Raw genomic sequence first — 144,179 nt, 5'->3', positions numbered from 1 at the left:
GTCTGCGCCGCTCTCGCCCCGCTGTTCCCGCAGTTGGGACACTATTGGCCTCTCGGCGTGGAGCCCTCGAGCGCCCCCGTTCAGGAGGGCAGGTCCCTGACGACGTCGTCCTCAGCGCTCGTCGGGGCTTCGGGCCTGTGGAAAAAGGAAAAAGAGGGCCAGAAGCACTGCCAGGACACTCACCCGAGCGCCCTGCCGGTCTCCGTACCCGCAGTGCTCCTGCCCCCTTCCGACAGCCCCTGACTTGCCTGCTGAAGTCCTCCGCCGCAGGTTCCATGCCCGTCCGCCTGTTGTCCGCGGCACCGCTCTCGCAGGCGGCTCGCCCAGCCGCCCAGGGGATCTCCTCTGCCCGCACAGAGGACGGCCCTTCTCGGACGCGCACCAGCAGCGCCGGCTCTCCTATCGGAGGAACCGGCATTCACCCTTCGGTTCCTCCTTCTTTTCTTGGACGCGCTGACGGTCTGGGTCTGAGCACAGCGAAAGCTCAAATCCAGCCCGTCTGCGCCCAGGCAGAGCGACAGGAGACAGCTGCAGGCTTGGAGCGCAGGGCGCTAGGACCCAGGGCACTCAGCAGCCCGATCCTACCAGCCCCTGCATATTCGAGCTCCTGGCCGCGCTAGCCGTCTGCACCAGCGGCGTCTGCTGTTGGGAGGTTGCTTACTTGGAGCTGATCGTCCGTGAAGCGGTCACAGCCATGTTGGCAAACCTCCCGCTTGCTTTACGGGGCGGTAATACTCACCACCCCGCCGTGTTCTGCCGGCCTCGGTTCCAGCGCCGCGCCGATCCTCCGTCTCACGAGGCGTCTCTCCCGACGCGACCGCCTTTCCGTCAGCTGCTCACACTGGCGGCGAGAACGTAGCAGCTCCTCTAAGGACGGCTTGGCGGGCGAAGGACTCCTCCGACACACGCCGAGCCGCTGGTGAGAGAGAGACAGGCGTCGGTGAGCTTACCTGTCGATCGGCTCCACGCGCGCCTGCCTCCTCTGGGCCACTCCCTCTGGCCCAATCGGGTCTCGTTTTGGCACGAGATTGGCGTTCCTAGGTCCCGCCTCCATCCAATCCTCGGCGGGCACACTAGACACACCAGCCAACCCCGTGCCTGTCAGCGGGCGGGACATCCGGCCCGCGGCCATTTTGGCTCTTTCCTCCCTAGTGCGGCGACATGCTGGCTCTTCAGGTTGCAGCGTCTCCCTTTCAGCAGCTCTCCCGGCTGCTGCGGCGCTAACGAGGCACCGCGGTTCGACAGGCCCCTGCCACCGACAAGGATCCGGGCGGCCCCTGCCTGTTAAAGAAAAACCAGACGCGGGCCCTTCCCCTGCGAGCAGGAAACTTACCTCCGGGTCCTGTCTGTCCGGGAAGCGTCCCGGCATGGCCTCGATAGGCGGCCTGCCGTCCCGGGCGCCTTCTGCCACGACGTGCTTGCGGGAGCCCGCTGCACTCCAGCAATGCCCAAGGTCCTTCCTCCGCACCTGGGAAGCTCGGCCATAATGCGGTCCGGCGGCGGTCTCCGGGTAAAAACGCTCCGCTGGGCTGTGCCGCGGGCGCTCCTGCGGCCAGTGTGTGGGTCGCTGCTGCCGGGCCGTTCACAGACATTTTGATACAGGTCCCGCCTTGCACCAGGCGGAGCATCCTGCCGACTACGCCACTGTAAACGCTGGCCCCGGCACAGACAGACGGACATCATATTGTCACCACACACCATTTATTTACAGTGTTATTTACAAAGTTTGTGCTCACGTGCACCCCCAGTGCCTTCTCGCACCGATCTCCCCAAGTCCAGGCCCACAGTCTTTTGTGCCTTCCTGGCCGCCTCCGTCCTCTCTCTCCAGTTCCGTCTGCTTCCTCCCGACTTCCACCACCGACTGGAGGGAGGCGGCCCCTTAAATGAGGCTCCCGGATGAGCCCCAGGTGTTTCCGGCATCTGTTCCTTGGCCACGCCCCAGCGTGGCGGAAGTGCTGGCTGCCTTCCTGGCAGCTCTCCGGGCGCCACATAAAGTCTTCCCCCCGGGATAATTAGGCACAGGGGCGCCGCCTGGCGGTGGCCACGGGTCCCTACAGGGCTGGGCTTCCATGCCCTGTACCGAGGCCCCTGCGTAACCAGGACGGACGCCCCACTCTGTCTGGAGGAGGCACTCGCCCTCCTCTTGTCCTCAAGCGTCCCGGCGGGCTCCAGCCCCAGCCGCGGACCGTCGGGATAAACCGGCATCGGGCGCCGCCTGGCGGTGACCACGGGCCCCTACAGGAAGGGCTTCCATGCCCTCAACCCGTGGCCCCCAACAGAACCAGGACGGACGCCCCCTCGCGGTGTGGAGGAGGCACAAGCCCTCCTCTCGTCCTCCAAGGCGTCCCGGCCGGGCTCCAGCTCCGGCCGGCGACTGCATGGGATCAACCGGCATCGGGGCGCCGCCTGGCGGCAACCACGGGCCCCTAAAGGGTAGGGCTTCCATGCCCTCGACCCGTGGCTCCCAATAGAACCAGGACGGACGCCCCCTCGCGGTCTGGAGGAGGCACAAGCCCTCCTCATGTCCTCCTGGGCGTCCCGGCGGGGCTCCAGCCCCGGCCGGGGGCCAATATATATATATATACAGTATATATATGACAGCAACACTCATGACAATGACAATGTCAATCATGTTACGTTATTATTAAAAAGTTTTCCTTTTCTTTTTCATTACTTCTTTAACACACTACTTCTCCGCTGTGAAGCGCGGGTATGTTGCTAGTATGTATATATATGTGGATGTAGGTGTGTATATATATAGATGTGTGTATATATATGTGTAAATATGTATATATGTACATATGTATGTATATGTATATATATGTTTATATGTGTGTGTGTGTGTGTGTGTGTGTGTGTGTGTATATATATATTGTGACGGACAGCTGGGTCCCATGCCCGGCCGGGACGCCTCTACTGCATACGTCCCGGGGGAGCCATCATGGACATTGCAGTACCTTTCCCGGGGCGCTTGGGGGCAGCCTCCCTGGCCGTGGATCCCTCCTCAATCTTCCCCGTGGCTCCATGGGACATGGAGTCCACCACAGCAACCAGTTGGGAGATGGGGTGGCCGCTAGGGGTGCTGCGGACAACCAGCCACCACGCTGGACGGTTTATCAGCCCCACACTTCCGGGTAGGGTATAAAAGGGCCTGCCTCCCAGCAATCAAGGCCAGAATTGGGAGGAAGAGGACGAGGTTGCCTGGGAGGAGTGGTGATGCCAGGAAGTGTTTGGTTGTGTGGGTTATTTTGTGCTTTGGACTGTGTTGGGCCTGTGGGACATGGGAAAGGCGTGTGCCCACGGCTGAAGAAAATAAAAAGCCCTTTGAGTGTGAACACGTGCCTCTGCGTAGTCTGTGCCGGGTTGGGCGCTATATAGCGCCTTTATCACAATATATATATATATGACAGCAACACTCATAACAGTGACAAAACAATTACATAAACAATCATATTATGTTATTTTCAAAATGTTTCCTTTTCTTTTTTATTACTTCTTTAACACACTACTTCTCCACTGTGAAGCGCTGGGTATTTTGCTAGTATATATAAATATATATATATATATATATATATAGTGCTCAAACAAATTAATGGAACACTTTGAAAACACATCAGATCTCAATGGGAAAAAATTCATGCTGGATAGCTACACTGATATGGACTTGGTAATGCGTTAGGTACAAAAGGATGCCACATCGTTTGATGGAAATTAAACATCAGCCTACAGAGGGCTGAATTCAAAGAAGCCCCAAAAATCAAAGTGAAAAAATAATGCAGCAGGCTAGTCCATTTTTCCAAAAATTCATTGCAGCAACTCCAAATCGTACTAAGTAGTTCGTATAGCCCCCACGTGCTTGTATGCATGTCTAACAATAGTGGGGCGGGGGGTGGCTATTATGCTCCTAATGAGATGACAGATGGTGTCCTGGGGGATCTCCTCCCAGATCTGGACCAGGCCATCACTGAGCTCCTGGACAGTCTGAGGTGCAACCTGGTGGCATTGGATGGACCAAAACATAATGTCCCAGAGGTGTTCTATCGGATTGAGGTCAGACAAGCGTGGGGGCCAGTCAATGGTATCAATTCCTTCATGATTAAAGTGTTCCTCTCATTTTTTGAGCAGTGTGTGTATATATATATATATATATATATATATATATATATATATATATATATATATACAGTATATAAATATATATATATATATACAGATATATATATTGTGACATCCCGTCGAATAAACACACTCAGGAGCTGCTTGTCCGTGGAAGTCTTCCAAATGCCGACTGGCTTTTTATTCAATATGCCGTGATATAAACGGTGCCCTTTGTCTGGGTCATGGGGACACCTCCAAAATAACAAAGACTAATCACCTTCGTCCTATCTACCTCTCTTAAAAACAATTACTTCCCTTCTTTACACCTTATGCTGTTCTCACTTTTTCCAGCTTCTCCAACTCACACTTCCGGCAACACCACCCCTTTTTATCACGCCCCATTAATTAACCCGGATCCCTGTCACTCATCTCTCTCTAGGGAGGTGCCCCAAGCCCTTACAAACAGGGTTCCCCCAAGACTCCACCCCAACACTGCTTCCCTTCCCTATAGCCCATGCAATGGCAAGACACGTCACAATATATATATATATACATATATATAGTGGCAAGTGGCCAGTCCAGGAGGGGGCGACCACCCTGTTGGCTTTGGACCACGGGAACAGAGCTTGGAAGCCCAACCCTATAGGGGTCTGTGGTCACCGCGAGGGGGCACCCCAATGCCTGAGGAGCCCTGGCCTCGGCACTTCCGCCACACCAGGGGCCGCCTCCCTCCATTCGAGGGCTGGAGTCAGGTGGAAGTGGACAGAATCTTGGAGGAGAGGAGTGGAAGCAGTCAGGAGAAGAGAAAGGCATTTGGAAGAGGCCTGGACTTTGGGGTGATTGGTGCTGCGGCATTGGGTTGTGTGTGTTCACTGTGTGTTCACGTGTGTGGTGCTTTAAGAACCATGTCTACCTGTCATATATATATATATATATATATGCAGTAATCCCTCCTCGATCGTGGGGGTTGCGTTCCAGAACCCCTCGCGATAAATGAAAATCCACGAAGTAGAAATCATATGTTTGTATGACTATTTTTATATATTTTAAGCCCATAAAACTCACCCACACTTTTAACATTATTAGAGCCCTCTAGACATGAAATAACACCCATTAATCAAAAGTTTAAACTGTGCTCCATGACAAGACAGAGATGACAGTTCTTTCTCACAATTAAAAGAATGCAAACATATCTTCTCTTCAAAGGAATGTGTGTCAGGAGCAGAGAATGTCAGAGAGAGACAGAGAGAAAAGCAAACAATCAAAAAATCAATATGTGCTTTTAAGTACGCCGAAGCACCACGATAAAGCGGCATTTTGTAGAGGAGCATCCGTATCCTTTAGGCAAACAGCCCCTCTGCTCACACCCCCTCCGTTAGGCGCAGAGAATGTCACAGAGGGAGAGGGTGAGAGAGAGAGAGAGAGAGAGAGAGAGAGAGATAAGCAAACAATCAAGGACCGTGCGGGAAGCATATCTTATATCATTGAGGAGTTTTAATTAATACATGCTCTGATTGGGTAGCTTCTAAGCCATCCGCCAATAGTGTCCATTGTATGAAATCAACTGGGCAAAGCAACTGAGGAAGCATGTACCATAAATTAAAAGGCCCATTGTCCGCAGAAATCCGCGAACCAGCGAAAAATCTGTGATATATATTTAGATATGCTTACATTTAAAATCCGCGATAGAGTGAAGCCACGAATGTCGAAGCGCGATATAGTGAAGGATTACTGTATATATATATATATATATTGTCAGGGATGCCAGGGGCAACGACCCGGCCGGGACGCCATGAAGGACCGGAAGAGGGTCAAAGCCCACCCTGGATCACGTGGGGGCCGCCTTCCTGGTTGCTCTGGGGGCCATGGGTTGAGGGCATAGAAGCCCTACCCTGTAGGGGCCCATGGTCACCGCCAGGAGGCGCCCCAATGCCTTGGGGACCTGTTGCCCCAGCACTTCCGCCACACCAGGAAGTGCTGGGAGAAGACTGGGCGACACCGGAGAGCTGCCGGAGAACAGCCGGCACTTCCGCCACGCTGGGGCGTGGCCAACGGGGGAGTGTCGGAAGCACCTGGAGCTCATCCGGGTCATGTATAAAAGGGGCCGTCTCCCTTCATTCGAGGCTAGAGTCGGGTGGAAGGAGGACGAGGCAAGAGAGGAGAGTGGAGGGCGGCCCGAAGAAAGGCATTTGAGTGGCCAGGACTGTGTTGGGGTTTGTGCACTTGTGGACAGTGGGTCTTAGTGACCGTACATATTGTAAATATTGTAAATAAAATACGTGTGGTGGTGAAGAATAACATGTCCGCCTGTCTGTGTCCGGGTCGGCTCCACAATATATATATATATATATATATATATATATATAGTATATACTGTATATATATATACATACATACGTAGCACCTGCGACACACGCTGCTCCGCGGGCTGATGGCACGCCACAAGCTCTGACAGAGCAGCCAGAAAAGAGAGGAAGTTAAACGACGCGGAGCCTACCTGTCCGCCGGCAACTTCCTGTGGGCCTCTTCCACCGGCCCAATTGGGTCTCCTCCCGGCACGCGATGGAGATTCCTTCATCCCGCCTCTCTCCAGTCATTGGCGGGCACGCAAGACACACCATCCAACCGCATGCCTGTCAGCGGGAGGGACTTCTGGTCCGCGGCCATTTTGACTCCCCTCTTGCGGCAGCGACGTGCTTGCCGGCAGCCTTGCTGTTGCTGAAGCTGCAGCGGCTTCTTTTCACCAGCTCCCGCAGGCGCCACCGTGCCGTCAAAGCCCCGCCAACCAGCATGCGTCTGCCACTGACACAGATCCGAGTTGTCCCTGCCAACGAAATAAAGCACACGCCTGTCCCCCCAGGGCCGGCTGCCTACAGGCAGGGAACTTCCCATCTTGGGTCCCGTCCAACCGAGGAAACGTTCTCGGTGTGGCCTCTGTAGACGCGATGCTGTCCCGGGCGCCTCTAGCAATGGTGCACCCACAGGAGCCTGCTGCAGTCCGGCTCCACACACCGTCGATCTGTCCTTGGGGAAAACAGCTCTCCTGCGGACCCCTGGTGGTCCGTGGGGTACTTTTACCCCGTGGGGCTGTGTGCACGCCGCTCCCGCGGTATGTGGGTGGGGTCCCCTGCTGCGCCGGGCCAACAAGATTTTTGAATTCAGGTCCCCGTCTTGCACCAGACGGAGCATCCTGCTGACTACGCCAGATGTGGACGCGGCCCGGACACAGACAGGCAGACATGTTGTTAATCACCACCACACATTTATTTACAACAACTATTAGTGCACACAAACCCCCACACAGTCCTGGCCACACAATGCCTTCTCTTCGGGCCGCCTCCACTCTCTCTCTCCAGCCTCGAATGAAGGGAGGCAGCCCCTTTTATTAGCACCCGGATGTGCTCCAGGTGAACTCCGGCATCTGATTTTTGGGGCGTCTTTGAATTCAGGGCTCTGTAGGTTGATCATTTTCATTTCCATCAAACGATGTGACATCCTTTCGTTCCTAACACATTACCCAGTCTATATCAGTATAGATATCCAGGAGGATTTCTTTTTCCCATTGAGATCTGATGTGTTTTCAAAGTGTTCCTTTAATTTTTTGAGCAGTATATATATATATATATATATATATATATATATATATATATATATTGTGAGCGATAGGCTCTCGCTCCCTTGAACCCCTGTCCAGACACCAGGTAAAAGTCCAAATGTTTTCTTCCACAGTGCACAAAGCACACTCTCCACCACAATACTCATATAAACCAATCCTCCAGCTCCCAGACGCGTTACCACCCTTCCACCCAGCTCAGCTCGCCGTCTGGGAGCTCCCACAGTCCTTTTATATCTCCTGACCCGGAAGTGTTTCTGCCCAACAGTCCACAAGTCCTTATTCCTTCCGGGTCAGGGTAAATAGTCCTTTTCTTCAACCCGGAAGTCCGTCGCTCTTCCTGTGACGAACCTCCGGGTCACAGGGCATAAAGAAGCCCTCGGTCCTCCCTGCAGCTCCCTCCTGTGGCCCCCACAGCATCCAGCAGGGCTTTGCATAAAAACTCCAATGTCCATGATGCCCTGCTGGTCTTCTGGGGACCTCCACGCTGCAAGGAGGGCTCCACCTGGTGGCTTGGGGTATTGGCCGGGATAAATGGCCGGTCATCCTTCACTATATATATATATATATATATATATATATATATATATATATATATATATATATATATATATATATATATATATATATATATATATATATGACAGCAACACTCATAACAGTGAAAAACAATTACATTGACAATCATGTTAAGTTATTTTTAAAATGTTTCCTTTTCTTTTTCATTACTTCTTTAACACACTAGGGTTATGTGGTAAATAAAAGACAGGAGCTTACCAAGTAACATTGTGAGTGTAGGTTGAAGTCCAGTTACTTATCCCTTATAACACAACACCTAACAAAAGTTAAGAAATGTTAAAAAATACTATATATTATGCATATGTTTTATGAATTTTCCAGTTTTCCTGTGGTTTCAAATTATTCTACATATCTTATAAAATAAAATAAAAATTGCCACAAAAGGAGTAGTTGTAATAAATAATACTGCTACAGTCATATAAAAATGACATTCAAGGCCTTGTATTATATGTCTTTTTTTTATCAAATGTCACCTTCATTTCTTGTTCTCAACTACAATACATACTCAGAAATTTTGATCATAACATGGAATCAGGCAGGTAACCGAACCCCTTGGTGTTGTGTTTATGTGGTGTGAGAAATACAGAAGATACAAGCTTTGCAAGTGGAAATTTCACATGAATGCCTTTCTAAGTATTAAGTCCCAGTAGGGTAACTCAGAATTAGTTTTGTTACCTGACTTTGCGGAGTTGTAATGCAAACCTCTCATCTCATTTCATTATTGGAAATAGAAATAAAAATCAGATCAACAGAAAATGGTATTTGTTGGATATACTGTATTATGTTGGGAGCAATATGATAACTCCATAATGAGTTTCCTTTTGCTTCTCATTTATTTTTTTTTATAAAACTAGAGGAAATATATGCTGTAAAACACCAGTGGTTTCATATTTTCCCAAAACCCCAACCAGAAATGTACATGGACATAACATAATGGGAAGGTAACATACCATAAATGGTAACTCTAAAAATTCCTGTAACATATGAAAACACCATAATTGTAATCTGTCAGGAAAGCAGCAGTGTAAAAGGCAAACTCTGCATTGTTTGAAAGCTGACAAAATGGCATTTTTAACTGGGTGAAAAACCCATTGTCTTGACTGATGAGTAAGCAAGCAATCAATCATTTGACAGAGAAAAGGAAAATGGTGCCTGGTTCTTCTGTATATATAGGTAGATCTCAGGTTCCTGATGTTAAATGAAAATAAGGTTAGCTTTCTCTGAAAGCTGATAATATGCACTTTGAAGAGCATATAGGGTGGAAAACTGACAGCAACCCAATCAAATATTGATTCTGAGAGATGCAGGAATTGAGCCTCCTTTGTACATTTATAGAAAAAAATATCAGAATATCCCACAAATGCAGTTAGAGTCACTAGAATTGTCACCGTATATATGTTTATACTGTATATAGTTTTACATAAAGCTTATATATTACACTCTTTTAAATATTCAAAGTTTTGCACTTTACTGGTTTAAGGATATTTACAAGAGGATGGATGATTCGGCATACTGATCTTAGAAAGTCTTTCAAACTGCTACAGATGATTGACCAAGTGTTTTCAAAAGTTGGTTGTTGGCTGGTTATGTGGAAATGGTAATTACTGACTTTTTATTTTATGTGCTTGTATAGATGTATTATTAAGCATAACATTCTTAAATCTATTTAATTTAATTCCTGGTCACTGGGGCTGCACCATATCCTGGTAACACCAGACACAAGACAAGTATCAGTCATTACAGGATTGACTCACACACACACACATGTATTTGTATGAACTTTGCCAATCCGATTCTATTTCAGCTAGCATTGCAACTGAAATATACATGAAGCAAATTAAACTAAAGTAAGGTTGGTTACGTACATTCCTGTCAATATAGGGCCCACAGCTAGTGGCCTTGCACTTTAGAAATTAGTAGTTGGACAATTACAACTCACTCTGAATAATCTGATTGTTTACCCAGTGTAAAGATTAAAAATTATTTCCTGTTTATTAGACTGTAAAAAAATTATTGTAGTGCCACTGTGTTTATCACTGTTGCCTTACAACTCTAGAGTCTTTGATTTCAATTCCATCCTGGATGTTCTCTTCTCCATGTAGGTTTCACTCTCTGGTTTTCCCTTCCAAATGCCAAAACTGCCTTAAGCCAAATGGCAACTCTAAATTAGCGAAATGTTAGTAGTTAAGTGAGTTAGTGAGGGTGTGTGTTTGTAAATGTGCTCTATGAAGGAATGGTGCTTGTCCAGGTTTTGTTCCTGTCTTGCTGTAAATGTTATCAAGAGAGGTACAACCTCCCATTACTCTGAACTGGATTAATATATTAGACAATGCATACATTTCCGCTGGATGGACATGTAGAAATAGATAAAACTGATAATACAATGAAAACTTGTAACCAGCACTTCTTCAAAATGACAATAACAACTGGTTACCAATCATGCTTTTAGGTTAGGATGATATATATTCAGTTGCATCATGTCTCCAGATGTGTGGCCTAATGACTAGAGCTAAATTTGAAACAACAAAGTTGCATGATCATATTCAAACACCCCTGAACGCAAGGTAAGAACTATCCCTGGAGAAAAGTGTCAGTCCATTACAGCTCATAACATGCAATGACCTTCAAAACAAGTTATGCATTTGCTGGTTGGGGAAACTTTCTCCTAGACTGACACACTAAATGGAAGAATGCATTGAAATTTGTGGATAAGAACATAAATGAGTCATTGCATAACTGGACTCCTTATTTAGTGTGTGTATTTTTTTTTATTCATATGGAATTAGAGTTAGGGGTAGGGTTAGGGTCTAAAATTACTGCTTTGTTTTAGTCCTACATATCTGAGTCTACTACTTCTTTCTAAGGGTTTGATGGAAAGCATTAGGAAGGCACTTATAAATCATACTGTATTTACTATGTTCAGCATCTGTCATTCATGCTGTTATCAATTCAAATGAACGGCTCTACCTTTAAGAAAATAAGAGAGGTGGAGATATGATCTAGAGAGGTGAGGAATGATGGTCAGTAGGAACAAGACAGAATACATGTGTGTAAATGAGAGGGAGGTCAGTGGAATGGTGAGGATGCAAGGAGTAGAGTTGGTGAAGGTGGACGAGTTTAAATACTTGGGATCAACAGTACAGAGTAACGGGGAGGGTGGGAGAGAGGTGAAGAAGAGAGTGCAGGCAGGGTGGAATGGTTGGAGAAGAGTGTCAGGAGTAATTTTTGACAGACGTGTATCATCAAGAATGAAAGTCTACAGGACGGTAGTGAGACCAGCTATGTTATACGGGTTGGAGACAGTGGCCTGGAACCACTGCAGATTTTGTTTTTTTCTCCAGCCATCTGGAGTTTTTTTTAGATTTTTCTATCCTCCCTGGCTATCAGACCTTACTTTTATTCTATGTTAATTAGTGTACCCTAATTTTAATTCTTATTTATTTTTAGTTTTTTCTCTTTCTTCATCATGTAAAGCACTTTGAGCTACATTGTTTGTATGAAAATGTGCTATATAAACAAATGTTGTTGTTGTTGAACAAAAAAACAGAACTGGAGGTAGCAGAGTTAAAGATGCTAAGATTTGCATTGGGAGGGATGAGGATGGATAGAATTAGAAATGAGTACCTTAGAGGGTCAGCTCAGGTTGGAGGAGTGGGAGACAAAGTCAGAGAGGCGAGATTTGGACATGTGCAGAGGAGAGATGCTGGTATATTGGGAGAAGGATGCTAAGGATAGAGCTGCCAGGGAAGAGGAAAAGAGGAGGTTTATGTATGTGGTGAGAAAGGACATGCAGGTGATGGGTGTGACAGAGCAAGATGTAGAGGACAGAAAGATATGGAAGAAGATGATCCACTGTGGTGACCCCTAAAGAGAGCAGCTGAAAGAAGAAGAAGACTGAAAATGAGCACAGCAAATACATTCCTGGGGTCTCAATTACAGAGATATTTTGAAAAAATAAAAAATTCAGTCTGCTACCCTGATGACCTATTTATTCCAGTTTGAAGTTCATAGGGAGCAAAGGTATATTCCAGCAACACTGAGTAAAAGGCAAGAAGTAATCCTAAATGACACTTCAGTTCATTGCAGGGCATACACATGCACACACCCACACTTACTCACACAAGGACATTTTAGAGTGCATATCTTTAGAATGTGGGTGGAAAAATGGAGTACCTGGAGAAAACAGATGCACACACAGAGAGAAAGTGTAAATTCCTCTTGGACGGTGACAATATCTACTAACCAATGTACTAACCTCTTTTAAATTCATTAATAGACAAAGAAGTAGCAGAATTTGAAAAAATTAGCCTTCTAGTATATAAGTATCTATATACATGTACATTTATGTTAACAATGCATAATCTTTCAAAATTATGCTGAGAGTATATGTTGCACTTCTTTTTTCATACAATCCTTATGAAAGGTATTTACCCTCTTGAATATTTTCCTATTTTATTGTTATACAACATTTAATTACATTGTATTTAATTTGTCATTTTTATACTGATCAATAGAAAAAGATTCTTTAAAATCAAAGTGAAAAGAGATGTCTGCAGCATTGTCTAAATTCACTACACATATAAAACACAGACTAATTGATTGTATAAGTATTCACCCCCTTTAATATGACCCCTGTAAATCATCACTGGGGCAGCCAATTGGTTTAAGAAGTCACATCATTAGTTCAATGGATATCACCCTTGTTGGGTTTCAGTTGATTGTAGCATAAATGTACCTTATCTAAAAGGATGAGCGTGTGGTGAGTCAGTATAATCATCTGGCCTTCACAAAATAAGGACAAAAGAACACTACAAATATTTGTAAAGGTGACTGGAAAGCACAAGTCAGGGGATCTAGACAAAATACAGTAATCTTCAGATCGCTCAACATCCCTTAGAGTCCAGTTAAATATATCATTTAGAAATGGAAGGAGTATGGCATTGCTGTACATTTGCCTGGAACATTTGCCTGCTTATATTTATTCAGATACAGGTCAGGAGCTTCAGTTAATGTCAACATCAAAAACCAGAATGAGGAAAAATGTAATCGGCATGATTGTTGTTGCCAGACAGGCTGGTGCAAGTATTTCTGTAACTGCTGCTTTCCTGAGTTTTACACGTATAACAGTATCTAGAGTTTACTCAGAGTGGTGCAAAAAACAAAAAGCATCTAGTGAGTGGAATTTATATGGATGGAAATGCCAGGCTGATTAGGCAGGTCAGAGGAGAATGGCCAGACTGGTTTGTGCTGACAGAAAAGAAATTGTAATTGATAACCATTCTATACAACTGTGGTGAGCAGAAAAAAAATCTCAGAATGCACAACCTTAAGATGGGATGGGCTACAACAACAGACTACCATGTCGGGGTACACTCCTATCAGCCAAGAACAGAAAGCTGAGGTTGCAGTGGGCACAGACTCACCAAAATTCTATGGAAATCTATGAGGCAACATATATCAAATACGATCAAAGTGGAGCATATGATATTATCTACCTGGACTTTCAGAAAGCATTTGATAAGGTGCCACATGAGAAGTTTGGCATCAAATTAAAAGAAGTGGGAGTTCAGGGTGATGTTTTTAAATGGGTGCAGAATTGGCTCAGAAACGTGATGGTGTCCATCCATCTATCCACCCTCTTCCGCTTATCCGAGGTCGGGTCGCGGGGGCAGCAGCTTGAGCAGAGATGCCCAGACTTCCCTCTCCCTGGCCACTTCTTCTAGCTCTTTCTGGGTGTGGTGTATGGCCGGCCATTCATCCCGGCCAATACCCCCAAGCCGCCAGGTGGAGTCCTCCCTGCAGTATGGAGGTGCCCCGAAGACCAGCAGGGAATTCTGGACAATGGAGTTTTTATCCAAAGCCCTGCTGGATACTGTGGGGGCCACTAGATGACGCTGCAGGGAGGAACGATGTTTATTTGCCATACGCCCCGGAAGTACGTCCGAGTCACATGGACAAGGGGAATGACGTGCTTCCGGGGTGAAGAAAAGGACTTTTGATCTGACCAGGAAGTGATAGGAGATCACATGGACTGGGGATTGGAACACTTCCAGGTCAGGGATTATAAAAGGATTATGGGAGTTCCCAGACGGCAAGCTGAGCTGGGTGGAAGGGTGGCAACGCGTCTGGGAGTGGAGGATTGTTTAACAGTGATTTGTGTTGTGATTTAATGAGTATTGTGGAGAGGAAGGTGCTTTTTGCACTGTGCAATTTGAATAAAGTCTACTTTTGGACTTAGGTGTCTGGCGTATTGGACAAGGGTTCAAGGGAGCTACAGCTCCCCCTATCTGTCACAGGGGGAATCCCGAGGTGTTCTCAGGCCAGCCGGGAGACATAGTCCCTACAGCGTGTCTTCCCCGGGGCCTCCTCCCGGTTGGATGTGCCTGGAACACCTTGCCAGGGAGGAGTCCAGGAGGCATCCTGATGAGATGCCCGAGCCACCTCATCTGACTCCTCTCGATGCGGAGGAGCAGTGGCTCTACTCTGAGCCCCTCCCAGATGACTGAGCTTCTCACCCTATCTTTAAGGGAAAGCCCAGACACCCTGAGGAGGAAACTCATTTCAGCCTCTTGGGACGTGATGGTGTGAGGAACCTGATCAAAACTGGCTGATGTTAAGAGTGGTGTTCCACAGGGTTCAGTGCTAGGGCTGCTGCTATTTTTAAAATATATAAATGATTTAGACAGGAATTAAGTAACAAGCTGGTTAAGTTTTCAGATGATACCAAGATAGGTGGATTAGCAGATAATTTGGAATCCGTTATATCATTACAGAAGGACTTGGATACCATACAAGCTTGGGCAGATTTGTGGCAGATGAAATTTAATGTCAGTAAATGTAAAGTATTACACATAGGAAGTAAAAATGTTAGGTTTGAATACACAATGGGCGGTCAGAAAATTGAAAGTACACCTTATGAGAAGGATTTAGGAGTCATAGTTGACTCTAAGTTATCGACTTCCCGACAGTGTTCAGAAGCCTTTAAGAAGGCTAACAGAATATTAGATTATATAGCACGTTGTGTGGAGCACAAGTTACAAGAGGTTCTGCTCAACCTTTATAATGTACTGGTGAGGCCTCATCTTGAGTAATGTGTGCAGTTTTGGTCTCCAGGCTACAAAAAGGACATAGCAGCACTAGAAAAGGTCCAGAGAAGAGCGACTAGGCTGATTCCAGGGCTACAGGGGTTGAATTATGAGGAAAGATTAAAAGAGCTCAGCCTTTACAGTTTAAACAAAAGAAGAATAAGAGGTGACATGATTGAAGTGTTTAAAATTATGAAGGGAAATAGTACAGTGGATCGAGACTGTTATTTTAAAATGAGTTCATCAAGAACACGGGGACACAGTTTGAAACTTGTTAAGGGTAAATTTCGCACAGACATTATGAAGTTTTTCATTACACAAAGAACCATAGACATTTGGAATAAGCTACCAAGTAGTGTGGTAAACAGTAAGACGTTAGGTACTTTCAAAACTTGACTCGATGTTTTTTTGGAAGAAATAAATAGATAGGACTGGCAAGCTTTGTTGGGCTCAATGGCCTGTTCTCGTCAAGAGTGTTCTAATGTTCTAAAAACAGGACAGATGAAGACTAAAAAAATGTAGCCTGGTCTGAAGAATCTTGATTTCAGTTGAGGAACACAGATGGTAGGGTTAGAATTTGGCATCAACAGCATGACACCATGCTCAAAAAACACCTTTTTTTAACAACCCAAGCTGCTGGTGGTGGAGTAAGAAGTGGGGAAAGCTTTCTTGGCACACTTTAACATCAAACAATCATCGTTTGAATGCTACAGCCTGTCTGAGTATTATTGCTGGTCTTGTGCATCCCTTCATGGTCACAATTTGCCCATCTTCTACTGACTACTTTCAGCATGATAAAGCACCATGTCACAAAGCAAAGTCTTCTCAAACTCATTACATGAATGTGATAATGAGTTCAGTGTTCTTCAGTGGCCTTCCCAGTCACCGGATCTGGATCAAAAAAAAATCTTTAGGATGGGGTAGAACGAGAGATTTGCAAAATAAATGTACAGCTGACAAATCCACAGAAAAGCCACAATACAATCACATCAACACAGACCAGAATGTCAAAGGAATGTTTCCAAAATCTTGTGGAACCCATGCCATGAAGAAATGAGGCTATTTTCAGATCAAAAGAAGGTTGTACCCATTATTTGTATAGTGTTCCTAATTATTTGCTCAGTGAGTGTATAGTGTTCAGATATTCAAAATACTAGAGTGAGCAGTCAAGGCAGCTTTACCACAGATATTACACATGTGCACCTGGCCTCATTTGTAAGAAAACACCCCTTTTGTGTGTGTTTACTGCTGCACCCTCTCAACATTAAAATCAATAATTAATGTTTATTTTACATAATGCCCATTATAATGTACATCATCACAAGATGCTTTACAAAGAAAACAAGAATATGCTTCAAAGTACAAAAATAAAATAAAAGATCTTTTAATATACCGCAGGACACAAATGAACAAATTAGCAGCCTCCATTAACTATCAGCATACAATGCTGTTTATTTCATTTTCATGCTACAGTCTCCCTATCCCACTTACTTACCTTGCCCATACCATGGCAAACAACTGTACCAGTGCATCCCTGCCAAGATGATGCATTCTAGGTAACTGTTGACAATGCCTGAGGAGAGTTATGTAAATTGGAGGGTGGGGGTGGAGGGTGATCTTAAAGAACCTGAACATAAAAAAGTATTTTTTTTGACAAAAAGGAGTGCATTCAATATATCTGTTCTGTGTGATTATTTTATCTAGTAAAAATGAAAGAAAGAACTGAGCCTATATCAGGTGTGCTTGTTAAAAGGCAAAAAAAAAAAAAAACTATTCTGGACCGAATGAGAATCCATCACAAACTCTCAAGCTGGGACAGATAGATAGATAGATAGATAGATAGATAGATAGATAGATAGATAGATAGATAGATAGATAGATAGATAGATAGATAGATGCAAAACTGTCAGTTGCATCATCATTTTGGTATGTGTTACACTGTAATCATGATTTGCTCTTTATAAAATTTTCCTGCGTTTACTTACTTTAAGAAACCTCAGATGTGTTCCACTTTGGTAAACTGCCCTAGATCGGGTAAGGGTGCGTTCAGGTGAGAGTCCTCTGCAATGAAACAGGGTTCGTTACAGCCTCGTGCTCAAAGTTGTATTTTAGGCATTGATTCATTGCAGATAAGCAGGTTACAACAGGGATCGATGCTGCGTAAGATTTATGGAAACACGGCAAGGCTATAAATAACAAATGTGGCATATAAAGACAAGCCTGTCGTGTCACATAAAAGGTTTTAGTACGTTGTTATATAAATAGTTAAAAACACAACGAGAACAGATTTAACTGAAAGCAATGGCATTCTTGTCAAGTGCGGAATCAAGGCAGTTTGCCCGAATGAGTGATGATAATCTTGTTATCTTATAAAGCACATACACTAGCGTTCGTTAGTCAAATGGAGAAAAAATATGGTTTTGCAATGGCGGCTTCTTCCTTGTAACTGTCACCTTAGCGACAACTGACGTCATCCACTATTAGTTTCCATGGCAGCTGATGACGATCGTGGCCCTGTCCTCATGGCTAGAAAACCCCGTAGGGCGGTTACCGCGGATACCAAGGGACGGGGAAGGGTGTGGGGAGACAAGAAGGGGTGAGAGGTGGAGGAGGGGGCGGTGTTTTAGAGGAAGCGGAAGTAACGGTGCAATCGGAAGTGGTACTGCCCTGAGGATCCCGAAGAGCAAAGAAGGAGATCGGAGAGCGAGAGAGAGACAGAGCGCGACTCCCTAACGGCCATTAAAAGAACCTTAGGAATCATCGTCTTGTTATCCGTGAGTGTTATGGTTGGCCCGAAGGTATAAAGATGCACCCGTCGCGGTGTACAGAGTAAAGGTAGCCGGGCCCTAGCCAGGTTTGGGGCTGACTGTCGTGTCGAGGGGCCAGGCGTCTATTGTGGTGCGGGGCTGTGAACCACGATTTAGGCCTTACTGTCGGCTGTGGCTGCCAGGCTGTTTGGCTGACCAGCAAGACATCAAAAATCGTTTTTGAACTGTCTCGGTCGTTCGTCCATCTAAAATGGAGATGGGCACGTATCGCAATGAGCGCCCATCGGCATGTAGTGGTTGGCGGGGGAGGGAGGGGGGATGGGTGTTGGTTTGAGCGAATTTGACAGGTTCCGTTTTTCCTGTCTTTCTCCCTAGCTAACTGTTTAACGAGATGCGTTTAAATTCGTGGTATCGTTATTGTATGAATATCGTTGTACAAAAAAGAGACTAAATCAAAAATAAATAAATAAATGAACGAGAATCCTGAAAGGGAAGTCAGTCGCTTAACCTCGAGGCGCTTTACAGGCCTGAATTTTTCCCTAGCTGCATCGCACTTGGCGATGCGGATTAATATTCGATACCTGAAGGAGATCGTTCAGGGGGACATTCTGTGTCGTCAACTACAGTTTCTATCTGATGATGGGGCTTTTTCACATCGACTGCCCTTGTTTTCTCAACGTTTTTTTGAGGCTTTTTTTATCGCCATTCTGGATCTCCATATACATAATTTAAAAATGCAACAGTATCGATGTACGTGCTTTCCGATGCCGTTTGAAATATATTTTGGTTAGCATTATTCGGTAATATTTCCCTTTCTTTAACTCATCGGTACTTCCAACGGATGTCGTACGCCATTGCTGTCACGCTTGCCAAGTTTTAACCTTTTACACTGCATTCAAAGCCTTCTGTTCCTTTGCTTTCTCGAGGGTATTTGACATATATATAAAAAATATCTGCATCCAGTGGTTGCGAGATGTGGATTTTTTTTTTTTTTTCCCGAACGTTGTGAGCTTCAGTGCCCACCCCTTTACTAGCAGTTCATATGAAGAGGAGATTCACCGTGTCAACCAATCATTGAACTCACCTTTGGAAACGCGCACTTCAAGGGGCCTGTGTGTTTAGTTCATCGTATGTAATCCTAATTTGTAGTGTGGCGCAATTATTTAAGTATAATTGTGATACACGTTTTAAGATGTTGGATCCTTTTGTCAGTGGTAAACCCAGTATTAAAAGGGTAAACGATGTTCGATACCGTAGCACTTTTTCGAATATATCTTTGCTTTCCCGTAATCAAGTTATTTCCTCCTTGTATGTATTGATCAGTGTTTGAAATCATCTATAAACTGCCTTACATCAAACAAAAGCAGTTCAAAGCCACAGAGCATCTTCAAAACCTTTTTTTTTGCTGTATTAAACATCTTTCTTCGGTTAATAGGCTACATGCGATATTGAAATCAGAAAGTGTTCTTGGCCTTCTGTTGTGTTGTACTCATTAGTAATTCTTTTGGCAGAGTCTGCGTATTAAATTCTCTTTCAACTGGTTTAAACATTAAGGCATTTTCTTTATTCAGTTTAAAAAGATGTAACATGTGTAGGGCATTTATAAATAACTTGTTCAGTAGAACTATAGATTTAAGTACGAATTAGCTTGTCCATTTCAGCACACTGAATAGTCAAATAATCACAGTTGTGTATTTAAGAAAAACTTGCAAATGTTCTTGTACTGTTATAAAAATAATTCCTTACAAAATGTTTTGTTTTTATTCATATTCAAAACCTTAGTTTTTTTCATTGGTGTTTTTATCAGTTTTCCATTTGCTTATTACATATCATTCTACTTTTTTTTTTTTATGCATAGTGTTATTAAAATACTTTTATCTTTAAAGATGTAAAGGTTCAAGTCTTTCAGCCCTGCTGTGGGGCCCTGTTATAACCCGCATGAATTTATTTTGCCATTATGGTATACTGGAAATTCAGATGGTATGTAGTTGGGGGAGGGGTGGGGGAAATAGTCATTGATCATAAAATATGCCATTTGTAGGTGGAAAAGAAGTTTCTTTCCCAGTATATCTCTTTTAATAGTATTTCAAAAAACATTGTTCTGTTTCAAAAGGTATTTTGTATACGGCACCTTCTGTCCCGTCCATTGTACCTTCTGATAAATGCTTCCATTGACTCATTGTGTCCATAGGCATCACAAGAAGGTTAAAAATGAATAAGATTGGTGTCTACAAATTGCACTGTGAAAAGATGGATGGCTCTAATGTCACAAACATAAACATCTGTCATTATAATTTATTAGATTGTATCTCACAATAGGGATGGTAAGATACCAATTATCCTAAATTTATCAAGGTTTCATTTACTGCCATTTTATATCCATATAGAGCTTACTCTGAACAGTTCTGTTCCTCAAGTGGCAGCATCTAGGACAGAGGTGGACATCTCTGATCCTGGAGAGCCACGGTGGCCAGAGGTTTTCATTCTAATCATTTTCTTAAATAGTGACTAGTATTTGCTACCAATTAACTTCATTTAATTTATTTACTATTTAAGACTCGGACCTTTTAAATCAGGGCTGAGCAACATCGGTCCTGAAGGGTAGAGGAGGCTTCAGAACTTTGTTCCAACCCAGTTGCTTCATGAGAAATCATTCATTGCTGATGAAGCACTTATTGCTCAAGTGACATTTTTGTGCTTCATCTTACTTGTCTTGCTTGTTAAGATTTTGAACCCTCAGTTGCTTATTGCTTATTTTAGTCTTAAACAGCTGTATTCATAGTTGTAAATGTTTTTATTAGCAATACGAAGCAAATGACAGACGGACCAGCAGTTCTACATCTAGTTTTTCTCCATTTCCATCTGTGTGTATTCATCATTCCATTTTTGGTTTAATTAGTCAAAGAATATGAAGAGAAAGTGAAGAACTGAAAATTACTTATCCGTTTCAAGTTTTCAAATCAGTTGGATGATACTTCTATAAATGGAAAGGGAAAAAGTCTATAAATTAAGGATCAACTGTCATGGCAGATTTAACTAACACGCTATGAAATTAAATAAGATCTGTTTATGGTGTGGTTCTGCTTCTAGATAAGCCACTGGATTGGAACAAAAACCTACAGCCACTGCAGATCTCCAGAATCAGAGTTGGTCACCCCAATCTAGACACTGTATACTTATTAGTATTTAATTACTGGAAAGTGCAACTTTTGTATAAATTGCCTTATATTCCATTATTCATCTTCACCAAATCCAATTTTTTTTTTTTTTATTTTATAAATCTGCCTGATAGAAAATACATATATATATATATATATATATATATATATACACACACACACACACCTCTGTTCTTACTGTGGTTAACATAGGAATTATTCCTGTATAAAATATCGCTTTGTCATTTGACATGCTGTAGCACATAAGAAACATAACTGCCTTGGGGTTTGGCGCTGTTCTCATACCACACCAAAAATAAATGAATGACTACCTGCTGCATAGCTAAGCTGGTACCATTGTGCTAAGCAGCGTTAGTCACACACAAGAAAAGTGTAAAACTTAACCTATTTTGTCTTATTCGCTGGAAGTGGTCTGTGTCATTACATACATCAGCTGCTGACCTCCAATGTCTTGACTCCAGTTCCAGTCCTTGCATTATGTATACTCAACTAGTAGTTCTCATTATACTAACATTCCCCACTGCCACTTTATTTTATTTATATTTCATCTTTCTGTTACAAGTAGGTTGCTCATGTTAAAGATGAAGTATCTTGTTTAAGCTATATTTTGGTAAGGGGATTAAAAGAATACATTTTTTGGTAGTTGAAAGTGGTAAATAGTTTAAGGAGGTGATAGTGGTTAGTATTTCTTCAAAGCATTGAGAATGTGTTTTAAAGAAATGCCTTACAGACATATGAATTTTAATTTAGTACTGTCTTCCAGTTAATGTGATTATTTAAAATGTTCTCATGTCATTACTAGGAATGGCAATTTTGATCATAATTCAGTAGTGAACCCTTTGATAATAACTGTTCATTTTTAAAAAGAAGCCCCATGCTTAACAGAAGACAAGGATAAATTTCTAGGAAGAGCAGTTGTTTATGCATCGTGTATAAGAGTTTGTTTTAATAGTTAGTAAAAACGTGTCACAACCTGTTTGTTTATTACTGAAGAGTACTTTTAATAATTTAGACTTGAACATTAATGTGTGTTCCACATGCTTCATTTGAGATGAAGTGTGCATGGCTCCAGCATGTGTGCCCATACACGCATGCTATCTGCCTTTCTGTAATCGTAAACTGTTCATAGGTAGAAACATGGGACATGTGGTTGAGCATTCAAAAAAAAAAAAAAGTAATGAAAGGAAGCAGGATGATTTTTTTTTTTAAATGTTGTAAATCACTTCAGGCTCCCTTGATAATCTACAGAAGTAAGCCAAAGTGGCAGTCCCGTGGGTGAACTTTAAAGCTTGCTTCACTCAACTGGCTTTATATAAGAGCCAGACATGAGCCCCTACTTGAGTGGTACAAACTGCTTTTGGTTACGGAAACTAATTGGCAATGCAGAAAACCTGCTCTTTAATGTGGAAAAGTTATTACAAGTGTATTGTCCTGCACTTTGAAAAAGATCACCAAAGTTCATGTCACAGCTTTTTCTGTCTGCAACTTTTAATTGGTAATGACCACTAAGGCATCAGTAGTGAGCAAGTGTTTAGGAACTATCAGGCATTACTGTTTTCATTAAAAGACTTTATGGGTGACATCGGCACCAGCAGGTAACATGTTTGGAGTGCAGTCCATCAAAGCTCATAAACCTAGTTTAATCAGCTGTGAAACCTGATAAGCACATTTATGGAGATGGTGGGACTTAATCTTTTAGTATTCTTGATGGACTGAAGTGGATGGTTCTCTTATATTTAAGCAGTTGTTTCACAGTTTGCACATGCTCCACTGTTTCTCAGAACTGCCTTGGTGCATTGTTTACCTCGCATATACAGTCACCTTAGGCACAAGAAGTAGACGTGTACAGACAGCTCTCTAGGAGTGTGATTTTCCATATTATTTCTGCTGGTGTGCACAAGTGTGGGTCATGTACATTGAGTATATTTGGCTGGATCCAAAAAGGCCAGATGTTCTGATATCACTAATGTTCCAAGTATATTAGAATAGCCTCCTTCCACAATTGAGATGTATGTTAAATGATGTCCTTCACTGCAACTTGCATTATGCAAGTACAACATGTTATTGAGGCCCACTTCACATTGTAGGGTAAATTAGCTATAATGGTGTTGGATGCACCAACATTAAATGCTAATTTTATAGTAATAATTTAACTTTTGAGATTATTTAAACACTTTAACACAGATGGTAAGCTTCAGCTATACAATAACATCTCTAATCAGTACATAACTATATCCTTTAAGCACACATCGATTGAAGAGCTGGCATAAAATGCAGTAATTACTAATGTAGTACGGCTAAAGAAAATGTAACAGATGTACAATATAATGGTGAAACATACATAGAGAATGCATTACTTAAAAGAGAAAGAAATGGACAGAATGTTATGTTTTTTGGAGGGTGGTGGTGCCAGACTTCCCATATTAAACTGACGTCTTTCTCTCAGCAGTAGGTAGTGAAGTAATGATGGGTTCATGATGATCTTTCAATCCCTGTTCCTGTAAGTGTGGGCTGTACCCCTAATTTAGTAACGTTGTAGCTGTAACACTAATTTCAATGAAAAACATTTGCCATACAAAAGAAAGCTTGAGGTTATGGTCATGTCAGCATATACTGTTTGCTAGATATTTAGTCAGCTTATAGCCATGTGTTTCGAATTACTCAAAGAAATTAAAACTGACAAAAATGTAATCTTCAGGGTCTGTGCAGCAGTGGCGCTAACCACTCCACCACCAGGTGTTTGTTTGAAAATAGCAAGCCTGGAAAACTATTGAAACATTGTTCTAACATTAGGATACTGTCTTTTTTTTTTTAATGGAAGCATTAAATGCAGGCCATATTTTCTGGCAGAGGTGGTCCTTTGTGTGTGTGTGTGTGTGGTGGTTTTTTTTAAAAAAATCTAAATCGCTTAAAGTGAGGAACAAAGTTGGTGCCTTCAGCCAGAGATGTCTGCTCTTCATGTTCCGCCCATGGACAAAGTTCAGAAAGTACTTCACATTCATATAAGCCTTGTAGTTGAAGAATATCTGCCGCACAGGCTTCTTTCCTTGTTTAGTTTATTGATGCATCTTGTAACAGAGAAATAGTGCTAGACTGTTAACTCCTCACTGGGTTCCAAATTTCACTTTCACTGTCTAGGTTCAACTAGTGCAAGATACTCAACACAGAAGTGTGGTACCTCTGCTAAGCCTGATTTCTATTTCCCCATTACTCTTTAGTAGACCAAACAAGTTCTGAAAATGGGCATTCTTCATTGCTGGCTGTGCAGGAGTATGTACCACAAGACCCACCTTATTTCTTTAATCTGACATTCATAGTATAGGGTGGTCCAGATCTAATTATGCAGTTTTCGTTGCGCTATAACTTAGGTTTATTACATAGAAAATCGCCCGAAAAATCCTGGACCATTGTGAAGTGTGTGTGAACTGATGACATGAAGAATCATCTTTGCGCCAAACTGGAATCGTCCCTGCATAAATCAGTCATCCAGGCAATCTGCATAATTGGATATGGACCAGCCTGTATTTTCATTCCCAATAAAGGTTCTTGTAACTCCAGTTGCCACCAGAAAGATTGAACAAATAATCAAACATATAAAGCAGTGGGTCAGACTACTCAAAACTACCCTTTCTAGTGGCGCAGTGTGTAGTGTTGCCATGTCACAAATACAGTCTGCGCGTTGTTTGAATAATCTCACTGTGTCTGTGTGGGTTTTCCTCCTATGTCTCTAAAGATGAGAAGGTTGGGTTAATTAAAACAAAATCCAAGTTGACCCCTTTGGGAGATGGGTGTGGATGTGCGTGAGTGGGCCTTGAGATTGACTGGCGCTGTATGTGGGCATTTTCCTGCCTTGGAATAAAAATATATTTATTTTTTTTTTGTTGTGGCCTAGTTAAGTGTAAAAAAAACTTTTAAATATTACAAAAGTGATTATATGTTCTATTTACAGGTTTTAGATAGCTTTAGTATTGATTTTTATATATAAATATATATATTTGTTTCTCTATTCCTGAATATTGTAGGTTGAAAATGGACAAGAGTGATCTAGTACAGAAAGCCAAGCTTTCTGAGCAGGCTGAGCGCTATGATGACATGGCTGCTGCGATGAAAGCTGTGACCGAACAGGGCCACGAACTGTCTAATGAGGAGAGAAACTTGCTCTCAGTTGCCTACAAGAACGTGGTGGGTGCTCGGCGTTCTTCCTGGAGAGTCATCTCTAGCATCGAGCAAAAAACTGACGGCAATGAGAAAAAGCAGAAGATGTCTCGTGAGTACCGTGAGAAAATAGAATCAGAATTGCAGGATATTTGCAAAGATGTTCTGGTAAGTTTGTTTATTGTTTGTAATTTTAATTAGAAGTAGATAACGTTCCATACAATTAAGTCAAACTTAATAAAGCAAAATTTAACCCCCATCCAAGTGGAAGAGGAGACCTTTCATCCAGAGCTACTCTATAAAAGGAAACAAAGGAAGGAGTACCCTCTTTTTCCCCCGACGTGGAAGCTTATTCTAAAATATTATTGATTAGATCCTGTTTTTTTTTTTTTAATTTAACTGATTAAAAAAAGGTGTAATTGATATAATGTTTGATTGGGAATCATTACAACAACTTTTTCATTGCACTTTTTTTTTTTTTTTGTGCTCTATAGAGAATTTCTGCTGCAGCAGTAATGGTTTGTTGCGGCATCCTTTGCAAATTCATTTTATTACTACACAGAACAAAGCATTCCAGTGGATGATGCACTGCAAACATTAATGTTGGCACAGATTTTCCAATACCTAATGCTGCGTCTATGCTTAACTCAAGAATTTGAGAGTTTTGTTTTTCATGGTGTTATAGCTGAGAAATGGCATAATATGAAACGTGCAGTTTGCCCTTGTCATCAAAATTAGGCACCATGGCAAAGTGCAAATTGGGAATGTTTAACTCGATTTAAAAAAAAAAATAATCAGTCATTCAGACTTTTGATAAAACAGAGATGTAAGAAACCTCATTGTTTGGTAGCTTTGTATACAATCTTACAGATGCTTTGTTTGCTCCTTTGTAGCGGAGTCAAATTTAGTCTTCTGACCTGCAAAGAAGCTTAAGAAAAAAACTGCTGCATTTTGTTTTGCTTTTGAACTGTGTAAAGTGGTTTAAAGCATCCCAAGATTATTCAATCCGTTTTAATAAGATTGCTATTCTAAAATAGTAATGAGAAATTCCAACATGTTTTACTTGTGAATAAAATATAAATAATTTACTAAAAGTTGCAAGTTAATGCAGTACATGTACTACCTAGCCATGCACATTTATGAAGCCCTTATAAACATTTATATGCGCTAACGGACAGAAATTGAGAAATTTTTGTGCTTTTTGGGGAAAAAAAAAATGATACTTATCATATTATGATAACGTTAAGTTTGTTAAATCTCCATTTTCTTTACTCGCTTATTTAGAGCAGTGTCATGGGGAAGTGGGAGCCTCTCCCAGAAAGCATTGGGCACAAGGCAGGAATAATCGACAGGGAGAGTGCGCTAGTTGTCTCTCTGTTATAATTGTAGTGAGAAGTCAAGCAAAGTGACACATTTTATTGGCTAACTAAAAAGATTACAATATGCAAGCTTTTGAGAGAACTCGGGTGATCTTCAGGTAATTATATCTACTATTATAATTCGAAGAATATTTGAAGGATGGAATATTGTAATATCAATTACTAGTTGACTATCATGCTGCAAACATGAAAGTTCATCTCACAAGTACTCACCCATACCTATATTAAGTGGGTTATTTACCATAAGTATTCTCCATTTTAATTTAGAGACGGTTAAGATGCTTGAAATATATTTGCACAACAAAAAAGATTAATTGTTCTGAATTGAATCTCTGGGAAATTAGGTGTAAAAATTAATACTTTTTTTCAGGTATACAGTTTCAGCAAAGATCAAACACACACACACATTGCAGAACAATTAAAAATGGGTTTGTTGCTATTCATTACAGAAGAAAAAATTGGTTCTATCCTATAATACAAGCAGATTTATGGCAACAATGCCGTTTTGCAAATGGATAGTTATAACTGAATTTAAAATCTGGCAAGCAAAAACAATGTTTTAAATGATAAATTTATACTAGATGTCTTGAATAATTTTCATTGATCCTGCTTACAAAATGATACCTGTTAGTTACTTGGAACCTTATCATACTCCACTGTTTTAAATGTTGTCTCTAGCTGTGCATGCTTAAGTAGTAAATCCAGTAATTATAATATGCACTTGTAGTTTTAAGTGAAAGGTAGAAATTATCATAAATATTTTTTTGAAAAGTATAAATAGGACTGTATATTAAGGAGGAAGCTTGTTTTGCTCTTCAAGTTCATGAAAGATGCCACAGTAGGAATTGTCAAATGCTCTGTCACTGTTGACTTTATTTTTCTTCTCCAGTCAGTTATACAGTACAGTTTAACTTGCATATGGAACTGCTGCAGTAGTCATCCAAGCAACTTTTACAAAACCTCTAGTACTATGGCAACAATCATATTTAAAGTTAATTATTGAAGGTCGTTACTTGGTTTTTTAAATGTTGGACTGTAAAGTCTTCAACCCAACAGTGGGCATACCTTTACAAGTTATGTATTGTAGACTGTAACGAACATGTCTGCACTTTTAAATCAGGATTTTAAGTATCTTATCTCTGTCAAAATGGTTGACATGTTTCATAAACTTAAGTCAATTTTTTGATCTATGAATGGAGTTCTTATATTGGTTTATTTTGTATCTCTAGCAAGATAAAAAGAATAATGGCAAGCTTTACCCATCCTCTGTAGTCTCCCTGACTCCAGATATAAGTCATCAGTTCTCTTGGTACTGTATATGCAGCACCATTGACACTTAACACAATAAGTTCATGACCGTGGGACCCATGTTATTTTAATTGTAAGGCTAGTATCACACTACACAAGTTCAATCTGGAGAGTGCTGGTTACTTCTTGCGCACAAACACAGGAGCACACCCCTGAAACCTATGACAAAACCTACAGAAAAATGACTGAATCTTTATTCACACCTAAACAATACATTATACAACCATGTAGTGGATTTGTCTTGCCTTGTTCATTCCCCCAAAGAGTGTGTGTGTTAGTCTTCGCTAAAGTTAATGTCAGTGTTTTTTTTTTTTTTTTTTTTAAAAGGTTTATTTTATTTAGAGGTTGTATTGAGAGAAGGTTGAATTGGTCAACAATACAAGATGGAGAAATATCCTGATTCCATCGCCCACTGATGCCAGTGGCATTTGCAAATGCTGCCTTTCACCATGCTTTAAATATTGATGACCGGAGCCCTTCAGTCCAACATAGCTAATCATTTCCTTTTACCTAAAATACTACTTTTGATATTTATAGGGTTACCAAATGTACTTGAAAGTTAAATTACATCTGTCAGAAGTTATTTGTATTAATCATAATAACTCTTTACATTTACATTTATACAGTGCTTTTCTCACTACTTGAAGCACTTCCACACAGGGAGGACCTGGGACACAAACACATGATCTTCTTATGGCAAGGCAGCAGCACTACCACTGTACCACTAGGCAAACATTTTAAAACCTGCTTTTTATTTTACATCTGTAACAGCCTTTTCTTTATTCTTTTAGGGACTGTTTACCTTGAATCTTCACAAAACCTTTTAAAATGGGTGGGGAGTGTGTAAAACTGACCCTTAACTGGGTTTCAGCCCACCTCAGAGATTCTTGTTGGAGTAATATAATAGTTGTCGTAGACCTTGCGCCTTTTTTTTTTAAATAAACCTTTTTTACCATAAGTAGTATAGTCTAGTTGTATATGTAAGCTCTTAAATACATCTTCATGGAGCAGTGTGAAGTAATAACATGAACAAATTTTGGAACTGTTTAACCGCCCGCAAACACTACTGTTATACTACTTTTTGTTTAACTAACTGGTTGTACATGGTTGAAAATAATTGTTTTATCTCATGTTTAGAATCTTCTTGACAAGTACCTCATTCCAAATGCCACGCAGGCAGAAAGCAAGGTTTTTTACTTGAAAATGAAAGGAGACTACTACAGATACCTGTCTGAGGTGGCAAATGGAGATAATAAGAAACGTAAGTGTAAAATGTGTATTTCATAAATATGCAGCTGTCTTACATCTTTGTGTGTGTATCTATACACGCTCACACTTACTGATTGTTTAAATCCTGTCTCTTTGGCTGAAAATTTACTATAAAATGATTACCTTTGTGTCTTTTTTATCACTTATTTCTGCATAGTTGTGTTCATGCTTGCAGCATCGTGTTATCCAAACAGTAGCTTAATTTCAGACTCTTAAATTTGAGTGTGTTTATTTAGTAAAGTTCATGTTGCCTTTTGTCAAAATATTTTACCCCAACAGATATTCATGTAATTTTTAACTTGACTAAAGTGTTTTTATCTTTATGAAAGCTATGTTTTAATGTGACAATGCTTAATAAAAGATTGTATAACTTCGATTTCATGTTGCATTTTTAAAGTGTTTTCTGCTTTGCAAATGCCATAGTTGAGAAGCAAGAATGAAATTTGATAATATACTTTGGAGCTTTTTTCGGGTGGCAAGGCTCAGGAGCTGGAGTATCTTGTATTGCTTTCCTTGTTGTTCATTAAGTAATATAACTAATATGCTTCCTGTGTGGCAGTTTGTGCCTTTTTGATCTGGCGGTAGTCCATTTTATTTTACCGATTTAATACTTTAAACGAGCACAATTGTAAACATAACTGTGCATCTTGGTTCATATGAATCATTTTTTTGTTAGCTGACCTATAGGTTGTGTTTTACTACATCTCTGCATCTTGATAGTATAGTTAAACACTGAAACTCACTTAAGCTCTTTTTGCCTCTTCACTTTCTGGTAGGCTTACAATATTTGTTTGAGATAAAACACTTTAGTCCACTACCACATTGATGTTTTTAACTCTAATGCTTTGTTGGTGTGCATTTTTGTGTAGCAGTGACATTTTAATTGATTCTCTCCAAACCCCCACCCAATCTCCCCAACCAGAAGCACACAATTTTAATAAAGCCAATAAAAACTAGTTACGTAATGGTGCTCCCAACCAAAGTTCAGTCTTTTTTGGACTAATTTTTTTTTTTTTATAGCTTGTCTACTCTTACTCACCAGCACCATAATACTACATTTTTCTCAAAGTTGGAGAATTTGTTTTTTTGGTTTTTTTTTTTGATTTTTTTCTTACTTAGCTGTAGAGTGTTTATACTTGTAATAAATGTTGGGATTTTTATGTTCCGCTAGAAACAGTTGATAGTTCTCAGGATGCTTACCAGCAGGCCTTTGAAATCAGCAAGACAGAGATGCAGCCAACGCACCCAATCAGGCTCGGACTTGCTCTTAATTTCTCCGTGTTCTACTATGAGATTATCAACTCTCCTGAGAAGGCTTGCAACTTGGCAAAGACGGTAAGTGTAAGAATGTATGTTCTACTTCAGAACTTAAGTATCTGTATTGAAAAGTGTCTATTCACATTTGATTTCATTGTTTTATTTTTAATGTAGCAAGCATACAGAAGGTCAATTTTAAGGTGAATAATTAATGTTAAGTGCTTGGTAAGATGCTGTTGGGTAAGTATAAAATGTCCAGCATGAAAGTACCACATCTACTAGATGACAAAAAGTACTTATATGATATTTACAATGATATATAGGAATGGAAAAAGATTTTTGAAAAATTAAGTACAACTAAGTCATAGAAAGGTAAAACAGGCTGAGATTGTGGATCTTGGTCTTCAGAAACGTCAATAAAACTTGCATCTAAACTGGAAGAAGTTTAGACTAAGAGAGAGATCATTGTACAGTGAGTGCTGGACAAGAGAATGGGCCACTCTTGTGAATGTGTCTGGGGATGTACAACTACGTAGGAAAGCTGGTTGGACACTTAAATTGTTGACATCTAAAATACAGAAGTGTTGTATGGAGTAGAATCATTGCAACAAAGGGAATATAGCTAGAGAGAACAAGTCCAGTAAGTGATTTAAAGTAAAGCACACAACGTACTAGGTAGACTGTATATGATATGAGCAGGTTCAATAGCTATGTCATGGACCTTTCTAAGAAACACAAACTTTTAATTCCTAGTAAGACGTGCAAATTAGGGTGGATGAGCAGGCTAGCCTATTAGGAGCATACTCTTAAACTGCATGTTGGTGTAACTTAATCATATTGGATTATACAAAAATAGCCAAAAAAATGTATGTGAAGTTAACATAGAGATGCACAACAGAAGAAATAAACTTTTGTTAATGTATTTTTTTAAGCAAGCTAGTTCATGCAAGTTTTCTACACCAACATGGGAGAAAAACAAATAGGTAATTGTTTCCAGCAGACTAAGGAAGCAAACATTCTGTTGGCCTGATTTAGATATAAGAGAGTAAAATATATTTAAGAGAGTGTTGGGACTTTCTGGAATGGTTAAGAACATTGCAGTTAGAACTGTGCTGTGACTTAAGAAGTGACCAAACTGGTTTATAGGATGTTTTGTATGTTACCTAAAGAAGCTGCATGTGCTTATTTGCCATGCATTTGAACTTCAGCCTATACTTTTCAGCTTGGAAGAAAACTTTTAAATGCAGATATTCCATAGTGTCAAGTCGTTATCCCAGAAATTATTTTATTTTGTGCATTACCATGTTAAGTATTATAAAATTGTCTGTATTAAATAGAATTTAAGAGCAACAGCTGGAATAGAAAGTGAAATCACCTTTGTAGGCATGTCCATGTGGTGTGTGGGGTTTTTTTTTTTTTTATATATAAAGGAGTTAAGTTTAATGTCAATTTTAATTTGCCCCTTGATATTCCAAACACAAATGCATATTAACATAATTTATCTAAAATACCATTGTGTAATCTCCAGCAGTTTAATGGTTTACTTTTTAAACTTTGTGTATCATGCTAATAATTTTAGTCAATGTTTTGTTTACCGGACAGCTCTCTCTTCTAGAAAAAAGTAGTCTGCCGCTTTGAATTTTGATTACGTTAATGGCCAAACTGAAGAAAATTTCATCTTTTTTTTGTTTTGTTCTCCCCCCTTAACAACTTGACCTGACACAACAGTTAAACTTCCTGGCTCCTGTCAGCTGACAGGAGATGCCTGAAAACTTTTTTCTTTTGTGTGTTCCTACATCCTCCTTCCATGATCTAGTCCCATGCTGCAAGCTGTATATTTCTCTCTTTCTCTTATTGCCTATTCTAAAAAATGTGCAGCTGACAGGAACATTGAGCCTTCCTTCCTTTTACCGGACATGAAACGCATAACTCATTTTTGTAATCTTCAGACTGAATGAGTCTGTAAATGTCTACCTTTTGTGGGCCCCTCATGATTTAAGGCAATCTGACAATATAAGAGCTCAATTTTTGAATGCGAAAGAGAAGAAAAAACCTAATTGGCTTTGTTTGGCTGGACCTGAAGTACAGTGCCATGATGTGCTCTATTTTCAGGCCAAGTAACAGTCTGTGTTGAGGATTTTTAGCAGGCCATACGCGAAGCACTGTCTGGGTAGGTTGTGGGCCAGCAGCGGAATGTATTCACTGTCTGTCCACAAATGTCTAAGATTTGACAAGAAAAGCAGCTTTCAGACTGTGAGCCATGAAGGTCATTGGCTTTGGCAAAACCTTTGGTACAAAGAGGAAAACAAATCTGAAAGGCAAAGAATCATTTGTGAAACTGAATTATGAAATATGAAACTAAGCCACTGTTAATAGGTTATTGGTTTCCAAACTGACTAACGTTCACTTCAGCCGAGGAGTAAATAGTGCAGCTGCTCACAAACATCCTGGGGCACCTGCTTATAGACTGTCTTGCTCTTGGTATTGCTCACGGGTAATTAGTAACTTCATTTATCTTTGTACACTAGCACATAAGGAGCAACATTTGATTGGCTGTATATCATCGTCATAAGTGTTTTTAGCTGGAAAGCTGATGAATGGAGTATTTCTTTACTTGCGCGCAGACAGCAGCTTAAAATGAATTAGTTGTTGTCAATCTTTCTTGTACAGTATGAGTAGACTGCCCCAGGCTTGCAGACAGAAGATGATGTTTGAAATGCCCTTGGTGAAGATCAGGTTCAATTTTAGCTGACCAGTTCTTGCCATTCTATTGTCAAAAGTATAAATTTGAGCAAGGTCCACACTGCTAAAATCTTATCCGCTGTCCAGTGAAAATCTGAAACCCTTGTATACTATTGCAACATTTCACTCCTGTCTAGACCCTCCCCAGCCTGCTTTACACACAGAGAGGAACTGGAATTGTCCAAATGACGCACTAAAGATGGTGAAGATTATCCGTTTGTTACCTGCTCCAAGTTCAAAACCTATTTTCTGTCATGGTATGATGGGGTGTGTTAAGGTCCAAGGTATGGTTGCGTCTCTGTGAAGGCACCATTAATGCTAAAGGGTACTTGTGCATTTTGTAACCACATATGCTGTCATGTAGACAGTGTCTTTTTCAGGCATGTCCTTGCTTATTTTACATTCAGCGCATATTACAACAGTACGGCTTTGCAGTCGGAGGGTGCAGTTGTTAGACTGGTCTGCCTGCAATGTAGACCTGTCTGCTGTTGAAAATGTGTGGTGAATTATGAGGTGCGATGCCAATGGGGACCTGGAACTATTGAGCTCCTGAAGTTCTCTATCTAAAAAGATTGGAGGAAAAAAAATTCCCATTTGAATCATTACAACAATGAGTCTCTTTTGTTCTAAAACAGTTATTGAATTGTGAATAGGATAGGTGATATAACACAGTGGTAAGTGAATTCCCTGCTGTCCCCATCTTTCTGGGATGTGTTGCAGGCATCACATTTGTGTCAAGTCGACTTATTTATCTTGTTAAATAGTTTAAAAGTTTACATTTTCTCTTTGTACTGTTTGCAGTTCATTGCTTTCTCTTTTTATTTGCATTTTACATTCTGCCATGACCTTTTTTGGAAATGAAGTTGTATTTCATAAGTGTAATGTTGCATTGTATTAATAAGCTGATTAAGACAGAACACAGTTTGAATTTCCTATCAAACCTTCTCAACCCCTTTGGCACATTGATCGCTGGATGCTGCAATATAAGTTTGTGCATATATGATAAAAAAATGAATTCTGTCAAAAATGTAAAGAAACTGTTACTTTATTTTCAGTAACAACATGACTAAAAGTTTGCATTTGAGTGTGAGAATTCAAGTATTCCACATGTGCCTCAAACAACTTTTTTTTCTTTGCACTCTCCATGCTTGTTGCACACACACAATTTTGCAGTTGCTATTTGCACTTGGTGGACAGCAGAATGTCTGTCAGCAGCTGTTCCTACAGTCTTGACAAGTTGGACACCTTGCAATAAAGAATAGTCTTCAGGAGAACTATCCGTATCAGTGCCAGATTGAACAGATTCCACATCATCCAATTGATTGTCGCTGTCCTTATCAAGATATTCACCTTGCAATAAATTTAGTTTCAAAACATCAAGATGACCTAACTACATACGGTCTGTTTATAGCACTATTTTCTGTAAGCTTTTTTTCCTGGCTATTCGGTAGAAGAGGAGCACTAGAGTGGCTGTCTTCTGAGATGTGTGTCCTGTCTCTCTCACTCTCAAACTTGATGAGAAACGACTCAATTTGTAACTCTCATTTAAAGTGTTATTCATTAGGCAATCTGCATATCACCTTTTAAAGAAAAATCACTTGTTTTTGCAAAAAGTGTATATTAATATATTACACTTGGAAGAATGTTCATCATGAACCTCTTTTGTCTAATGTAAATTTAAAGAAAACTGCCTTGGAAAGGATCTCCCATTTTTGGTATGGAATTTTTAAAAATAGTGTGTTTGCTTGTGTGATGTCATCTGTGGGAATGACAAATGCAAAATATATTCTTATATAATTCGCTACCATGGCTCATTTTGTCTGTCCAGAATTTAAAATCGCCTGTAGCTATCAAACTGTTTGACCTATTGACCTGAAATTTGGTACACATATACTACGTGACCTCTACTATCTGCCTTCGGTGTGATGTTTGACCTCCAAGGTTACTCCTCTCTTTATTTTTATTTAAATTTTGTTCTAGAATAAACTCTCGGGAGCAGCCAGCAGGGCGGCCTATGCGTATGGGCGCCGTTCTCATCCCTACCAACTTCGCCGTCTCCTCCCTTACCTCTTCATATCTTAAATCAATCTTGAGGCAGATTGAAGATTAAGTGAAAAATTAAAGAAAACTTACTAAGTAATTGCAACACAAACACTGACTTAATCAGTTTTAACGTCAAAAGATGCCGACGAAAGAAGAAGCGGGGCTGCTCAGGAAGCAGCCAGCACATTAACCTCTGAGCAAACGAATGCTAAACGTACAGAGAGAGGATGAAAACTAGGAATGCTTAAGGCAAGTGGATTTGTGGAGTGCGCCGTTACTGGTTTTATTACTAAAACGGGTTTGTGGTGTGTCATCTTTTGGAATGGCTTAGAAGCTGAATAGACACACAGGCTTATAATTTCATTAAGGTGGATAAAGTAAATGAGACCTGCTGGGCTCTTGCTGTGGATGCATATATTTTTATTTATTTATTTATTTTTTTAATCTTGAGTTGTAATAATAAAAGGTGCAGCATTTTAAAATCTTCACTTGATATAAATTGTACATTTTCATTAGATGAACAAAATATCAAAAGTATAAATTATCTGTGCAGGATGTTCAAAGTTATTCAAAGTTATTTTTGCTTTAAAAGCTCTGAATGTGAAATGTTGCATAATTTGGTACCACCTTTGTGTGTCAAAGAAATTAGAAATGATAAATGCAAGTATATTGGCAAAAATGTGATGCAGGCCTGTGTGAAAGCCGGCGACTTCAGTTGTGCTTTGTGACAGCAGTCAAAACAATAATTGTGTGGGCATTCAGTCTGAAAATCTGAAATATTATTGAACCTTTTGGATCTATAGTTATACTATGTGTTTCCATAATGTGGGTTCAGTAATCTATCTGGGACACCTGAGAAACCTCTGCCATTTAAAAAAAAAAAAATAAATAAAATTAAATAATTTAGCATTTAAAATTTACAAGCAGTGAATGGGGTTGTTTTTTTTTTTTCCCTTTATCAACTTTAGGTTAAAAGTATGTCTTGCCAAGGAAGTTTTGAATGAGTGGTTGGTTTCAGAAAACCAACATTCACATGTATAACTTATCTTATACACAAAGTGACTGACTTATGAAAAATTGTGATTCAGTTAAGAAATTTAGAAACTTTCTGAAAGAAATGAAAGGTTAGTGCCAACACTAAAGTTAAAGCATGTAACACATGGAAATTCATTTCTTCAAACTGTGCTGTCACTTAAAACATGTATTTCACGCTAAATTGTTTTGTTTGTAAGTACTGTCAACAGCAGACGTTTCCTGAAAGCTTTACAATTTGTAATGTCTTTAATACAGAAAATAAGACTTAATTTCAAGTTAAACATCTGCTTCCTTTTCTCCAGGCTTTTGATGAAGCAATTGCTGAACTTGATACTTTGAATGAGGACTCTTACAAAGACAGCACTCTGATAATGCAGCTTCTAAGGGATAACCTCACTGTAAGTAGCTTTTCTAAATCAGCATTTGGTCATCATCCCTACTTTTCACTCTGCAAATGTTTAAGAATAGACGTCCTATAAATTCGAATCTTACTTGATGATGTTAATACATTGATGTGTTTGCATTTATTAAATATTCAGACAATGATTCGGTTCTTTAGACCTTGCAAGTGAGAAGCTGCGATAACTAAATGGTAATCTTCAATCACACAGAAGAATCTGTCAAGGATCTAATTTGATTATTTAAAAAAAAAAAAAACCTTATCTGCCTAACTTCAAACTCCTATGGCCTTAAGTTTGCAGGGGTCTTTAAAAACTTCTCCTGGTTCCGATTCCAGGTCCCAGCCTAGAACCACTTGCGAAATTTTGGAAAGCTCAATAGCCTTCCTGGAGCTCTACATGGAAAAACTCCAGTTGATGGTTTCAGGTGTTCTCGTGGTCTTGAGGAATAGTCTGTGCAGAGGCCTGATGACCTAAAGCAGGAGGCTCTATGGGTGCATGTGTACCTCCATGCTGTCCTGAAACGGTTATTTCCAAGGCACCATCCGTTAGGGTTCTCAACCTTTTAAAGAAATGGTCACATTAAGGTTTTTAATACTGAAGTAACACTCCTGATAATCTTGAGGACGATAACCGCGTTAATGGCATTTCACCTATGTTGAGGAAGTTTAAAGCTTTTGTGAGAAAAAAGATGCATATAGAAATCGGGTGGAAAAACTACTGTATTAAAGTGCAAGGAGAAAATGCAAGTGTCAGTTCAGCAAAGATTTTTGCCTTCTAGTTTGCATAGATTATGTAAAGGTAAGATTTAGTTTTTCAATAGATTTTTAGTGTTTGGCAATACCCCTCGCTATATCGCGCTTTGACTTTCGCGGCTTCACTCCATCGCGGATTTTAAATGTAAGCACATCTAAATATATATCACAGATTTTTCGCTGGTTCGCGGATTTCTGCAGACAGTGGGTCTTTTAATTTATGCTACACGCTTCCTCAGTTTGTTTGCCCTGTTGATTTCATACAAGGGACGCTATTGGCGGATGGCTTAGAAGCTACCCAATCAGAGCATGTATTACATATTAACTAAAACTCCTCAATGCTATAAGATATGCATCCCGCGCGGAGCTTGTTTGCTTGTCTCTGCCTCTCTCTCACCCTCTCTGACATTCTCTGCACCTGACGGAGGGGCTGTGAGCAGAGGTGCTGTTTGCTTAAAAGATACTGACGCTCCTCTAAAAAAATGCTGCTTTATTGTGGTGCTCGGCATATTTAAAAGCACAAAAGCACATGTATTGATTTTTTGATTGTTGCTTTAATCTCGCTCTCTCTCCCTGACGTTTTCTGCGCCTGACGGAGATGTGAGCAGAGGGGCTGTTTGCACAGAGGCTGTTTGCTTAGAAGATACTAACGCTCCTATAAATTGCCGCTATAAAATGCTATAAAATGCCGCGGCAAACTTAAAAGCACAAGTATTGATTTTTTTGACTGTTTGCTTTTCTTTGCGAGCTCTCTCTCTCTTTCTCCCTCTGAAATTCTCTGCTCCTGAAGAGAAGATCTATTTGCATTCTTTTAATTGTGAGAAAGAACTGTCATCTCTTTCTTGTCATAGAGAACAGTTTAAACTTTTGACTAAAGGGTGTTTTCATGTCTAGAGGGCTCTAATGATGTTAACAGTGTGGGAGAGTTTTATAAGGGCTTAAAATATATAAAAATAACTACACAAACATATGGTTTCTACTTCGCGGATTTTCGTCTATCGCGGGGGGTTCTGGAACGCAACCCCCGCGATCGAGGAGGGATTACTGTAATGCCTTGCAAAGGAATTCTTACCTGATGTCAAAAAGTAAGTGTGACAGCACTTCTCTAAAGGGCGATCCGAAATGTAGTGTTCAGGAAAAATACAAGCATTTGTTAAAGTTAAAATCCTTTTCAGTTTTTAGAAACTGAAGAGCATCTTATGGTAACAAACAAGGGGACCTTTCTAGGCATTTGGTTGTGCAATTTTATAATCTTGAGTGATTTCATTATTATGAATATACTTTAAGAAATAATGACTTTTCTATCTACCTTTTTCAATTGATATTTATTTCAGACCATACTATATATCATGGATACCACACACTTTTTAGTGTTATCCCAACAAAATGTTTTCCCTGAAAAACTAAAAATTCACTTTTTCCAGTGGCCAGAAGAATACGTTTATTTCCAAGCCAGTTCTTTGACAATTTAGAAAAGTTAATTGGTGAAGTCAAAAGGGAAATAGAAATAACAATCAAAGATTGATAGAATTTTTATGACTTGAAGAGCTGTGGCAGGGATCCACCTTAAGGACAGCCAACATAACTTCTACTTCAGAAGGAGAAAGAGTATTGGTGTGCTTGAAACCAAAAGCTTAGCAATAAAAATCATATGAGAAATATGAAACAAAAGACCATCTAAAAGGAATAGCCACTGTTTGTTTATTAAAAAAAATTCACACTACACAACATTCAGCAACTTTGAATCAGCAAAGAAATTGTTTAAAATATTTATCCAAAAATGTACTTACCTCATTTACCTTGTAGTGATGGCTGAGAAAAACCTTTAATCTCTTGTTCTCCTGGAGAATGGAGAGAAAAATGTTTGATATAATGGAAGAGTAGTGACACATTCTGTAAAACGGGTAACAATTTGAAAAACATCCATGTCCATGAAAGAAATGTCCCGTTACTCCTACTGCATAATCCACATGGTAGCTATCCAGTTGTGTGCTCAAACATTCAAAGCACACACTTCTTTCCTAACTTTGATATTAAGAATTAAGAAAGGTAGGGGTGGGACACAAGTGATGCCAATTAGTGTTGCAGAGAAAACACTAATAGTTTTAGGCATGTGCAAAAAAATTATAAATATTGTGATGGTAAAGTATTTGATTCAGGCAGTCAAAGAATCTCCAGTTATTTTTAAGCTTGTAAAACCAGCTTTAACTCTACAAAATGTAGAACAGTAAACACGTTCTTTTGTTGGAGTTTTTTGTTTTGTTTCTGCTTTGTAAACATTTTTGAGCAGTGATTGGTTATTATTTGCTATTAACATGTATTTACTGAACTTTTAAGAAATGTTGTTCTGCAGAATCAGCCTTAAACTTTAATACACTGAGCTGCACTTATTTGATCTATTAACTGGAACTATTTGAACTGTTCACTATTGTTGGCTGCATTTAAATTATTATTATTATTTTTTTTTTTTACAATGCCACATTAAAAAAAAAAAAAAAAAAAAGTAAGAATTTGTGTAAGGCATCTTCATTGGCCACATAGAAGGTAAAGAACAAAAGCAGAATTTACAATGGAGTTGATTAACTTCAGACTATATTCTACAAATGTGTGCTAATTTTTATTTTTTTTCTCTCTTTTAGTTGTGGACATCAGAAAACCAGCCGGAAGGGGAAGAAGCTGGTGAAGGGGAGAACTAAAAGACGCTGCATTTTACTGTGTTTATTTTTATTTTATTTTTATTTTTTTTGTCCCTCCCCTTTCCCCACTCACTCTCTTTATCTTACACACACATGCGCCCTACCTGCCACATGCTCTGTTAATTACACTCTTTTGGGAACTTTCATCTATATGTCCAGCAGCACAAAGTGTACTTGACCTGTTGTCCTGTCGGTTGATGGGGTTTAGAAACTGGCACACACTTCCACATTGTGTGAAAAAGCTACATTGCCATACCCCCCTATTACTATACCATTTTTATGTGGATGGATCATGATTTAAAACCATTGTGTAGTCAATAATTTGCTATAGTTTTTTGTTTAGTATTGTCTTGCAATGTTTGTTGTTTTAAAGGGTTAATGTATTAACACTGGTTGTTTTTCACGAAACACTGTGAGATTTAAATGTGGGGTGTTGATATTATCCCCCAAACCCATCATCTTCTCACCCTGAGTCCCTGAAACCACCCTCACTCTCGGTATGTAACCTATAAAAGACATCTTATCCTCTGCAGGGATAGCAGTCCAGAGTGCAGTTGTGCTGTTGGCTTTTTTTTTTTTCCTTTTGTTTTTGGCTTCATTGTGACACTGAGATCTGTGCATTTTTGTTGTGTAATCATGTTCACAATTTTAACTTGCAAGATACAAATCAGTGGACTAAGTAAAGGGCATTCCTAACCCCCTCCCCCCCTTTAGCACTCCTCTCTAGCCCACAACTGTTTTCCATAAGGTCCCAAACATTTCAAAAAAACTGTTGTGGTGTCGAAGACAGACTGCCATGGATGTGTTTAATATATGAACACAATGGCATTGTGTCCTCTTGCTTTCAATATTGTGTACATTTCAACTTTAATATTGACTTATTTCTTAAATTGTCCACAGTGGAATAAGCAGTGTATTTATGAGAACGCTATTGCAAGTATGCAGAAAAGCCAGTTGTAATTTTCTCTCAAATTTATTGGCATTGCACAGAATTGAGGTGTGGCATTACGTGGAAGGGACCAAGTTGCTATTCAGGGAGTCGGATGCCAGAAAGACCAATAGCGTTTCTTTTCCTAAATAAAATAAGGATTTACCAGTCTGCATACAAAGTTGTTTTTTTTTGTCCCTTCTCCTTCATTTCCTAGCATACAATAACTTAATTGATAGTGTTTTACATGAAAATGTCCAGTAGTAGTTTAGATGCAATTGGCTCCATTCTTCTAAAGATGAGCAATTCAGTGTCACAATAATCTGCCACCTTTCATAACATTCCACATAGCTGTAGGTCTCATTAGTCTGCTGAAGACAATGTTTCATGCACTGAATAAAAATCTCCCTTCTAGCTGAACAAATGGCAGTTTAATATTCTACGCTTGATAAATGCAGTAGTGAATGTGGAACTGAGCCTGTCTGTATATCTGGTAGCTCTTTTTGCTTTTGTTTTTACTGACCAGTATTCTGCCTAAAGTTTGCTTCTGTGACGGTTTTATTGCCTAGCGCGCACGTGGTTGTGAAAATAGTATAGCTGAAAAAAAAATAAAAATAAAAACAGAAAAACACCTGGTTATTGACGTAATACTAGATTTGTGTATGTCTTTTAAAGAAGTTCTAGTTTCACCTTACATGTAATAATCAGGAACATGTAAAAGACAATTCAAAATGAAATAAAAGTTTTATCAGTTCAGAACTTTCTGGGATTTTTTGTCTGCGCGTGTGCTTGCAAAATCCTTGTGTTGGATTTTGGGCCTACGATTTGATTCTCTGCTACAGTGCAGTTGTCCCATGACAGTGTAAATGAAGCACTGCTAAGACCTGTTGGAATCTTTTTTTTTGTAGGGGCTAATTATTGTATATTTAGTTGACACCGTTATCCAAGGCAAATTACATAAACAGTATTCAGTATTGCTGTTTACTAATATTTTTACAGTTGGAGCACAGGCAGGTCAGGTCAGGTCTTCACACAGTGAGTTACATGCAGGGATTGAATTGGCAGCCTTGAAGTTTTTAAAGTCAAATGCCTGAGGCATTACACTACACTGCCTGCTAAAATAACCAAATGTGTTTATCTATTCATATGAATGTAGAGATCTCTGAAGCTATCTTACTTGAACCTTTTGTCAAATTTGAGTTTATACAGTTTAGCCAACTTTAAATAGACAAAGCATCACCCGGCTTTAAATTTTTTATAAGAATTTCTCTACTTGCTTGGGTACATGCTCAAGGGTGCGTGTAACAACATTTTACTTTGTTTTTTTTTTTACTTTTTAAAAAAAAAAAAAAAAATTGTGGGACTTGTAGTCTAACTGGTGTGCTGCAAAAAGGTACATTTGTGGGTTTATCTTAATAGCCTTCTACAAAATCTTTGCTGCTCTGAACATAACTGGAAAAGCTGTTACACTAAATTAAATTGAACTTTTACAAAAGCTGTTTGACCAACTACATATGTTACTAGTACATTGTTTGTCCTAAAAGGAAAATCTTGTGACTCGGCTAATTGAGAGTAGCCACAGGGAAACAAAGGCGCACCTTTCAAAGTACTAAGTGTTGGTGTGTTAAAGAAAGCGTGTGCAGCATTTTTCATAATGGGCATCACTTAATTTTTTTTTTCTCCAGCAGTGGTTGAGAGTGCATCCCCTAACTGAGCCTGCTTATTTAGCTTGTTAAAGGGGTGGGCCTCTTTTGAAGTGATGCCACAAGCACAGCACATCCCAGCGGTGAGAAGCATCAGTGGCTGTCACAGAATTATAGAACACTCAAGTAGCTCCTTACTGTTACTATACTAGTGCAGCATGTCATTGATGTGAACCTTAAAGCCCTTGCAAAAATGCACTTCCTCCACATCTTCTCCCTGAATGGACATAGAGGTGTTTGGTTTGATGAAAGTCAATAACCAGTTCCTTGGTTTTTCAGACAGTTCTCCACCCAAGTCCTAATGTTTGAAATAAAAGATTATGGAGAAGAAATGGCCCATGATCTGTAACATCATCAGTGAAACATGGTGGAGGCAGTTTTATGGCATAATCATGCCAATGGACAAAGGCCACTGGTGTGTGTTGATGACAGAACTACTGACAGGAGTAGCAGGATGATTTTTGAAGTGTATATGGCTATACAGTCTATGCTGCAAAACGACAATGTTTCACAGTACAGGTGGACAACGAGCCAGAACATAATGTGAAAATAAACCAAATGCTGTTCAACACAAATTAGTGGAAGATTCTTCAATGGCCAAATCGATCAACTGACCTCAAGCCAACTAGATTTTGATGGCAGAAAGTCCAATGTGTAATTGGCAACTGAAGACCGCTGGGCCTGGCAGAGCCATCAGTAGGGCGGAAACCCAGCACTTCGAGGTGACCAAGGGTTCCAGGCTTCAGGATGTTATTGACTACCAAGTATTAAAAATGATTGTTATATTTATGATTATATTAACTTGTTCAAATACTGCTGAGTCTATGGAAAGTAGGGGGAACCATGCAAGAAAAGGTACCGAATGCAAAATAACCACAACTGTTCATCTGATTACAAATGGGCAGCATATACCAAAAGCCTTGGGACAATAGAATAGAGTGAAACCGCAATAAAAGCATGATGTGGCTCTTAAGGGAAAAAAACCCCAATAAAAACAGTCTCAGCCGGACATTTTAAGTGTCTCGGGAACTGTTTTAGTTTATTACCTAACCACCTTACTATGGTTTCATAATCATTAATATGCAACACTTACCAAACCCCCTCACCCCCAATAAACATTTCGCTATTGTTTGCTGTTGGACCCCACTGACACCTGTTACATCAGTTTTGTCATTTCATGTCATTTTCAAACCCACATAACCCAGACCAGGGTCGCAGTGGGGATTGTTTGCCAGTGAGTAGAGGATGCAAGGCCATTGCAGATTTTGTTCGATTTCATTCTTCAACAACAAAGGGTAAGTAGTGGATAAAAAAATGTGATCATTTTAGGTGGAGTATTTGCTTTAAGTTGGAATCCTTTTGATCAAATTTCAGGGTTTGATGAGGTTAATTTGACATCCGTAAGATACTAAAAAATGAACAGAAATCTAGAATCCAGAGAAAAATGCAGCTAAAAATGCACAAGCGTTATGTTTTGTGCAGTAAGTTCCCTGCACCCTTGTTTGTGTTGTTGCCATTGTCGTGTACAGCATAGCTGGTTCCAAAAAAACAAAACAAATATAAAAAAAATTATCCTCCAGCTGGTCATCTTAACTTTAAACTTTAACTTGTCTAATCCTGTGTGTTTTCATCTCCTATGCGGTACTACAATCAAACATTTATGCGGTGCAGTGAACTCATTATAAATGGATAGATACATTTTTTTTCCCCAAGGGAAAAGTTCAGTTTTACAGTAGCAAGAGGACAAAAACAACCCACAAAACATGATGACGCAGTAAGATAAATCTGTGAATATGTTAATTATCTAGTTAAAATTAACATTTAAAAATGAGACAAAAAAAAGTCAAGGCAGCAGTTCAGTTGTAACCAAAGCAACTCTGAAAGTGTTCCCTTCCACACTCCTTTTACAGGCATAGACAAAACAAAAAAGAACCCGCAGTTGACAATTGAAATAATTTGAAACTGGCCAAAGTAATTGGCACCCATCATCATGTATTCCCTATTTAACAAAAATTAAACTTTGCTATAGAGTTTTGATTCAACAGAATATTTAAAATAACACAAATGGCATGGACGCGGATGTTGAGACTCTTAACCTAACATTTTGTTGCACAACCTTTAGAGGCTGTGGGAGAATAATTTTAGGGTAACATTGCATTCATCTTCAAGGAATAGCAGAATACATATCAGAAATTGGTTCAGGCATATCAGGAAACCAGATAAGGATCAAGTAAATAACCGAGACAAGAATGTAATACACAATGTATTGAAGGATGACTAAGCGATCAGATGTCCTGTACTCTACAGGATTGGACAGTTGTTAGGTACACAAAAATTTCAAGGGTGGTGGCACAACCCAAGACTATGAGAAGTCTTTTATTTTATATAGATTATTTGGGTGTAAACCAACAAAGGAACTAGAGCAAATCTATGCATTGATGGGCACTGTTCTGTAAATTCAGTTGCTTATAAAATGGATGTATACTTTAATACTTGACCATTCTGATCATGCTGTAGAAGAATGCTCCTTGTTCAAACACTAGCTGAAGAGTAATAAATGACACAGATGGACACATTTTTCACCTGCCTGATAACTGACTAAAGGCTATTAGACTTGTCTTGTTAGAGGATAAGTTTCTTTCTTTAATATGTTTGATTTCAACCACAAGGCCATCACTGCAAACAAGTGTGTAGTGAAGCACTCTGTGAGACGGCTGCAGGTTGTTTGGCCCGCTCTTCTTGATCAAAGTGCTCCAGCTATGTCAGGTTTATTGTTGGGTGTCTTCTCCAGTCTGCCTGTTTGTTTTTTCCATAGATGTTTGATAGGATTCAAATCAGGGTCCATAGAAGGCCATTTCTATGGCCAATGTTTTGTTTTTAGCTATTCTTGGGTGCTTTTAGCTGTGTGTTTTCTGTCATTATCCAGTTGGAAGATCCATGACTAGTGATTTGAGATAGAGCTCTTTGACACTAAGTAATATGTTTCACTCCAGAATTTTTGGATATTCTTGAGATTTCATTGCTTCCTGACTGCCCATACCAGACACAGCAAAGCAGCCCCACAATATAAGTAGGCCTCCTTCATGTTTCACAGTGGGTATGGTGTTCTTTCATTTGAAAGCTCCAAAGAACATTCTTTCAGAAGCAATGTGGCTTACCAATATGCATTTTATGAGATTCCAGTTTTTGGCTTTTTTGTTTTTTCTTTTTTCCAACAGTGGAATCCCTCTTGTTTGTGTTTTTTTTTTTCCAATGAGCCCACCGTCAGTCTAAAAGCAACGTGTGATTCGATCACACACCGATGGACCTTGATCTCGGAGATCTGCTTGAATCTCTTTAGAACTTGTCCTTGGCTTTTTGCCTGCTGTTCTCACTATCGTGCTCATTCTGGGGTTGATTTCCTCTTGCGTCCATATCCAGGGAGGTCGGCTACAGCGCCATTACATTTCTTAATTTTTGCAACTGTTGCCACAGGAACATCAAGCTGCTTGGAGATGGTCTTCTAGCCTTTGTTTTTAATGTGCTTGTCTATAATTTTATTTCTAGACGACTCTCCTTTGCTTTCTCTGGTCCATGTTCAGTGTGGGACACACAATGACACCTAACAGCAGAGTGATGACTTTTCTCCATTCAAATGACTGACTTCATGATTGGAGATGGGTGTTATACTAATTAAAGAAAACAGCTAGTTTGAAACATCATCCATTATCCAACCCGCTATATCCTAACTACAAGGTCACGGGGGTCCACTATAGCCAATCCCAGCTAACACAGGGCGCAAGGCAGGAAACAAAACCCTGGGCTGGGTGCCAGCCCACCGCAGTGAAACATCACTCAAATCCAATTATTTAGGATATTTTCTAGGGGTACCAACAAAAATGTCCAGGCTATTGGTGTCTTCTCCAGTCTATAGAAGAACCATAATTGAAGAATTATAATTGGTTTTGAATTATTTACCATCAACGTCAATGATCTGGACACTTGGGGATAAACTGTGTCCGATTAGGTGGAATATGGGTGCGATGAAGACTGTGAAAAGGGTATTAATCCAGTCTCTACCTTGAAAAGTTTGGTCTCATGGCCATTACAGAGAACTGTCACAGACATATCATTGTGAAGGAGGAGGGCTTGATTGTTCACTGAGACAAAAGCTTTGGTAAGGTAAATAAAAGCTGTGTAAGTGGCTGTTTTTTATTCTCACATCTTTCTTGTAACTTTGTGGTTGTAAAGATCTTGTCTGTTGTGCCTTGGGTAGGGCGGACTATGCACTGGGATTCAGGGAGGATTTCTTCAGATAGCGTGAGGAGTCTCTTGAAGAGAATACGGGCAATAATCTTCCCAGGCATGACCAGTAGTGAGATGCTACAGTAATTTCCACACTCTGTCTTGTGACTTTTTTTAAAAAGGATGACAAAAAGTGTATCTCTAAGGTCAATGGGTATTGTTTCTTTATCCCATACCTTTATGATCTTTGATCTCGTTATCCATTTTCAGTAGCCCTTGTTTGTCCTTAGACCAGAGAGGGTTGGATCCATGACAGTTAGGTCCATATACAGCCTTAATGGCACCAAAGAAGCCTTGTGTTACCTGCTACTGCAAGGGTTTTTGATTTTGATTCTCAGAGGCTTTCTCTGTCCACCATTTATTTTTAAGCTCTCTTACTTTGCTTTGGCTCTGGAGTGTGCTTCTTGGCTTGGCAAGTGATGTCCTTCTGCCAGGCACAGAAGGCCTTTAATTTTTTTTTGTAAATAAATTGTTAAATTTTCTTATCATTGTCATTGAACCAATCATGATTTTTCTTATGTTTAGGTTAAGGAATTCTCAGCCAGTGTTCAGGATGGTGGTGTTTAGTGAGTTCCACTGTGCCTCAACATCATCAGAGTACTCTCATTGTGGTGGCAGGCTGTCATGAAGTGCAACTTGAAATACCTCTTATATTTCAGGCAGTTCCAGGTTCCTGATATTTAGGCTGGGGTGACATTGCCTTTTCTTCCCTCTTCTTTTGGGCATTTGTCTGATGGTCATTGCTGAGTGGATGAGTCAAGGACCTGTCCAGCATCCATCTGTAATAGTCATTGTCCTCATTAGATATACATCACGCATATTTCTGCCTCAGATAATGACATAATCTGTGGTGGGTTGGCCCCTTCCCAGGATTGGTTCCTGCCTTGTGCTCTGTGTTGGCTGGGATTGGCTCTAGCAGATCCCCGTGACCTTGTGTTCGGATTCAGCGGGTTAGAAAATGGATGGATAGATGGATAATGACATAATCATTCAGATGTCAATGCTTGCAGTGAAGATGCATCCATGTTTATCCTCCCCTTTTCTCCCTAATGCACACTGTCCTTTCCTTGCCAGTCTGATCTCAGATAGGGTTGCAGTGTTGATGTTAAACCTTCAGAATTTCCTTGCTAGAAAGGCTATTCATCTCTCTAGCTGTCCACAGAAGAGTGCAAACACTCCTGATTGCAAAATTATTTTTTCTGTGTTTCTGAAGGCATGGAGAAGATCCCTCTAGATATGGCAATTCAGCCACGAAGTTGATGAGGCAGACAATTTTTAGGCCACCCTTTATATCCCAAGCCACTCCTGGGGTGAGCAATGTGAACCCTGAAAAGGGCTACTCAGCCACAGGTGAACGTACAGAATAATTCGTCCAGTGACTCAGACTTCACCCACCACCTGTGTGCCAGTTTGTGAGTAGGAGCTACCAGATATCTCTAACCTTTTCACATCGCCGCATGCTGATTGCTACAAGACTTCGGATCAGAGTATGCAGAGTATGTTATACCCCATGTGACTTTTAACGTGAAGAGGCTTGTGCATGGATAGCCGTTGCATGGGTCTTGACATGGGCGGACCTGAAACCAATGACGTGGACTCTATGACAGCTGGAGATCCCCACCCTGCTACAGCCTTCCTCCACTTTAACAGCCGTTGTGGCAATTTGTCTATTTGCTGGTCACGATCCTCCACCTGCTCCACTGATTTGTTTTTGTCTTTGTGGTGTCCCACTTTGTCTGGATACAACTACCCTCACCCCCAAAACTTCACTGCCAAGGGTAATCCTACCAGAAGCAAAAAGCTCCAGATGACATTTCTCTTGGGTTATTTCGTGCACACAAGCACCTCCACCATGGGAAGGTAGTTAACCTTTGGAGAAAACTGGCAAAATGGGGGCATTTTAAGGTGCAAGAGTAATGCAGAAAAACTTAGAAACAGCAAGCAATGGTACGTGAAAGTAACATTACATTAAGACTAAAACAAAAGCAATTCAAGTGAAAATAAATGACCATTCTTTAATGACATCATGTGCTCTCTTTAATTATTGTATATTAGATGTCTTCCCTGGCTTCACCCAGAAGATTTCATAAGACAATAGGCATTAGTTATATTGCTGTCAGTGTCTTGGGTGTATCAGAAGTATTAAGCAAATAACTATGTGCTTTTCTGTACATGATTATTGTAGATTTTTTTCTTTTTCTAACCAAGGGCTAATATTATTAGCAAGAATTGTGGTGTAGTGGTTAAGTCGTTGTGACCTAGGTTCAAATCCTGCTACTGACATTTTGTGACCATAAACTCCTAATAACACACTTTAATTATGTTTTTGTAGATATATTTAGATTCTTCAGGGATTTGAAATCATTACTAATTTCTGCTTTTATCTTATTTCTTTTCTGGTTTCTCTGTGGTGCAACAGCCACCTCTATTGCTCAAATGAAGGTTGGTGTCCTATCTGTTCACAAGATGTACTGTTTTAAATCCTCTGGGACCAAGCCTGTAAACAATTTATGTTAGGTAAAATGCCCAGTGTGGTCTGGGTGGTCTTTTGGCCTTGGAACACTTGTATATTTAGTTTATTTCTCCAGCATAAATGGCATTTTGTTCTGTTTCTGTCCTCTTGACCATATAACCTTACCATTGATCCCATCTTTAGAGACTATCTGGGACTCTACTTTTCAACTAATTGCATATCAATGTTATGTAAACTCATATTAATGTATTATTACTTATTCATTATTATTCCTGCCCAATTTAACTTGTTTTTCTTTGTCATGTCTTTGACATCTTGTAAAGCTCTTTGAGCTACATTTTTAATGAAAATGAGTTAGAAAAATAAAAGTTGCAGTTATTGTTTTTATCATTATTATATGTATACAATTTTCATTTGTGTATCCATTTACTCAAGTACAGTATTTGTTTTCGTGTGTTTCATCAGTTGTATATATTCCTCCTTTAATGTCCACAGATGTAAATACAGTGGTGTGAAAAACTATTTGCCCCCTTCCTGATTTCTTATTCTTTTGCATGTTTGTCACACAAAATGTTTCTGATCATCAAACACATTTAACCATTAGTCAAATATAACACAAGTAAACACAAAATGCAGTTTTTAAATGATGGTTTTATTATTTAGGGAGAAAAAATCCAAACCTACATGGCCCTGTGTGAAAAAGTAATTGCCCCTTGTTAAAAAACAACCTAACTGCGGTGTATCACACCTGAGTTCAATTTCCGTAGCCACCCCCAGGCCTGATTACTGCCACACCTGTTTCAATCAAGAAATCACTTAAATAGGAGCTGCCTGACACAGAGAAGTAGACCAAAAGCACCTCAAAAGCTAGACATCATGCCAAGATCCAAAGAAATTCAGGAACAAATGAGAACAGAAGTAATTGAGATCTATCAGTCTGGTAAAGGTTATAAAGCCATTTCTAAAGCTTTGGGACTCCAGCGAACCACAGTGAGAGCCATTATCCACAAATGGCAAAAACATGGAACAGTGGTGAACCTTCCCAGGAGTGGCCGGCCGACCAAAATTACCCCAAGAGCGCAGACGACTCATCCGAGAGGTCACAAAAGACCCCAGGACAACGTCTAAAGAACTGCAGGCCTCACTTGCCTCAATTAAAGTCAGTGTTCACGACTCCACCATAAGAAAGAGACTGGGCAAAAACGGCCTGCATGGTAGATTTCCAAGACGCAAACCACTGTTAAGCAAAAAGAACATTAGGGCTCGTCTCAATTTTGCTAAGAAACATCTCAATGATTGCCAAGACTTTTGGGAAAATACCTTGTGGACTGATGAGACAAAAGTTGAACTTTTGGAAGGCAAATGTCCCTTTACACCTGGCGTAAAAGGAACACAGCATTTCAGAAAAAGAACATCATACCAACAGTAAAATATGGTGGTGGTAGTGTGATGGTCTGGGGTTGTTTTGCTGCTTCGGGACCTGGAAGGCTTGCTGTGATAGATGGAACCATGAATTCTACTCTACCAAAAATCCTGAAGGAGAATGTCCGCCATCTGTTCGTCAACTCAAGCTGAAGCGATCTTGGGTGCTGCAACAGGACAATGACCCAAAACACACCAGCAAATCCACCTCTGAATGGCTGAAGAAAAACAAAATGAAGACTTTGGAGTGGCCTAGTCAAAGTCCTGACCTGAATCCAATTGAGATGCTATGGCATGACCTTAAAAAGGAGGTTCATGCTAGAAAACCCTCAAATAAAGCTGAATTACAACAATTCTGCAAAGATGAGTGGGCCAAAATTCCTCCAGAGCGCTGTAAAAGACTCATTGCAAGTTATCGCAAACGCTTGATTGCAGTTATTGCTGCTAAGGGTGGCCCAACCAGTTATTAGGTTCAGGGGGCAATTACTTTTTCACACAGGGCCATGTAGGTTTGGATTTTTTCTCCCTAAATAATAAAAACCATCATTAAAAAACTGCATTTTGTGTTTACTTGTGTTATATTTGACTAATGGTTAAATGTGTTTGATGATCAGAAACATTTTGTGTGACAAACATGCAAAAGAATAAGAAATCAGGAAGGGGGCAAATAGGTTTTCACACCACTGTATATATGCCGAGCAGTACTTTAAATGGATATACATTAGTGCCAGTACCCAATGTGTTACACTGATGTATTAATGTGAAGAGCAAGGATCATAGAAACACTAGCTTTGACCATTGCAACACAATTTTTTTGACTTCCTCGGCAGACATTCAAATGCAACTACATACTGTAAGTCCAGCACTCTGGTTTTTCACATTATAATAACAGATGTTGTTTTTCTCCATTAGAAATTGCACTGTAAACTGGGTTTGGATGGTTGGTCCTCCTTAGTTGTCAGCCATGCAGACTGAAGGCTGGATGTCACTAGAGCAGAACACATAATCAAGGTGTGCATCTAAGAGTTTTGGTAGATAACAGCAAAAAAACAGCACTTGCTAATCACTAAACCTTGCATTTTTAGTGAGCTTCGTCAAACTTTATCTTTCCACTTTACAATATGATCATGTCTCCCTTTTCCTGTCCAGGACACCACCTCAGTTAATGGTGCGATTCGAATGGCCTGTCAATCGCTTCTGCTGCATTATTTATATTAGTGTAAAGCACACTCTCAGCACAGCACATGTACTGTAGATTAGCATAATATTAATAAATATAAAAAAAGTATTGGCTAATTTTGTTTTTCTATAATGTCATCCTAAATTCAGCCATTAAAGCATTTTTGAGATTTTAGGGTATTTACTTTTATTACTGTAGGGGGCTTACCCCTAAATATTGATATATGAAAATATCCTTGCTTAGTGGACACCATCCATCCATCCATCCATTATCCAACGCTATATCCTAACTACAGGGTCACAGGGGTCTGCTGGTGTCAATCCCAGCCAACACAGGGCGCAAGGCAGGAAACAAACCCCGGGCAGGGCGGCAGCCCACCACAGGGCGTTTAGTGGACACCTACAGCCCTAAATGTACCATCCTGCCAACTTTTTAACTAAACAGGAAATTGTGTTTTTTATTTATTTATGAGTGAGTGAGTGAGTCAGTCTACTTTACATTATATTTACTGCATATTGATTGAAGAAAAAAATGGAGAATAACAAAATTACATTCTTTCCAGTCTATATAAATATGGGTGCAAGAAATCTCTCTGTAAGGTCCCATCTGGAAGGAGATGAAACTATTAACAGCTCTGCATCACTGAATACTTCTTAAAAAAACAACTAGCTGTCATTAGTCAAGTCATGCAGTTATGATGTCATTGGAATTACTAACCAGCCTCCACTTATCCTCGATCTCACCATTGTAAGCGAATTAAGCATACAGAGCAATTGCGAAAAATTAAAAATTCAATACTATTGACAGATGATGATTTTAATAATCACAAATCTTTTATTGAAATAAACTATACTTCTTGATACAACTTTTTGGGAAATTCTGAAAAAATATAGTAAGTGTTCAAATTATATTATACTCTGTCAATATGAGGAAAGTACTGTTAAAAAATAGCAGAATTAATTAATTTTATCTCTAAACTTGAAAAAGGTCATGCAAGATTACTTACCTTACATTTCCACAATCTCTTGATCACTAGAGAAACTGAAAGATTGTTACTTAAATCACACTACTTGCATTATGCAAATGAAGAACAGGATAAAAATATTTTAGAACATCAAATACAATGAAATAAACCATTAATATTTTCACAGAAATAAGTGTCTAGTTCAGTCCTGAAGGGATACCAAGTTATCTGTCTCTCATCCCACGCTAAGGGGATTGGTTACCTGTTGCAGGCCATTGTCTCACAGACCTGCACCCCCACCTGAACTTTTGAGTCCAGAAAAAAGTAAGAATCTAGACTAAATTAATATTAAAAGAGTTTAGCTTATTTAATAAAGCACAAAAACAAAATACAAATACAGTATAAAAGATTAAATACAAAATGTAAGTAATATTTAAAAATGAATGTTCTTTCAACAGTTTTGCAATGATGACATAGGTTCAGACCTTCCCTCTATCTTCAAAATGATCAGTTTTCTTACAATCTCAATGGAGTAATGGAGTAATTCCTATTTCCTAACTTTTGTCCCTTCCTGCACCTTCCCTTCTTGAATGGTGCAATGCTTCTTTTAACTTGAACAGTTTATTTTCATGTCTAATAACCCATAATACAATTAAAATATACATTTCTTTAAACAAGAAATATTTACTTTTTTCTAAGTTTTTATCTACCTGTGTTGTAAGTTGATAGGAAAACTGAAACCCATTCTTAGTTTATAAGTTCAGATCGATTCAGTTCTTAGCCCAAGCTTTCAACATTGGCCAGGATGGTCTGCTTTCTTGATACAGTATCAGTACATGTGTGGCTTCAAAAACATGAAGACATAAATAATTAACTCTGGGAATATACTCTTCCGAGAGTAACGCAAAACAGACTTGAATTGATAACTGACATGAAGTTTAACAGGTACACTAAAGAAATGTCACACTTTTCTGTAGCTAAACAAAAGAGGTTCCAGAGAACGGGCTAAAGATTAATAAACTAAAGATCTTGAAAACTAGAAACTAAAACTCAAATGCCAACCAAAACGATACTCAAAGTATCCTTTACTACGTTCAGACACTAAATTAAAGCCTATTATTTATTACAATTATGAAAGTTGTGAACCATGTGAGTAGAAATGGGGTCATTGCCATAAAAAAGTAAGGCAGCCATGTAAAACAGAACTCAGAATGAAGGTACCCACTGAACAAAACGGAGCCCGATGACATCACAAAGCTAACGAAAAAAAAAGGATATTGCTGACAAAAATATAATTTAAAAATTATACAAAACAAATAAGGAAAACACCTAATGTGTCTCTGGCTATAATTTTCTTTAGAACTTAAGTGCACCAGAATGTTAAACAACATGCAAAAATGAGATACAAGTTCATAAAGTGCAAAAGCTTAAAACTACCACAGGTGCCTATTAAAATAAAAATATGTTTTACCAAATCCTCACCATTAACGTGCTCTATGTTTCTTGAAGTGAGAAAAAAGGAAACCCTAGCTAAAAAAAATTTAATTGCACTTCTCTCCTTTTTGTACTGAAAATCAAAACTGCTTTTTTAATGCAGAGTAGCAGGAAGCCTGATGCTATCCCAGCAACACTGGACAAAAGACTAGAACCAGTCTCAGTCATGTACACCAGTTAACCGAAGGGCATGATTACACAAACACCCACTCTCCCACAATGGGACAGGCTGCTTACACTAATGCATCTAAACTAGATGTCTTTAGGTCATGGAGTGAAAACAGTGACCCCAGACATTCCCCAGATAGGAATCAACCAGGGAGCTGTGTGCTTTAAAGTGATAACACTGCCCACTGCACTGTTGTACAGGCCATTACATATGTTATACAACATAAAGGAATACTCCACTCAAAAAATTTTTTTCTAAAATGTTACTTACCCCTAGTCTGTAGTGATGGCACAGAATTTTTTTTAATTTCATGTTTTCCTGCAGAATGGAGAGAAAAAAGTTTACAATATTATAGAAGGCAACCATAACCAATGCTCTACAATAGCAAATGATGAGGAAAACATCCAGGGAAAACAGAAAAATCTCACGTTACTTGTGTAGCATAATCCACATGTCTGTTATGCAGTCGTATGTACAAAACGTGCAAAGCACAGGTTTTCTTTGCTAAAATATTGTTAAATAGTCACTTACAGAAAAATCAGTACACATCATACACAGTGGTGCCATTTTAAAAGTAAAACAGAAAAATGTCAAGGAAGTGGATAAATTTCGTTACCTGGTCAAGTAAAGTCAAGTTGGGGAGCATGCACTGGTACAGTGTGTTGCTACACCCACCACAAGACAAAACAGCTCAGGATCCTGGTTGACAACTCCCCAGGCAGACAGGCGGTCCAGTTCCATCCTCCACAAATGACCCTCTATCTGCCACAAACAGGTGTTACGTGGGTGACCCCTTGGCCTGGTCCAGCCATTCGGGTCACCAACAATGAGGATCCTATTAGCTGGGAAATGCACCACATGGCCGTAGTGCCGTAACTGACGCTCCCTCACGATGCAGATAATGTGCCCCATTCGCGATTCCATGAGCAACCGCTCATTCCACACAAAATCAAACCAACGGTACCTAAGGATTTTCTGTAGAGACAGTACCAAAGGAGTCCATTCTTCGTCTCAGGTGCATGTTAGCAAACAATGCATGAAGCGATTTCGAAACCTAAAGGATTGCTATGGCAAAAGTTGCTGTTTTGCCATTAAAACACATACTTATAAACCAAGGCATAACTGTGAGTACAACAGAGAAAATTCTATGGTGCTATGGTTGGTCTTTCTAAAGTATGGCTGTGATACAAGTACTGTCAACAAAACACTTAAAAGCAGACTACAGAGCTGTGAGATGTGTTTTTTTTTTAAAAAAAGAAGACCAAAAATGTTAGATAGATCAAGTAATGAATGAAGGAGTATTAAAGAAAGCACAGGTGAAAAGACACATACAACGATTAGACACAATATTATGGACACATCATCAGACATGAAGGCACTGAAAGTGTTGCATTGTTGAGTAACATCAGTGTGAACACAGTAAGAGGAATGCAGAGAAATGCCACCAGTTTGAATGTTTTAAGGTAGTATTTTATCATAAAAGGGACCTGAAACATTAAATACTTTTATTCCCATGTCCATAATCTTTGTTACATACATTAGACCCCTATATATGTATTCTCCCCATCCCCCAAATCTCATTTTCTTATCCTTGCACCCACCTGTCCTGGAAGAAGACACAGCTTGCAGGTGCAGTGCACTTTCAACTGTGACTATCGACCTGATCTTCACTCAGAACTGACTATAATTACATTCTCCTAGTAGAGGATGTCTCCTCTTTATTCATTTATGCCCCAGGTGGTAACAGAGGAAGAAGTACTCAATGCAAGCAAGGGAAACGGGTAATAAACATTTATTCAGTCATTATATATATAAATATTCTTAATGTTCCAGAAAGTGAAAGCAAATAAAAGTAAATAGGTGTGGCAAATCAATTGATACAACCTGGAATGTTTCAGGAGCTGTTAAAGATGATACTGGTCGACACACCCAATGTGTGTTTATTTGAGTTGCTTAAGATTACATTGTTGGTCTCATTAGTTGTCCCTTCTTCTCTTCCTTCCTGGTTTTTCTATTACTCTTCCTGCCTGGAGCAAACTTTCAAAAGATTGTCAGGGTTGAGGCAAGACTGCCAACACAGCCCCTCTCTGCTTAATGTCATTTTAACAGACCATATCAGTACATGTGCACGAGTTGTGCAAGCACAATGGAAATGGAAAGTCCTGAAAAATGACCATTTCACCATTTAAACCTCTGCTAGACTCATCTAGACTACTCATTTATCAGTGATCATATTTATATGTGCTAGTTTAGCTCTCAGTCTGGTGCCTCCACTAACACTTCCACTTTCTGTTATTACTGAGGTAAAAGCTCAAGTAAAATACAAATAGAGTAATCCCTCCTCGATCGCGGGGGTTGCGTTCCAGAACCCCCTGCAACAGATGAAAATACCCGAAGTAGAAACCATATGTTTGTATGGTTATTTTTATATATTTTAAGCCCTTATAAACTCTCCCACACTGTTAACATTATTAGAGCCCTCTAGACATGAAATAACACCCTTTAGTCAAAAGTTTAAACTGTACTCCATGACAAGACAGAGATGACAGTTCTTTCTCACAGTTAAAAGAATGCAAATATATCTTCTCTTCAAAGGAATGCGTGTCAGGAGCAGAGAATGTCAGAGAGAGAGAGAGAGAGAGCGAGAGAAAAGCAAACAATCAAAAAATCAATACGTGCTTTTGGGCTTTTAAGTATGCCGAAGCACCGCGATAAAGCGTCATTTTTTAGAGGAGCTTGTAGGAGTAAATTGAAGCTTGTATCAAAGCTTAATTTCCATGTAAATGATGATGTCTGAAGCTTCAAACATCACTGATGCATCGGGAGCAGTCTGGCTGCTTTGAAACTTTGGGCTGTCCCACATGCTTTGAAAGGGGATGTGAAACTACAAGTCGTATACAGAAATTATATTTAAGTAAACACGGAGTACACAATTGTGGAGCTTGTTATGCAACAACAGAATAAATACTGCACTGTTCTTTTGGACTAGAACTTTTTAATGTGTTGTTAATAATCTAGTGTAGCCTAATGTAGGCACATTCTCTACCCACTTAATTGTACTCAGCTCCACAAGTACATTACTGAAAACCCTGTTTTGATTCCCTTTACCCCTTAGTGCAATTAATTAACCAATCACAGATGGAAAAATATTAATCATTCCCATTGCATCGCAGCAAAAATCACCCAATTTGAAACTGTTGTCACATAATTATTAATTAATTCTAATTTACTGCAGCAAGTAAGTTTGCCAGTTCTATCGTATTAGCATTGACAAGTGTCAGCCTAGGTAAGAATCACCAACAGTATTAGCTGGCATTCCATCATGAACATGAGAAGCTTTAGTGTCAGCTGACAAGAGAGATAACAGAAACAGCAAGCCTGCCAAAGTTGCAAATAAACTAGTACAGCAACAGCAAGTGTTCCTAAGGATATGAGTTACCTAAAAAAGTGATGGAAAAAGCTAAGAATTCCACTTGCACTCAACACAGATGAGCACTGTGCTTCAGTATTCATAATGGCAGCAAATTACATTTTTAAGAGAAGAAATTTAAACATTATTTTATTGTAAAAAACTGTTGATTATACAAATATGTTTTTTTGTTGCAGCATTTTATTGACAAATGATAATCAATATTATTGGTCTAGAGCACCAAATTCCTCGGTGGGCAGCTGGTAGCTGACCTTACTTGGTCAAGTAACACCACTTCCATTGCTAAGAAGGTGCAGCAGCATCTCCATGTCCTTTGGCAGCCAAGGAAGGCAAGCCTACCTTCCACTGTTTTCAAAACATTCCCTGCAGGGACACCATTGAGAGTGTTCTGACCATCTGCATCACTGACTGGTTTTGGAACTGCAGTGTCACGGACTTCAAGGTCCTACAGTGGATAGTTCACACAGCAGAAAAGATCATTTGAATTTATCTGTCCGTCATTAAAGATATCTTTATCAAGTGTAGAATCTGCAAAGCCCACAGCATTGTGGAGGACTGCTCCCACCCCTCCCACTGTCATCTGACAAAAGGTTCTGTAGCATTAAAACCATTTCTGCCAAGTTCTGCAAAGACTTCTACCCCTTGGCTGTCTGGATTCTGAACTCTGTACTGCTCTCCTCAACTCAGAACTTCTCCTACAGTAGTAGTTTATTTATATGGTGTATATATGTTACAAATGTTGTTGTTATTATTTATTCATGAATTACCAGGACAGACATTACCATATAGATGAACTAAGTGGTAGCTTAGAGGATCAAAGTCTTCAGATAGGATGGAAATTTGTCAAGTATAGTGTAATAGCCTCTCTGGGAATCAACGCCTTATCATGGTGAAGAAGTTTGTGTGCCCCTGTAACCCCAGGAGCTACAGTATGTTATCCTGAGTGGAAACACCTGGAAGGGCCTCAAAAGGTAAACTGATTCCAGGTGACTGGTCAGACAAAGAGCAATTCACAGCTCCTAATAATGCAGAATTTATGTACAAAGATAAAAAGAGTACCTCGGCCAGTATGGATTACCAGGGCCTCCTCCTGAAGCCTGGAAGAAGTCCCCACAGGCGACAGCCTGATCAGCCATCACCTGCAGGAGTAATAGATGCTGGGAGCAATGTGACCTAGGAAACAGTCAACAGCAGAGGTTGTGGCAGATTCTAAACACGATGCACAAGCTGACTCTAGGTACATGGAATGTCACCTTTCTTAGGGGGAAGAAGCCAGAGTTTTTGAGTGAGGAGCAGCGTTACAAAATACACATATAGTTAGGATATATGATATAGTTTTCTCATGTCCACCCAATTACTTGGCTCTGGAAAAAAACCTTTTGGAAGAGGATGGTCTCTCCTTTACTCTGGAGTTGCCCGGGAGAAAAGTGTCAGGTAGGAGTGGACTTTCTATTGAGTGCCTGCCTGGTTGATGACATGCTGAAGTTTGCTCATGGAGAATGAGAGGGCTGCCTTTGTTTGGCTGAAGGTCATAGAGGGGAGAACTCTGACTGAGGTATGTGCTTATTTGCCAAATGGCAGCTCAGAGTACCATCAGGCCTTCTTGGGGTGCCTAAAAAGAATCCTTGAATGGGTCCCAGCTGAGGACTTCATAGTTCTGCTGGGTAACAATACCTGTGTGGGTAACAATGGACACACCTGGAGAAGCCTGATTGGGAGGAACGGCCTGCCTAGTCTAAACCTGAGTGGTGTTTTGTTATTGGACTTCTGTCCTAGGCATTGTTTTGTCCTTAAAAAACACCATGATCAAAAAATAAGGTAGCTCATAAGTGTACTTGGTACCAGAGCACCTTAGGCAAATGATCTGATGATACACTTTTGCTCTGGACACTCAGATAAAGAGAGGAACGGAGCAGTAAACTGATCCTCACCTGTTGGTGAGCTGGGTCAGATGTTGGGGAAGGTGCCTGGAAAGACCTGGAATACCCAGGCAGGTTGAGAGGGGGGATTGGTAATATTTCAAGGTGGTCCCTGCCTAGAAGACTTTCGTTTCTCATCTGTGAAAGAGCTTTTCCTGCATTGCAGAGGAGGATGGGGACATAACGTGCGAAAGGACATTGTTCATAACCTCCATTACGGTTGTGGTAGCCAAGAGCTGCAGACTGAAGGATATACAGTAGGTGCCTCTTCAAGTGGTAACTTAAGGACCCAATAGTGGAAACCAGAGGTGCAGAATACCATCATGCGGTAGAAGGAGGTCTTCCATGTATGGTTAGCACAGGAGACTCCCGAAGTAACAGAGGGGCAATGACAGGTCAAAATTGCTGCGGCCTTGGTGGACAAGGAAACAAAAACCCGGGTGTTGAATAAATTAATGAATGAACAGTATAATAGATGTAGCCGGTGGTGTCGGAAGGGACAGACTATGGGTGTTCATTGATGTATGACTCACATGACACTTCAAGGGGACCACCAACTTCTGTTCTTTGATGCTACATCTATATATGATTCATGTGACACTCCTAGTGGTGACAACTCGTACAAAAATCCATGGGGATCCCCTTAGCTCTTCAATCCAGCATTTGTGGGTACCTCACACAAAACCCCAAAGGGTAACCCCATTTTTCAATTTGAATTAATATTTACAGCTATTGCCAAACTCCACTGTTTGAGGTGACATTTGCACCGTTGCCTAGGACAGCAAAAAAGCTAGAGCTGGATCTGTCTATTGCTATCTATTTCATTTATTGCTATCTATTCATTTACTATTTATATTATAGTATAGCACTTTACTCGTTGTGCACCTGACGTGCCAAGTGAGATGGTCAATTCATTAGGTAACCTAGGCATTTGCCTAGGGTGCCATCATCTTAGAGGCACCATTTATTGAAGTTAAGGGGTGTTTCCCCTGGACACTGAGGTGGACTCCCCCAGGTTGTTGAACCATGATAATAATAAATGGGTGCTGTTAGCGCTGGCCACTGCTTATGAAAGTAAAAGTACACATGTTCTGTACACCATGGAACGTGCTCCTTAATGTCTGTGATATATGCTTAAGTTAGGAACCGTTTGTGCTACTGAAGGGACATGCTGTCTGGACACCAAGTGGGACACCCTAGAGCAGGGGTGCCCAATACGTCGATCGCGATCGACCGGTAGATCGGAAAGGTAGTGCAGGTAGGTCGCGTTGCATTCAAAAATTTTTTTTTAAATGTTAGTCTATCATATATCCTCCCTATGGCATTTGCCACTTGATTGACATACAAGGCAGCCAGTCTGAGATCTCTTCTAACACACTGGTCATCCCGCACACACGATCAAACGCGCGAGCTACTGCAAAACTCCGGCAATCTAAGTGATCTAGATAGCCTTCCAATTTATATCGACTAAAAAAGGGATTTAAAAAAAATTGTTGGTTATGGGCTGCATGTGGAATTGGAAGATGATTTTTTTCTCTCACAATGTCACAATCGAAGTGCGTTTGTCTAATCTGTCAACTATCATTGCTGTTCTAAAGAAGGAAAATGTGGAAAGCCACTTTCAAACTGTTCATAAAAACTACGAAACTGACTTCCTTCTGAAAAGCGATCTGAGAAAGAGAAAGGAGAGGGAACTAAAATCGCAGTTAATCGGACAGCCGTCATTTTTCACTCAACTGAATTCAAAAGCAAAGGCAGACGCACTGAAGCATCATTCAGGGTGAGTCACTCGATCATTAAGGATAAGAAGTCCTTCCAAGAGCTTCCTCCTTGACTGCATTATTCGGCTCTACTTATTTATGCACACATTAGATTATTAAAGATTATTAAATCCAAATACTGCAGTGACCATAAATGTATTGAATTGTTATTGTGCCATAAAGGTTATTTAGTTATGCAAGGTACGACAACATATATTTTATGTATAAAGTATACTCAGTGTGTGTATATATATACGAGGTGTGGCAGAAAAGTAATGAGACTGGCAACACTGCAAGCGATCTGGCAACGCTGCGCTCCCATAGCTCAGGTGCGAGTTTCAACTCCTTCCGTTAACTACGTGATTTTTGTGACTGCTATTAGCGAAGTTGTGTTTTTGGTTGTGCTTCACACAAAATGGAACAGAGTAATTTGGAGCAAAGTTGTGCCATTAAATTTTGTGTTAAGCTTGGAGAATCGGCAAGTGTGACGTTTGAAAAGTTAAAACAGGCCTATGGGGAACATTCTTTATCCCGAGCTCAAGTTTTTCAGGGAGGCCTTCAACTTCGAAAACCGATGAAAACATTGAATGTGTGAACACTCTTGTGAGATCAGATTGTCGTTTAACATTAAGAATGTTGAGTGAACAATTACATTTGAACAGATTTACCGTTCATCAAATTTTGACTGAACATTTGCACATGCGAAAGGTCTGTGCCAAAATGGTGCCGAAAATCCTCATAATTGAGCAGAAGGACAATCGAAAAAACGCATTCCTGTGGTTCCCCAGCCCCCTTATTCACCTGACCTCAGTCCGTGTGACTTTTCCTTTTCCTAAACTGAAAAATGTCCTCAAAGGACGTCATTTCGGGACTTTAGAAAACATCCAAAAGAGTGTAACGGACATGCTGAAGACCATACCGGTTGAAGACTTCCAGCGCTGCTACCAACAGTGGGAACAACGTCTCCATCGGTGTGTAGCTGCCCAAGGGAACTACTTTGAAGGGGATAACATTGATGTTTGAAAAAAATAATTTTCTGCCACACCTATATATATATATATATATATATATATATATATATATATACTGTATATATATTTATATATACAGTATACACACACACTGTATATAGCATTTTTAATGTAGGTAGATCATTTCGACCTGGTCATTTTAAAAGTAGCTCGCAAGCCAAAAAAGTGTGGGCACCCCTGCCACAGAGGTTGTCGAAGTCTAATAATATCCACTACCCGTTGTGGACAATGAGGAGCGATGTCTGTCCACTCCTCCTGGGGCTCGAAATGGGCTTTACCAACACTGTTTGTTTATGTATATGTTCCAGTATGGTCTCGGGAATGTTATTTTGTACCACTGTATGCTGCAATATTAGGCACGGATAGTATGACAATAAAGCCTCTTTACTCGCCTTAACTTGTCTACTATAAGATCGAAATGAATGGCCATGACACTGGTAATATTCTTTCAGGCAGTATGGTATAGCAAATAATTCTTAGGAGAGCAAACCCTGACGCTGTGGGTTCAAATCCAGCTACTGACACTGTGCGACATTGAGCAATTCACATCACATCACCAAATTAAAAAAAAAATAAATGTTACTAACTATATTTCAACTGTTGTATGTTGCGTCGGATTACAGCGTCAAAATTAAGAAATAATTTTAGTGCTCCTGTGTAAGCGATATAAAAGCGTTTCGCCTGCGGTCTGTGTTATGCGCATGGCTGCAATAGTTTCTATACACCACCAGATGTCACTATTTTCGAACCGTCTGATCTTTTTACTGTATATTCGGGAAGCTTCGCGGAGCATCCAGGCCCATCGCAATTACTGAGGAATGCATTCGAATCCTTGCGCTATAATAGATGACTAAATCTTAATTATTTTTACGGCATCTCCGTATTGTAGGTCTAAAGGCGTTTTTATTTCACAGAATTACTTGTGCATACTGTACCTGAAACGATTACAGAATAGAATAGTGTATATGTACGGATGACGTGTACATATATAAGTAATGTTAAAAAGCGTTAACTTGACCGGTACTATATCTTACTTGCGGGACTATTTCTCAAAGGAAAGGGCGGAAGCTTGCGGAAAACGAGCGCGTAAAAGGAGTGACGTTATTATATTTAAGAAGCTGGCGGGAAACGGTGGTGAGACGCTTGTTTAAAAAAAACCTAAAAAAAAAAAAAAGAAAAATTAAAATTAAAATATACAGCTTCTTCAGTTGAAGACGGGCATTTGTAAAGGTAAGAAGGAAGAACGTTCAGGAGAGACTGACTGCAATCTTTTGCACTTGGTTTTGTTTACTAGTGGAAAAAAAAATTATTTTCGTTATTAAAAACTTACCGTTAACTTTTCTGATTTTTTTTTTTTATTTTTGAGTTTTGAAGTGGAACCCGTCGATGTTTCTTGGCACAGCATTTCTCACAGAGCTGCAGTTTTGTCTTCGTCAAATGTGCTCGGCGTCTCGCTGTCTCGATCCCGCGAAGTGCAGTGGAGCCGCGTTTTCAATTTTCTACCCTGCGCCGTCACAGGTGCGGTTGTGCAGCCGTTTGCTTTGTGGTAGTCTGTCGGCGAGACATCTTCACTCTTTTTAACGAAGGAACGCTGAATGGAAGAGCAGTTCTGTTTTGGGTGGGGTGTAATCGGCGAAGAAAGCGGCATAGTTTTACTTTCATTTCATACGTGAACTGTTATGCGTCAAATTGAAAAACATATGGTAATCAATATTCACAGTGTATTAATTTTTTTATGTAAAGTTCCACGCACGCCAATAAAATCATACAGAAATGTGTCCTATTGACGTAAATCAAAACGTTAACGTCGCTCCAGGAACTCTATTAAAGATTTCAAAGTGTCAGTTTTGTAGAACGCTAAAACAGGTTACAGTTTACGTTAATTGTCAATTGCCTGGACTTCGTGTCCCGACGTCGAATTTGCGAGTTATCTACTTTTAATATTTGTGGCAGGTACTTTAAAAGAGTTTTTTTTATGGCTTTCTTCAAACGCTGCCGCTTTTCGTTTTTAAACCTGGTTTTGTGATTTATTAAACGGGGTTTGCCAAGGGGACCTTGTACAGCGTTGTTAAAATCTGGTAGATTACCCCTTGGCTCTTTTTCATTGCGTAATCATCCCGCCTATACTGCACATGCGGCTGGGAATGGTGGATCCGCTGGGTCAGTTTGGCGGGGGGACGCTTACAATTTAAAAGAATAAGGGGAAAAGGTTCTGGATATGTTTAATTTACTGGATGTAAAACAATCTGCGATGTTAGTTTTTATTCTCCGCTATGTCGCGGTGATGGGCGTGTGGCGGGAATTGATGGCGTGCTTCGCTCCTGTGTACGGGAATGTGTGGATTTGTGTCTTTGACATCCATCTTGACTCTGTTGAACTCCTAGGATTAGCCGGGTTTTGTTTTCTTTGATTTGGGTGCCCGTTCACGGTTTCATTTAGGTCGTAATATTCAAACTACGGATTTACCTTTTATATTTGCCAAAATAACCACACACGCGTTCTTTTTAGCAACGGACAGTAGGGAGCAGGTCGAGGAGACCCTGGAGAGTTGAAGGTTTGCCCTAGAGAGGAGAAGAATGGAGGTCAGTAAGAGCAAGACAGAATACATGTGTGTGAGTGAAAGGGAGATCAGAGGAATGGCGAGGATGCAGGGAGTAGAGTTGGTGAAAGTGGATGAGTTTAAAAACTTGGGATCAACAATCCCGAGTAACGGGGATTGTGGAAGAGGTGAAAAAGTGCAGGCAGGATGGAATGGGTGGAGAAGAGTGTCAGGAGTGATTTGTGACGGACGGATATCGGCAAGAGTGAAAGGGAAGGTCTACAGGACGGTAGTGAAACCAGCTATGTTATGAGTTTGGAGACAGTGGCACTGACCAGAAAGCAGGAGAATTGGAGGTAGCAGAGAGAAACCTGCTAAGATTTGCATTGGATGTGAAGGATGGACAGGATTAGAAATGAGTACATTAGTCAGCTCAAGTTGGACGGTTGGGAAACAAAGTCAGAGAGGCGAGATTGCGTTGGATTGGACATGTGCAGAGGAGAGACGCTGAGTATATTGGGAGAAGGATGCTTAGGATAGAGCTGCCAGGCAAGAGAAAAAGGGGAAGGCCTAAGAGATGGTTTATGGATGTGGTGAGAGAGGACATGCAGGTGATGGGTGTTTAACAGAGCAAGATGTGGATAAAGATGATCTGCTGTGGCAATCCCTAACGGGAGCTGCCGAAAGAAGATGATTTATGCTTTGCTTTGACAAGACTGTTTCGATGAAGAGAATAAACCGAAACAGCTGTCAAACTTTGAATTATAATTTTTGAAATGGGCAGATTGTGTTTATTAGATTGACAATTATAAATCTTTATATTGAAACCCAGACAATATATTGTTAAACTGTCATTTCCCGGTAAAGTAAAGGATGTGATAGTAGAATATTGACCTTGACTGACCTGGTCACTGTATCCTTGGGAAACGTTTGAGTTCTTCCTGGGGACATTAAAAATGTTTTGAGGGTTAGTGACAAGGATCTATAAAGGTTTCCCAGGGCTTTCTTCTAGAAGAAATTGTCAATAACTGTATTTCTTTAATCTAGAAAGAGCAGTTTTCCTCCTACTTAGTTTTACGCAAGTGTTATTCAGTTTGCACATACCAAGACACCTCAGCAGTTCTTAACCGAACTTTGAAATACTTGTTGAATAAATGTCCAGATTTTTCCTCCTGTACCTTTACATCTGTCCCTTGTGTCAGGATTAACTATATCCAAGTCTTTGATCATTATTATTCAGATATTCCAGTTTTGCCATGCAGTGCGTTGATGTTGAAAATGAGCTGCTTGGTAATATGTAGCCTCCATGAGCAGTAAATATTGTCAGTACAATGTACTAATGTCTGTTTTTGTGTTGGCAGTAAATGGTCTGTGTACATATCCTTTGTGTCTTGACCTAAACCAATTATGTTGTGTTAAGAAAATCTGTTCAAATTCAAGACTGGTGTCTACATATGCAACAAACAATTGAATTTTTCTATCTCCCAAGAATAGTTCATAACTGAAGTTTATAGTAATAGTTTGCCTTGATCCTAGTTGAAATCCTCATCCTTTAGGTGTACACTTAAAGTGCTGGTATTCTAATCATTGTTGTGATTCTAGAAAATAATGTAGTCTCCAAGTATTTGGATGTGTGATCCACATGCGACACAAGCAAACATAATGCCTTTTGTGCACCACTGTTGAGATACACTGTTTAAGAAAGTAGTTTTTAAAAAAAAAAATCAGCTGGTTAAGTTTGAATGCAAATTTAGTTTAAATCTTTTCTGACATCAGTGATATCTTTGCTTTATATGTGGCTTTACCTCATAGTTGACAAGTTCCTTACAATGGTGTACTCTTGGCATAATTTCTTACAAACCTACCAACTGACTGTGCCCCATAGTTTTTCCACACGACCTTTCCCAGTTAGATCTCTAGTAGTTACCACTAAAAAAATGTAGTAACAATTAATTAATACCGTGTTGATAATGGGAAAGACTTCTTGGGGGCACACTGTGGCTGCAGGTTTATGTTCCAACCAGATTCCTAATCCGTGAAATTACCAGATAACACTGATCTCATTTAATTAACAGGTATCTTTTTTTATTCTACATTCAGAAAATCATAGCAGCATGATTTTTACATTTATAAGACATTTCTGCTTTTAACTCTTGTTGTTTTGATTTTATTTTGCCCTTTCTCTGTGCAGTTTTTCCCCTTCATTGTATCTTATTAATGACAATAAAAAATGAGCAGAGCAGACACACTAGCAAACACTTAATAATCAAAGTCTGCAACTACTTTAGCATCAGACCCACTAATTAGTAAATCATGAATTAAACATCTAGAACACCTAGAAAAATAAAATGAAAATCAAGATGAAAATATTGTTAAAAACAAAAAATACATTATTCCTGTAGAAGTGCTTGGTGTATGTGTGTGTATATGTATGTGTTAGTTTTTTTTTTTTTTAACCAAACTTAGTTTTCTAATTTCTATATTGTTCCCAAAACACAGAACTTGTCGAATAACACATCACTTAATTCGCCCAGGAGTCCAATTAAAAACAGAAGCTGGTTGGAACAAAAACCTGCAGCCACAGTGTGCCCCCAGGACTGTGTTTAGGAAACACTGGTTTAATCAACAAATCATTTAAATACGTTCAGTACAATGGAATTTGGTTACGGTTTAGCCAGAAATAAGTTATTTTCACTGTATTTTCTATAGGTATGTTTAAAATATTAGCAGTTAGAGGTCAGATGTTAAAAGGCATAGAAAAACCAGTGTAAGGGGTATGGGGACTTGGATGGTCCTTTAAAAGGATGTGAAGTTTTTGAATATTTAAAAACCGTGGATGATCGTTTCAAGTATGTTGAGTTTTTTCAGTGTAATGTAACTACTTTATTCTCTGGCCAGCAGTATAATTGTTTCAAGAAGGGTTGTGAGAGAATTAATAACTGATGGACTCTTATTAACTGGACCTAGAGTCTTTTGGGATGATTTTCTTTTAAACTTAGTTCCAGACCATGTCTTAAAGTTGGAGAGCCTCTTCTATCTAAATTTTTGAGCTATTAATTTTTTTCTTAAAGTTTCCATTTCAGTTTCAACACTTTGTACACAGGATTAACAAGTATTCTTGACAGTTGCACACATGATGCAAAGATGTAAGAATAAGTTTAATTTTTGTGGTAATGTTATATTTTTGATTTATTGTGTAATCCCTACATTGTGATTCCATATTTTGGTATGCTGTTTTTCAAGGTTTTTTTTTCTGTAGTCTGGGGTTTTTACTGTTTGTAGAGGTATATGTGCTTTTTGTTTGTGTCCACTATTAATTTGGATGGGCATTATGCAGGAACCAAGTCCTTAATGTTATAGTAAAAACCTCAAATACTCCATCTCTTGTTGAGGGCAAATTCAGAACAGTTCACGGTTGCCTAATGCCATGCCAGTGGTGTTTGTTGCAACTGACCCTAAATATAACTATTCGAGGACAGTTTAGAGTGGCCACTTCCTTTACTATAAGTAAAACTAGAGATCCAATAGGAAAAAAAAAACCTCCACATTCAGTGTCTGTTTACAATCTCCAATTAACTGACCCTGCATTCAAAACCAGGGGGGGCTGTACAGTGCACATGGAATTCAGCAACTGATACTGGGTCCCAGTGACAGCTCTGCCAACCATTATGCTACAGTGTATTTTTTGAGATTTTCTTATAAGTAAATGAACAAGTTTCAGATGCCCACCAGGTGGCAGCTTAAACCAATAGTGATTTTTGTTTCAAACAGTGCGTTCTCTCTCTCCCTGTCTGTCTCTGTCCATCAACCTTTTATTTATGTTTTGTGCCTGATCCAATTTGAGAAACTGGTGACTAGTGATTCCTGCAGACCATTGATTGCTTGAATGGTTTTGCCAAAATCCAGTTTCAGACAATAAACCTCCATTAGTCAGTTATTTTACTGCATGGATACATGAATTATATGCTAGTATCCAACCTTAAACCCCCACCACCCCCCCTATAAAAATGTCATAACCTGATCAGTTTGATTGGGAATATTCATATGCAAGTCATTTTTCCATAGTGCCAAAAATAACTATAAACCATAAAATAAACTTGTATTCCAAGAACTGAAGTCCTCACCCCTGCATTCAGCTCTTGGTTGAGCCACTTCTGAAAACTAATACAACAAGTAGTCTTTTGGGAAATTCTCTTAATTTGCACCGCATTTTAGTGGGAGATTTTGCCCATTCCTACTTGTAAAATTCCTAAAGGTATACCATTTTAGCTGGGGAAAAGTGGTGGATGACACTTTTTAGGTCTTGCAAAAGGTGGTAGTTAAGGCTCCAGGGCTGACACCAGCTTTCTTCATTTTAAGCCATTCCATGTATTGTTTTGGGAGTATGATTTGTGCTGTTGTATTGCTGAAAGAAAAACTTACTGCCCAGTTTAAAACTTTTGACAGTATGAAGAAGGTTCTCCTCCAGTACATGTCTATATACTGAATCATTTACCTTCCCGTGAAGCTTGACCAGATTGGAAGGGTAGAATTTTTTTCTTTTACAGACGCTCTTTAATATATAGATGGGCAATGATTAAATGGCAGAACATTTTAAAAAGAGGACCTTTTTTGGCAGTCACAATTATATTATATAGGCATATTACTGTTGGTATAAAGGAGCCACAGTAGCATTTCCTGAAACAATTTTTTATTAAATAATTTGTCAGAAATTATTCAGCATTATTCATAATGGCACTTGGTTTTGTTTTAATCCTCTCCATTGCTACTACCTCTAGGAGGTGTCTGATAAGTAAGTCAGTGGTTTTAGATAAACTTCATTAATCTCATGGGGAAATGCATACAGCAGTAGAAAAAAAAAAAAAAAGATGCAGACCCGCAAGACACAGAATACAGCAAACCAATCGATAAATAAATTTAATGAGTACATTGGGTGGAAGCATTGAATTTCCTGATAGCAATGGACAGAAAAGACCCCCAGAGGTGCTTCTTGGCACACTGTGATGGAATGAGCCTGTGGCTAAAGGTGGTCTGCAAGAGTGCCTCAAGGAGGGGATTTTTAATGATGATCATCCTCTTTTCCCCAACAGCTTCCAATGTGTCCAGGGTTCACCCTGTGATGGAGCAGGCTTTCCTGATAAGTTTGTTCAGGTGTTGTGCTTGTTTTGAGCTTGGGTTGCTTCCCCAGAGAACTGCAGCGTGGAACACCACACTACGGACAGGTAGAACATTTCCAGCAGCTTGCTGCATATATGAAAAGGACTTGGCTTGTTGATTCTAATTAATTACTAATTGATAATTAGCTTGTTAATTTGTTGGGCCTCTCTTGAAGTGATGTTAACAGCCCAGCATACCATAGTGCAGAAAATTGCACTAGCCATCACAGAAATATAGAAAATGTGAAGGGTGTTATTTCTTACATTAAGGGAACACGGTCTAATAAGGAAGAAGAGCCTGCTCTGCCCTTTCTTATATAGTTTCACTGTGTTCAATGACCAGTCCAACCCGTCTTCATTACCAGTATGTGTTTCTGAAAACCTTCCCCACAAAATGCTACAACCACCATACTTTACAGTGGGGATGAAGTTAATCTGGCTGTGTTGTGTTGGATTTAAAAAAAAAAAAAACACCAACTTTCTAGTAAATCTTTACAGTATCCTCCAAGTGGCGTTCTCCCATTTCTTAATTGTTTTGCAATGTCCTGAAGATTGTTGAGCTGTTAACATCCTTTCAGGTAGTGAGTACTGACTTCTGCAGGTAAGTGACAAATAGAATCACATTAGTAATGCAGTCTGGCCACATCCGTCCTACAATGTTTTCATTCAAAATGGTGTGGTTTTTTTTTTAATAACTGATAACTATCTTTGTCCACGTTAACTTTTTATGTTTATGGAAGTATCAGGAAAAAATGTGGAGTTGAAATAGGTGGAGTTCCTTTTTTTAAACAAATTTTGTTGGTTTTGTTTTGCTTTCAGTAGAAGTTAAATGTACTGAACATTATGATACTGTATTTGCTTTACACTTTTGTTTTTGGTATGAAATTTTATACTGCCTATGCCTGGTTTGAAGCAATTACTAATGTATGGCAAAAACTATTTCAATACATGTATGGTTTTTTTTTTTATAAGTCTGCAGTACACGGGCATGATAATGGTACTGAGTATAAGATTGTGTATACATATATTTGTATGTACAGTGTATTCAGAAAGTATTCAGACTCCTTCACTTTTTAAATGTTTTGTTGTATCCTTGTGCTTAAATCACTTGCATTCATTTTTTTCCTTCGTCAAGCAGCACTCTGTGCAGTAGAATGACAAAATTAAAACCGGATATTACACTTCTTACAAATTTATTAAAAATGAAAAACTGAAATGTGTGTTCAAATTGTTTGCTATGCGCTTATAATTTTGTTCAGGTGCATCCCCTTCAGTTGATCATTAAGGTGCTTCTGCACCTTGTTTGGAGTCCACCTGTTGTATATTCACTTAATTGGGCCTAATTAAGAAATGCCCACCCCCGTCTATAGAATTAGACAGCTAACCATGCGTATCAGAGCAAAAAATATTTTGAGGTCAAAGGATTTGCCTGCAGATCTCTGAAGCAGGATTGTGTTGAGTTACTGATGTACAACAGAATTTCTTCTGCATTGAAGACCCTAAAGAGCACAGTTGCTTCCGTAATTCCTAAATGAATGTGGAACAACCACAATTGTTACTAAAGCTGGCTGCCCAGTCAGACTTAGCAATAAGGCAAAGATCCTACTTAAGAGGTGATCAAGAAATTGATCAATTTTCTGGCATAATTCCAGAGAATTTGTGTGGAGAAGGGGGAAGCTCCTAGAGAAACAATCCGAATTGCAACACACCAAGTTTTATGGCAAAAAGGGCCTGAAAAAGCCTCTCATCAATAAAAGGTGCATTGAAGCTTTGCTTGCCTTTTGCGAAAAAGCATATAAAGTAACAAGATTCTCTAATCTAATGAAACCAAGGTTGAACTGTTTGGCCTCAATTCTTAATGCTGTGTCTGGAAAAAAACGGCAGTGCTCATCACCCATGCAATACCATTCCAAAAGTGAAGTATGATGGTGGCAGCGTCCTGATAGGGTTTTTTTTTTTCTCTCCAGTGTTGGGCCTGAGCGACTAGTCATGATCAAGGAAAATATTAATAGAGCAAATTACATAGTGATCCTTAACGAAAACCTGCTCCAGGTTGCACTGGGCCAAAGGTGTACCATCCAACAAGACAATAACCCTAAGCACAAAACAATGACAACGTGAATGGTTTAGGAACAACTCTAAATATCCTTGACTAGCCCAGCGAAAGCCTGGATTTGAGCTTAAAAGAATATCTCTTGGGAGACCTGAAAATGGTCCCTGGATGGCTTCCAACCTGACAGAGGATGAGGACCTGCAGTGAATAATGGCAGAAAATTCCCAGGTTTACATATATCACATCATACTCTACAAAACTCCAGGCAGTAACCACTTGGAAAGGTGCTTCAGCTGAACAACAGAAGTTCTGAACACTTGCATCACTGCAATTTCTTTTATTTTTAATAAACTTGCAAAAACTTCCAAAGTTCTGTTTTCACTTTGTCAATCTGAGGTATTGAGTGTTGGTAGATAAGGGGGGAAAAAATTAACGTAAATGATTTTAGCATAAGGCTGTGACATGGCATATAAAAATGGAGACAATGATGGATGATACAATTGAGGTTGACCTATTAAGTCATTGGACAAGTGTAATTTTTTTAGTATAATCTTAATAGGCACTAATTTATTTTAAAATTCAAAACTTTTAAATGCCACTATATATATATAAAATGTATGTATGTGTGTGTGTGTGTATATATATGTATATGTATGTATATGTGTATATGTATGTATGTATATATATATGTATATATATATATATGTATATATATGTGTGTGTGTATGTATGTGTGTGTGTGTATATATATATATGTGTGTGTGTGTGTGTATATATATATATATATGTGTGTGTGTGTGTGTATATATGTATATATATATATATATATATATATATATATATATATATATATATATATATATATATATATATATATATATATATATATATATATATATATATATATATATATATATATATATATTTATATATATATATATATATATTTATATATATATATATATATATATATATATATATTTATATATTTATATATTTATATATATATATATATATATATATATTATATATATATATATATATATATATATATTTATATATATATATATTTATATATATATATATATTTGTGTGTGTGTATATATGTGTGTGTGTGTGTGTATATATATGTGTATATATATATGTATATGTGTGTATATATATATGTGTGGAAAAGGCTGACTTACATAAATAAGTAATAAGTAGACCCGAATAATACAGTCAATGAGCTTTTGAATTCAGCCGAGTGAAAAACGGCGGTTGTCCGATTTAACTGAGATTTTTAGTTCTCTCTCCTTTCTCTTTCTCGGATCGCTTTTTGGAAGGACGTCAGTTTCGTAGTTTTTATGAACAGTTCGAAAATGCCTTTCCACATTTTCCTCCTTTGGAATAGCAATGAGAGATTGACAGATCGGACAAATGCACTTCGATTGTGACATTGTGAGAAAAAAAATCCTCTTCCAATTCCACATCCAGCCCATACCCTCCCCCCAAAAAGTGTTTGTTTTGTTTTTTTTTTTTTTAAATCCTTTTCGGCGATATAAATTGGAAAGCTAACGAGATCACAGCTTGAGTTTTGCAGTAGCTCGCGCGTTTGATCGTGAGTGCAGGATGACCAGTGTGTTAGAAGAGAAGAGATCGCAGACTGGCCGCCCTGTATTTCAATCAAGTGATAAATGCCATAGGGAGGATATAATGATAGACTAACTTTTTATATATAAAAAAAAAAGTTTTGAATGCAACGCAATCTACCTGCCCTACCTTCGATCTTCCGGTCGATCACTGACGCATTGGGCACCCCTACTCTACTGGTTGTTAATTGACATATCTTCAGTGGTACATCGGTTGGCTCAGTGAGGGAGCCCTCCAGATTGGGTGTGCAGGTGGTAGTCTGATGGCAACAGCCAGGATTCCAGGATTAGACAATGGTGGATATGATGATGCTTTGAATTCTGCAGGGCACCCATTGCAAGATGTACAGTGTAAATGGGAATATTGCCGTTTAGCAGAAGAGGAATAGTCAACAGCTTTCCTTACTGTTTTGTGGTAGTACTGCAAGGAAAAAAGTAGCTCAGCATAATATTAACCAGTTAAGAGGTCCTTTTAGGTTATGTACACTGTTGTCAAAATAAAACTGTGCTTGTAGTCTTTCTGGTAGTGGCCTGGTTTTAGTAGTTTGGACTTGGTTTATTGTGATATGTCCAAGTTTCATCCCGGCTTATGTGATATTTTTTGGGTAATATATTAGTGTTACTTCAGAAGTTGGTGATTCTCATTGGAACGTGGGATGTTGCAACACTTCATTTCAGGAGTCTGCTCTCTGGTTGCCCAATATTTATAAGCCATGCTGCTCATCTCTAATCATTCATAAAAATGGTTTCATTCATGGGTGCTGACTTGTCATGAATACTGCTAAAGCAAAAAGAATATGCTACTACTTTTAATGAGAGCCAAATTTCAGTGCCTTTGGACTTTCTGCTTGTGTTTAGAGATTCATTATGGTTATTTAGGGATTCAGCAGCAGAAAACCCCAGTATTTAATTTAACCAAGCAATTTTAAAATTTACATGTTGGAGGAACCTGATCTACAGTATACAGCAGAGAGGTTATTTTGAATAATTGCTGAAAGTCATGGTAGGCTACTTTGAACACAAGCACAGAAAATAACATTAAATAATCAACATGCCAGCTTGACTAGATCCAGTCCCTTGCAATTCTTGCAATGCTGTTGTGGCTCCAGGTTTTTATGTAACTTTTTTTTTTTTTTTTTTTAAATATTGGTTTCACAAATGAATGGGTCAGTCTTACTTTCTTGTTTTGTAATAATAAAAAAAATGTACTTGTATTTACATTTAGAAGAAATTCAGAAATATGCCAAAAGAGAGCAGTTAAATTTCATGTTCAGTTGCATACTAAAGATCAACATGGATCCCAAAAATCACAAAATTGTGTAATATGCTACTATTGAGTTTAATATCGGAGAGCTATAAACATTCATTCATTCATTCTTACCAAGTCAATGTATATACTATGTGCTTAAAAATTCTGTTGCTGGATGCCTCAAGGGTGACTGAAGGTCAAGCTTGACACCAATATTGACAGAACAAACCATTGCTATCACAGAAAAAAAAAGTGTAATGGAAAATCAGTGTTTTATGTAAGATTATTATAGGTCTGGAGCATCCCAGTTCTAAAGTGGAAGGATCAATGTGCTTCACCCCCCAATCCCAGAGCAATGCTTAAGTCATATTTGCTTTTCATCTAGACTTATTGCCAATGGCCTTTTTCATGTTCAAGCAGGATTTTTGATCACCCAGTGCATGTGGCATTAACTGCCTTGCAAAAGTATTCAGACCCATGACCAGTTCTCCAGCTTTATTGCATAACATCCTTCCCTGAATTTTTTTTTCTATGACCATAATTAAAATCGGCATTATGACCGTAATGAATAGAAAATAACTAATATACTGAACTCCAGTCACCTTTTGACTCTTATGGTGCATGTTTTGCTTTGTGGATTCGCATATATTGTGACCAGCACCTACTGCATTTGCCAGATATGTCACTTGCACACACGTTCACAAGTGGCGTTGGTTTATTTACTCTTTGGGATAGTCCTCCCCTTCATGTGCTTCATCACTAGAGCTGGAACCTAATGAAATGTCATTCACATGAGAGATGTCTGTTCATGTCTTGACAGCCCACATTCTGAGATGAGGACTCTGGGACAGTTCTGTGTCTGGTTTGTGTGGTCTGTACTAAGTATTTACTTGTTAAGATGGATTAACTGGCTCGGAGGGATGTGCTGTTGTGTAGTTTAATTGCATTGACCTGTGTTGTGTGTTTTTTTTGTTGTGTGTTAAATATCAAATGATTTGTACTATTAATGTGGTGGTTTGAGAGAGAGAGAAGGATGAAAATCTACGTTAGTTTGGGACAGAATTTCAGCTTCATTTTTTTTTAAGTGTAATTTTATACAAGTGGACATCCTATATATAGGATTGACAACATTACATAGGAATTTAAGCTGCAAAGCTCTTTAATATATAAAGTTTAAACTTTGGCTCTACCCTTGTTCTTTTGTAGAGCACTGGTTTAACAGAAGAAAATACTTTGTTTAGTAAGCAAATTTTAATATTTTAAAGTACTGCTCTACAACTGAAAATACCAGCACCCAAGTCTGGCTTGGAATGAAGTGCATTATACAAAAGTTACTTAAATTCAATAAGTACTTCTAAAGACAAGTAAAAACAGGTAATCTTCTGGATTTTTTTCCCCAGTACCAGTTTTCCATTGGTGTACACAAGAAAAGTGGATTCAAATTTTATGTCAGTATTCCTTTTAATTGTGGCTTTTTATGTTCTAATAGGTGACTGACCATGAACTCCAGTGGCCCTGGATATCCACTTGCTTCTCTCTATGTTGGAGATCTCCATCATGATGTCACAGAGGCTATGCTGTATCAGAAATTCTCTCCTGCTGGACCAATCATGTCTATCAGAGTATGTCGTGATATTATAACCCGCAGGTCTCTTGGATATGCTTATGTAAATTTTCAGCAACCAGCTGATGGTAAGTTAAGGAGTGATGACAGTTGTGTAGTAAATATTAAGATTTAAACAAATACCAATTTAAAAAAAAACCTCAGTAGCCAAATGTTAGAAAATCATTTGCAACACTGCTTTCTCTACTCACATTAACAATGCATTTACTAAGTGGTTATTTTGTTGGGTGCATCTGTTCAGTTCTTGAAACAGACTACAGTAATCCCTCCTCGATCGCGGGGGTTGCGTTCCAGAACCCCCCCGCGATAGATGAAAATCCGCGAAGTAGAAACCATATGTTTGTATGGTTATTTTTATATATTTTAAGCCCTTATAAACTCTCCCACACTGTTAACATTATTAGAGCCCTCTAGACATGAAATAACACCCTTTAGTCAAAAGTTTAAACTGTGCTCCATGACAAGACAGATGACAGTTCTTTCTCACAATTAAAAGAATGCAAATATATCTTGTCTTCAAAAAGAGTGTCTGCATCAGGAGCAGAGAATTTCAGAGAGAGAGCGAGTGCGCAAAGAAAAGAAAACAATCAAAAAATCAATACGTGTGCTTTTAAGTTTGCCAAAGCACCGCAATAAAGCGGCATTTTTTTAGAGGAGTGTCAGTATCTTCTAAGCAAACAGCCTCTGTGCAAACAGCCCCTCTGTTCACATCTCCTCAGAGCGAGAGAGAGAGAGATTAAAGCAAACAATCAAAAAATCATTAAGTGTCCTTTTGTACATTTAAGTATGCGGAAGCACCTCGATAAAGCGACATTTCTTAGAGGAGCGTCCGTATCCACTAGTCAAACAGCTTCTGTGCAAATAGCACTTCTGCTCACACCCCCTCTGTCAGGCGCAGAGAATGTCAGAGAGGGTGAGAGAGAGGCAGAGACAAGCAAACAATTGAGCACTGCGCGGGAAGCATATCTTGTAGCATTGAGGAGTTTTAGTTAATATGTAGTACATGCTCTGATTGGGTAGATTCTAAGCCATCCGCCAATAGCGTCCCTTGTATGAAATCAACTGGGCAAACAAACTGATGAAGCATGTACAGGAAGTAAAAAGACCCATTGTCCGCAGAAATCCGCGAACCAGTGAAAAATCTGTGATATATATTTAGATATACTTGCATTTAAAATCCGCAATAGAGTGAAGCCACGAAAGTCGAAGCGCGATATAGCGAGGGATTACTGTTCTGAAGGTTAATAGATACATAACTGTTTCCCCAAAGAAGCTAAAAGTGCGACATAATCCATAACTCAATGACAAAAGTGGAATTATATCAGAGTCTCAAAGACATTTAGCAGATTTTAAATTTAGTTTATCTTTTGACTAGTCATTTATTAAGTCTTTTCTACTGTAAAGCAGTATTCTTCCCAAAGTTAAAAATTTTCGTAATTTTCCTAATCTCTGGGGTAGAGAGAGATGCATTTATTAGTCTGGTTGGTGTTTTTTTTTTTTTTTTTGTTTTGTTTATGAATATTGAAACCACACAGTCCATCCCAACCCCCCACCCACAACTCATTAGGGACTATAGGGTTAATAGCTGCTAAAGTAGAATTGAAGGGGAATACGAATGAGTAACTTTTGTAATAAAACTGACAATGGCTGGTCAGTCATCTTTTTTTTTTTTGAGAATGGCTTGATCTGCCATATGAAATACTTGTTGCATGTGATAGACTTTTTAGTTCTGCTTCAGATTAGGAGTTCACAGATCTTGTCAGTCCATGCCAGAATGCAAACTTGTAAAAATATTTACAAGGTTTATTTATGACAAAATAACTGCCTTTTTCATGTCCAGTAACTGCTATGTAAATTCTGAGATAAGAATGTGCCAAATATTATTATAGTGGTGTATTTTTTTGTTTTTTTAAGCATCTGGATATTTGTATTGGGGTTTAAAGTAGTGCTTTTTATGTTACGAAATGTAATATTTGTTTTGTATGAGGAATATAGGATTACTTGGATAAGGTGCAGCTTTTAAGCAAATTGTATAAAGAAGACTACTGTAAAGCTCTTAAGGGAAGGTTACCATTATTTTTTTTTAATGTCCAACCCCAGTTTAAATGCACAAGTACTTTTTGACAGATGTAATAGTGGATGAATACTTGTTGAAAGTATGTTTTTCACTTTCTTTTTATTCTCTGATAATAGGGAGCATTCACGAAAACTGAGAAAACAAGTACCACCCAAATCTGCTTACTGTAGATACTTGTGGGTAATCTGACCTACAAATTTTTCATCCAAATTGTGGAAAAATGTCACCCGCAGATAAGTTGAATGTGAAATTTAAAACTAAATAGTTGTGGAAAATCATACAAGCCATACACCTATATACTTTTTTTTTTTTTTTTTGCAACCTAACGCAGTGCTTATTTGAAGTGAAAATACCCGTTTTTACTTGTAAGATAGTAGCTGTGTAAGCCCGCACTGTAAAAAGCACAGGGTCCTAGAAACTTTTGAAATCATCAAGGGGGAAAAAAATTGAAATGTAGAGATGTCAGGTAATTGAAAGGAACTACTCTGGGCATCTTTCTCCTAGGAGATTTTGTTTTGCTAACGTGCTTGCCTCGCTTGTGTATTAGTGGCAGGAGGAAAAGTAAAAGCGATACCTTTTTGATGATGTGCTTGTCTCATTTCTGTATTAGCCGTTAAGCAAGTAACTTTCTGTGGAGGTTTCATTTTGTCGACATGCTGGCCTTGCTTGTGTGTCCTTGGAGGTGGAGCCCTTGCCCTGACTCCACCTCTCACTTCCAGGATGTACACATATATACACTAGGGGCTCTGCCCTGTGCTTGCTTTGCTCACTAATTCCCGAGCGGTCACTATGTGCCATCCTCCCCCCATCTCTGCCACTTGCATATGTGGATTTCACTTTCACCAAACAACAAATCTTGATTCTCGCAGATACGCTTCTTCATCGGGAAGAAATACTACTTTTCCTAGATGGCAACACAAATTCACGTTTCAGACTTAGTTTAAAGCCGAACAATATCTACATACTTCTGTCATCACCTATGTCTATTTCTCTTTTTGCTGTTCCGTTATTTCAGATTAATTTCTGTTTGTTGGTGCTAATGTGACCTTTGCCATCAGTTTTTTGAGACTTTCGAATTTTAGTACTTTAATAATCTCTAACCTGCTCTGCATGTGTATCATGCCAACGTTTTTGAACCTCTTTACGACGTTCTACTTTGTCATCTTCCCCCCCCGCCCACAACCCCCCGTCTGACAATAACATTCACATGAATGAGAAGTGAGTGGACCGTGGTTGTAAATGTTTGAGAGGAGAGCGGGACTTGTCAAAATCTTTTGGCAAAAAGTGTTGTCTCGCGGGACTTGAAACCTTTGTACTCCAAGAAAGTCTCATCTCGGGATTTCCTTTTATTATATATATAAAATAAAAAGATGCATTACTATGAAAGCCTTTATTTTTAAAAAGGGTTAACTCCGAAGTATTGCCTTTTTAAGATGCTGCCTTCTGATATCTGGTCTGACTGGTGAAACCTATCAAGGTGGTTTGCTCGATCTTTCAAGAAAGTTGACAGTGTCGATGGCGAAATTCCAAATTCACTGACGTCTTTTCTTTTTGCCGCAATCGAGAGCTGCAAAACTGCAACGTGGTTTTTTTTTTTGTTTGTTTTTTCTTCTCTCTAATATGAACTATCGTTTTTTTTTGTGTCTGCCGTTTCTATAGGAGGGTGACAATGAGTTAAATTCCAATGGATGTTTTTCAAATGTTGTCAAGCAATGAGCAAAATGTATCACTGAAAACAAAAACGGCAAAAACAAAAACAGTACGAGGAAAGTTCGAAGAAAGAAAAAAACATTACAATGTTTTTGGGGATTGTTATGCACAACTGAGCTGCGGCCCCAGAACTAACTGCTCTGTGGATGATTCATTCAAGCATTTCAACGTCTTTTGGGCACTTCGTTGTAATGAAAGTATCTGCTGAGTGTACTTCGTAGTAACCAGATTTCTATAGACTCCTATAATATGGGGAAGCTGTCGGGACCATAAAAATACTTCATTGTAATAAAAATTTCAATGTAAAGATATTTGTTGTAACGGAATTTTACATCTGTCTGTCTGTCCCTCCCTTTATAATATAACTTTGTTAGTGAGGTTCATTCTTCATTTGTCAACATTGACTGTTAAATCTATACTAATAAAAGGCAAAGCCCTCACTGACTGACACTCACTCACTGACTCATCACTAATTCTCCAACTTCCTGTGTAGGTAGAAGGCTGAAATTCGGCAGGCTAATTCCTTACAGCTTACTTACAAAAGTTGGGCAGGTTTCATTTCGAAATTCTACACGTAATGGTCATACCTGGAACCTATTTTTTCGTCCATATACTGTAATGGACTGCAGCTCGATGGCCGTGGGAGGCAGAGTTGCATGTCGCGTCATCACGCCTCCCACATAATTGAGTGCCTGCCTATATAAGGTAAATATTTGCAGATGGACTGTGCTTAGCATATTCATAAGTAAAAATATCTGAATGACAAACTACTGATAATTGTATATTTTGTCCATGAACACGTATTAAATCCAGATAGTCTGTCCGCTTCCTTTCATAGCTTTTCCGATGGTTGTGCTGCTTACAGGCATGTATTTTCGTATTAAAGCATTTAACCAATCACATTTCAGCCATCATTTGTTGCCAGGCAGAGAGGACTTTACAATCCATTGTGCAGGCACTCTAACACAGAATAAATGTCGATTAACCTGTTGCTTCAACCAATCAGATTTTGAGTTGGTGTCAGTACCGCCCTCTAGCAGGCGTACAGCGACGTCGCCGTATTCAGACCCATTGATTGGATAGAAGCCACAGGTTCGATTTTCAGCATTAGCTTCAATGGCGATAGAAAGGGACTTTTTAATGGAACTGAGGTGCACGGATAATCTGTACGACAGTGATTGAACTGTTTTTGAGGAAAGAGGAGGATGGATTTTGTTTACAAATAATCCGAATTTTTGGTGAGTAATTTGTTGCGATTCTATCTGCGATGCAGTGGCTCTATCTGTATTTCTGCATATTAAGATGGTTTTTTATAACCATAAATTAGTTTTTGAGGGGTGGGTTGATTCAGACGGAGCAGTACTGAAGGCCTAGGTGTGAGATGCACGGTCCGCCAATGGATCAGATGATGCATAAATTTAATACAACCCGAAAATAAACAAAACTGTAGAGAGGCCCATGATTAAATGAACGATAAAGAAGCAATGGTGACTTATTGAGGCAGGCAGGCCAGAGCACAATAGCACGGGGCTCGATGTAGTGCGCGTTAAGTCAATCTAAAATGCGCGCTCAGATTCGAAAACACTTATTCTCTCCGAATCTCTGGTGTACACTTAGAGTAATATTACATGGCTCTGTGCTATTGGATCATGTAAGAAATAAAAATAAAACCCTTCAGTTTAACCTGCCTATGTTAAATTAAAACTTGTTCCTGTGAAAAACTAACATTTTCATATTTTACTTAAACACCACCAATACTGGTATAATAGTGTATATACCTGTATTGGTAATTGGTTGTCTTTGCTGTCTACATGTCAATTTCATCCATCCATCCATTATCCAGCCTGCTATATCCTAACACATGGTTATGGGGGTAGAGCCAATCCCAGCCAGCCTAGGCAGGAACAAATTCCCTGGCAGGGCACACACACCCACACACTATGGACAATTTAGGATTGCCAACCTGAATGTCTTTGGATCGTGGGAGGAAACCAGAGCACCTGGAGGAAACCTGTGTAGACACGGGGAGAGCATGCAAACTCCACGCAGGGAGGATCTGGGAAGCGAATCCAGGTGTCCTTACTGTGAGGCAGCAGCGCTACCACTGCGCCACCATGCCACCCATCAATATCATCATTCAAAAAATATTCGGTTAGGCCCTATTTGACACTGTAAATGGAAGTCTTGGGTGAATTCTTAATGCTGATTATACAATGGTTTCTTTTTTTAATTGTATTAGTCCTTTTATTTCAAGTACCTGAATAAAGTATGCATGATTATAATTTGAGGCTGGTTTGGTAATATACAGTATGTTGTAAGCTACCCATTGGGCTTTAGGTTTCAGTACAGAAATGCATGATAATTTCTAACTTGTATGTCATTTGAATGTAGCCTGGTTTTCAGTTCTTTCGATAAACAGTTTTCCAAAAATCTTGTGGATAGATATTTTCAGTCACCTGTCAAATTTCTAAAATTATTTATTCTTTTGTGTGATACCTTTTCACATGGTACAGTCTTTAAGACAGTTTTACCTTTTGTGACTGTTTCTCTAACATTGCTCCCATGAATGGAGGGGTAATTGACCCAGTGGCCCCATAGACTGTTCCTATGGCTACTGTTACTAGTTTTCCATGATGCTAGCCTTGAGCAAGTGATGTTCAGAATCCCCTTGCGCTATCCACACACATACATACGTGTGATGCTAACCACCATATTACTTGCTGCTGTCATGGCTGCTAACCGTGTTTGCCAGTGGGCAGTTTATCCTCTGTTTGTATCGACTTCCAGGTTTTAGGGCTTGGCTTCTTTTATTGGTTACCAAATACTGTACATCTTTGTCAAACACAACCGGTCTATGAAGTATTTAGTTTACAGACCATTATGTAAATTAGTAAAATCAGTGGGATAAATTTGCGTTGCTGTGGCAGTGTTTGTATATTTGAAGGAATAATCCACCCACTTTTTTAAATCTGTTGTCCTGTTGGCAATCTTTTCTCTGCTATCACTTTGATATGCTGTGCTTCAGTGGTGGCTGGTGGGGAAAACTACAAACGGCAGCAAACAATATAACATCCATAGAAGAAAATACCAACTTGCTTGTGTTGCCTATTCTACATAAGTTTTATAACTGTATTTTCACTAATGGAAAACGCTTTTATTTTTGCTTCAACTATTGTTAGTTAATTGTGGGAAGAAATCATAGTAGTGCACAAACAGGAAATGCATTTATATAAGACTAAGCTTTTAAATTGAAGGTCAGCATTAAATCCTCTAAGTCCTGTCTACATCTCAATTGCTCAATCTTTTTTCACTATAAAAAAAACTATGGAATATGTATCAGTCACACACATTGTTTGCATTCTTGCAACCTAGTTTACCAATCTAAAAGCAAACTGTATTGGTGAACACAGGCATTGATCTTCAAAAGATGTGACCCTGCATCATTTCATAGTTCAGTTTCAGAGAATAAAGAGTGATATGTTTCTACGTTAGAATGTATTTTGAAATGCAAAGGTATGAAGTCGGATCTGTCATGTATGACATGTATGTCATGTATGACCCATCTCTTCTGAATGTCAAGAGAGGTTGTGTGGTTTAGACCTACCACTTGCCAAAAAAGAAAATGTAAAAAGACATTAACCATTCATAATTGTTGGTGGAATAATAAAAAAATATATAAAGAGCTTATGAGCAACTTTGCAGTGAGTATGCCCTGCCAACATGTTTACAGTCTTCATAAAATACCACGAATATTTCTGATGATAGGTGTGTCATTCCAGTTTGTCTTCTACAGTAGAGGCAAAGTAAAGGTAGGGTAAGCCATTACCACTATTTTAAAAAGCTTTAAAAATGTCTTGAAACGTAACTTGAAGCCAGTGTAAAAATGTAAAAACTTGATTTTGATTCTGTGTAAGCTCATGCCCTTCTATTTAAGTTACAAATATGCATTGTCTTGATCTTCAGACTTGGAACTCCCTTTTTGTTCCATCCCCAAATTCACTTTTCAGTTTTCACTGTGCCTCCTTGCTAAACTATAGGTTTCACAAAGGAAGACAGTTTTCAGGAACAGGCACAATTTAATGCAAGTGAACTTGGTGATAGGCTGTTGCTGCGTTTGAGGATGTTAAATTTGTTTGTTTTATGGAAATTCTTTTCTTTCTACAGCTGAATGTGCTTTGGATACTATGAATTATGAAGTGATTAAAGGTAGACCAATAAGAATAATGTGGTCACAGAGAGATCCAGGCCTGCGGAAGTCAGGGGTTGGAAATATATTTATTAAGAATATGGATGAATCAATCGACAATAAAGCTCTGTATGATACATTCTCTGCTTTTGGAAACATTTTGTCATGCAAGGTAAGAATGCTGAAAATTCTGCATAGCTTTTTCCATGAATGTGTATAATGTAATGCAGGTAGATGTTGGGTATGTTAATTCCACAGATATGAGCATATAAAACCCAAAAAATCTTTTATCAACATGTTTCATCTAGGGACTTTTTTTTTTTTTTTTTTTTGTACATAATTAAAAAAAAAAAAGACTCCTAGTATGAATATTTAACAGCCAACACTAATGCTTTGTCATTGCAAAATGTTGACAAATTATTATTGTACATATATTTTGGTCTTTTCTGTGCTTGCATCATTAAATATGACTGGTGTACACAAATCTCAGTAACAGGTTGTATCCAGCAGTGGGCATTCTTTCTCCCCAGGAAATGTTCTTTCTTGATCCAGATCAGACGAGAACCAAAACCCTTCCCTTTATAACCATGGCCGAAAAATAATCGGATTACAGAGATGTGGTACAAAGAAAGATGTGTATTTAACTTGCTTTAGATAATAACTTCCATTCCCATAATACGACAGTGTATAATCCAATTATACATACATACTCGGGCTGGAGGGAATCCAAGGAACTGTACAGTCTTCATCGCCAGTTCAAGTGGGTAAATGCTGATGACCATATGCCCCATCTGGCAGAATGTTCAACAGCATAAAGACACTTCTGACTTTGTGCTGGATCCTCTTCGTTATAACCACTCACTCGTTTACATATTTATAGAATTCTTGTCAGATATATGCAACTGCCAGATCTATTTTTTTTCCCGGACTGAACCCAAATAACTCCTTTATCTGCTCTCATTTGAGAAACTGGTTTTAACCATATTGGTCAAGCAGACATCAGCACATGCTTTTTGTTCTCGTTCTCTCTTTCTCTCTCTCTCTCTCTCTCTCTCTCTCTCTCTCTCTCTCTGAATTGCATTGCTTTGAAATAAACTTAAGGCCTGTTTCAATCAATATAGAAATTCATGCCCCTGGAATTCGTACTTAAATTGTTCATGAGCCAAATAGGGTGTGTCGTCTTTCAGTTTTCTACCATGAATCTCCTCAGCCAGCTCATCTCACACATCTTTACTTTCAGCTGGTTTCTTTTCTGTGGATTATGCTCATATGAGTAAAATCTAATACAAATAAACTTTACAGATCATAATGACATACTGCAAACATTGTCCACACAGGTAAGCAATTTGTTTGTGATTCAGTGTCCTAAGTACTGATCAAATCCATGCTGTCTGAGGAGTGTGGTTACTGGAAGGGAAAGGTGACACAAATAGGATTCTTTCTTAACCCAAGACCTGTTTGTGTTAAGGATGTTGGTGCCAATATTTCCTTCATATGTACAGAATTAGGACATAGTTCTGGAAGTAGTCTATAGCAGTATTTTAAGTGTTTATTCTTATTCTGTATAACTGGCTGTGTTACAGGTTGTGTGTGATGAGAATGGTTCTAAAGGATATGGGTTTGTTCATTTTGAAACACATGAAGCAGCGAACAGAGCCATAGACACTATGAATGGGATGTTGTTAAATGACCGCAAAGTGTAAGTATTTCAAGGAGTTTAACAAATTTGTGTCCTATAAAGTTAAAAAGACTGTTCTCATTTATATTGCAAGCATATAATGCCTTAATTTAAAAAATGACATTCCAGTAAAAAAATTAGGATTATATTATATGCCGAAGTACAGTTTTTTTTGGCAAATGGCTAGAAAAGGCTGCTTAACAATGAATGCAGTATTAACCATTAGAGATTAAGTTTACATAGAAAACTTGTGTTTTGCTTCTCAAGTACAAAGGCGTTTGTGTGGTGTTTTTAAATGCCAAGCTCCCACAGAATTTTGCACTGCTTGACCTGGACCCTTCCATGAATATAGGCGCACGACTGCAAAGCTAGGTGTAATCTTGAATCATAGTTTTCACTAATAGCACACCCTACTGTATTAAAAACAAATGTTTAACTAGAACAAACTTTGATGCACATGTGCTCAAATAGCATGCTGTAGTTCTAGGCCAGGGGGTGTTTTTCAGTATTAAAAAGCATTTCAATAATTTGCAAAAAAGTGTACAGTTGTGCATGACAAGTCTAAAAAAGATTCCGCTTGTTCGTATGTATTTTTTATGAAACGTTTAGCATTGTCCAATATTAGCAGCTCAGTCCAAAACTAGTTTCCTCTACTCATTAATGGTCATAACACTAAAATGAAATGGTTTATATATATATGCATTTTATTAATTTTCATCTGTAAATTCTTCTGTATTAATCTTCCAACTTCAGCTAATTTACCAAAACTAAAAATTGTAAGACAGGTGGACTGAACTGGGGAGACGGACCGAGAGACTCTTTGCCGACTGCTTGTGATGGCATAAGACCACACTCCTGTGTTACAAAACACTTTCTCAGATCATCTGGGGCCTCATGTATAAACGGTGCGTACGCACAGAAATGTTGCGTAAGAACTTTTCCACGTTCAAATCGCGATGTATAAAACCTACACTTGGCGTAAAGCCATGCACTTTTCCACGGTACCTCATGCCTTGTCGTACGCAAGTTCTCCGCTCGGTTTTGCAAACTGGCGGCACCCAGCGTCAAAGCAATGGTACTGTTCTTGTGTGATTACTCATTATTTTCATGACGCGGCTTTATAAATACACGAACTAACCGCATATTGTTTATTAGTGTAATGCATCTGATTGTAATTAACTCGTAACAATATAATGGTCCAGGGAACAGCCATAGTATTCCAAATGCCATAACTGCTTTAGCGTTGTTACTCTCACCTCTTCTTCTTCTTCTTCTTTCAGCTCCTCCTGTTAGGAGTTGCCACAGCGGATCATCTTTTTCCATATTTCTCTCACTGCACCACTCGGGATATTTATATCACTGTATCTGAGTGTGAATCACAGCAGCAGCTGATCGGAAAGAGAATTATCGGTATACGGCATTAAGCACACGCTGTCTCTGCCACGGCAAAACGTTTCAAAGCCTTTCCTGTACGGACCTCGCGGTTCAAAACAGTTTAATCCCAAGAACTTTAAATGCAGCCAATCAAGTGCTCCTTGTAGAACTGTTTGTACTTATAAGTACAATCACCTCACTGTAAACTTGCACTACAGTTATAATATCGCACAACCTGAGCCACTTTATAAAGCGCGTATTTACATATGATGACATATCATTTTTAAGGTGAAATGCAGCAAAATATGTTTGTTAAATTATACAGATAAAACTTTAACTTCATTTAAATAATCTATATTCTTCACTGGGAGTGTCTTTAAGGATAGAATAATTAAACATGTACTACGAAGATATTTCAATGTTCTTTAAACGTTTTGAAGAATTGGCGCTAAGCTTACAGATGGCTTAACGTCTATTACAGAGCTGATTGTATGGCGATCGGTTACTTGGGGAAAGAAAAGCACTGACTGCAGTGACGGCTACGCCAATATATATTGAATATAAAACAGAAAGAAAAAAACAACACAGCTAAAAACGCAGAGACAAATTTCGCAAAAGTTAAATGCTTGTGTCATGAGCACGAGGCGGCTAGTGTCTGCAACATACGTGGCCATCCACCGTGCATGACATTGGCGGCGAAGGAGCCACCGATTCTTCCTCTGCCCAGTGCCACCACAAGCTTAGAGCAGCCCCTGAGTACTGCTGCAATAAATTATTTCATCGAAGTGAAACATGTTTAATAACGTGCTTTAACTCCTATCATCATGAAAATGACATCACGTATACATCTCAGTATTTTAGTTATTCAGAGAGCTGTAATATCACGAATGTAATGGACTCTGTGTCCAGTTGGAGGAAGAGAGCCGGTTTAAGAAGCAAGTAGTGATTCACACACATAGAGCACATAGAAAATCAAATACAAAACAAAGCATTTAACGTGCTACTTTAATTACGATGTGATTTTAGAAACTGGTTAATTAAACAATTTTAAGATGAATTTTATGATGTTCTACTTTAATGACAAAATAAACTACGTGATTAAAGTGGAAATGTCGAGATTGAAGTTGACATTTCGTGCTTTTTCCCCACCGTGTGGCTTTTTTCTCTGTACCCTAATAAGCTTTCATATGACACTCAGACAGTGGGCTTACAACTCGGCTTTCCACGGCGACTTTGATATGTGACTTCTTTTTATTTCCGCACTGTGCGATTTTGTGAATGTGAGCTTTCAAGTTTCTCCAACACGCTATGTCACTCGATCAACTTCCTTTTGTTGATTATACCACGGCTTATTTGAACAAATAGTATGTTTTTCCTTTGCCTCCACTTGGTATTCGCTGAAATTCTTATGTTTCCCCCCGTGCTTTTCCCATTGTCTTTTCACAGAAGGCTGCGCTTAAGAGCGATTTATATTGATTTGCATATTCAAATAGGCGTAATTCTGGGAGGATTTGGGGCGCTACATAATGCGCGTGCACGAGCGTTAGTTTTCACGCTGATCGGGATTTATGTAGCGGAAGAACATGGAAGTTGGAGTACGCACAGATTCCTGCATCTGGATTTTTCTGTGCGCAAGCACATTTCGGCTTTTGTGCTTACGCCATGTTATAGTGCGAGTTCTACGCACGGCGTTATACATGAGGCCCCTGGTCTTAGCTCATCGTTGCGGGTTAATTTCTCTGATAGCCTGGATTGGCAAGCGAGAGGGTTCCCTGTTGGCATAAATTGGCATGGACAGTAGACATGGAACAAGAGAATGATGTTAGATGAGCAAGATAGGAGTGGAGATTGCTGTAGGGTTACTGAGACAGATCAATACTTGGGTATGTCTTGTATTTAATGAACAGTCCTTTTTAAGATTCTTTCAACCACCCCTCCTTTTGTTTCCTTGTGTATCCCTTAATAGCAGTTTGTGTACTGAAGTGGTGGAAAATTGCAGAACGAGCCTACAATTAAAGCAACAATTGACTTGGTTTCATGCAGTAATTGAACATATTCAGTTATGTTTGTCTTTAAATTGCCTCATGTCACATTTTAGTTCTGAAGATTTAAAAATGTGTGTTTGTTTTGAAAACCATTGATTGAGGCAATTATGCACTGCCCTCATGCTTCAGTATACCTTGCAGTACTGTAGATTCTAATGTCTGGATATGTAATTTAGAATTTGACAATTTTTCTAGACATTTCAGTGTCAGGCTTTTGATGATTGTGATAGATGTGTTGGGTGCTACTCTAACATGTTAAGAATTTAAAGTTGCTTAATCTGTTTTTTTTTTTCTCAATACTTACACTGTTCTAAACATTCATTGTTGTCCTGTATATTAAGTTTGGATTCGCTTATTTTTACGTTGCACATATCCACTAAAGCCCATTATCCTATACACCATTTACATAATTCTTTACAAATCCTATTTATGCAAAATAACTTAAGGAAAAATGAATAAATTGGAGTGACCTACAGTGGATAAATTCAAAGTAATATTATTGTAATGAAATTAACAGGCGGTAATGGACTCGACTCTGGTTAAGTGAAAACCAAAAAAAGGCTTTGTTGCAACCACTATTGTGTAGTAATTATGCTGCTGTGTTTTGAAAATGAGGGACAAAATGAATTGGGTCAACTAAGGCAACTAAATGCTACTGTATTTTTCATTCCACCAATTGAATATTAAACCTGTCAGAAAAATGTCTAGGATATACCACACTCCTAGACTCCTTCACACAGTGGAAAAGTAATAAACATACAAAAAGTACACCCTCAAATCACTCCTCCAAAATCTGTGTATGTATGCATGTACACTGTGTGCACAATTATTAGGCAAGTGAGTATTTTGACCATATCATTTTTAATGCGTATATTCCAACTCCAAGCTGTATTAACTTGAATGCTTATTGGATTTAAGCACGTCAGGTGATGTGTATTTGTGTAATGAGGGAGGGTGTGGCCTAAGGAGATCAACACCCTATATCAAGGTGTGCAGAATTATTAGGCAGCAAGTTTTCCTCAGGCAAAATGGGCCAAAAAAGAGATTTAACTGACTCTGAAAAGTCCAAAATTGTAAAAAGTCTTTCAGAGGGATGCAGCACTTTTGGAATTGCTAAGATATTGGTGTGTGATCACAGAACCATCAAACATTTTGTTGCAAATAGTCAACAGGGTCGCAAGAAACATGTTGAGAACAAAAGACGCAAATTAGCTGCCAAAGATTTGAGAAGAATCAAACGTGAAGCTACCAGGAACCCATTATCCTCCAGTACTTTCATATTCCAGAGCTGCAACCTACCTGGAGTGCCCAGAAGTACAAGGTGTTCAGTGCTCAAAGACATGGCCAAGGTAAGGAGGGCTGAAACCCAACCACCACTGAACAAGAAACATAAGTTGAAACGTCAAAACTGGGCCAAGAAATATCTGAAGACAGATTTTTTTCAAAGGTTTTATGGACTGATGAGAGTGACTCTTGATGGACCAGATGGATGGACCTGTGGATCAGTAATGGGCACAGAGCTCCACTCCAACGTGGAGGTGGGGTACTGGTATGAGCTGGTATTTTTAAAGATGAGCTAGTTGGACCATTTTGCATTGAAGATGAACTCAAAATCAACTCCCAAACCTACTGCCAGTTTTTCGAAGACACTTTCTTCAAACAGTGACACAGGAAGAAGACCATGATTTTTATGCAGGCCAATGCTCCATCACTTGCATCGAAGTTCTCCACTGCGTGGCCAGCCAGTAAAGGCCTTAAAGATGAAGGAATAATGACATGGCCCCCCTTCCTCATCTGACCTAAACCCTATCGAGAACTTGTGGGCACTTCTAAAACGCTAGATTTACGGGGGAGAAAAACAATACACCTCTCTGAAGAGTGTCTGGGAGGCTGTAGTCACTGCTCCACAAAAAGCTGATCGTCAACAGATCAAGAAACTGACAGACTCCATGAATGGAAAGGCTTATGACTGTTATTGGAAAGAAGGGTGGCTATATTGGTCATTGATTGATTGATTGATTTTTTTTTGAAATGTCAGATGTTTGTTTGTAAATTTTGAGGTGTTTGTTATTCTCACTATAACAGATGAAAATAAACAAGTGAGATGGGAAAATTTTCATTTTTCCTTTAGTTGCATAATAAATCTGCACACTAATAGTTGCCTAATAATTGTGCGCACATATGTATTCCCCTGATGTTCACACTCACATTTCCGTTGTGAAACATTCAGGTTTCAGGTTTATTAACATTTTGGATTGACTGATAGCACTGTGTTTGTTCCATATTAAAATTAATCCTCAAAAATACAACTTGCCTAATAATTCTGCTCTCCCTGTATAATGGTCCAAAACGTTTGTGTTGTAATTGGTGTTTGTGAATCCTAAATTGCAGTGAACAGTTTAACTGGGAAGCACTTTTAAAAAGAGGACTGTCCATCACATCAGATGATCCCTTACGGTCCAATCACCTCTATTGAAAAGGTTTATATATTCTTCCAAGATGTGCCTCTTCCACAAAGAGCATAGAGAACAGGAATGATGAAGATACTGTATGCTCCCTGATGTTAATGCAACTTTCTGTTTGGAGAAGGTGTTTATTTATTTTTTTTTTTTTTTTTGAACAATCAAAAGTCCCACTATTTCGTATTCGCTGGTCTTGCTTAAATTTCAATAAAAACTGAAAAATGGAGGTGTTCTAAAAGTTCTGATCACTAGTGCAAGTATTGCTTTGATATATCTGTCTTTGGTGTTGCAGTTTAATGGGCAGCAGTATGTATTTAACATTGTAGTAGGGATGTCATGATAAAAGAATGTTTGATTCCTGTACTTGTGAAATTTCACAATACTTAATACCTTTCGTACTTTTTCCTGTATATTAAATCTATAAAAAGTAATAGTAACAGGAGTTTTAAAATAGTGGTATGTTGGTGAGAGAGTTTCATTTAGAAATTGCAATTCTGAAAGTGCGGACATTCCCGTGAACAAAATGTAAGTATGCGCAACCACACGTAAACCATACCATGAAATTAATATTGACAGTTAAATATTTCACTCTGGATTTATTTTTGTTCATATGTAATGCATGCTTCTACAAAAGCATACACATTTGTACTACCAGTATGAAATTTCTTAATTTCATACATTTCTATTGGGTATTAAGATTACTTGTTGACTCGAGCTTTTTTTTAAATATATTGTATTACACAGAATGAATTAAATCAGGTTGGTGATAAATTCTCTTTTCACTAAAACAATAAATTATATTGAATCAAATACTTTAAAAATCACTATATATTGAATTGGCAGGCAAAAATCATAATCTCTAATCAAGAGGTCTCCCACCCCCTATGGTATATCCTTTAAGTAGTATCTCCACCAACTATAATTTAAGTAAACTAATATTGCTATTCATAATAACATACAGTGGAAGGGTTGAATGTTAGTGTGTAATAACAAATGGGAGAATTTTAGCTTCAAGAGGGATTTCAGCATTCCTCATGAATATTATAGACCCAGATTCTTACCATGTGCACATCTTAAATTTATTTTGACATTTTCTTTCCAGTAACTGAAAAATATTGCTTAATACAAATTAGAATTTTTAATTTTGTATTTTTGGTGAATTCCAAGATATTTCAGTACATATTTAAAAAAAAAAAACTTTTTAAAATAGTATTTGTTACAGCATGCTTTTAAAGTCTGATTTGTATCATTTGCATACTTATAGAAATGAAGTGTTTTCTGGTCCAACTAACTGGCATAATTTGCATCGCATTATGCTTTGAAGCACTAAATGAATTTTCACTTAATGTAATTTCATCTCCAATGTAAACCAGAGAAATTGCCACTTGATTTAATAATTGCCTCGGTTTTTACTTGCTACAACTGTTAATCTGCTGGTGTGTACAGTCCTATATGCATAACCGATAATGGTACATACAAAGTTTCCTCTGTGACAGTTAACTTTTTATAAACCAGTTATAAAATGGATCGAGGGGCATCTGTAGATTTGCTCAATGTAATCAAAGGATGAATGCAAAGCCTCTGTTCGCTTTTAGAAGCTGCGTACAACACATTGTTAAAATGCAATTCATTTCACCATTTTTGTCTCCCCTTTACATCCTACAAGTTGAACATTTAAAATTCCCATCAGATCAGTTACATCATTGCATGCTCAAAGCACACATGAATCTATTTCCGGACTAACTCTGTATTGGTAAAGTAGAAATAACTTAAGCCTGTGTGGGTTTTTTTTTTTGACATCCCTACACAGGAGTACTTTTGGATTGTAGCACTCAAACCCTACATAATCTGATATTATGCTTAATTAGCAAAAAATATCAGTTCATGCCTTTATATGCTCATACCAATTTATTCACAAAACCAGCATTAAATCCTGGGACCAAATGAAAGAAACATTTTAAACCTGTGAAAGGTTTATGCTGCTAGACTCTTTGCCTCCTTTTGTAAGTTTTGGAATAGTGTCACTATGACAATGTAAACATTGTTGTTTCTTAATACTGTATCTGCTACTCTAAAATTAAAACATGTTTTTCTTTTAGCATATTTTTTAGGAAATTAAATTGAGCTTTTGCTAGGTAACAGTTGGCCTTTGAATAAATTTTGCGTTTTTATAAGCTTTTAGGACCAATTGGGTTATTTTGACTAAACCTACTGAATAATGCAAATCTGCACAGCAAGACTTTGCATGTAGAATCAGAAAAATTGCTTCCTACCTTGTGAAATGTCAGACTTGAAGGCAAAATTCGGTTTGAACATTTAGATGACTTTCAGGTATTTGCAGGGCTTTATGATGATATTAATTTTGTAAGATGGTACATGAAATTGACTGTTTAACCATGCAGTTGTGTACCTGAGATCACATTTAGTATTGTAAGTGCAGTAAAGGAATAAGGAAAAAGACTTCCAAGAACTTCCACACAGAGATTATATTAAAAGCACTGATCAGTGTTAATGCGGAAAAAATTCTTTCTGACCTTCCTTTCTTATGTTTTTATATTTTTGTTTTCCGTTAAATGTTCACAGGGTGTACACTATTGATTACTGGTATAAGGTGCACAGGGACTATTAAGTTTTAATATGTGGGTTGCGAGGTGTCCATGTTACAACAGTGGTGGAAAGAACATTGTTTTTCTCAAGTAGAGAGTTATTAATCCGTTGATTACAAGGTACGTTTTTTGCATTGTCCACTCTAAGCAAGATGTATCATGGAAAAATATGTCCTCTAACTTCAAAGAAGGCAGTCACAAAGCCCAGATGAGAATGCAGAACTTTGACAACGGAGTGAGGAAGCAATTAAACAGTTCAATTTGTATACTTTATAACTATTACCTCTTCTAATAGATCATGTCGTCTTAGTCTTAATATGCTCAACTTTATCACCTTATCTGGTCAACTAAAGCCACAAGTAATTTAGGACTCCTGTTGATTCTCCCATTACTCTGAACGTTGCTTTCTTAGAAGTGTTTGTGGATCATTTTATCAATCTCATCACCGCCTCATTGGAGGAGAGGCGTTTGAGCTTTCCCATTAGTTTATCCTTGCTTTCTAGTGGGATTTTCATTACTCGTTTACCTCCTGTTCATGGCCTTAATGTCTTTGCATTTGAATGTTTCAGTAGTTACTGGCCATAATGCTTTTGTTATTCATGCAAGGCATCATTGATGGAGAAATGTCAGTCAGTCATGATCCAACCTGCTATATCCTAACACCGGGTCATGGGGAGGGGTTCTGCTGGAGTCAGTCCCAGCCAACACAGGGCACAAGGCAGGAAGAAATTCCGAGCAGGGCACACATGGGACAATTTAGGATCACCAATGAACCTAACCTGCATGTCTTTGGACTGTGGGAGGAAACCGGAGGAAACCCTTGCAGACACAGGTTGAACATGCAAACTCCACACAGGGAGGACCTGGGAAGTGAATGCAGGTCTCCTTACTGCGAAGCAGCAGCGCTACCACTGCGCCACCGTGCCGCCCGATGGAGAAATGTACGTTGTGATAAATGTTTTGTTGGAATATTTTGTGGAAGAATAGATAAGTTAGATAATGTTTTTTTAATGTGGGGGGTGGGGGTTTTTGTTTGGATTTTTAGGATTCTATAAAATACCAATGGATATTTAAGAATGTAGCTGTACACCATATTTCTGTAGTTTGTGTTGGACTGTGTTTGATTTCTTTTTTTGATAAACATTTTAGTGTCTGATAATGTGCTTTTCGTTGTAGTTTTGTGGGTCATTTCAAGTCCCGAAAAGAGAGAGAAGCAGAGTTTGGTGCCAAAGCAATGGAGTTTACTAATGTTTATATCAAGAACTTTGGGGAAGATGTTAATGATGAAAAGTTAAGAGAGATATTCTCTCAGTATGGTAAGATTTTAGTGTCTCTACTGCAGCTTGTTTTAAATGTTGACATTAACATTTCTGTTATACCTCGTGCTCAAACATTTCACACATTTTCCAGAATGTGTACAGTTAGTAGCTTGTAGTAGGGCTGCCATGATTATTCTACAAAATCGACTAATGGATACAAAACTTAGTAATCGTCCCTGCCCTCACCCAAAATTGCACACCACTAAGCTATGATGGTCTGTACAGTTTTTAGTTGCCTGATGGGAGCTGCACCATATTCTGCAGAGGAGGATCCCTCCAGATAGCATCCTGAAGTCTCCTGTATGTGGGAATATTTCACTAGAAAGATTTGACCAAATCATTGTTCACAATATAAAACTGATGGTGTTCCATGCACAGCCTAAAGAAGAAATGCTTTATGCTTAATATCTCAAAGTTGTGAACTATAGCCAATGCACTTTATTTGAAATTTTCATTCTTTTGCAGGAAGGACCCTGAGTGTAAAGGTTATGGTTGATGAAAGGGGCCGGTCTCGGGGATTTGGATTTGTTAATTTTGAGAAGCATGAAGAAGCACAAAAAGTAAGTAAAACATACTTCTCACCAAAACTTTCTGAATTCTACATTAATATACACTCACCTAAAGGATTATTAGGAACACCATACTAATACGGTGTTTGACCCCCTTGAACTCATTGTCATGTTCAAGAAACCAATTTGAAATGATTCGAGCTTTGTGACATGGTGCATTATCCTGCTGGAAGTAGCCATCAGAGGATGGGTACATGGTGGTAATGTAGGGATGAACATGGTCAGAAACAATGCTCAGGTAGCCCGTGGCATTTAAGCGATGCCCAATTGGCACTAAGGGGCCTAAAGTGTGCCAAGAAAACATCCCTCACACCATTACACCGCCACCACCAGCCTGCACAGTGGTAACAAGGCATGATGGATCCATGTTCTCATTCTGTTTACGCCAAATTCTGACTGTACCATTTGAATGTCTCAACAGAAATCGAGACTCATCAGACCAGGCAACATTTTTCCAGTCTTCAACTGTCCAATTTTGGTGAGCTTGTGCAAATTGTAGCCTCTTTTTCCTATTTGTAGTGGAGATGAGTGGTACCCGGTGGGGTCTTCTGTTGTTGTAGCCCATTCGCCTCAAGGTTGTGCGTGTTGTGGCTTCACAAATGCTTTGCTGCATACCTCGGCTGTAACGAGTGGTTATTTCAGTCAAAGTAGCTCTTCTATCAGCTTGAATCAGTCGGCCCATTCTCCTCTGACCTCTAGCATCAACAAGGCATTTTCGCCCACAGGACTGCCGCATACTGGATGTTTATCCCTTTTCACACCATTCTTTGTAAACCCTAGAAATTGTTGTGCGTGAAAATCCCAGTAACTGAGCAGATTGTGAAATACTCAGACCGGCCCGTCTGGCACCAACAACCATGCCACGCTCAAAATTGCTTAAATCACCTTTTTTTCCCCATTATGACATTCAGTTTGGAGTTCAGGAAATTGTCTTGACCAGGACCACACCCCTAAATGCACTGAAGCAACTGTCATGTGATTGGTTGGTTAGATAATTGCATTAATGAGAAATTGAACAGGTGTTCCTAATAATCCTTTAGGTGAGTGTAGAATATAGTCATAGAAATTTTTTTATTTTTTTTTTTTAATCTGGTATAAACATTAATCTCATACTTTGAAGTTGATGATGGTTTTAGTGTGTATACTGATGGTTTTAATCTTCAAGAGTGTGTCCTTAGGCTCTAATATGACAACAGAGCAAAATTGTATTTTGCCAGAGACAATCAATTTTTTTGTTTTTAATGTAATACGTTGACTGGTATGCAAGATGTTAGATAAGCAATTTAACAACTGTAATTAAAGTTTTTAGACTTAATGAAGGAGTGCCCATGTAAATATTTGATTTAAAGACATAACTTAATTTGTCATTTCATTAGATAATTGCTGAAAAACCTAATCTTAACACCCTCAACAGCTACATGTTTAAATTTTACTAGATGGTGATTGTTGCCAAATTGTTTCTATAGATGAAAAATATGGGTAACTTCCTCACCTTATTAGTCATAAGGCATTTTTCAGAATCTGTTTCATTTTGCTTGTATATTTTGCTTTATGCAAAAGGGCACAGGTGCTGTTACAAAAAGGGAAAACTTGCACTCAGATCTAGCAATTAATGTGGAAAAATGTCAATCAAGTGCCTAATGGAGCTCACCCTAAATTTAATATCTCCTCCTTAGTTAATAAAGTATTCCAAACTGGTAGGGTGATTGGTAAAAACTTTACTACCAAAGATAACTGGCCTAAGGGAAACCTAGCAAACTCTCAGTGTTGGTTCCTCTGGCTTTCAAAATGGGCCCACACCTACTCAAACAGTGGCTCTTGTAGGCTTATTTAGTCTGCAAGCATGACACGTAGCAGTTTGTCCATGGTTAAACTTTGAAATTGTTTCCAAACATCCTTCTCTTTAATCCCATACAGTTCCTTTTGACTAACATCAGAGAAATGTTTACTATAGCAAGATTGCATGAATATTTAAAAAAAATCAGACTGCATAAATTGTTCCGTCTATTCATTGCTGTAGTTTTATAGCCTCCTGGGCAAATAGGAATACCTAGGTGCCAAATTACTCCTGTCATGGTGTGATATGTTCTTGTACCTTCTCAGTCCATGGGCTGAATTATTCGGTATCGAAGTATACATTTTAAAAGGAAAAGCACATTTATAGGGCTTTATGCATGTGTGCACTCGCATGGACACACTCTGGTAGGCTGAAGCAGTAATGTTGGTCCGTCTTAAACACTTTAACACTCTGGTTTAATTTCACTGTTAAGTAGTCCTACACTAAAACCATGCAACTTGTAACACGTGAGAAGGGAATACCCTCTTAGAGACAAACTGCAAAAAAAAAACTGTGGCACACGAAGTGTTGATTTTCTGGAAATAAAGCCATCTTAAATATCTGTATAGCATATTTTTGTATTGTATGTAGTATAATTTTGTTTTTGATGGTACAAGACTGCAGGTTCACCAGCTGTATGTCATTTATTTTAATTAACCTTAATTATTTGGCTGTCCTAATATTTAATGAAACGCTTTATTAAGATGTGTATCAAGGTAACTGAACCAAATTAAGAAATGGGAAAAAAATCTATTTAAATTCAAGATTTATAGAAGATCCCTATATTGACATGTTCAGTAATATTTGAGCCCCTCAAAGGATCTTAGTTTAGCTTGACCACCAAATAAGTGTCCTTCCTGAATGCAGTGAATTGAGGGATCAGTCTGGCTTTTTGCATTCTGCATCTCCGTCAAGTATGTGTTCAAGATAGAATGAATTCCTTGTGTTGTACTAAAAGCCCAGCAAAAGGAACGGCTTCCTTTCCCTTCTTTGCTTATAAGCTCTATAGCTGATTTACAGTGTTGCTGGTACAAAAATAGCATAGAACGTAATGAGCTGAAAGTTGTAGAACTTTGTCCCTATAATTGCAAAATTTAAAACCAGTGTGGTCTACTAAAACATTGTATATGCAAAATCTACCAATGAAAATGTTCAATTGTCACATTTTGTGTTTAATTATAGCCATTTAAAACCATTTCTGTACTATAATAGGGAGTTCTGATTATACAATAAATGAATACAAGAGAACTGAGCTATACTCAATACTGTACTGCATATCCTTCAGTAAAGTATGAAAGCGGATGATACAAAGAAACTGATTGAATTTGATAAGGGTAATATCCCTTACCCATCAGGTGGTAAAGTAAACTGTTACAAAAAAAAATTCTTTTTACAATACCATTCATTAATAATATGAGGTAAGTCAATAGTGCCATCAGCATAGAAAGAGCTTTTATTCTTCAGTTGATAGGCCTCTAGTCATTTACAGAAAACATTAAGCCAATTGTCACACTTTTTTTATATTTTGAATTTTTTCTTTGTTTCATGCCTAAATTAAATCTGTTTCATTCATGCTTTTCAATTAAACTTATTTTAAAAATCATCAGTCTTTTCAAAGAGCACATTTTTTTAAAAAACTGACTTAAAAATAAACTAAAATAGTTTCATCTCTGGCTGAAGGATTACAAAGCTAAGTCCTACATCTGCAATTATCAAGCTTCCAGTCGTGATCTTGAAGTTTCAAGTCAAGTCTTATGTTTTAATGATTACATTAAAGCAAGTCCAGTAGAGTTGCTGGATTTAATAAAGTACAATCGCTAGCTTTGACAGTGTAGAAAAGCTCCAACAACTTGGACAATTTTGCCCTGGCTAGAATGAATGTGCTCTATTAGTTTGCTGGCTTGTAAATCGTGCACCTAGCCATTTTGAGTTGTGTGCTTCCAGTGATTTTTTAGCCTTGCTGGCTGGAGTTCCATAGGGTGGGTTTCTCAAACCCCCATGCTCTGATCTGTTAGTTTCAAGCATTTACATAATTTAATGCTCATCTATATGTAGTTTCTAATGTTCACTTTTTATTAAAAAAAATGTAAGCAGGTCAATGAGAAAGAAATTAACTACATCAATGGGATATCATTTGTATTTGTGAGTTAATAAAATTTAATAAAATACCTTATCTTATAAAAATCGGTAATTCATGAAAATTACTATCCAGCTTCTGTTTTTTAGATTTTATGAAGATAAGCTTTATTAAATAAAGTGAAATGTTTAGTTTTCCTTTTATTATTTAAATAACGTACAGGGTATATTTATATAACTTGTATGAATGTTTCTTTCCTCACATCAGGCTGTTGAGGCAATGAATGGAAAGGAACTAAATGGTAGAATAATTTATGTTGGAAGGGCCCAGAAGAAATTGGAGAGGCAGGGAGAACTAAAGCGCCGGTTTGAGCAGTTGAAACAGGAGAGAATTCATAGATATCAGGTACGTTGTTTAAACTATTTAATGATTGACTTGAGTAATAGCCTGATAGACAAGTGGTACTTTCTTTCAGGGTGTCAATCTATATGTAAAGAATTTGGATGACGGTATTGATGATGAAAAATTAAGGAAGGAGTTTGCACCCTATGGAACCATTACAAGTGCCAAGGTAAAGTGGTGCTTTTTTAATAAATATATATAATATTTTAGGGTTTCTGTTAGTGTTTTGTTTTTTTTTTTTTTTTTTTTTTTAAAAAGTCCTCCTGTTTTTTATAAAGGTAATGACTGAGGCTGGGCACAGTAAAGGGTTTGGATTTGTCTGCTTCTCATCTCCTGAAGAGGCTACAAAAGCAGTAACTGAAATGAATGGTCGCATTGTCAGCACTAAGCCACTTTATGTGGCTTTGGCTCAGAGGAAAGAAGAAAGGAAGGCTATTCTGACAAATCAGTATATGCAGAGACTTGCCAGTGTCCGTGCAATGCCAGGCCCAGTCATTGGTGCATACCCGCAGTCTTCAGGATTCTTCATGTCTGCTATTCCACAGGTATCAAGTATACTTTGTCTCAAAAAATGTGCATCTACAGCAGAGATGTTTTTCACAGTTGAACAGTTATAAATTGGTGGTTCTCAACTCGTGGTAAGTGATGGAACACAAAACATAATGAAAATTCTCAGGGGAAACCTTAGTAATGAGGGCCAATGCAACTGTGGAATGGTCTAGCACTTGGCGAATGCTGTCAGTAGTTGCCCTTTAAAGGACCATTGTTGTATAGTTGCAGTGGCCGGACCTGAATTTCTGTTCTCGGTGCCACACTTAACTCTGCCACCTTCACACACTATACCTCCCCTGATATTACACTCCTGTCTCTCCATTCTAGCATTGTTGTTCTCTTCAGCTTTCACTGCTTGTTCTGATTAGGAGCTTCCCATTGCTCACTTGGGGTTTATATTAAGTAGAGCCTCGTAAGTGCTTGCCTTAACAGGTAATGGCGCTCTATCTATCCATTTAATTTCTTTAAACAATGTAGTCCACAGCTTTGAGGTTAAAAATGGCAGACAAACTATTATGATCTGATTTTGTGATTTGTATTGGATGATAAACAAACAAAGCCAATATGACTAGACAATTGCTTTTAAATTTAGTTTTGAAATTTTGAAGAATTTTGAAATTGTTGTTGCCCCTAACATTACCACTTTTAATCAGAATTAACATGTATAGTGTTCACTGTACAAGTTTTGCATGTTATGTATGGAAATTAGGCTTTGATTTTTTTTAAATATCAATCCACACCACATTACTTGCATAATATCTTTAGACATTAGTTACGTAAGAAAATCTAAACACATACCCACACCTCCACAAACTATCAGTAATCGCTTATTAAAATTCTATAATACAATATGGATGGATGAGCATTACTTTTAGTTTGTTCCTAATCAGGGTTCAGTACTTTAAATTTAGGACTGAACATATTGTGGTATTTTAAAAACATTAAATTCCTGGAGAGGATAAAAAAAAATTATAAAATAGTAGTCTACTGTTAAGCATTTACTTTGATTTTGATAGACCTGCTGTTCACAAATTCTCAAAAAAAAAAAAAAAACCTCAATGTGTTACTACTGTTGCCAGTAACAGAGATCCAAGATCCTGCTGTACTCAGTTTATATTAGTGGGTGGCCAAGAGATGGTATAATGTTTTGGGTAGTGGCCTTGGCTTAGTTTTGGAACTACTACAATGAACTGTTTACATTTAAATGAATGATGCTTGTATCAAAATGTTACACTGTTGACTATTTATCCTTTTATATAACCCATCAAAACATATCCGGTGGAAAGTGTGCTTCATATTTCTGCATATCCAAGATGCTTCAAAAAGAAGGTCATACTAATGTTGAATGCAGTTGTTGTTTACATAAATGTACTATCGAGGCCAAAGGGTAGACAACAAGTAAGCAGGACTTGTGGTTAGTAGAGGTGTGTTTTTTCAATTCAAAGGCTTCACTGCTGTATGCAAAACAATTTGAAAATGGTTTAGTAGCATTTTGGGCACATTCATGTGTTTGGAATGTTGTCAGGATATGACTAGACAACTGACGGTTGCATTATGCAAATATTTCAATATAATTTTCTACTGTTCTAGTTTGTACACATTCAAGGCAGTTTAAATCACTTTGGGTTGTTCTTAAGCAAAATAGGTATTTAATATCCTGCTTTGATAAAGAATAAACATGTTAAACTAAAGGTGGTGCTTCAAAACCTTTCAATTTCTGGAATGCATTTTGCCACAAAGATTGAAAGCCTCTGCTATAGACGCAATTACATATTTTTGCTTATACTGTAATACAGTTGATGTCCATACATTCTCTAATTTTAGGATTAATATTGAGTTTTAGTAATTGATTTTAATATGTATATAATGTCAGGTTGATTTTTGTAAAAAAAAAAAAAAATTTTATTTTTTATTTTTTTTGCAGACTCCGAACAAGCCTTTTTATGCTCCAAATGCAGTTACCCAAATTAGACCTGCACCACGCTGGATTGCTCAGCCACCTCGTCCCCATGGTGTGTAAAGTGTAAAAATAATTTGAGAAAATACGTGCAAGTTACTGAAATATTTAGTCTGGTGTCTGCACAGTTTGTTACAGATTTTCAATTTAATTTAAGCTGCATTTGGTAATGATTTTCTGTTGACACGGTCTTTACAGAAAAATTGGTTTAAATCTGACAGTTGGGCTCAAATGTTGAGCTTTCCAGTTTGTGACAAAAAGCCCACTTAAAAGCTGATGGAACTTAAAGGGTTCATATCAGTTATGCTTAGGCTTTTAATTTGTGAAATGGCAATCAGTATAAAATGCTGATTATTCATAGTAAATTGAAAGTTTATAGGTTTCAAAGAGAAATTGTAGTTTTAGAGTACATTAACAGTAATAAATGTACAAAAATCGCAGTACATTAAATTGCATTAGCACTAGTCTCTAGAATTTCTGTAATCTGTTTAAATCCATACATTAAAATATCAGATTTTTCTATTGTGAGGATATGTTCTAAAATTTGACAACTAGTAGGAAAGGGCTGCTGGTTGTGTTCTGTGGAGACTTTGTGATTAAATTGGCATTATGGTGGTAGAATTGTGTAGATTGACCATGGAATTGCAAAGTGTGTGTTTGGTCAAGCTGCTGGCTGTCATGAACATCAGAATAGTGGAAACTTAATTTAAAAAAAAAACAAACTTTTAACACTATGCAAGTAAACATACAGAATTAGATATTTAAGTTGAGCTAACGTTTAGTTTGATTTCTGTTCTTTCAATGGTTTTTCCACTCCTTTCCCCAGCAGGTAGCAACAGGGAGCCCATTAAAATGCATGTGTATAAGCATAATAGTTTTGGAATAGTTTGCACATAGCTGTAGCATGCATTCAAAATGTAGAGTCTGACTGAATCGAATATACCAAGCTAGATCACGGTAGATGACTGAAACATGGATAGTCCTATCCAAATTGTACTAACCAAATACCGAACAAGTTTCATACAAGGGAGTTTTTCCTTTTACTTTGGGTTGTAATGTTCTTCAGTTGTCTGGTTCCAGTCCTTTTTCTTTTTTCCTAGTTCACCAGATCACATTGTGACACAACTTCTCCAAAAGTAAAGCTAGCTCCAACCTTAAAACAGTCTTCAAAACTTAAACACAGCTTATGTGAATATTTTTTACTTATTAATAGTCTGAATTATTTCAATGAATTTATTAAATATCATACTATGAATACTTTATGGCATTTCATCATGAAAATACACTGCTCAGAAAAAAATTAAGGGAACACTTAAATCACACTGGATCTTGATGAACAAAATATTCAAGTGGAAAATCTTCACTGAATAACACTGAAAACAAAATGTAACAATGATCAATGAAAACCAAAATCGCCCACCCATCGAGTGATTTTCGGTGTGATGTTGAACAAATGTCAAAAATTGAAATCGCAGCCTGATCCAACTTGAGTGAATTTCATCAAGGCAACTCCTAATGTGACTCAGTAATGTGTATAACCCCCACGTGCCTGTATGCATTCCCGACAATGCCTGTGAATCTCCTCCCAGACCTGAATCAGAACATAAGTGAGCTCCTGGACAGTCTGTGACTATACTTAGCAACATCGGATGCATCAATACATAATGTCAGAGCTTCTCGGATGGATTAAGGTGGAATATGCAGGTTAGTCAGTATCATCGTCTTCATCATCCAGGACTTGCTTTCACACTCTGTCTGCATGAAGTCAGGCATCCTACATCAGGAGGAACCCAGGGCTCACTGCAACAGATTAAGGTCGGGCAATGGCTCCAAGGATTTCATCGTGGTACCTAACTGGTACCAGACACTTATGGAGTCTGTTTCTGATTGTTTTGACAGAAATATGAACACCAGTAATCGGCTGAAGGCCACTTTGTAGGGCTCTGGTAGTGCTCCTTCGGTTTCTCCTCGCACAAAGGAGGTGGTACCAGTCCTGCTGCTGGGTTGATGCTCATCTATGGGTCTCTCCAGCTGTCTTTGTAATGGTCCAGCTCTACTTGTGTAACTGCCCATCTCCTGGTATCTCCTTAATGCTGTTGAGACTGTGCTGGAAGACACAGCAAACATTCTTGATGGCAAACGATTCAAAAACCGAGGTCATTGTTTTTAGTCCCGACTGCAAACAGACTCCACCCCTTGACCTCGACTCTCTTCCCATTCCAGTAACTTCTTCTGTCTCCAATCTTGGAATCAAAATGGATACAGTCCTGAAAATGGATGCTCAAGTCAATAGCACAGTAAAATCCTGCTTTTTTCCATCTTAGGCGAATCGCCAAACTCAAGCCTCTTCTGTCTAACCACCTCCTGGAATCAGTAATTCATGCATTCATTACATCCCGGCTTGACTACTCAAATTCCTGCCTATATGGTATCAGTAAGGCCACTCTTTCTAGACTCCAACTGGCTCAAAATGCAGCTTCAAGGCTTCTAACTGGAAGCAGCAGAAGCCAACACATTACACCAATTTTAAAAACCCTACACTGGCTGCTGGTTAGATTCAGAATTGATTTTAAGATGCTTCTCTTAACCTATAAGGCACTAAACGGTCTAGCCCCCTCATATTTGAGTGTCTTGCTCCATCCTCACAATCCTTTTCGTGTTCTTAGATCCGCAGATCAGTTGCTCCTAACTGTTCCCAAGGCACGTTTTAAAGCTCATGGTGAAAGGGCTTTTTACGTCTGTGCACCCAGGCTCTGGAACTCCCTACCTTTAGTGGTTAGAAAAGCCACCTCAGTCGCCTCATTTAAATCACACCTAAAAACACACTTCACATTGGCTTTTACTTCTTAACCTGTCTTATTTTCACTTGTTTCTTCCTATTTCCCTATTTTATTGGGTCCTCTGACCTGTTTTTAGTATCTCTGTTTTAATTTCTCTCTTAATGTTTGTGTTTATTTTGTTTTTAGTCTTGCTTCTTTTTAACTGTTCAGCGCTTCGGTCAGTTGTAATGCTGTGTTTTTAAGCACTCAACAAATAAAAATGGCATGGCATGCGTGGATATGCCATCCTGGAGGAGCGAGACTACCTTTGCAACCTGAATCGGCTCGAGGTACCGCCTCATGCTATCAGTAGTGACAAGGATTCTAGCAAAATGCAAAACTGGAGAAGTATCCGTCAAAGGCTATGGAGAAAACAATTCTGTGGCCACCACCTGCAAAATACCTCTTGAGAGTTGTCTTGCAGTTCCAGTGCACCTGTTGTCACTTTCATTTGCATCAAAGCAGGTGAAGCTGGTTCACAATCACTTATGCTTCCAAAATGGGCAGATCTTAAGTAAACCTAAAAATTTAGCAGAACACAGCATATGTTTGCATACATTTTTACTTTTAATGTCAAACATTTGTCAATTTAAAAAAAAATTATTAGTAAAGTAAAAACATGTATATATACACAAGTGGAAGTAAAATAACATGAAGTAAAAACAAAGTAAAACAATTTGTATAAAAAATATGTAAATGCGGGTGTAATTTTAATGTCATGGGATATGTATGTAAAGTGCTTGTGGCACGATGAATTGATTTTAAAACTGTCCATAATCTTGTGTGTGTGTTTTTTTTCCCCCATCTTTGAAATAACTATTTAAACTCAATTGAAATTGCATTCATTGTAATGTTTACCAAACATCTTGAATACAAGGTACACCGCCAGAATTTTTTTGAACAGTGGGCTTTTATTGTGAAGACAGGAGCACTGATTGAACAGAAGTTGTTCTAAGTAGATCACAAAGAACAAATGCAGTGTGCAAAGAACACAGGTTAATGTTGCAATATAAATACAAAGTTTAATGTAGGCTATAAAATTGGCTATTTGACTACAGATGAAGTAACAAGTTAAGTACATAATGTTAACCATTCAAAATTGCTAATACTTGGTCACATCCTTTAAAGTGAAAAGGCAAGACATCTCTTAGTACCAGCAATGACAATTGGAGTTATGCAAAGAATTGTGCCATTCAGCTGGGGATGCTGTTTGGGACAGTGCTGTCCAGGAAGTCAAATCACTGGCCTAAATGTTGTGTTGTCGTAAGGTTAGAAATTAATTCTTTAGCAATTCTTAATAATTAACAATAGAGAAATACAGGCTGATCATTGGTAAAATAATGACCCTCCTTGGTTTGGTGTAGTATGAAATGGAAAGAGCAAGACACTGGAATTTTGCCCTAATCCCATTGCACAGATTCTGACAGCTCTTCATTTCTCAACAAGGCTGCCAGGGCCAAATCTGTGCCTGTAGTGACGCATTTACTAAAGGTAGGGTTGAAAGGAATTTTGTCTTGTTTCACATCCTGGAATAATATCCCTGATGCTCACCCTCTTTTCTTAACTCGCCTTGAAGTCTTTGAGTGTACTGGTTACGGGCACAAAGATGTCCAATTACATTCCCTGTATCTTTTTATTGCACACATGAGCTGGTCCTTGGTTGATGGTTTTGCAGTATGCATAATGTACTGCATCATTGAGGGCCACTTCAGCTCAGTGGGATTAAGATCTGGAGACCTGTAGAAACAAAGTGCTTTTCACACCTTTATACAGTATTAATGTATATCCTCTGCTTGCTTGTAGATTAGCTGTTTTATCTATTTTAAGATGTAAAAGACCCCACCTACTTGGGCACAGGTATATTAGTTGGAAAGGCAAATCTAGCAACTTTGTATTTGAATCTTTTTTATATCTCTGATATGCCTTCTGTTTAAATATTTGTGAAATAATAAACAATTAATAAGTGAATGTTAGATTCAAGTGGCCTCCTTCACAAATCTCAACAATCATGAAAGAAAATATAATGCTGATTACTGAAAGTAATACTAAGGTAAGCTGCTAGCCATGTGCTTGCTCCAAGCTCATATCGGTGTGGAGGTGTTGCTTGTCATCAGTAAGAATAAAAGTGACAAAACCGCTGAGTAAGGATTTTGATATCCTGCTGTCAGCAGGAATGGGCAAGGGCCAACAGGTTATCAACACATAATTTGAAATGGGTTTCATTCAGACTTGAACAGGAAACAAGCAGTCAAAGCAATACTAAATCTTTACTCCTACCATTATGGGTCATCCACTAGACTAGACTATGCAGAAAGATTTACGATATTTAAAGGGTACTACAGAGAGTTGAATAGTAATGCTGCAGTTTCCATGTTTTTGATAAGGTGGACTCTTAAATTGCAGGTGACATTTACTTAGCCTAAATGTACAGTAGGGTACCCTACTGAAATTTATTGGCGAAACTGCCACATTGTCACCAGTGGTGCAAAAGAGAATGTGCCGCATTTCAGTTTTACGGTTTTACATACAACTGGAAAGGACTGACCATCTTTATTTGGGGAATAAAATGACATAGAGCACATTTACTTTATCCCCTTAGACTGTATATGAACACAGCCCAGTTCAATGATAGTTTACTATAGAAAACTTCCCATGCTCCCATGTGTGTAGCAGAGGACTAACACATTTAACAGGTAGTCTAACACAGGAGTCTTTTAATGTGACCCAGCATGATTCCGACTTTGAATTCTCAATGACCATTGAAGCCCTACATGTGCTATAGATATCGGATATAAAAATACAGTTCCTGGTAAATGTCCTGGATTGTGTTTTTATATATATGTATATGTGTGTGTGTGTGTGTGTGTGTGTGTGTGTGTGTGTGTGTGTGTGTGTGTGTAAAAAAAAAAAAAAGTAGGCTCATTGAAACTTAGACCATGTTTGTTCACATGGTTGCATTACAATTTGTAATTGTAGCGCTATTAGTTTCCAGATTAAAAATAATTTGTTAATTTTTATGTAAATTAAGCAATTTCTTTCTGATAATTTCTTAAAAGCACTTCATATCACTCATCTTAACATGCTGGTAAGTTATATTATTGCTCTGTTTTACAGTTATGCTTTGATTCTTTACCCCCGTTAAACAGCATATCAAGCACCTGGGCCCTTAGTGAGAGCAACTGTTACAAGGCGACCTTCAACTCCTATTAGCACTATGAGGCAGGCATCTACACAGGCTCCCCGTGTCATAAGTAACACACAGAGAATGGGTATGTATGTTTAATAAGCTCTGGAGAAACTGAAGCATGTCATCCTGTTGTGTGGTGTTTGTTTTTTTGTTTCTCCCCCCAATTTTTCAAACTTCTTATTGGGAAATCTTTGGATGCTTGTGAGCTGTATCATATTCAAAAATACCTAGAAACATTTAGTTTACTTTTTCAGCCAATATAGGAACACAGACAACTGGTGGCCGTTCTGCTCTAGGTACTCCAATGGTACGAGGCATTAATCAGTACAAGTATTCTCCAGGAGTTAGGAATGTACAACATATTCTGACAGTTCCAACACCAGTGGCTACACAACCAGTAAGTACCAGTACTGTGTTAAAATTCAAGAATACGTTTCAATATTTCAAGTGCAAATCGATACGAAAACTTATTTTATAAAAAAAAAAATAAATAAATAAAATTGCTGATGGAAATTAGAGTTTTTCATTGTTGGTAACAAGCAGTGGTTGTGAAGAGATGCAGTGTATAAGAGGAAAAAATTCATTCAACATTGTGTACTAAGAGGCCATTAAGAGTTTTGTTTTTTTCTTTTTTGTATCTAGGTTTTGACAATTCTAATGCAACATTTCACAAAATTTCACATTTATGCAGTATTTTGTATTTAATTTCCTAAAATTTTGTATCTGTGCTTGTGAATTCTGACATTAGGATTATGTACTGCTGCCACATGGGCTTGAGAGTACTGTATTTTCAAATGTGCCATGTTTTGAAAAGTTCTTACCCTTCTAGAAATGTGTTGGCTATTACTTTGGCTTTGAGGAATGAAGCAGAAAGCATTTTTCTCCTTTGTTCATTATAAATAAGTGCTTTAACATATTTGGGACTTTACATTTAAGCTACAGTTGTGTGTATGGATTTTTAATCTTTCTTTTGAAGAGCATTTTGAGATATTTTGGGCATTTTTCTACTTTAAGAAGCTTTTTTTTTTTTTTTTTTTGGCCATTTTAAGTGCACTGAATTATACCATTAGGTCTGGGTGGTATGGTTGAAAGTGTTATCTCCATATATATTTCAATTTCATTTTATACCAATTATTCATTTCCTGGTGCTCAGTTTAAACCCAGAAGAAACCAAAAAAGGTATGGTGTAATATACTGTACTAAATCTGATTTTTGGGATTCTCTGTACTGAAAAACAATCTTTGGGGAGCTGGTGGCAGGGATGCACAGCACCTTTTTGGCCAAAAGAATCACTCTAAAGGATGATTTGTGGATCATCCACTGGGTTGGACAAAATTACTAGCTATAGTTAACATGAGATTAATTAGCACAGCAGTGATAATTATTGGCGTATGCATTAAATGGTTTGTTCTCCACCAAAGGTTGTTTGTATTTTAAGGAAATAAGAATTAACACACAAAAAAAAAACTAGAATACAAATGTAATTTTATTGCACTTGCATATATAATTTTAGGAATACATAAACTAAAATTTACAGTAAATAAGTTGAAAGCTCCAAGACCTCTATAAAATAACATTAAGAGATAGATATAAAGAAATCACAGAAGAGATTATGGAGATTTGGGGTATTGTAAGGCGAACATTGTATATTATGACAAAACCAAAAAAAGGTTAACATTCTGGTCACCTTTTTGAGACATAAGTCAACAGTCAGACTGTCCCAAGATGGCAGAAGCAGACTCGAAGGTTACTGACCCAGAAGTGAAGTCACTGGTGCTGCCGGCCATCAGATCAGTCAGTGAACATGGAGAAGCATTGGGCAACAGCACCAACCTTTGACTCATGGTGGAAATACAATTTGAGCCACCAAGTTGCCTCACAAGCCCCAATACCTCAAAGTGCATTGTGTAATAAGGTTAGGTCCAGTAAGGAGCGGAGATACTATCATTGAGTGTAATGAGAAACTGAGTTAATTTAGTTTCAAATAGGAACATGATCAGTTTAAAATGCTATTGAGAGTACTTTAAGGTTTCTGTCAGCTATTGTTAATAAAGTACTTCAGGGAGTAGAATTAGAGACAAATTACTGCCCATTCAAAAAATACTTATTTAATGCTCACAAATTGCCTACTCATGTCTTTAAATGTACATATGTACCTTTTTGAAGTTACTGTGTTAGCCTGTAATTACCTAATGCGCATGCAATACTGTATGTTTGGATGATTGAACTGCTCCGTTTTAAAGTTTTGGGTTTTACCTATTCGGTGTCTGAGTGTTGAGAAAGGTGCCTACAAATAAAATGTAGTATTCTTATTATTAAGTTTAGGTTGAAGTATATTATTTGGAAGTGACCTGCTGTGTACTGGTGGTATTTTGTGATTATCAGTTATGTTTTTATAATGTTTGCCATTTGTTAATATTGCTTGAGACCTCAGAATTCAAAGTAGCTCTACGAATATGTACATTTGGGAGCATTACCCAAAAGGAGGTAGAACGATAAATACAATTTATTTCTGTTAAAATCATATTAAAGACAGGACATTTTTACTTGCCTCTTGCTGTGCTCTACTTTAAGATTGAAGCAAAACGAATGAAATGGCACATTATGAATAAAATGTAATTATAAAAATATTTCCACACCCACCTATTTATGGTCAACTTTTAGAATGGAGCACCAGTATTGTTTCAGTTGTAGTCAGTTTCCGAGTCTTTCCAATTAATGTTTCTAAGTAAGATTACGTGATATTGTGACTTCAGGTTTTTCATTTCAGAGTCCTAGGTTTTCTTCAATTTTACAGGTATCTCATCTACCAAATGCAGTTTGCTTAAAATATTGAATTGATGCCACATGCCTTTTGTCATGTTTTGAATATTTTGATCTTGTGTGGTTTAATGTTTTTGGTGTAACTAATTTAATCCAATTTCCTCTTTTAGGTAATGGAACCAGCTGTTCGTGTACATGGGCAGGAACCCCTCACTGCCTCCATGCTGGCTTCGGCACCTATGCAAGAACAGAAGCAAATGCTGGGTGTGTGGTGGACTGAAATTGTGGTTCACACAATGGTTTGCTGGTGGATGGAGAATGTGAATGATTGTTTTATTGGCTAATGCAGCAGAAATTATTTTTGTGGATTTACCCCTGTAAGTACATATATTTGGAGTACTGATCATGTGTTTAATTGGCTAATTGGAATTGTTTTAGGTGAGCGTCTCTACCCTTTGATCCATGCCATTCATCCTTCACTGGCTGGCAAGATTACTGGCATGTTGCTGGAGATAGACAATTCTGAGCTTTTGCACATGCTTGAGTCACCAGAGTCTCTCCATTCTAAGGTAAGGTGTTGTGTGGGGTTTTTTTTATTTTTTTTTTTTAAGCTGGTATGTATTAGTTTGCAAGGTTCTATTTAATATGTTAAAACAATTTGCTTTCTTTGGACAAAAAATAGTTTAATCAGCGAATGTTTTTTTTCCTTACTGCCAAAATTCAGAGAACTTATCCAAAAACATTCTGTCATGTTAATGTTTGCTATATTTATTTTAAACATAAGCACCAGATGTCTGTTTTACAAACTTACATTTGTAATTTTGTTTGTTACTGTCAGGTTGATGAAGCAGTAGCCGTACTACAGGCACATCAGGCTAAAGAAGTGTCCTCAAAATAGCTATGCAAAAGCAGTTCAGGTGAACAAGTGCTTTTTTTTTTTTTTTTAATTTTGATATTCTATCAAGAAGAAGAACATACACAGGCATGGACCGCAATAGAAGTAAAATCCTGCAGTACTTCTTTGTATTCCTTGCTTTGTGCTCCAATAAACACACGTTATCGGCAATACACTAATAACCCAATTGTGCTCCACTCACTTAGAATCTGGAACCAATGAAGAAAGCATTTTAAGACGGAGAAGCTTCTTTCTGTGGCACCCCTGCAAAAGAACCACCTCTTTCAACCCTCACAAACATATGCAGTTTTTAATATCTGGAAAAAATTTGGAATTAACTTGCTTAGAGATCTTTATATAGACAACGTCTTTGCATCCTATGAACAATTACATTCCAAATTTAACATTCCAGCTACAAATTTCTTTCACTATCTTCAAATCAGGAACTTTGTTAAACAGAACCTTCCAGATTTTCCTCATCTTGCACCCTCATCCACGCTGGAAAAATTATTGCTCAATTTCAAGGAGTTAGACTCCATCTCTACAATATATAAAATCCTTTTACAATCCCTTCCTTTCAAAGATCCAAGAGGACACTGGGAAAATGACCTCTCAATTAATATATCAGAAAAGGAGTGGAAAGTAGCAATGCAGAGAATTCACTCAAGCTCCATATGTGCAAAGCATACAATTATACAACTCAAAATTATATATCGAGCACATCTGTCTCGACTAAAACTCTCCAATGTTTCCAGGGCATGATCCAACCTGCGAACGTTGCAACCAAGCCCCAGCCTCACTAGGTCACATGTTCTGGGCCTGCTCCAAATTAACATTATTCTGGACAAAAATTTTTAATTACCTCTCAGACAGTCTTGGACTCACAATCCCTCCTAACCCATTAACAGCTGTGTTTGGGGTTCTTCCAGAGGGTCTTAAAGTGGAGAAAGACAAACAAATTGTGATTGCATTCACTACGCTGTTGGCACGCAGACTTATTCTGATAAACTGGAAGAACCCAAACTCTCCTCTTTTAAGTCAGTGGGAAACTGATGTGTTATATTATTTAAAATTGGAAAAAATCAAATACTCAGAGGATCTGTGCAGACTTTTTTCAAAACATGGCAGGACCTAATCAGTAATATTTTGAAATGATTTTATAAAGCACAGAGAATTTGTTGATTTTAGGTATTTTTAAAAACCTTAAATTTTACACCGTTTGGCTTGCTCTCTCTCTCAAGGGTGGGGATCGATCTGCTCTTAGCATAATTCTTTTTTTTTTGTAAAAACTTGATTGCTATGTATTGATTGTAATAAAATTAATAAATAAATAAATATAAAAAAAAAAGATATTCTATCAAAACCTGAGATTACAGTGGCATAATTTTCAATTGGACTGTAACCTACCTAAAGGGGCAAAGAACCTTTTTAAACACTTGAAGCCCCTTTAAGTTCAAAGGGAAGTTCTCTGCATTATTCAATTTTCTGTTGTTCTTAAGCACATGCAGCCCTCCCGTTTTTGATTTTTTGTTAGATATATAATCGGTTCTGAAACACATTGCTTGTCTCTTTACATTTTTATACACACATTCAGAACATGTGTGTTTTTTATAGTGAATTAATAGGTTGATTTGAGTATACATAAACCTAGAGCATTATGTAATCAACTAAATCACATGCTAAAAAGACAATGTGGGTAGTTTTTTGTTAGATGTTTTTTTGGGTTTAGTTTTTAATCCCATGCTTGATTTCATTTTAAATAACAAAATGTTTGGGAAATACCAGACATGTTTCAACAATGATGTCTTAGTCAGCATTGTCTGATGCATCTACAGTGCATCCAGAAAGTATTCACAGCACATCACTTTTTCCACATTTTATGTTACGGCCTTATTCCAAAATGGATTAAATTCATTTTTTTCCTCAGAATTCTACACACAGCACCCCATAATGACAATGTGAAAAAAGTTTACTTGAGATTTTTGCAAATTTTATTAAAAATAAAAACTGAGAAATCACATGTACATAAGTATTCACAGCCTTTGCCATGAAGCTCGAAATTAAGCTCAGGTGAATCCTGTTTCCCCTGATCATCCTCGATGTTTCTTCAGCTTAATTGGAGTCCAGCTGCGGTAAATTCAGTTGATTGGACATGATTTGGAAAGGCACACACCTGTCTATATAAGGTCCCACAGTTGACAGTTCATGTCAGAGCACAAACCAAAGGAAGTCAAAGGAATTGTCTGTAGACCTCGGACAGGATTGTCTTCAGGCACAAATCTGGGGAAGGTTACAGAAAAACTTCTGCTGCTTTGAAGGTCCCAATGAGCACAGTGGCCTCCATCATCCATAATTGGAAGAAGTTCGAAACCACCAGGACTCTTCCTAGAGCTGGCCAGCCATCTAAACTGAGCGATCAGGGGAGATCAGACCCTGTCATAAGATGTTTCTATGCACATGGTGTGCTGTTTTAAAAATTATTTTCATTTTGACAAGACAATTCTGTTTTTCTCAAATGTGAATTCTGATGATACAACTGACCTAGCACCTTGAGCTCATTGTTGCTGAACTGGAGGAGGAGCTGGCTGGCCTGCATTGTAACAGAGAATTGTAGGATCTGGCCCAGGCCTACTTTAAAGAGAATGTGTAACATTCAGAAAAAGAAGAAAAAAAACCTCAAAGTATGTTTAGTTGAATGTTCTTCCAAAATCAGAAGGTTATTCCAAGCCATACATCAGTCCAAGGAAATTCTAACCCATAGTCTATCAGAACCTCCCACATTCTTTCCAAAAAAAAAATCCGCTATATCAACTTTTTTGTTCATCTGATAGCATTATGCAGGTGGTGTAGGTTTTTCCAGACACAGGAGGCCTCAACCAACCCTCTTTCACTTTGTGTTCGTCACTGCCTTCAGCTTTTGAGTTCAGTACATCTCATCCCTTAATTCTTATTGCCCCCTGAGACAGTTGCTTCTTTCCATTCAGTTAAAAGAATTTTACTACCGTAAACAGACTTTTCTTAACTATTACCAGATCATGGTAGAAACAGACACTGAACACAAAATACACATGACAACCATTACAGGTTTATTGTAAAATACTTTATTTGTATTTCTCAATTAACCAGTAAGTAGTTCACAAATGACCGGTCTATCGACAGTAACTTAAACTTAAATTTCCACTTCATTAGATAGAGGCAGGCATGAGCTCACACTTTGAGATTGCTCAAACATCCTGTTGTGGTTTCTGTCTTGCGCTGGATTTTGCTAGAACAAGTTAGCAAATAAGTGGGATGTGCAACCAGAAGTATGGAGGGCATGCTTCAGTTTTCCACCATATTGCTACCTCTTACCATTTTCAGAAATGTCTTTATGGTATCCATTACCACAGTGGTAAAATGGGTCATGTTCTCATAAACCCAGTCAACAGTATAGATTTCATGGTTTTGAAAATGGAGGTACAAATAAAAGTATTAATTATATTGTGTTGGTGCTCATTCAGTTGTTGGATGCTACAGAAACTGCTGGTTGCTCCTGTATTGCTGGACAGGAGATGTTTATTTTTAAGACTATTTTTGTAGCAATTAGAATTTTACATCACATCTTGGCAAATGTGGGTACTGACTGTCATATTTAATATAGTGTCTATCAGGTTTGTACCATAGAAATTGATCTTTGAAGTGGTGTATTTGTGCCACCACACTGAACTGCTTTATGACATGGAGATCTGGTAGCAGACAATGTAGTGAAGTACACTTTTGAAAAATTGAATAATTTTAACACTGAATCCCTACTTCAGTTTGTTGTTGCCTAGTCTGTCCTGCAGAATGTAATACACTTTGTTCTGTCTGTCACCATTTTATTGTAACTGGTGCAGTTAAAAGGTTTCTGGCGAGTTGGATTTTGGTTCAAAGGGTATATACAGTATTCTGTTACACTCTCCATTACAGGACTAATCTGATTCATACTATTATTCCAAAAATTCTTCCATTTCTGCAAGCCTACTGCAACCAGGCCTTATTTGTTGTGGTGAAGTATAGTTCTACCATTATTCTACCATTATTCTAAACTCTAGGGAATTTTAAATGTGGTCATCTTTAACATCAATTTTTACAGAGCTTAGATAAGAAAATCTGCTAAATGGATCTCCTGTTCAGTTGTAAATTATTTTCATGCAGTCCTATATTCTGTCTCATTCATATTTTAAGACTGGTGTAGAGGATTTTTTTGGGGGCTGGGCTGGGCTGGATGCTTTAGAAAGTCTTGTTCTGAAGCAGTTTTTAATACACTCTTTGATCATTGAAATTATTGTAAGAATAAGTGGGAGCCCAGGGAGGGGAGGGATTACAAGGCACTGCCACGGCACATGTTCCAAGTTTGACTATATCAAATGTTAACATGCAGGAAAGGATTTTTTTTCTTTTACTCTTTCTTTGGTAGGATGTAAGCAAATTTGTTCAATATTTTTTTGTCCATTCTGAACCATATTGTACAGTTGGGTCTCCATATTTGCTGAATCTGTATTCAGATTCAAGTATTCACAGGAGCCAGTGGACATCACTTCCTTTGATACCTATCCCCAAACTCCCCATCCAAAGCTCCACAACAAGGAGCAAAGATGTTCAGTTTGGCAAACTGTGGCTAGGCTTTGCATGATACCAAATGCCAGGTGGAGGGCTACTATGAAGATGACAAAAATGTGATGTGAGCAATTTAAATTCAAGGAGAATCTCATACATTTAAATTTTTTTTTATGTCCGCTTCCTAGCAGGATGTTTCTGCAGTATAAAAATACACCAGCCCTGCAACATGAATTTAAGCCTCAATTGATCCTTTATCTAAAGGAATCCTACAGCAGGCAATTAGCCCAGTGTGCTGCTACCTATTCATTTAAACGGTATATGTGTAATTAAGTTGCATTTTCTGTCCTTTCAGATGTATAAATGTACTATAAAACTGCATGTTTAGGTGAAAACGATATCAGATTTTAGTTTTTGTAGGTGGTATTGACACGTAACTCCCATGAATGTCCAGAGACCTTTTCTCAATTTACCTCCATCTCTTGCAACATAGCCTTTTAAATTGTGTGTAGTCTGGTTGTGATCCATCATATCAGAAGCTTTTTTTTAATGTCTTTCAGTGTGTTTTTATTTCCAGACCTGAAAAATACCCTAATGAATATACAGAAATTCACACATTTACCCTAGTCATTTTTGTTTTACTGTTTATTTGCATACTCCATTCATAAGGTTCAAACTGCATAGATTTTATCACTTTAAAATGTAGAATTATCTTCAATTTTAGAGAAAATGCAAAACAATATTTCTTAAGCTAAGGGTTTAGTGTTTCCAATTCAGTGCTGCCCACAAGACAAATGTTTTTGCAGACTTTTTTTTTTTTAAATACTTTAATGACTTACAGTGCAAACCACCAAGTAACTGTTTTTAAATCATGACATTGGAACAATTTCTTAACCACCTGTATAACTGTAGCAACTCCTATTTAAATCCTTTTGAAAGAACACTTGAGTAACCTGTTATAAATGCCAATTTTTTTTTATCCATCCATTATCCAACCCACTATATCCGAACTACAGGGTCATGGGGGTCTGCTGGAGCCAATCCCAGCCAACACACGGCACAAGGCTCTTGAGATATATACACACACACACACACACACACACACACACACAGAGTTCTGTATAATGCTTACAAGTCTTGATGGAAGACTAAAGAAAAGGAATAAAATGTTTTTAGGAACACATACTGTGTGAAAGTAATGATTTAACTTTCTGATATGCAAATGTACATAAGAACCATATGTCTGAATAGTACATTTTACAGTAGAAAAACGAGTCTCTCATTGTACCCTAAATATACATTTGACTAAGGGATTTTACATTATGGCTAAATGTACCAACACTTCTGTCAGCATCCAGAATACTTTGTTAGAATAACTGCTTGACTCAAGTTGATGTCCTTAATTTTTTACTTTAAAGAATCGGGGAGGGGGAAAAAAAATTCAGTGTTCATCATATAATTAAGCAGGGAATACGCATATTCATGCAGTGCACTCATTTATAAAAGTGAAATATATGTATGTCTTTTATCAGACTAAACTTTTTTTGGTTTTAGGTTACATATCTCAAAATATATATTGCAACAGTGGTGTTTTACTTTCAAGCATTAAAGTAATGTAATTTGATACTGTTGCTGCTGGATGAAATTTTCCTGTAGTTTACTGTTTCTAGGTAGGTTTCAGCAGTGCAAATCTCAAACTGTAACATTTGCTTCCTACATTTCAGTTGATTTTAGGACATCTATCTATAGTGAAACAGTAGATTCTAGTAGAAGGACCTCTAACAAATTTTTAAATGTAGAGAAATATGATTTATTAAATCTAATTTGTATGAGCAGTTTGAGTCGGTATTTAATAAAGGGGGGTGGGGTGGGGGAGAGAGAAATACGCAGAGAACTTCATTTTTTCCTGTATTAGTAATTTTCTATGATAGCTGCTTCTACCTACTTAATGGGAATAATCACTGAAGAATTTGCCACTGATGTTTGTCTTCCATTTCTCTCCTTTGATTCTTCAGGTTGATGGAACAAAGATTCCAGCTAAAGGAATACTCTCCTAACAAAATTTTGGCAGACTGTTTTGAAGTTGTAAGTTTAGGTTTGTGGAAATGATGTTCTGTTCTAGTGGTTATGAAAGCTGAATATTCATGTTTTGTTTGGGCATTAAATAAAAAAATGAAGTTAGTATTACTAAACTGGATTTTCTTTAATTTCCCCCTGAATGTTTTATAGGGTTTATTAGCATTGTTAAAACTGAATGTAACAAGAATTTAAGTGTTTGCTGGGGATGGCAGGCTAAATAACTACATACATTGTGTCGCTTCATTATTAAAGAATTCTGGTATCTATACTGCCTTCCATCCATTGATATTTCAGTACAACAATGTAGGTAGCAAAGGAGTTACTTTTATTTGGCATATACAGATTCAACCAAAGACTAAGTTTCCACGTACCTGCTTCCTTAACTGACAAAGCTTCAAAGTTCTGTACAACCACATTTGAAAGGATTTGCTGAAAAGCAGTTCACAGTATATAATAGGATAGCTGCCTTGACTGCAGAAACTACTGGCTAAAAACAAAGTTCTAGGCCTATAAAATTGTTTTGCAACTAAGCTGGGTGCCTTTTGTCAGTGATCTGGATTTCTGGCTTAAATTGGAATGTTGAGGTATACTAGTCAAAATTATCCATCACTGTGAACATGTCCATATGATACATGAGTTGTGCCTGTAAAGTGGCAGGGCATATGACCCTTAATCCAAAAATCTTAACTTTTAGACAGATGAGTTTGCTAAAATGCAGCTTTCACTGCATCTGGAATTTGAAACTTAAGTGATAAACTTCCCAGTCATATGCCCTCTCTTCACAACCAGAGCTCTTCCAAAGCGTTTTGAGTAATTTGTGAAACCTTACCTGAATTGATCTGTAAAAACAATCGCTGTTATTTTGATATGTATCATCAAGCAATAGTTTTAAACTACCTCTGCACTGTAGGCTGAAATACCAAAATGTTGGGGTAGGGTGTACTTTAAGACCTCTAAAATGCTGCCATTTTTGCCGGCAGTGTCAAACCTCGGATTATTTTTCAGGCCTTGTACCGTAATGTCATTAATTCTTAATTACACTTACAAGTTTTTCTTAATTCCACATTTAACGAGCCAAGATGTATCATTTTTGTATAAAGTGCTCTTGTGTAATATGTTAATGCGGTCCCCACATTTTATTTCTAACTATTAAGGCATGTGCTTGGCATACATTTTAAACTGGCACATTGTGTTTAATGTGATGTTACATTTAAAAGCATATTTCATAATTTCTGTGATTATGTGCCAAAACATCCAACTGACAGGAGGGTTATTAGGGGAAATTTATAACTTACACTCGCATACAGTGCTACACTAATGTTCATAATTCTTGCAGTTCCACTTAAAGATGCAACCATCTTTGTAAAAATTAAGGTGGGTACTTTATAACTGGAGACAGATTTTGGCCTTCAAGTTAACTTAGAGCACTTTGCTTTTGTCAAGTGGCAACCATTTTCATTCATTTCCTTTTGTTAAAGATGCATAGCTGAGGATTTATGTATGGGATCACTTGCTTTTAAATATCTATTTGTGAAAATTGTCATTTTTACTTTGAGAAAAATAATAGCACTGGACATGGTCATTTGGTTTTGTGTAATTAGCTGTAAGGTAGACCATTATGTACAGTGAGTTTGAGACTGCCAGTTTGAAAATGTCTGTAGGGCTACTGTCAAAAACAACTTATTCCAGCAATCTTAAAGTGACTTTTGGTTCAGTTATAACTACCCCAATTTTTTTGCATCCATTTGTAAAATCTCCAATGTGTACCTATAGCTTTGAGTAGCTACAGTAGGTGATTGCGAAGAAATTTTGTAAATTCACAATTACCTTACCTTGCTTGTTGCTTCAAATTTTGTATTCATATCACCATTGTTTTGCTCAACTACATGTACATCCATATGTTTATGGTATTACAGGATTTGTCATTGCTCTTTCATCCAGTGTTTTTGTGCAAGTAGCATTGAGGAATACATTTCTGAAGATCTTTTATTCTGGTAACGGGTACACAATGTTAAGCCTACCTGAATTTTGTTTATTCCGGTCTTTCGAAATCTGACATGCTAACAGTTTAAAGGAAAAAGGGGACAGCAAAAAAAAAAAAATTCCACAAACTGCAAAAAAAGCTAAAGAAAATACTGAGAAAAGCAAAATGATCCACTTTGTGTTCCATGGCTAAGTAAAGCTGGTTTTTAGCCTATTATGGTAATATCTCACAAGAGTCAGTTGCTTTGCAAAGCATTTATGCTGTAATTCGCATGTCACTTTTTAATTTTTTGTACTTCCTGCAGTAACTTCTGGACGGCTGTATTCTTTGGGTCGATCTTCAGTATTGCTTTCAGATCAGCAACACAAGCTGTATAATCCTGCAGAAATGTTTGTTTAAAAAAAAAAAAAAAATTACTAAAGAAAACTGAAGATGCTTAAATCGTATTAAATGAAATCAAAACGTCTAATTTTAGTAATTGTACTTTAATACAAATGTATGTCATGCAAGATCTTTTAGACACTAGTGTAGGTGAAAAATATGCAATCTTAAATGTTTAGTTGAAATGTAGGTAAAATTAAAGCTTGCTAGCAATCTCTAATTACGTGCCACTGGCAGAGATTTATGAAAGACTATGCAAGACACGTTTTATAGAGAAGTTTAGAGTGCATGAAGATTCTTTGCTTTACCTTTAATTCCTTTTGAGCCTGAGCACGTCTGTACAGAGCTTTAATATTATTGTAGTCCAGTCTCAGAGCCTCACTGCAGTCCCTTTTAGCCTCTGCATACATTTTCAATGAAAGGTAACAAAGAGCCCTGAGTTGGAGAAAGATATATTCAAATGTACAATCAATTATTTCAAATATGTTCCCACACAATTTTGCAAACTTGCATCAAAGAATGAATGTGTAATTTTTTTGTACACCTCGACCAAATCCACCTCAGATTCAACATGAAAGTGAGTGAGGCTGTATTTGGTAAAGTAATGCCAATGCAACATACTGGAGGGTGGGGTGGGTTGCTGAGGAAGGTTTTAGGGGCCTAGATCTGGACTGTTTTTGGTGACCGTGACATTGCAAGAGGTTTGTCTGTCCTGTTTGTGGCTCTTAAAAGATGTTTCTAGTAAGAGGAGTGGAGGGTGACTCCTATCATCAACTTGCAAACCAAGCGATTTCCCTTTTACTCTTGATTTTTGTAACTACCCCTCAATGACCGTTTCACCCTCCTTTCGAGCAGGCTTGGATTTGTTTCTCCCATTTCAAAATGTTTAACAGCTAGCATATAATATGTAGATAGGGTTCTGAGATTGTTGTTTTCTTGAGATATCCAGCAAAGATATTGAAATAAAGCCACTTTATTTGCACAGGACAGTTAAGTATTTTGAGAAATTATTCTATTGATATGCATGGCTAAACTTTTCTAAAGGATTATTTAATCCTACATTTTAGGATTGCTTGAAAAAGCCATAATGTGAATATGACAACTTGAGTTCCTCTTTAGTATTTTCACAAAAATATCAATTTGTATAGTTCATGCACTATTTTCTTTCTTGTAACAAATTTAAAATGGAAAAGACAAATACTTTTGACAGAAATGTTCTAACTTGTCTCCAGATGCTGTTCCTGTCAGCTTTTCAGTAAATATGGGAGAAAATATCATTTCAGAACTATACTTGTGCCAAATGTTCAGCTGTACAATTCAAACAAGCAAAGAAAATACTAGATTTTGCTTTTAGAAATGTTTATAGTCCCTATTAAATGTAATTGTTCACTGGTTACATGTCCTGTGTTTTTCATAAGCCTATTGCAGCAAGTAACTGTGGCAGTCTACCAATGGAATTACTAATGTACTGTATCAAAGTTTTACCTGTTGGTTAACGTTGTGGCTTCTTTTGGGTTCACTTTCAGACTTTCTGTATATTTTTCCACAGCAGATTTATGGTCACCTTTCTTCACAAGTGCATTTCCTTCTTCTTTCAAAGATAAGGCCCGTTTTATTACATCAGTGCTGGATGCTAAAAAGGAAGTGTATAATACAATTACAACATAATTGTGATGACCACTGTTCTAAAGCATAAACTAAAATGGCTTTAACCAGAAATACTAGTGGTGGTGTTCATATATTAGTTTCAGCATTTTTTTTTTCCTTCTATTAGTAACTTGATAATAGACAAATATACTTGAAACTATTATAGCAACAAGAATTTATTTATAAAGCATATTTAAAAAAAAAGCCAATAATGACCAAAGTGCTTTACAATGAAAAAATAAAATTAATCATGTAAAAATTGGTCAGAATTTAAAATTAAAGGAAAATGGGATACATTAAGATAGCAGCAGAAAGATTGGGGGGGGGGAGTACTTGTTTACACCATTGATTCAGAAACCACCATGAAGTAAGGCTTTGGTAATGACTTAAATGTGACTAAAGGGGGAGCAGGGCATTCTGATACACTCTGGTAAACTGTTTCGGGGGGGCCGGGGGTGTTGAGAGAGAGCAGCTACCAAAAAAGCCCTGTCACCTCTGTTTATACCTCGATCTAGAGACCACTAGGAGCAACTGACTAGATGCCCTAAGTACTCTTTGGGGTGTACATTTTTAAAATATCGGAGGTAAGGCGGCAGCAGTCCATTTAGACAGTTTTAAAATCCTTTTGAAAACAAAGTCCAGTGAAGAGAGGCGAGTACTGGAGAAAGATGGTCACATTTGTGCCTGAAAATTAAAAAAAAAAAAAATGGCCACAGCACTCTGCACCATCTGTAGGTGTTGTGAGGATGCCTGATCAACCCCAAGGTACGGACTACAATCTAACCTAGTGGTTATAAACATGTGAACTGCTTTTTGTCATTTTGAGAGAAAAAAAAAAAGCCCTTGACCTTTGATAAGTCTCAACTGATAGAAACTGGATCGAACTACAGCATTGATTTATGAAATTTAAACATTTACTCAAATGTAACCCCCACGTTTTTGGTACAAGGCTTCTATGATACCAAACTCCCAAAAGCATTATTCAGAAACGTTGAAATTTCAGCATTTCCAAAAACCAGTGTGTCTGTTTTCTTTTTATGGAGCTGAATTTATTGGCATCTAGGATTTTTGTTTCATTTAAACACATGTAGAAGGTGTGCTAAACCTCGCTGTAGTGTTTTTTTAAAAGGCAAGTAAAGCTGTGTCATCAGCATAAAAATAAAAAGCCATATTTCCTAATAATGGAACCTAAAGGCAGCATGTAAAAAGTACAGGACCAGGAAGGGAACCTTGTGGAACACCAGAGTTAAGATGTACTGAGGAGACTGAAGAATCAGCAAGTTTAACAGAGAAACAACGATTTGTTAAATAGGACTTAAAGCATTCAACACGGCAACACCCTGAACCCCACTTACTACTTCAAACATAAGAGAATTATGTGATCCACCATATCAAATGCTGCTGTAGGATCCAACAGACTCAAGCCTGCAGCATCACCAGAATCAGCTATTTAAAAGATTATAAAACTTTTAATATTGCAGTTTCTGTGCTATGATGAGCTCTAAAACCAGACTGAAATCATCCAAACTATTTTTCATTTAAAAGTAAAAAAAAAAAATTCAAGGTGGATTAAAACAACTTTCACCAAGCAAGTTTGTAGATGGGAGCAGGGATCTTTATGAACCACACAGTCTGGTGCAATTTTAGATAGATACTTTATTAATCCCAAGGGGAAATTCACATAATCCAGCAGCAGTATACTGATACAAAGAAACAATATTAAATTAATAGTAATAAAAATGAAAAAAATAAAATAAAAAAAGCAGACTAACTTTAATGTTAGCATTTACTCCCCCGGGTGGAATTGAAGAGTCGCATAGTGTGGGGGAGGAACGATCTCCTCAGTCTGTCAGTGGAGCAAGACAGTGACAAAAGTCTGTTACTGAAGCTACTCCTCTGCTTGGAGATGACACTGTTCAGTGGATGCAGTGGATTATTCATGATTTGACAGGAGTTTGCTTAATGCCCGTCACTCTGCCACAGATGTTAAACTGTCCAACTTTACTCCTACAATAGAGCCTGCCTTCTTAACAAGTTTGTCCAGGCGTGAGGCGTCTTTCATCTTTATGCTGCCACCCCAGCACACCACCGCGTAGAAGAGGGTACTTGCCATAACCGTCTGGTAAAACATCTGCAGCATCTTACCGCAGATGTTGAAGGATGCCAACCGTCTCAAAGTATAGTCTGCTCTGACCTTTCTTACATAGAGCATCAGTATTGGCAGTCCAGTCCAATTTGTCATCCAGCTGCACTCCCAGATATTTATAGGTCTGCACACAGTCACCTCTGATGATCACAGGGTCCATGAGGGGCCTGGGCCTCCTAAAATCCACCATTTGCTGGTGTTAAGATGTAAGTGGTTTGAGTCGCACCATTTAACAAAGTCTTTGATTAGCTTCCTGTACTCCTCCTCCTGCCCACTCCTGATGCAGCCCACAATAGCAGTGTCATCAGCGAACTTTGCACGTGGCAGGACTCCAGTCATATTGGAAGTCTGATGTATATAGATTGAACAGGACCGGAGAAAGTACAGTCCCCTGCGGCGCCCTGTATTGCTGAACACAATGTCAGACCTGCAGTTCCCAAGACACACATATTGAGGTCTGTCTGTAAGATAGTCCACAATCCATGCCACCAGGTGTGAGTCTACTCCCATCTCAGTCAGCTTGTCTCTAAGGAGCAGAGGTTGGATGGTGTTGAAGGCGCTAGAGAAGTCCAAAACATAATTCTTACAGCACCACCGCCTCTGTCCAGGTGGGAGAGGGATCGTGTAGCATATAGATGATGGCATCCTCCGCTCCCACCTTCTCCTGGTATGCGAACTGCAGAGGGTCGAGGGTGGCGGACCTGTGGCCTCAGGTGGTGAAGCAGCAGCCGCTCCATGGTCTTCATCAGATGTGACGTCAGAGCAACAGGCGGAAGTCATTCAGCTCACTAGGACGTGATACCTTTGGGACAGGGTGATACAAGATGTTTTCCAAAGCCTTGGGACTCTCCCTGTTCCAGGCTCAGGTTGAAGATGCGCTGTAGAGGACTCCCCAGTTCCAACGCACATGCCTTCAGCAGTCATGGCGATACACCATCTGGACCCGCTGCTTTGCTGGCACAAAGTCTTTTCAGCTCTCTGCTCACATGGGCTGCTGTAATTGTGGGTGGGGATGTCTCACCTATGCTGGTATCAGCAGAAGGATGGTTGGAGGATGCAGTACTCCAGGTGAGAGTGGGTTAGTGATCAAACCTATTAAAGAAGTTGTTCATTTGGTTTGCTCTCTCCACGTCTGTCTCGATGGCGGCACCCGCTCGAGCTGCAGCCAGTGATAATCTTCATCCCATCCCACACTTCCTTCATGCTGTTGTTCTGCAACTTCTGCTCCAGCTTTCTCCTGTACTGCTCTTTCACGCCCTGAGCTGGACTCGAGTTCCTTCTGCACGCGCTTGAGCTCATGCTGATCACCACCTTTAAAAGCCCTTTTCTTCTGGTTCAAAAGGCCCTTGATGTCACTTGTAACCCATGGCTTGTTGTTAGCATAGCAGCATACTGTTCTTACTGGAACTACAATGTCCATACAGAAGTTGATGTAATCAGTTGTGCATTCAACAGCCTCTTCAATGTTCTCACTATGTGACCCAAGCAATATATCCCAGTCTGTAGTTCCAAAGCAGTCTCTCAGAGCCTGCTCTGCCTCAGGGGACCACTTCCTGAATGAGCGTGTAGTTGTAGGTAGCGCCTCACTCTTGGTTTGTATTGAGGCTGAAGCAGAACCAGGTTATGATCTGCTTTCCCAAGCGCAGGCAGCGGGGTGGCGCTGTATGCGTCTTTAACGTTTGCATACAGTAGGTCGATAGTCCTGTTTCCCCGAGTGTTACAATCCACATACTGGGAGAAGGCAGGTAATGTTTTGTCCAGCATCACATGGTTAAAGTCTCCAGCGATTAGCACAAGTGCCTCAGGGTGCTGCATTTGTAACTTAGCAACTGCAAAATGGATGATGTCACTCGCCATCTCCGCGTTCGCTTGAGGGGGGATGTAAACAATAACAACAATCACGTGTCCAAACTCTCTGGGCAAGTAATAGGGATGCAGACTTACAGCCAACAGTTTGATGTCCCTGCAGCAATTGGAGATTTTAACGTTTACATGTCCTGAGTTGCACCACTTTGTATTGACATAGAGAGCGAGTCCTCCTCCTTTCTTCTTTCCGCAGGTACTTGCGTCTCTGTCCGCTCTAACTGTGCTAAACCCGGGTAGCTCCATGTTAGCATCTGGGATGGTAGTTGTTAGCCACGTTTCACTAAAACACAGCAAGCTGCATTCTCTGTAGGTTCTGACATTTTTCACCAGCACAGCCAGTTTGTCGATCTTATTTGGTAGTGAGTTCACATTTCCCAGGATCACAAAAGGCACAGACGGTTTATAACACCATTTTCTCTCAAGCTCTCTTTAGCTGTAAACTGTACCTTTCATCTTGCCTCAGTACCACAGTATGTTGCACTTTGGAATCAAACAGCTGGAGAATTTTTGCCTGACCACAACACTAACTGAATAGAAACAAATAACTGATGCTTAAATTCTCAGTTAAAGGGTGCTCACATGTGATAGTGGGATAAATAGACACTAAATCATAATGGGTTTTGCCTATGGCTATATATATATAATATTGAAAAAAAACAAAACTTAAATGTTTAGTGGCTGGGTATTGAAAGAATTACTCGCCTTATAACCTCAAAGAAATTCTTCCTATCACCCAGTCCAACTGTAGTGGCCATCTACATCTAGCTAATAGTGTATGGTGGAAGGTATACAAAATGAAAATGTTCTACTCAACTGCAGTTAAATCCTAACCCAACTCTGTTGCAGGAGAGGTAGGGCAGCTCTGTATTGGATGTGGTGTACACTAAACTTTCAACCAGTTACCTTAATTTGCATTTCTATTCTGCAGGGATGTCTGTTTTAGGATTTTTTTTTTCCCCCCACTGGTACTAGGTATACTAGTACTGTGCCACACTCCTACTATTATCAGCAAGTACAAATTGCTTAGTAGTTTTCCAAGCCTGTTTTTTACTACGTCTTTTATTAAAGCCAGGGTGAAAAGTACAGTGTCCGTACTACTGCCATGCTATGAGCTGTGCACATTGGAACAACTCTCCCTTCTGCTAGCATGTAGTGTTCTTCCCCAGCACCAAAGGTCAGGCTGCATTTTCAAATCAGTGTCAGTTACGTACCATTTTGTAGCTTTTCTCTTATTATAATTAATCTAAAATACATTGTTATGGCTGATAAGTATAAGCATGTGAATTTGGAATTTTCATAAAATATGAATTTATTAAAATGTTTACAAAATGGCATAAGTGCTTCAAATATTGTTCTTCCTAATCTGTAAATTGAAGCAACAGTGAACAATATAATGCATGATGTCAATAAAATTGAAAAACATGTTAAAATGGAAACCACGGAAGATAATGTTAATGTATTTTAATGTTCTTCTGTATTGCAGTTTAAATTCTGTAATATCTATTAAAATATTGTGATGTGCAGGCAGCTTGTGATGCACTGTTGGGAAGCAGAGTGTGTACTGAATGCTTTAAGTAATGGGAATGGGTGAAGGGTGTCTGTTCTGTAAGGGGCTGGCGTGCCTCTTAGGAGATGAGTAACAGGAGAAGTTAAAATAAAAAAGGTGTGGGGGAAGAAGTTTTTTTGAGTAGAGAGTCAGGAGACGATAAGCAGGACTGTTCGCAATATAGCGAAAAGAGGAAAACGAGTGGCAGGAAAAACTGATTGGTGAGGGAAAGCTTTCTTTTATTGTGTTGGAGATATACTCCATTATCTGGGTTACGGAGCACAAGACAGGGCACTGTTTGTTGCGGAACAAAAACTCCACATCAAACTTAAACTCCAGTACCTCCGAGTTCCATTTCCGTATTACGCTGATTGTTACATTATATGAATTCATTTTGTCAACACTATTTTGTAAATCAGTATGACTATTTGCTAAGCTACAGTATATCATTTTTAAAGTAGCTATTTGGTTATCTGTCTTTTCTCTAAAAATTTCCGATCTCTGATGGATAATCTGTTTTACTGTATTTAATAAAAATATTGAGTGGCCTTTTTCATAATTTTGGAGGTGACAGCAAGAGAAACTTGACCACCATGTTTAGCAGAAGCTCTTTTCACAATATGGGCTAAGCATTTAGTGAAGAAAAAAACTACCGTAAAAAGTGCCAGTGGTTCTTGATATGTAGCCCAGCTTGCAGAAAATAGCCTAAAGTGTCTACAAAAGTCATTGCAACAATATCGTCCACACCTATCTGCTTATGCAAAAATCACCTAGGCAAATATGCAAGCTGCACTTCTGTCACTACCACAGAAGCATCAATGGAGTAGGTAAGTGGACGTGGGAAAACCGAGTCTTTAGCTGTGAGATTAAGTCATCCTACATGTACCCTCATGGTTCCAAGTAGCAATATAGTAGATTGTAGCCCTTCAATAAATTTAAACTATTCAATCAACCTATGGAAATGAGCAAAAGGAGTAGCAAAAATTTTTGAAAAATATACCTTTTCCATCACATGGTGGAGAATGGTTTTGTTGTGTGAGTGTGATTTTGTCCCCTTTAACTTTGCCTTCATTCAGTTTCTCTCTGACTGAGAGAGGTACAGTAGGAATCACAGGGAGTTTATTACGCCAATTCAGCCCATCTTTTTCAGTTAAGGCTTTTGTCATTCTGAAAAAAAGATAATTCAAATATTACATAAGTATTATGCTTCAGTATTTTCATTCTTAAGTAGATTTCACAATTTTGAATAAAAGCAGCACCAAAATATCAATTTGATCTGTCTTAGACCGTAAACTTAAACACAATAAAAGAGAGAAATACATTGTATAACACACAACTTTTTTGTTCCAGTTTACACTATAAATTGAACTTCAATCGAGGGGGTTAAAAAAAAAAAAAACTTAATTTGCAAAATACACAAACTGTCAACTTATTCTTCGATATTCACCCCACTGCTTAAGATTACAATTGGTGTCTTACCTGCACAGCATGAGCTATACAACTACCTGTTCACCACATGCTTTCCTAACATAAAGTTGTGATTGAAAGTTTGTGAACCCTATAGAATTTTTTTTTTTTATTATTTTTATTAATTTTATTTCACTCCATACAAAGCAATCAAGTTTTTACAAAAAGAAAAATAGAGTTAAGAACAGAATTTTCTATATTTCTGCATAAATATGACCTAAAACATCAGATTTTCACTTAAGTCCTAAAAGTAGATAAAGAGAAACCAGTTAAACAAATGAGACAAAAATATTACACTTGGTCATTTATTTATTAAGGAAAATGATTGAATATTACATATTTATGAGTGGCAAAAGTATGTGAACCTTTGCTTTCAGTATCTGATGTGACCCCCCTTTTGCAGCAATAACTGCAACTAAACATTTCTGGTAACTTTTTTGATCATTCCTGCACACCGGCTTGGAGGAATTTTAGCCCATTCCTCCGTAAAGAACAGCATCATCTCTGGGATGTTGGTGGGTTTCCTCACATTAACTGCTCGCGTCAGGTCCTTCCACAATATTTTGATTGGATTAAGGTCAGGACTTTGACTTGGCCATTCCAAAACATTAACTTTATTCTTTAACCATTCTTTGGTACAACGACTTATGTGCTTAGTGTCGTTGTTTTGCTGCATGACCCACCTTCTCTTGAGATTCAGTTCATGGACAGATTGTCCTGACATTTTCCTTTAGAATTCTCTGATAATTCAGAATTAATTGTTCCATCATTGAAGGTAAGCCGTCCTGGCCCAGATGCAGTAAAACAGGCCCAAACCATGATACTACCACAACCATAAGGTTTTTATGCTGGAATACAGTGTTTTCCTTTCTCCAAACATAATGCTTTACGTTTAAAGCAAAAAGTTCTATTTTGGTGTCATCCGTCCACAAAACATTCTTCCAGTAGCATTCTGGTTTGTCCAGGTGATCTTTAGCAAACTGCAGACGAGCAGCAATGTTTTTTTTGGAGAGCAGTGGCTTTCTCCTTGCAATCCTGCCATGCACACTATTGTTATTCAGTGTTCTCCTGATGGTGAACTCATTAACATGAACAATAGCCAATGTGGCTTATATCATCTTATGTGCATAGCTGTATGGCAATATAAAGCAACATTTTATGCCTCCTTAGGTTTAAAATCCAATGAGATAAACTAAGCAAAGAGCAGCCATACACAATGTTCATTTTTTGTTCTAAGATATATATATATATATTTTTTTTTTTTTGAGTGCTTGAATTGTATTATTAGTCCTATGTCTGTCTGCCTGTTTATGTTTCTGCTGCCCTTTGCATCTAAAATTTCCCCACTCAATCAATAGTTTAAGCTAGTTTATTACGCAGTCCTGCCACTGTTGCAGAAATATTGAAAACATTGATATAATTTTCAAAATTACTCGTTTTATGACCCTCCTCGCTATCATTGGTTATGCATAGCTTGCCAGAGTTTGTTTTAGTCTAGTATATCATTTTAACAATGATTCCTTTGTTTCAACAAAAATGAAACCTATCAGTAAAGGTAAGAGCAGTGGCTTTCTCTTTGAAACCCTGCCATGCACACCATTGTTATTCAGTGTTCTCCTGATGGTGGACTCGTGAATAGCCAATGTGAGAGAAACCTTCAGTTGCTTAGAAGTTACCCTGGGGTCCTTTGTGACCTTGCTGACTATTATATGCCTTGTTCGTGGAGTTATCTTTGTTGGTCGACCACTCCTGGGGAGGGTAACAATGGTCTTGAATTTCCTCCCATTGTACACCATCTGTCTGACTCTGGATTGGTTGTGTCCAAACTCTTTATTGATGATTTTGTAACCTTCCTGATGAGCATCAAAAACTCTTTTTCTGAGGTCCTCAGAAATCTCATTTGTTCATGCCATTATACACTTCCACAAACATGTGTTGTGAAGAGCAGACTTTGATAGATCCTGTTCTTTAAATAAACACAAGGTACCCACTCACACCTGATTGTTATTCCATTGATTGAAAACACCGGACTCTAATTTCAACTTCAAACTAGCTGCTAATCCTAAAGGTTCACATACTTTTGCCACTCACAAATATGGAATATTCCATTTTTTCCTTAATAAATAAATGACCAAGTATATTTTTGTCTCATCTGTTTAAATGGTTTCTCTTTATCTACTTTTAGGACTTGAGTGAAAATCTGATGATGTTTTAGGTCATATTTATGCAGAAATATAGAAAATTCTAAAGGGTTCACAAACTTTCAAGCACAACTGTATCATTACGGACATGCCCAAAACAATTTACATAAAACCAGAGTTGGGTGGATTGGGAAGTCAAGCTTGGGGATGAGAAAAGTCAGAAAATAAGCACAGGCCAAGAAATACTGCTCACCATCCACCTTATTAAACCATATTGGACCATAGTAATTAATTGGCCAGTTTAGCTGTACAAATCAATCATTCCATCCAGTTGTGCTTGAGGGTGTCTGGTAATATACTCTGAACGTGTATGTATACTTTATTTGTCCGCACCTTGGGAGGCAAGTTTTTCCCAGCCCCCCTTAAAACATACAGCAACTTCAGAAAATATTCAGAACAATTCACATTTTTGAATGGTGCAAAAATCACCTCCCCTCCTTTTACTGAGCACTTGCAGCACCTTTGGCAGCAATTCAGACATTTTGGGTCTGACACAATAAGCTTTGCACACCTGGATTTGGCTTTTTTTTCCTGCTATGTGTCTCGGCAGATCCTCTCAAGCTCTATCCAGTAGAATTGACACAATCTGTTGACAGCTATCACTCAACCCTGCTGAACTCCTAGCCACTGACCAGCAATCCCACAGCTTATTGCTGCTACCACAATGCTTTCCTGTTCTAATGGCATTGTATACATAATCGGCAGTGGCCTTTCATTTGTCTTCTACTGAGGGGGCTTTCATAAATCCCAGATTTGGTGAAGTGTTGTAGTAGTGGTTGTCTTGCTAGACGTTTCTCCATCTCCATCTCCACACAGGTTCTCTGGAGCTTAGCCAGTGACCGTTGAGTTTTTGATCATCATCTCTTACCAAAGTCCTTCTCTCCTGATTTTCAGCTTGGCCTGCAGCTCAACTCTAGAAAGAGGTGTAGTTGTTCGGAGCATCTTCCATTTAGGAATTATGGAGGAAACGGTTCTTGGGAACCTTCAATACTGCAGAAACTTTTGTAGTCCACATCATATCTGTGTCTCGATACAACCCTGTGTCTACACTCTTCCTTTGAACTCATGGCTTGGTTTATGTTTGTCTACTGTAAAATCTTAATGAAATGAAGTGAACACAGGTGGAAAATGTGGAAATATTTCAGTGATGATCAATAGAAAGGCATGCACCTGAGTCACTCAAGTGTCATAACAAAGGGCCTGAATACTTGTGATAATAATAGCAAAAATTTGTAAAATACTGTTTTTATTTTGTCATTCTGGGTTACTGAGTGGTGTTTGGGGGGGATAATTTTAGAAAAAGGCTTCTTGGTGAATGGTAGTTGGCTTCCATCTTGTTATTCTTCAAAGAAGCCCATTTTTGCCAGGTGTCTTTCCAATCATGGAATCCTGAACACTGATCTTTCCTGAAGCAAGGAAGGCTGCAGCTTCTTTCAATGTTTTTTTTTTTTTATAAAGAATTTTGTGGATTTCTGGATAATTGTGTACTCCCAAATGTGTAGCATATTTGCTACGTCAGTTACTATCAAGTGTTCCATTTAAAGATTGTCTCTCACAGCAGTTCAAAGTCTTTGTTGTACTTTTCAGAATGACAGCTATGAAAAAACTATTTTCTTCAGAAAAATCCTTTAATTGTGCATTACGAGTTTCAGTAAGTCTTTGATGGCAAGAGTCAATATAAAGTGAATTTTAGACTGAGCAGGGCTGACTGTGATTATCTCTTTAACCTCTTAACCGCCCTCTGCCGGATATATCCGGCATCGTAGCTTTATTGCTGACGCCTTACTGCCGGAATTATCCGGCACATTTGCTTATGGTTATATGAATGCCTGGCGCGTAGTATAACTAACGGTATGGCGTGGGTATTATTACTACATTGTATTTCGAGAACTCTATGGTTGTATTGGGCGGAAATAACCGTTCTTTACTTTGTGATTCGGAAGTGAAAGTTGTGAATATGGCGAAACGTAAACTGACCTCAAGTGAGGTTTTGCAGGCGATTTTGGACAATAATTCTGATCACGATTTTAGCAGTACTGAAGAAAATTTTAGCGACAATGATGATCAGCAACGTGCGCTGCATGATACTGTGAATGACGACGCATCGGATGATAGCGATGAGTGGGTGTATCCGCAGCATCTCAACTGGACTGCTGCCTGTGGTGAACTACCATTTCTGTATCCGTTTGAGGCAACGTGTGGGTTTACTGTTGATGTAAACAATTACACTGCTAAGCAGTTTTATGAGCTGTTTGTGTCACCTGACTTGATCAGACATTTTGTTCATCAAACAAATCTGTATGCAGCACAGTTTATTGAGAAAAATCCCAATTTACCTCCACATTCCCGTGTTCATGCTTGGGTAGACACAGATGAAAACGAAATGAAAAAATTCATTGGAATTTTGATGTTGATGGGAATAATCAGAAAACCAGATATTGAGATGTACTGGTCTACAGATCCTATGTATGCAACACCTATTTTTGCAACTATCATGAAACGTAACCGATCCTCTTTGCTGCTGAAATTCTTTCATTTGAATGACAACAGCAATGAGCCAGATAAGAAACATCCAAACCGTGACCGCTTGTTCAAGCTACGTCCTTTGATTGACCATTTATTTGAAACATTTCAGTTACCCTACGTACCAGGCCCGTCAGTTGCAGTTGATGAAAGTTTATTGTTGTGGAAGGGCTGCTTACAGTTTCGACAGTATCTACCATTGAAAAGGGCACGGTTTGGTATCAAGATGTTTTGCTTAGCTGAGAATTCAGGTTACATTTATAGATTTCGTGTATACACTGGCAAAGAGGATCCTATGAGTAGTATTTCAGCAGTGTTGCCAGACAAATGTAAGGACTTTGGACTTTCAGAGAAGATTGTTGTATACCTTGCCCTACCAGTATTGGACAATGGGTACACCATTTGGATGGATAACTGGTACTCCAGTTGTAGGCTGTTCCATTACCTTCATTAGCGTATAACTACTGCATGTGGCACAATTCGTTCTAACAGGGTCCCTCCAGAAGTTCGCAATTCAGCGCCAGCAACAGGTCAGCACATTGCATACCGCAGTGGCCCATTGCTGTGCCTGAAATTTCGAGACAAGAAAGATGTTCACATGCTAACAATTCGGCATAATGAGTCTGTGCAGGAGGCTCCCCGCAGAAGAGGACGCCCATCACCTACTAATGTCCATTACAAGCCACAATGCATCATTGAATATAACAGCAACATGGGTGCTGTTGACAAGCAGGACCAAGTATTGGAACCCTATTCGGCTGCAAGAAAAACTATGAAGTGGTATAAAAAGTTATCAGTTCATCTGCTCCAAATGGCAATGCTGAATGCTCACATTCTGTACCAGAAAAATGGAGGCACAAAAACATTTCTGCAGTTTGAACATGACGTCATTGCAGACTTCATTTTCTCTGGTGAGGAACAACATGCAGATAGAGTAGAAGCAGTGGTGAGGCTCACAGAACGTCACTTTCCGGACAAACCCGAACCAACAACAACTTGGACCAAGCCACAGGCACGCTGTCGTGTATGCTCAAAGAAGGGTCAACGTAGAGACGTCAAGACCTTCTGCTCAAAGTGTCCCAGCAATCCAGGACTTTGTGCAGTTCCCTGCTTTGGCCTGTGGCACAGCAAACTCAAAAACTATGATTGACCGAACTACTTCGATAGCTTTTGACTGTTCCGTTTTGTAGTAGACACTAAATCCATAAGCCTGAGAAAATGTACATTTTTGTGTTTTATTACGTGTTTGCCCATTTCTAGAACTTGCACAACATTTAGTGGCAAATACTGCTTGAATAAATGTAAAAAAGTAAAAAAAAAGAAAATTGTTCAGATTTCACCCAGCGTGGGGAATATTTAGGGTGTTGGCGGTTAAAGGGTTAAATTGGGTTGATTAAACTAGATGTTACTTTTTTGGTGTTAGATAACTATTTTATTTTATTTTTTTTTTAATACTTGTATACTCAGGTACCCAATTTTCTAAATTTCATTTTGTTAAACATTTGGTGTCATAATAGTAGAGGAACTCAAAAAGAGGGACATACTTTTTACATCCCCGTAGGTGTACCATATCCTTAAAAATTAGTAATTTTGTTTGCCTGAATTGATTTTGGTTAAATGATTAATTGCTGTATTAAGTTTTCATACTAGTAAGATACAGAATGTTTACAAGTTTGAAAATGGGAGTGAACAGATTTTATTGTCGCTATATAAGCGTATTAGGCTGTATGTTTAGATGGACGTTAAGGGAATTAACAATGACATACACCATCTTGTTTAATCAACAAGCAAATAAGACCTAGTATCACACTTCAGTCATCTGAAAAATGTGTCTTCAGTCTGTTATAAACAATGTTGAGTAGAAGGCACTGCCTTCTAATTCAAGTGTTTAAAATGTGCAAATATTGAAACATCTTCCCTGTTACCTGTTTATGCCATCATGAGCTGCTTGTACACTGCTGTCCACCTGCAAGGCAGTTTTGTAGTCAACATATGCCAGATGGTACCTCTCTAAAGCTTCATAGGCTGCAGCCCTCCTCAACAGTGGTTTAATCCCGAAGGGTATCAATTCCAAAGACCTAAGGGGAATAGAAATAAAGTACGTCATGATAAATCACAGACTGACCACCATCTCTTGGTTATTGTAAACCACTGGAGCAATCATTGTCTTTGATAACCACCACAGTGAATTAGTGGCTTCTATCATCTTATGTGCATAGCTGTATGGCAATATAAATGCCTCCTTAAAATCCACTGAGATAAACTAAGCAAAGAGCAGCCATACACAATGTTAATTTTTTGTTCTGTTAATTTTGCAATTTCTGCACTCTCTATTTTTTTTGAGTGCTTGAATTGTATTAGTCCTATGTCTTCCTGTTTGTTTTAGGTTTCTGCTGCCCTTTGCATCTAAAATTTCCTCATTCAATTAATAGTTTATTTAAGCTAGTTTATTAGATAGTGCTGCCACTGTTGCAGAAATCTTGAAAACATTCATATAATTTTCAAAATAAAAATGACTCGTTTTATGACCTTCCTCGCTATCATTGGTTATGCATAGCTTGCCAGAGTTTGTTTTAGTCTAGTATATTATTTTAACAATGATTTCTTTTTTTCTACAAAAATTAAACCTTTCAGTGAAGGTAAGAAAACAGCTGAATGGCAGAGCAATACACCATATTCAGTGAAGCTTAGTTTATCAGTGTGAGGAAAACCAGCTCAATTGTGTTGCCATTGAAAAATGGATCAACTTTGAGTTGAATGATCATCTACCGATGGATCCAATGGTAAGGGTGATTCTTCCTCATCAATATTTTACCTCTTGCAATGTAGCTAGCTATGTTTGAGAGAGAGAGAGAGAGAGAAAGTAATCAAACGTATAGTTTACTAAAAATAACTTTCTAGTTTCCTATTGCTAAGAATGTATTCAAATTTTTTTTTGATGGAACTGATCTAACTTTAGCTTTTGAAGCAGCATAAAATAACATTACCAAATTCTGCTACTTGTGTGGAGTTTTAGCAGTCCTGAAGACAGGCAAAACTACACTGTTCCAAGCTCAAATGCCAGCACATCGCCCATCTTTTTCAATGGCCTTTCCTCATTTTTTGTTTTCTACAGAGTCTGAGGAAAAATCATAATCTTGCAAGAAGTGTGTTACAACTTCTTTGATAGCTGCCTGTTTAAAAAGTGAATGACCACTGCTTCAGAGCAAGGTACAGTTAATTGTCAGAACAATGGACTAGAAGGGGAGAATGTGTCAGCTGCTCAGAAATGCTGCTGTTTTCCATAAACAAATATGCTGGCAAACACTATATATATACAAAGATATTATATAAAAACATAAACCAACATTTGTTACTGAAACCACACATGGGTTTAGAGGATATGGTGGTTTTGGTAAATCTAGAAATGTCTGACAACTAAGCAAATTGTTTCTAGTTGGAGCCAAGTTTAGGGCATTCCTAAACTATTGTCATAATGGGGCATGCTATTGATGATGCTGATCAAAATTCATATCTTGTCCTAGCAATATTTTAGATAGATAATCTTGGTTGCTCATACATTTTTATTTCTTCCCCAAAGCTTTGGTGCACCAAGAGCTGTGATTAAGATAAACAGTTCTGTCTTCAGTGGGCAGAAAGTACTGTACTGTATATAGAAATTCAGAGGAACACGTATTCAAGACACTAAACAGAAGAGGGAGATAAAGTTAGTCTGTTAAAAAGATGCTGTTTCTCTTTCACCTGCCTCCTCCGCACTGACGACAAAGGATATTTTCTTAGCTTAATTTCTTCTAACAGGATGATAGATGGCATACTAGTAGGATATATGCACTTGGCTCACATTTTTAATTTAAAAACGGTTAGTAATCCAATCAGTTGACTATGCAACAAAAAATATTAAATATCAGACATATTATGAAAGCATTAACCTGAAATGTTAAACTGTGCTCTTCCCTTTCTTCAGGATTTAAGCACCCTTTTAACGGTGCAAAGGTGCTCATAGCAGATTTAAGCATTCAAAAGTAGAATCTATTGTATTTATAATACCACTGACTGAAAACTGAAATGTGTTTCCTCTATATACTTGGGAGCTAACATATGGAACTTGTCTTAACTCAAATTGACAACATGTTTTGAAGCACAGGTCTAGGACAAGTTATTTTATAAGCGTTCAGTTAATCTTACTGTATGTTCAGATCTGAGGCTTTTGTATATTAATACTGCAGAATAAATAACCTTTGTTTTAATCCATTATACACTTTTTTTTTTTTAAATATTGCTGTATTTTCATACATGCTGAAACTTATCAGTGGGTTTTGCTGCACTAACACTACTCAGGTTTAACATATCCAATATTTATACTGTGTCTCTCAAACATAGGACTAATTAAAAACAAAGTCTTCCCTAGGGCCTCGCCTATCTCAGACATGCAATTTACCATATAAAGAAAGAATCAGTAAGGTACTCACGCTGTGCAATCTTTGATACACTCGCTACAGTTGCCATCTTTCAGGTAGCATGCTGCACGATTTGAATACAAGATGCCAAGCTCCTCTGGGTTGCTCTTACCTAGAAAATTTAAACAAAATCTTTCTATGTTAGCTTTCAAATATAATAAGCCTAGTAGACTAAAGGGGACAAAACCTAAGGTGAAGACTACATACTAAGGATGTTGCATTCTTGCCTGAAATTCAATTAGATTTGAATGTGCATTTGATTTTTCTGTTAGCTAACCTGTAAGGGACTTGGTGAATTTTTATTAGATATTTATATTTGAAGAAGATGGCAATCATGTTATTCTAAAAATTTGGTATTTTAAATGTGTACTGCATTTTGAATATACCAAATTGAAATGAAGATTTGTAGATTTTGGGCGCCTTGAGCATGGGAAAGGCGCTATATAAATATTATTATCATTATTAGATGTCTCCGCATCCCTGGGTGTACTATGTCATAGTGTTAGAATTTACAGTTATGATACACAAGCGTTTAAACTGCCCAAGCCATGCAGTTGTTCCTGGCATGTATGAAGGACTTGAAGTAGGCTAAAATGCTACACTAGCACCTCGCTGCTTATGAACCGGAGTGTAGTGAATATTGGGTCGGAGTATCTTAAGGATTCCGAGGCCGGGGATTGTGTAGCCTCTATTGAATCAGCGGTTGTCAAGTCAGTCCCAAAGTATCGTATCTGCGCTACCCACCACCTCTCTGGTCACCTCACCGACCATTTTATGCTACGGTTTAACACCCCCATAAACCTATTTCATAATGCCAGGCACAGCATTATACTGATCAGACTCCTTCGCCACCCACGGCCACCTTTCAGGGTACAAATCCTCGTGCAACCCCGCTGGATATGCTTACTTTGTTTAGCTCACCAACCTAACACTATCATTTGTTATAAAATAACTAGTTTTCGAGCAAAATGTAAATACGTCATAATGACAAGTACCCCCCTCCCCTCGGGTAGTTTGTGAACTCACCGGCGGAGAGCTGCGCGATGGCCTGTGTATAACGTGCGGCCGCTTCCCCGTATTGGCCACTTCTGAAGAGCTCATTGCCGGCCTCCTTAAGTTGAGGGACTGAACATGAGCGTGACTTACTCGGCATCTTCCTAAGAAGAAAAAGAAAGCCGATGGAATTAAAACACTTCGGTTTGGGACTGCCGGCAGCAAAAGCACACAGACAGAACGCCGGTGTTTGACTACAAGGAGGAGACGCGCCTGCGCCACACACTGCTTATACTCGCTCTTCCTGCACTCCGTGCAAAGCAAAGGGTGTTTTCAGTCTCCCAATTAAAAGTACGAAAGCCGATGAGCTCGTTACGACGGGTATGCGCACATACCGCACCCAGTAGACCGGCACAAGTAGACACGCCTTTCGTCCTTATTTGGTTTCACTTTCTATTCCACTCATCCGTTTGCATTTCTCAAAAACCTTCGCGCTCCTCGTGTTCTGCTAAAAATATAGTGTTGGGCATTGCCATATACGTTCTCAGCCACTATGGACTTCTCGGCCACCGTGCCTTTGTTAAAGGGGAAAATGCATATATGCGTAGAAGGTTTTTTTTAGTTTATGAGATGGCTCACTTTGGAAGAGACGATATTAGCGGAATTCCAGTCGTATCTACTCCAAAATCAGAATAAGTAGACATATTAAAACAGCACCGTTTAAATTAAATGTAGTTAATGTTTTAGTACACAGTTTTGTTTTTAGGTTGTTACTACACCAGTTTGTAATTGTTATTTTTATGATCTATTATATGTATGTGCACTCTGCGTAAGTTTACAAATGTAACAAGCACCGAGATGAAAGAATTGAGACGTGCACCAAATGAGAGTTGTGCCTAATAACAGTAAAGTTTATTTCACAGTGAATTGTTCGCGGCCGCACTGCATGAGAATTAACCTCTTCCTGTTACAGCCATGGAAATCGCATAGTAAAATGACAAATAACTATGGGCTATTGCACATTTTCAGATTTTTTCTTCTCGATCGTCCACCAGCTCCGCGTGTTGTCCTACTCCGGCAGTCTTCATCTGCATTTTCGAAACATTCTGGGATTGTAAATGTAAGGTACAACGCTAATGTTCCGGGGGTTTCTGGCTCAGCGCTCCTTCTGTAACTCTCTAGCGTTGTAGCCCCGCCTACCTTTGGGGTAATATGCTTGCTACTACAATACGTAAAGCGGGCTCGGAATTCGTAAGCCCTTCCTCCTGGGCAGAGTTGTGCTTCTGAGCAAATGCGGATAACCTGCGAAAGCGGGAAGAATTGCGAGTAGATAGATTGATTTATAGATATATGCTTTTATTTTTAAAATTAGGTATGGAATACATAGGCCAATTGCATTTAGAAAACGTTTTTTTATATTTGTCTCATGAAAACAGTGTTTCATCACTTTGATATGCATGGCATCTGTCAGATTCATAAAATTAGAATATCATGACGAAGTTGATTTATTTCAGTAATTCCATTCAAAAAGTGAAACTTGTATATTAGATTCATTCATTACACACAGACTGATGTATTTCAAATGTTTATTTCTTTTAATTTTGATGATTATAACTGACAACTAATGAAAGTCCCAAATTCAGTATCTCGGAAAATTAGAATATCAATTAAGACCAATGCAAAAAAAGGATTTTTAGAAATGTTGGCCAGCTGAAAGGTATGAACATGAAAAGTATGAGCATGTACAGCACTCAATATTTAGTTGGGGCTCCTTTGGCCTGGATTACTGCAGCAATGCGGCGTGGCATCAGTCTGTGGCACTGCTCAGGTGTTATGAGAGCACATGTTGCTCTGATAGTGGCCTTCAGCTCTTCTGAATTGTTGGGTCTGGCATATTGCATCTTCCTCTTCACAATACCCCATAGATTTTCTATGGGGTTAAGGTCAGGCGAGTTTGCTGCCCAATCAAGAACAGGGATACCATGGTCCTTAAACCTGGTACTGGTAGCTTTGGCACTGTGTGCAGGTGCCAGGTCCTGTTGGAAAATGAAATCTTTATCCCCATAAAGTTAGTCAGCAGCAGGTGCCTCTCCTCTCTTCCTCCAGACTCTGGGACCTTGACTTCCAAAGGAAATGCAAAATTTACTTTCATCAGAGAACATAACTTTGGACCACTCCGCAGCAGTCCAGTCCTTTTTGTCTTTAGCTCAGGTGAGACGCTTCTGATGCTGTCTCTTGTTCAAGAGTGGCTTGACACAAGGAATGCGACAGCTGAAACCCATGTCTTGCATACGTCTGTGTGTGGTGGTTCTTGAAGCACTGACTCCAGCTGCAGTCCACTCTTTGTGAATCTCCCTCACAGTTTTGAATGGGTTTTGTTTCACAATCCTCTCCAGGGTGCGGTTATCCCTATTGCTTGTACACTTTT

General features: G+C 38.5%; 3 protein-coding genes across 3 annotated transcripts; 2 read left to right on the top strand and 1 right to left on the bottom strand.

Annotated features, from left to right (window-relative positions):
- The first annotated feature begins 18,008 nt into the window (after positions 1 to 18,008).
- On the top strand, positions 18,009 to 42,046 carry ywhaba (tyrosine 3-monooxygenase/tryptophan 5-monooxygenase activation protein, beta polypeptide a). The gene is made up of 6 exons (XM_039735813.1): positions 18,009 to 18,149; positions 25,345 to 25,645; positions 29,302 to 29,425; positions 30,605 to 30,768; positions 36,813 to 36,908; positions 40,303 to 42,046. Exons 2-6 carry the CDS (start codon positions 25,352 to 25,354, stop codon positions 40,357 to 40,359), a joined length of 735 nt encoding a protein of 244 aa, XP_039591747.1. The 5' UTR covers positions 18,009 to 18,149; positions 25,345 to 25,351; the 3' UTR covers positions 40,360 to 42,046.
- Positions 42,047 to 64,266: 22,220 nt separating this feature from the next.
- Positions 64,267 to 120,668, top strand: pabpc1l (poly(A) binding protein, cytoplasmic 1-like). Its single transcript, XM_039736038.1, has 16 exons — positions 64,267 to 64,346; positions 77,234 to 77,436; positions 85,320 to 85,513; positions 86,925 to 87,040; positions 96,683 to 96,822; positions 97,291 to 97,385; positions 101,576 to 101,713; positions 101,784 to 101,879; positions 101,989 to 102,255; positions 104,187 to 104,274; positions 110,185 to 110,307; positions 110,480 to 110,622; positions 113,159 to 113,252; positions 113,427 to 113,557; positions 113,827 to 113,905; positions 120,477 to 120,668. The coding sequence occupies exons 2-15, from the start codon at positions 77,244 to 77,246 to the stop codon at positions 113,884 to 113,886; spliced, it is 1,878 nt and encodes a 625-aa protein (XP_039591972.1). The 5' UTR covers positions 64,267 to 64,346; positions 77,234 to 77,243; the 3' UTR covers positions 113,887 to 113,905; positions 120,477 to 120,668.
- Positions 120,669 to 122,508: 1,840 nt separating this feature from the next.
- tomm34 (translocase of outer mitochondrial membrane 34) lies at positions 122,509 to 142,257 on the bottom strand. The gene is made up of 8 exons (XM_039736039.1): positions 142,147 to 142,257; positions 141,785 to 141,915; positions 140,771 to 140,870; positions 138,227 to 138,379; positions 131,111 to 131,277; positions 124,391 to 124,538; positions 123,214 to 123,340; positions 122,509 to 122,903 (listed from the first exon to the last, which is right to left on the bottom strand). Exons 2-8 carry the CDS (start codon positions 141,909 to 141,911, stop codon positions 122,799 to 122,801), a joined length of 927 nt encoding a protein of 308 aa, XP_039591973.1. The 5' UTR covers positions 141,912 to 141,915; positions 142,147 to 142,257; the 3' UTR covers positions 122,509 to 122,798.
- Positions 142,258 to 144,179: the final 1,922 nt, after the last annotated feature.

Source organism: Polypterus senegalus, chromosome 14 (assembly GCF_016835505.1).
Source record: "Polypterus senegalus isolate Bchr_013 chromosome 14, ASM1683550v1, whole genome shotgun sequence".
NCBI lineage: Eukaryota > Metazoa > Chordata > Cladistia > Polypteriformes > Polypteridae > Polypterus > Polypterus senegalus.
This window is presented reverse-complemented; position numbering and strand designations above follow the sequence as displayed.

Bases quoted from the DNA above. Each gene is read 5' to 3' on its own strand.
- ywhaba (XM_039735813.1), top strand. From the start codon at position 25,352: ATGGACAAGAGTGATCTAGTACAGAAAGCCAAGCTTTCTGAGCAGGCT. The intron at 25,646-29,301 runs GTAAGTTTGTTT...TCTCATGTTTAG, and splicing joins ATATTTGCAAAGATGTTCTG to AATCTTCTTGACAAGTACCT. The intron at 29,426-30,604 runs GTAAGTGTAAAA...ATGTTCCGCTAG, and splicing joins AAATGGAGATAATAAGAAAC to AAACAGTTGATAGTTCTCAG.
- pabpc1l (XM_039736038.1), top strand. From the start codon at position 77,244: ATGAACTCCAGTGGCCCTGGATATCCACTTGCTTCTCTCTATGTTGGA. The intron at 101,880-101,988 runs GTAAAGTGGTGC...TTTTTTATAAAG, and splicing joins GAACCATTACAAGTGCCAAG to GTAATGACTGAGGCTGGGCA. The intron at 110,623-113,158 runs GTAAGTACCAGT...TTCCTCTTTTAG, and splicing joins CACCAGTGGCTACACAACCA to GTAATGGAACCAGCTGTTCG.
- tomm34 (XM_039736039.1), bottom strand. From the start codon at position 141,911: ATGCCGAGTAAGTCACGCTCATGTTCAGTCCCTCAACTTAAGGAGGCC. The intron at 138,380-140,770 runs GTGAGTACCTTA...TATTCCCCTTAG, and splicing joins TGTATCAAAGATTGCACAGC to GTCTTTGGAATTGATACCCT. The intron at 124,539-131,110 runs GTATATTTTTCA...CTTCCTTTTTAG, and splicing joins TCCACCATGTGATGGAAAAG to CATCCAGCACTGATGTAATA.